We start from the raw sequence: 144179 nt of genomic DNA, 5'->3' as shown, positions 1-144179 counted from the left end.
CCGGAAATGCGCCAGGACGCGAAATACAAATCGTCGTCAAGGTTTGCTCTTTTGTGTTCGATGTTCTTTACTAAAATGTTTGATGTTTGATAAACATGTAAGGACTTTACCAATGAAATATTCAAGTTCATTTGTTAAAACGTCGAAGTAGACAAACAGTTTTGTTTGAGGTTCCAATTCACTTATATTTACCATTAAACTTTTCCTTAAAATATCCTTATATAATATATTTACAGTAACACTTGCTTGTTTATTTGTAGATAATGTAATTAATCAGGGAAACTTCGGTACAACAGACCGGCAAGATGCTGTTGAGTTGGTTGTTTCAACTAAATAGATGGAACAGCCGTGATCTTGATCAAAAAGAGATGATTCGGTTATGATCTACCACATCATAATTTAACAAACGTCGTACCGCCGCTTCGAATGAAACCATCACTAGTATAACGGAGTGTACAAAATACACAGCAAAACGACAATTAAACACAGTTGTGTGTTAATATAAGTTTTGCATGTAAAGAACAGTTATATGTGTGAATAAGTGAGTTCATGTGTAACGCTTGTTTCAGATTGAGCAGTTACTTCTTAGTTATGAGTGTGAAGAACATTTGTGTGTAAAGAAAGAGTGTTCATAAGGGTGTTGATGCAAGTTACATTGCCTGGTTATATCATGTTTGTGTGTATATGATTATTGTTTCGTCATTCAACTGTTCCTTTTTGTAATAAATTTCATTCATATGAAATATCTTGCCAGCTTACGAAACAATATGTACTGTCAAACTTGGGTATTTCGAACTTCAAGGGACCAAGTCAAAAAGTTATTTGATTAGAATTCATGAATAGCACCATAATCTCGTTAATGTTTCGTTTATATTGGCCACTCTCTATCTGTACGAAAGGATATACTCCATTGAAGAAAGACTCGCTACTTTGTCTTTCTTTACCCTCGCCAAAAGACAGCTTAACAACTGATCAATATGTACAGTGGACGTTGTATATACAGGTTTTCCTTGTGATTAACACATTATTTGTGTTTATGATTACAACTGAGTTACATGGTTCAATTAAGCTTTCCATGCTATACTCTTTAGACAAAATCTTGGAAAGCCATCAAGGCATGTTTTGTTGCAAGTAAAAAATTTATCTTTTAAATGTTAACGGAGTCACTTTAAAACATCACAGCTGCAACAATGAAAAGCTGCCCATGATCGGAGTTTCTAAAGAACAACAGATACCTCAATAGGAACAGAGTTCCTCTGAAACAGCACAGCTGCCAAAATGTTACTGGCGTTTATGTAAAATAGCACAGCTGCCAAAATGTTACTGGCGTTTATCTAAAATGCGTTTATGTAAAAAAAGCACAGCTGCCAAAATGTTACTGGCGTTTATCTAAAAAAAAACAGATGCAGCATAGGAACAGAGTTCCTCTGAAACAGCACAGCTGCCAAAATGTTACTGACGTTTATGTAAAACAGGACTGCTGCGTCAATGTTACTTGCGTGTATCTAAAATAGAACAGCTGCAAAAATAGGAACAGAGTTTCTTTGCCACAGCACAGCTGCCACAATGTGACTGGCGTTTATCTAAAATAGAACAGATTTCTCTGAAACAGCACAGCTGCCAAAATGTTACTGGCGTTTATGTAAAACAGGACTGTTGCCTCAATGTTACTGGCGTGTACTTAAAACGGCACAACTACGACACAGAACGGCATCACAATATGACCACATGTAGAAACTCACTTCTTGTGAACCATTTTTGTGTGCAGACACTGTCCAAATAAAAATCTTCAACACAATGTAAAAATATTATTCTAAAAAATATAGCCTCACATTGTCCACTTTAACATGGCATGACCAATTTTAGTAAGGAATTTTTTTTTTTAAAAAATTGAGATAAAAGCCATTATTTTGGGATAATCTAGGGAACAAGCATATCAATCATTGCCACACAGCAAAACTGTGTACTGCTTTCTAATAAGGCAAACATATTTGTGTCAATTTCATTAAGACCATCTGAGTGTCTAGAAAATGATATGAGGAATAAAACAATATATTGCTGTTCCATGCATCTCTAATAAACTATTGAATAACACGTACCAATTCTGCTTTCAAACTAGGAATAAAGGGAGGTAATTTGTTCACGATGTAATAGTAACTGATGATGTCACCAGTTTAGCATCTGACATCTTTCTCGGAAGTTGTCAATGATGGTATGACATCAGATATCCTTTAAGGTCTATTTGTACTATGCTTACCGCCTCAACACTTTTGACTAGTTATCAGAATCTGTACCATCATCCAATATTGTTCGGAAAATACTGTTTTTCCAGCTGTTACTATAGAAATGTCATTTGACAATATAGACATGATTGCATGCTCAATATATGGGAAATACATACACAGAGTAAAAACTGAAGAGAGAATGTATCCAAAATTCAAAAACTAACATTTTCCTTTTGTTTCCATGGATACTGGAATTTGAACTATTTGAATTGCCCTGAAATCCAGTCGTAATACATTCTGAGAACTATTTTATATCGGTTACATAATGTAGAACTGTTTTCTAATTGACACCAAACCTTAGTTTAAATTCTCACCCAGAACACCTCTCTTTATGCAAAAATGAAATCATTTTGACCTTTCAACATGTTTTATGTGTTTATAAGAATGATAAAACTTGAATAAGCATTAAAAAATACTTATTTTTCGATGTGCTGTAAGGTAAAAGGAAACAGTTATTTTTTTAGTCGTCATAGTGATCTCATCGCTTTGTGTGATATGAAGCTAGGCATGTTTGGTGCTCGTTAGTTTGTCTGTTGGCTCCATTGTTGTATACCTTTTTCTCAGGTGATATGGGTTAAAGTACTTGGATCGACCAATGTTTACATGGCAGGTGTCGTAGATGAAGCGGAAGACGCTTACTCTTCCGAAACACCCGGTCTTATTCCTTTTCTATTGTATCATTAGTCTTCATATGAATAATTTATTTCTTCTTATTTTCGCCATATCTTACCCAAGTTTGATTGAATTTTAGTTTGATTATGATTATATTGACATACTGACATTTCTTGTTGTTTTCCATTGTCAAAATCCGAGTTGGCCTAACGACAGCCATTTGTTTTATCCACCCTCACATCAGAGAGGTACAACAAGAGACCAAGTGAAACCTACCTATGAAGTTTGAAAAAAAGATCAATCTAATGTCATTAAAAAAATCGATAGCAAAGTGCTTATGAATGGACGACATACCTTGGACGTAAGACGATTTTAAAAGCCAAAATCATCAAATTATTATATATTTACTGTTAAAATCATTGTTAATAAAACAAGTCACCCAATTTGTCCCCTTTTCACTTTTTAAACATTTATACTATCATACGATCTAAAAATCACAGGTGAAAATTTTCAATGCGTCTAAATAAATGTGGTCTAGGTAAACCCAGTTTAATACCATTACACAGCTTGATAGACACATATACAAATAGTATAGATAAAACTAATGGTATATACAAAACACATATGCTAATTTTGTCCTTCACGTGTCTGAGGCCGTATACTGTGATCAAACAAAAGTGCTTCTGTGACGGCTATGTACATCTCAGGAAAAAAAATCTTGATTCATTTTCATTCTATGATATGATTCATAGTAACTTAACTTTGAAAATTTCCAACTGTGTTTATATATATACCGTAGGCAATCATTTTTTAATATACAACACAGCGCTGTGTTTTTAATATATATACACAACACAGCGTTCGGCTAACAAGATTTTTAATACACAACACAGCGCTCGGCTAAGGTAAGTATACGTTAAATCGGTTATTGATACATATCAAATACTGTATATATGTCATTTTGTTTAAGAGTTTATAGAAATTATTAGAAAAAATGATCGTTCAAAGTAATTGATATCCAATGAAGAGGCAGTATTTATAATTCATATGTGAGATAGATTTGCATTATTGACAGTATTTCATAATCCACCCATCCACTTTTCCCACACAGCAAGATTTTCTTACTATAAATGTATTATATGTTAAGGTAATGGCGTTGCTGGGAACAATTCTTACTCTACTGCTAGTCCTAGAGTTTATACAAGTCGGTGCAAGCTGGGAGACACCAGATAGCATACCAATTCAATGTGGGGAAACAAAATGCAATATATGGACCGAATATTGTCATTTCAAGATGTGCATGAAATGTAACCGAGACGTCTGTAACCAGTTTCTCGGTCTGGGAGGAAGGCCTCTACAGTGTTATTTCTATTGTATGGAAGGTACGAATACCTAAAAACTAAAATACGAGTTTTTTTCAGTTTCTTTATTCACTATTATTTTTATAATTAGATTTCAATATTCTTTTTAATTATAGATAATATTATATGAAACATACATATCACAACTTTATCCTATCTCTAAATCCCCGCTTTGGTTAGCTGTGTCAGTATATACGCTTGAATTCCAGACGTGTGTAGAAGTGCTCTGTGCAAAATGTAGTTTACCTGAGCTGGTGCATCGTTGTATAATCGCACGTAAAGGACAGTTCATGAATTGGTTCTAAATGGTATTTGCTACAAGAGTGTCAGGTAAAAAATAAGCAAAAAAGTAATTACTTTTTATGATCGTTTGTAGATTTATTGAAGAAACGCTTTACTTTCTTTTGATTGGAAATATTACTGTATATCAAAATATAAACACGAAAGCACAGCAGATAATCAGTTTTGATAAAATGCAAACATAACCGACTTCAATTTAACTTTGACGTTTAAAAGACTAAAAACTAGCATTTCTCAAATTTTATTCTTTCAGTAAAAAAGAAAATGCAGATGACATGTGAGTAAATAACAAATACAAACAAACGAAGAGAAAAACAAAAACAAAAACAAAAACAAAACAAAAAACCCAAAAAAAAATTATCATTTCTTCAAAAATGAACAAAAAAATAATACAAAAAACTTATTAACTCGGTAAATTTGCTAAAAACGCCCTTGAGCTAAGGGATTGAAGGGAACCTGGAGAGAGATGAAAGCAGAACAGGTGTTGAAAAAGTATTGTTAACATTTTTATGGAGATCTGAGATCGGTCAATGATTTTCATATTAATACTTGTTTACGTAAGCATTAAGTGATATGACCATTTATATACTTCTGTTACATATCACCTGTACCTGAAGATGGAACGACGTCCACATATGAGACTTCGATGGGGCCGTTTACTACAACACTAGGTACGATATGACAATTAGTATTATAAGTCATGACTTTATTGATAAACCAACGAATGATTTGTGACATAGAAGTGAGGTTATTCAAAGAAAACTGCCAAAGACATCAGGACCGTTTATAATTATATGTCTATATGAATTATTAGACAGTATGCTCTGTGGTCAGGAAAAACATTATATCCTGGTTTGGTTATGTATTTACATAGTATTGGCAATTTTTTTTTTAAAGTGTTCTCTTTGAAAGGGGCTATTCTGTTGGCTTATAAATCTAACAATGCTTATTATATTTCAATCTTTATGTGTTACGAAGCACAACAGATGATTTCTGAAGATTCCTGGAAGTCTGAGAGTAAGTAGACAAAAGACGAAATGATAAACATAAAAGTCTCTCGTTAGACAATAATATAATTAATAATTTTGCGATGTCAAAATAAACAAGGAATCATCATATAATACTAAAAAATAATTTCTCTGTCGAGATAAAAATAGCATCATTATCACATTATGAACAGCGTTTCTATGTAGAGATAAAGATGGAATCACAATATTATAATCAGCATTTCATAGTCGAAATAAACTTAACATTACCATTATGTTATAAGCAGCATTTCTATGAAGGAATGAACATGAAATTAGAATATTATAAACAACATTTATATGTTATGATAAAGAAGTGGTTACCTTGTATATTTATAGCTAGGTATTTCTTTCTTATGTAGATGTCAATTCGCAGACGGTGGTATTGGTGATATTACCTATCATAACGTACGTGTGTGGTATTTTCACGGAAATCATATACCGGAAATACGCCAGGAAGCGAAATACAAATCGTCGTCAAGGTTTGCTCTTTTGTGTTCGATGTTCTTTACTAAAATGTTTGATGTTTGATAAACATGTAAGGACTTTACCAATGAAATATTCAAGTTCATTTGTTAAAACGTCGAAGTAGACAAACAGTTTTGTTTGAGGTTCCAATTCACTTATATTTACCATTAAACTTAAACTTAAAATATCCTTATATAATATATTTACAGTAACACTTGCTTGTTTATTTGTAGATAATGTGATTAATCAGGGAAACTTCGGTACAACAGACCCGCAAGACGCTGTTGAGTTGGTTGTTTCAACTAAATAGATGGAACAGCCGCGATCTTGATCAAAAAGAGATGATTCGGTTATGATCTACCACATCATAATTTAACAAACGTCGTACCGCCGCTTCGAATGAAACCAACACTAGTATAACGGAGTTTAAAAAATACGCAGCAAAACGACAATGAAACACAGTTGTGTGTTAATATCAGTTTTGCATGTGAAGAACAGTTATATGTGTGAATAAGTGAGTTCATGTGTAACGCTTGTTTCAGATTGAACAGTTACTTCTTTGTTGATGAAGAACAGTTATGAGTGTGAAGAACATTTGTGTGTAAAGAAAGTGTTCATAAGGTTGTTGATGCAAGTTACATTGCCTGGTTATATCATGTTTGTGTGTAATTGGACAGTCTCTTTTTTCAGTTTAAACATAATGTGTGTGAATGATCTTATTGATTGATGCTGCGTTGCTCAGTTGTGTCATAACCCTGTGTATGTTTGAACACTTAGATGTGAATATAAAAAGAATTGCATCATGATGGATACAATTGATATTTTAATGATAAATAGAAGCTTGTAAAAAAATATTTTGAATGATAAAGTGTATTATAACTCTTTGTTTGATTATAGGTATGTATGTTAGTGTTGTTGTTGTTGTTATAAGTACTTTATCAAATAAACAAACCTTTATTTTAAATTGATGCCATTGTTTATTTGTTGTTAGAGTTGAAGTCATGGAAATAACTATATAATCCTTATAGCACTTTGGTATGGTGCCAAACAAGGCCTGGAGGAACGAATTGATGAGGTTAGGTCGTGTGACTATTAAAAAAACTTCCACTAGATTAATTGTGTTTGGCTACCTTTACCCAGCCAATATGATGATTCATTCTACTGCAGTTATACCTTGTATTTTTAGCATAAGCACATCACGACTTCTTTTGTCTGCATTGTATGGTCGCATAACTGGTTTTCTGACGACATTTACAGAAGCATTTCGGGTGTATTCAACACAAACCGTCTATAAGTAATACCCCATTGTGCCAGCTTTTTAATTCATGATATCACTTCTCCCTAATGAATGTAATGACAACAAATAACAGCAATGCACTCTGTCATTCTGTTACTATTAACAGCTATATGAGACTCATTCAATAGATTTATTTATGAACTTTATATTCCAAATCATTGCATACACAATGATGAAATTCAAAAACTTGCATCAGCCATTGTAGATTTAATGTTACGTTCGTTGTTACCTTTACTTACATCTAGGTCAGTTATCAAATACGCCACAGTCAAATATATAAACACATCCTAATACAGCCAAATGGTCATTCGATGTCTGATGGTGGCCTTTATCTGGTACTTTCGAAAGAAAATCTATACTGATTTTAGTACATATATGTACATACAAAGGCAATTGAATGCACAATCCGGTTATAAAGACTGAAGATTTCCTTGGAAAAGCATATTTTTTCGCAAACATTCGCCTCAAGAGGACACGGCAAAATCTGCTAACGTTATCAACATTAATCCGGTAAGTATTTTCTCCCTTTTTGACTTTTGAAACCTCATTTCCTAAAATGGACACAATCCTGACAAATAACGCGGTGTATAAAATATAATTTTTAAGCTTTATTGAATTTAAGTCTAATTGTATTTTTATACAGTAATCTTGGTCAAGCCAAAACAGATTATTGACCCTTTACAGAAAATGATATATTTCGATATTCAAAACATCCGTTTTACATGGATGACGAAAACCTTATGAACATGATACCGATCTCCTCTTACTTGTATAATCTAACTACATTTGGAATAATATTTCACTATCATCCTGCAGATATCTTATACATATACATACTTAAAAGCACGTTTATATCATCAGTTAAAACAAATATCGATTAATCTCCTGAAATTCCTTCTTTGTACATTCAAAACAAATTTAATTCTTACGTATTTGAAACCAACGAGATTTTGAGGTAACACAAACTTTCACAGCATTTTCTCTTAAACTTCTTTGTGTCCTTAGTTACCTGTTAGTCTGACATCATGCTGACGCAACAAATTTGCGAACCAAAGATTATTGCTAAATTACTAAAATAAACTGTTCAAATATAGATGTTGGAAAATCCGTAGCAAATCCAAGAAAGACGTATTTGAGATCTGCGGAGAACTGATAAGGTAATGAAAATCATGTAACTAATGTAAAAACAGTTCACGTCACATCTATGGGATAAGCTTTTTTCTACAAAGCAAATAACGTATATAATAATCAAATATTGAGTAAACGTTTATTGACCAATGTGTCTTCAGGTTACATGTATGATATTGTAAGTAATGGGTATTTCCATCTAAATGCTAAAAATAGTAAGTGGAAAACCCTATGCGATTCTATTTTGTAAATAATCATTTACGTATGAACGGATTACCACGTCTGTCTAAAGGTATGTTCTTGATTTCATTGGAACAATGATATTTTCTTTAGGTATAATTCTTTAAGATATAATTACGCACTATATATATTTGTTGAGCTATGCATGTAAACGTGTCTTGTGTACGACACCGGCGGGCAGGGTAACGCAATTTAGTTGTTATTCCATTCGGGTCAGAAATACAGAATCGACTTATTGCTAATAGTTAAGGATTATTTAACTTAGATATGCAGAAAAAGGTGGAATGTCAATTTAATTTTTGAATATTTTTTTGTAAAGTCACCCACAAAATATCATAATGATTTTAATTAAAGATAATTCGGTTTATGGAATTGCTGATCGTAGTTAAGGTTGTTTCATTGGGTTCTATTCTATATGTAATAAGAAGAACTTTTGGATCAAAAGACACTATCAAGTACTGAATTAAGAATAAGCAACGAACAATACGACAAGTGGAAGAAAAGATATTTTCAGAACCTATTACTTCAAATAACCGCAATCGCTTTTTATTTGGTTTAATTGTCTTTAGACTGTAAAATCAAAATATGACAACCAGCATATATACAAAACAAACCAAAATTTGCAACATAGTCTTATGTGAAAGAAATAATGATGAATACGAATTTTGATATTTTAAGCTTCAAAAATGGAACTCGTCAAAAACCTAATGGTGATTGTTATGGGCACCCTTTTGATGTCGACACCAACAACTGGACCACCAGTGAGAAAACCGGTACTTGTTCAGTGTGGAAGCTTCGAGTGCGATATCAGGACGGAATATTGTTACTTCCGGCAACGATGCGTGCCTTGTAACAAGGCTACATGTAACACGTATAACTATGACGAAGGGAACCTACTTCAGTGTTCCTTTTACTGCGAGACACGTAAGTTTTATGTTCATTGTAAGTTTTACATTGTCTATCAAAAGATCTATTCACACTCTGTCATCGTCTGACCGTAATGACGTAATAAAATACAAAAAATAACGTAATTTTTCTCACAATAGATGTACGAATAATATGAAAGAAAATACCTCCTCAACAATCGGCCTACATCATACAAAAGTTACACAGCTAGAGAAGCTTGCTTCATTGAGTTAAAGTCTTTGTCATCATCTATTATCTCAAAAATGTTTTCTGTTTTTTTTAGTCGATGAACCAACAACCCCAACGAATTCCACCTGTGCTAATAACGTCAGCGGTGTTGGTAATTTTGTCTTTGTACCTGATATACGTGTTTTATAAATTGAAAATATGATTACAGTGTCAATAACATCTTTTGTTTATACGAATTTATTTTACGTTTATCTTAAGTTATCAGATACATGAAAAATTATTTAATTATGTGTCTAGTGTGCCTTCCCATCTAAATTTTGATAACCCAATCAATTTTGATTTTCCTTGGTCACTTCTTAGGTTTCAAAATTCAGGTCCTTATTTGATGCTATCGTAAACATTAAAAAAATTCGCAAAAGTCGCATTCAGTTACGTACTTGAAAATAGTATTACAGGATCTTTTACCGTTATCATGGTTCACTGTAATACGTTTTAACGCTATTTAAGTGATCCAGAACTTATTCCAGTTTTCCACGATTGTTAGGTATGTGACTAAATATGATTTTCAAGGGAAACATAGAAATTATGATGTGTTCAAAAAAAACGTTCTCAGTCGATGAAATTTAACCATAACAATGAAGCACACAGATACGTATGATTCGTATGTCTGATTTCTTACAACGATACAATTCTACGGTGCATTTGTTAACTAACGTCTAACTAATGCATTTACGAAGGGAGGAAACTACGTGGTAAATTTTATCACTTCTTTCGCGATTTATTGTTCAAGTTAATGTCGCTCTGATAGCAAAAATAAGATAGACTCGACAAAAATTATTTGTGGTATGTGAACTAGCCAGTAAGGTTGAAACATCCTGAGGTCGAACACACGAACATAAAATATAGTTTAACGTTTTATATTAGTATCTAATACAAATCTAGAAAGTTTAATGTCTACCCTAATTAACATAATAACGAATTACTATTTCATCAATCACCAGGTGTATGGATAGGGGTGCCCAATTTGTTGCTGATTGTGTTTGGAAGTTTCACTTTCGGTGCATTTACCCTATGGTTGCTGTACAAGTGTCGTGATATTAAATGGAGGGATCTTATCAACAAGAATACCAAAAAGAAAAGAGGTAAGGTTTTCACAATCATGTGTGTAACTCTCTTGCTGTTATATGATACCGCCTATTTCAACCATTATAAGAAAGGAAACATTTTAAAAACTAATTTTAGCTAAATATTTAGCTAGATTATGATTCGCATCTTTCAAATGATTGTATGGGTAATCAATTTGATGTATGTGACTGAACAGTACAGTAGTATAATGATAAGACAATATAATACATATATGAAAACAATTCTCATACTTTCAGCTTTCCCTATATCGAATCCACAAGGCAAGCACTCTGGTAACTCTGACCCATCGGCAAATTGCAAGATGCTTATTTCAAACACAGAGAATTCTGCTATGCTTTAAATACAACTTTATATGATGAAAAACTGTGTACAGTATATGACGATATTGTTATTTTATTGTTTGATATAATTTTGTAGTCATCCATGTATGTACATTTCACCATATATTGCTCATACTTTCTAATGGAAATGCATACTGAAACATCAATGGCAAATTATTCTTTATAAAAAATGCTTAAAACTGACAGGTACAATACACTCTATCCACATGTTAGGTATGATCTGATTATAATGTACAACATTTACAATACACTCTACCTAAACGTTAGTTATAATTTGATTATAAATATATGACAGGTACAATACACTACCTACACGTTAGTTATAATCTAATAATGAATATATGACAGGTACAATACACTCTACCTACAAATTAGTTATAATCTGATTATAACGTACAACAGTTACAATACGCGCTACCTACACGTTAGTTATAATCTGATTATAATGTACAATACACTCTACCTACACATTAGTTATAATCTGATTATAATGTACAACAGTTATAATACACTCTACCTACAAATTAGTTATAATCTGATTATAATGTACAACAGTTATAATACACTCTACCTACAAATTAGTTATAATCTGATTATAATATACAACAGTTACAATACACTCTACCTACACGTTAGTTATAATCTTATTATAAATATATGACAGGTACAATACACTCTACCTACACATTAGTTATAATCTGATTATAATGTACAACAGTTATAATACACTCTACCTACACATTAGTTATAATCTGATTATAAATATATGACAGGTATAATACACTCTACCTACAAATTAGTTATAATCTGATTATAACGTACAACAGTTACAATACGCGATACCTACACATTAGTTATAATCTGATTATAATGTACAACAGTTATAATACACTACCTACAAATTAGTTATAATCTGATTATAATGTACAACAGTTATAATACACTCTACCTACACATTAGTTTTAATCTGATTATAAATATATGACAGTTACAATACACTCTACCTACAAATTAGTTATACTGATTATAAATATATGACAGGTACAATACATACATGATTATAAATATATGACAGGTACAATACACTCTACCTACAAATTAGTTATAATCTGATTATAATGTACAACAGTTATAATACACTCTACCTACACATTAGTTATAATCTTATTATAATGTACAACAGTTATAATACACTCTACCTACACATTAGTTATAATCTGATTATAATGTACAACAGTTATAATACACTCTACCTACACATTAGTTATAATCTGATTATAATATACAACAGTTACAATACACTCTACCTACACGTTAGTTATAATCTTATTATAAATATATGACAGGTACAATACACTCTACCTACACATTAGTTATAATCTGATTATAATGCACAACAGTTATAATACACTCTACCTACACGTTAGTTATAATCTGATTATAAATATATGACAGGTACAATACACTCTACCTACAAATTAGTTATAATCTGATTATAAATATATGACAGGTACAATACACTCTACCAACACATTAGTTATAATCTGATTATAATGTACAACAGTTATAATACACTCTACCTACAAATTAGTTATAATCTGATTATAATATATGACAGTTATAATACACTCTACCTACACATTAGTTTTAATCTGATTATAAATATATGACAGGTACAATACACTCTACCTACAAATTAGTTATAATCTGATTATAAATATATGACAGGTACAATACACTCTACCAACACATTAGTTATAATCTGATTATAATGTACAACAGTTATAATACACTACCTACAAATTAGTTATAATCTGATTATAATGTACAACAGTTATAATACACTCTACCTACACATTAGTTATAATCTGATTATAAATATATGACAGGTACAATACACTCTACCTACACGTTAGTTATAATCTGATTATAATGTACAATACACTCTACCTACACATTAGTTATAATCTGATTATAAATATATGACAGGTACAATACACTCTACTTATAGATGTGTAATTGACCATATAACAGGTGCAAAATCAAAAATGATGTATTAAATATCTTAATCATGTACATGTATGATTTTTGGTATGCATTTCATAACTTATATTTATATATATATATATCATATTATTATTGTATATAAGGTGTATATAGTGTCACATTTGTCGTTTCTCTTTGTTAACATTCATTATCCTTAATATCAAAACACAACTTTAATTCGGACCAAAGTAAAAACAGTACAGTAAAATTGCATTTCATGAAGAGAATATTCTATTATTGTTCAATGAAATGTATGAAAATTTAGATAAGTTGTAAAATAAGTTTTACTTTGAAACTTTTATAACATAGCTTGTTTCTTTATTCACAATACCGTAAATAAATTCATATAAGGTCATGCAACCGATAAATAATCAAAAATTTTGTTTTAATCGAATCAATGTTTCTGATTAATTGTCTATAAATGTACTCATTCATATTTTCATATTGTATACAAAAGGTGAGGTTATGAGAAGTCAATAGACTGAGCAGTAAGTTATTTAGGTCAAGTAAAAATATGTGAAATTTGCGAAAAATTAAAAAAAAATGTCTTTAAAAACAAAACTATCGACATCGATTTTTTTCACGAAATTTCATTTCACGAGTTATATCTGTAAATGGTTGCAATCATGAGGTTTTTGTTATCATCTCATTGAAGACTGGATTTTGGATATTAGATTTTCATTCGACACTGAAGAATCATTTTTACTTTTTAGATTAATTATCATTGACAATATATAATTTGAAAACATGATTTGCTCAGTCTACACTCCTAGCTCATGGTCGACAACTGTTTAAATCATAATTACCCTGTTGGTAACATTTGAATAGAGCTGATCATACTTTAAACAACTTGACCATGAGCTTACATCCCCTCGCTTAAAGCACTACTTGTAAAGGTCAGTGCTGTTGAATGTAGGCATGTTATCAACCTAGTTAACTAGATATTCTATAAATGGTTACCTATGCTGCAAACAGGTGATAAAGAAATAAGGATGTTTTAATATTTCAGAATTGCTATCAATCAATTTCCAACAAATTTGTTTATTTGATAATTTTGCTGTGATTAGAATTATAATAAAAAAATACAGTCAGGCTTAAATAACAATTCAAATGTGGAATGAAATTTTACAGGAAGAGATATTTGATTGACATAAGAATAGACAAAAGCATTATAAATAACTATCTTTGATATTATTCATTAAATATCTTGCATCTCAGTTAACCATTAAAAGAGTATATAGTTAGTTAGGATTGGAATGTCAACTTAAAATAAATAATGCATTAAACCAAAAACGTTCCAGTAAATCAGATTTCTGTTAAAGGTTACTTTTTCGATGGTTGAAATTTGTGCGTATCAAAAACTTGAATAAAAAAGTGACATTTTATAAGAGTCATTGGAACGAGGTATGTTTTTTTCTGTTAATTTTGTTTATAATTGTTACATCCTTGCAATTTACGAAAAGTAAAACCCATCGAAATAGTAACCTTAACAGTATATGAATTATTTTATAATCTGATTTGGATGGGTTTCGCTGGTGACAATGTTTGGATGACTACGATGCGATGTTTATATAAATTGTACAAAGTATATAGTTACACTCGTATATTTTTATCCTTTTCCACACATAATGTGTGTTTAAGTATATTTCGTTGTAACCAGATTAAATATTTTATTTGATATGTGTATATGCTAGCATTGGTATTGGTAGACAGAGTTCAGCGTGATACTTTTTGAAAAAAAAAATCTGAACTACTTACTATTTCGTTAGAATTAATTTTGATGACGTGCATGCATAAGAAGTCTACCTAAAACTATTGTAGAAGTAAGTGTTCGATCGTATGTGGGTGTCGTGTGTAAACAGGTTTTACCTGTAGGCGGCTAAAGCCACGAGCTAGCTAGGAAGTAGCTGTTGCTATCGGTGGTAACCCTATATATATTCATGGTCAGACGACTTGTAAAAGAACCGGTTTGAGAGCAATCAGGTAATCAAAAAATGCATATAATGTACTAGACATTTTGTAAACGGGATTAACTCATTCTTCACTATGATATGTAACATGTCAAAGACTGAATTTGAAAATAAACATTCATTAACTTTCTTACACAGTGTTAGTACTTTTTTCCCAGTGGTGTCATTTTATACATTATTTATATCTGAATCTTTGTCTATAACAATGAGGAGACGCCAGGTTTTTGTGGATTGCCTTCTTAAATGTATGTTTGTATCAGACACCAGTTTCTATATATGACTGGTATAGCTTAATATAATAAATATCAAAGAGGAAGAGAATTCAAAATATGAAAATGTTATCGATTCAAACAAAATTTAAACATACCTACAACTTCGACAGATGATAATCCAGCCGGAAGAGAATATACACTAGCCGACTACATTCTGAGAATTACAGGTAATATATAGCTCGGTTTCTGCGAAATGATATCCCATATATAGCGCAGCAGTGCACCCTATGTGTTATGCATACAAACTCTCAAAAAGATAACACACGTACTTGTGAACAGGGGCAGCATGTCTTTTTTATTGTGATTTTATGTCTCAAAGGCCAAAGTTCAAATCATGCAAATAGTTTATTTCTGAGTAATATGGCATCAACATTTCATGTATATATATTAATAACTTTTCTAGGTTTTATCAAAGTTCTGTAAGCAGGTTAATGGTCAAAATTCACGTCATCATAAACTGACTTAATCGAAGCTTTAGGTAAGATATTTGATTTAATTCACGCCTAAAGAACAGGTAAGTAGATATACAAGGACTGGTTGATAAGCGTTGTATGAAATAAGTTCAGCAAGGATATCCATTTTCAGCTCTACTATTCCTTGACTATTTAACGAAGTGTGCTCGAAGACTGGTGTCATTTGGTCAGTTTATGTCGAAGAGGTAGTAAACAAAAGGGACAAAATCGCTGAAAGAGCAGTGATTCATTATTTGCATATGAAAGGTTAAGCACCTAAAGATAGCCATACTGATATGGTAGCAACACTAGGAAATGATGCCCCTTCATATGCTACAATGAAAATGCTGGATGGCGGAATTTTAGCTTGGCAGACAGAGCCTTTGGTATGACGCCCATCCTGGAAAGCCTATCACTGTTGCAACCCCAGAAATGGTCAAATAAAGTCCATGCTATTGTTGTGGCTGCTGGCGAGTTACAGAGAGATATATTGCCAGTACTGTTGTGATTTCACAGGAGAAAGTACATCCCATTTTTGCAATGAGAAAGCTCTCAGCACTATGGCGACCAAGACTCTGATAGTTGTTCTGAACCTTTTAAAGGCACATCCTGCTAATTTTCTGCAGATGTGTGTGACAATGGATGAAAGTGGCTCAATCATTTCACCTCAGTGGCCAAACATCAGGCTAAACAATGAAAGCATCCCCGTGAACTCTTGCCGAAGAAGACAAAAACTGTCCCATTAGCTGGAAAGGTTATGTTCTCGGTTTTGCGGGATGCTCATGGTATTCTGATGGAAGATTATCTGCTAAAGGGACTAAAAATCAACGGCACATATCATGCACAGCTTCTCCGGCAGTTCAGAAAATATATAACTCGAGTACCACGAAAACTTCGTAAAGGTGTGTTGTTCCACCAGGAACCATGCCTCTGTTCACAAGTCTGTCATTGCCATGGCTGCCAATAACGATTGTGGTTTTAAACTGATTGAACATCCGCCGTGTTCACCTGATCTCCATAAATCAGACTTTATTTCCAAAATAAAAAAGTCATTTCCGATACCCACTTTCAGTCAGATGATGACGTCATACATACAATGGAGGACTTTCTGAACGGTCAAGAAAAGGACTTCTTCAGAAGTGACATTGAGGCTCTTAAACATCACTGGAAAACGTATATAGAAACAGGATGGGATTATGTGGAAAAACCAATACAATAGTCGGCCAAAAGTCAAACCCTTAAATATGAGGTTTATAACAGATCAATCAGCCCTCATATGTCCGCATAATGTGGAAAAGGATTTATACTTAAATTGAATGGCATCAAATTTACTGTAATGCTGCTACTAGTTCTTTCATAATGAATAAATATTGCAATTACCTCGGATTATGGCAGTAATTCCTCATTATTGACCAAATAGAACAGGTGTTAAAGGTGTGAACTTATACTGTTCAACATACCTTTTGTAAATATATAAAATCTGGTTAACCAAATATCACATGCCAAAATGACCATCTACATTGATAAATTTTGTAGTTTTCCATTGTATGTTCAATGCATGTGTTAAGTTTTACAAAGCGGCAAATGATCAGGTTATTAAATATCACAGATAAATTCTCTATCTGTATCAGCAGAACAATTTGATCAAAAAACGAATTTGATTGACCATGTAGCCTTAAAATATATCATTTTGAAAAAAAACGTGACTGGAACACCAAAATAACAGGGAATTGCAAACAATAAAAAAACCACTCGCTCCCATTTATAATAAAGTTTGTTAAAGAACACATCCCCTGTGCTGCATCCAATAGTGTCTGTAAATAGTAATGATGACCTTGATATTGACCCAGGCAAACTGAGATACTTAACCTATATATGAAGTTTGATAAAAATCGATTTAGAAAGTTGCTAGAGCAATGACAATGATTTTCTATAGATAGTAATGGTGTCCTTAACGTTGACCCTGGCTTGTTGAAACATGAACTCATTCAAGGTATTATGATACTTGATCTATATGTGAAATTGGATAAAAATCTGATGAGTCATTAAGGTTCCTACAACGATGACTAAGATTTTCTTTAAAATAGCAATGGTGACTTTAATGTTGACCTTGTCACACTGAAATTTTTTCAAGGTATTGTAATACTTGACCAATATGCGAAGTTTCATCAAAATCAGTTGCGAAATGAAGTTGCTAGAGTGATAATAAGTGAGCACACATATCTATGTACAAACGGAAATATTTTCAACTGAGAATTCATTTATCCTTTGTAACCTTGACTTTGTAATTTTTTCACAAAACAAAAAATGTGAACGCGAGGTATCTCGTAAAAGGGCAATGAAGGTGTTACTTCCTGAGTCTGGTACATACCATTTGTTATTATAAACCAAAGTTTACTAATAACGCAATGATCACAAACATGAATCTTTGTGTTTTATGTCACAGGAAAAAACAAACTATCCTAAATGATTACTAGTAAGATGTACCTCCCAATCGATAGCTTAAGAATTCCTTAATCATTACCTATACTTCACTAGCTGACATCCACATTTTTATGGCTCTTTTTCCAGGGTTTATCTCCAGGGGAACAGTCATGGTCTCATGTGAATACATCCATCAGCTAAAAGTAACTCTTCAGATTTAAAGACATTTCTGATTTTTATGAATGCATTTTCTGTACTCCAGCTTTCAATCATCCTTCTTCTAGGCCTTTTTATAATCAAGGTCAATTCTGAAGGCTTTTTGTCTGCAATTATGCTTTGACATTTCACTTTGTGTCTTCTACCCAGGTCATAAGAACAAAACATTCGATCCCCCAAAGTCCATCAATCCACTCAAAATATGTTATTCCTTCACGATTGTCCTTCTAGGATTCATAAGTGATGTTAGGAGGTTCCCAGCTGCATGTTACTGGGGAACAGATGTCAAATATAGATGGTGAAGTGCATCATGGCCAAGGTAAGCAGAAGGGACTTTACACAAACTCCCAAGTCGCAGTTCCAATATATATGCACTATAGTATAGATACTCTACTAGTAATACATTAATTACATTACGTGTGTGCTATAACTGGCTCCTATGAGCATGGTCAAAATTCTGTGTAATATGGATTCTTGACACAACTGTCTTCAATTTCTGTCACCTAATTACTCATAAGATGCATAGTCGTAGTATAAGGTGAGCTTGCAACACATGCAAAACAAGACAGCTTAAAACCTCAAGTAGTTCTGGAGAAATGGCAATCACAAAAATTGTTTTAGGACTGACTGAATAAATGAAAATGATTTTGAAAAAACCCTCCAGTTGATGATGAAACACAAAAAAATCAAGTCCTACTTTGTTGTATATTTATTAAAAAGATTTACATTGCTGAAGTCTTAAATACACTAGGCATCCATTACAGACCTAGTAAACAGTAATTACCCACCACTTCTTAGTATCTCTTTCTCTCTCTCTTCCCAACGCTTTATGTCTTTGTCAGTTCCAACAGGTAGGTCATTTGCAGAATAGTATTTTTACCCTAACGTTTATCAAATAAATCAAAATGCTCATCTTGACATTAAAACTCAGTCAGTGATGCAACAAACTATGCAACACTAAAAAAATTACAGCTTTTCTGAAAAATTTCCCTGTGAATGCTGCATACTCCCAATTTACATAATACTATAGTATCAATTTTATAAATCAAACAATTTTTTTTAAAAATATTCCACCAATTCTGACAGCAAATTTGGCATTACATAACTTTTTTCATTGGCGATAAATAATAGGAAAGCAAAAAAAAAAAAAAAAAAATCAATGATTATGAGAAAAATGCCAAATCCACCAGTTATAATATTAGTAGTAATCATATTCTCTATAACCTGTATGCCAGCTATAAACAATGAACCACATGTGGTATGTATTTCCACTCAGCAGTCTAATAATAACCAACATCGACAGATAAACTAACTCATATCCATTACACAATCAGCAAACTGCTTGACAACAGAGACATAACATTTAAAGTATCCATTGCTAATAATTGAATTCTACCTTTCTAAATGGTAGCATTAAAGATTTATTTTTCAAAAGTGAGAAGTTTTTACACAATGGTGCTTTTCTTATAATTGTAATACCCATATCAGTCCAAGGGAGTTAATCTATGATGATGAACTTATTTACATTTAATAAGTTTCAATCTCATTTCAAATTCCTTTCAATACTAGAACACCAAGTCAATTTCCAAAATAAGCTGTAAGTATATTAGGTATGAATACTTTAAATAAACTGTCCCTGTTAAGAAAAGTGTTATCAAAGACAGACTTCAACTTTCTATTTGGGCAGTGTTGCTTCTCACAATACACACTAGAAAAGAGAAAATATATTTCTCAGCCTGGCAACATATCAACTTTAGCTATACAATGTCCTAAATACCTGTGTTAATTGATCTGGAATGATATTTAACTGCATGCTTTGGGAATTTCTAATAGACATGGGTGTAGAGAAGCATGTTCTTTAATTGGAAATCATTTAAACAATCTTTATATCCAGGATACCAAGCAGGAAGTAATTGAGAGTCAATATTTGGGACTCAATCCATTAAAACAATACATACAAAAATAGCGCTTTGTACAATAATAAATTGTTTTTATAATTAGATTAGGGTTAACATATTGTGTAATCTTATAAGAATAATCAATATCGTTTATAGATATTTATCAGACTTTTGTGGATTCTCTTTAGTACCGGCAAGCATTTTACCATGGACATTCCTTATCAGTGTATGTTCTGATAACTTCTGCTGTCAACTTATTGTTGTCCTGAATAAAAAGGCCCCACTCCACAAAGCGTTGAGACAAATTGATAGTAATACTAGTACTTTAAATTCAACATCAATAGTATGACAGCAGAGGAGCAGTAAATCTGATATTTGGATTTTATTTTTAAATTTATTCCTATATACATGATATTAAATTGATTATAGCCATGATTTACTATAATTACATTTTGTATCATCTTTTAACAGCAGAAAACTGAAAACAAATCCATGATCTTCACAGATTTTCTATGCATGCAATTAAAGTAAGAGGATTTCACTTGTTCTGATCAATACTTAGATTTATGATATAAGAAGCATCACAAACCTGCTTTGAATTCACTACTTTGTTTGACAAAATTTTTAAAGTTTCTCTGCCGACTGTTCTCCTACAGGTAAAAACTGTTCTGCCAATATATACCTGATTGTCCATTTTAGTCTAGGACAATTTACCTCTGTACAATTTCTTGTTGCACCATACAGATTTAAACAAAGAAACATGAACTTCTCAAGAAAAAATGACATTAATCTCTAAGAATGAGTTAGGATTTTGTAAATGCTAATACCAGTATTAACTAAAAGAACACTGCCTGAATAATTTAAACAATGCTCGCTAGGAGGTCAAAGGTTAGCTACAGGTTCAGAGGTCAAATCTGATGCAGAGGTCTCAAAAAAGCAGACAAAAAAGCACCTGTGTCAATTTGTATGCAACTAAACAAAATCAAAAAGACATATTCTCATTTTGTCTAAGATCGCAGTTCAATTTCAAAGGATATTCAATTGAAATTGTTTAAGATATAATGCTTTAATTCTACGTAAATTAAGGATATAAAATCCAATAAATTGCACTTAAGTTACATCATATGTTTAGCATCATATTGTAAAATCAGAAACAGTGCCAATTAAATTATAATTTTTGCGTGATTTGTCCTGAAATTAAAGGATAAAAAAAATACCCAAAAAGCAATTGAAATTTTTTTTCCATCGTCTGTTCCAGTTGTAGTAAGAGAGAATTTGGTATTCCAGGGCGATATTGTTAATGCAATACATACATGTATACATAACGAATCAGTACCAGTTAATTATCACAGTAGTGAATATTTCTGAAGCCGGTCTTGCCAATTATTGAAACAATACGTAAAGATTTTTGCACGCCCCGTTCCAACTGCCAGGATTCTGACATGCCAGTGTCATTTCCATTTCCCACTCTGGCAAGTCTTGATATACAGCTGATGTCGTTGCAGTGCCGTTCCTTTAGTTCAGCCATTTTTGTTTCCACTATGCACATATCAGACCGTAGAAGCTCACATGCCTCATGCTTTGTTCTTGCTTATTTGGCTTCCTATTTGATATCCCACTATTTTGTTCCAGTCTATTTTTGCCCTTGTTACAGGTAGCTGTCTTCGAAGAGCTTTGAATGTTGTATCCGACATGGTCTGATAGTTTTCACCTATGGCATTCTGTCAGAGGGAAAAAAGTTCCAAAGTGCAGTAATAACACATCGAAATTAAATTGATATTGAGCATTGAAAAACCAAAATATATTATCTCAAAAGATGTTCCTATTGAGAAGCACTGTTCACCAATCATAACTAATCGTTAATAAGTTTCCTGCAAAAATCTGTGTCTGTACAACTTATTAAAGAACATGTCCATAGTGACAGAAGACTGACATATTTTTTTGGAACTTAAAAAACAATAATCAAGTATATTAAGAAAAGCAACATACCTGATAATCCTGCTCTGAATCTCGGACCATATTTACAAAATCCTTGGCTGTTTGTTGTTCACTCTGCAAGAAAATATACAGAAAAATGAAGTATTTTTTAAGCCTGCAAAGATCTGATATTCAAGACAAAAATAGAAGGTCACTGTTCAAGTTTATGAATACCGATGCCAGTAAGTACAGAAAAACTCAACACAAAATGTAGCATAACATATTTCAGACATTGTAATACAAATAGCTGGCACCTTAAAATAGAATCACTATTTGATGAGGTACATAGAGCATATTTAATGATTTGCAGGTTAATATTATATCTATTTAACTAGTATGATAGAATGACCACTTTCACATGTTTCAGAATCAAATGTAACCAAAAGTTATCTGTTTATAAGAAACAAGGGCTAAGGATGTGTTGAGAACAGATAGATAGAGAAGTAATCGCTTCCTACCGTCACATTTAATGTCTTCTTCACTTCCTTTGAGCTCACGAGCTGTACATTACCATCTTCATAATAGTGTACCTATTGAAATCATCAACAAAACTCTGAAATTACTAACATAAAACTCAAGATGAAAAAAATATGGTCTGTTAACATCATCAATCATATTCGGCATTTCATAAATCAAAACATGATTTGTAGTTCATCATTTACTGGTGTGTTTTTTGTTTACCTTACTCCATTCACCTAAGGCTAAGGGGGCCAACACATTACTTCTCACTGGAAGTCAATATCAGAAAATTGGCTAATAACATAACAATTAAGGAGGCTCAACATATTTGCAATTAACTGCTGTATTTTCTTGAAACTTTTACATAATGATAATGCTACCATGTGAATATAATTTTCTGATAATAAAAGCATTACCATGAGTTGTTAATTTTTTGAAAAATGCCAAAACAAAAACCCTGATATTTCTCCAAATTTTCTTTTTTCTTTTTTTGAAATGTTATTTAAAATCATAAAGAAACAACAAACTGAAAAAAAATCTATATCTACATTAAAAAAATACACACAAAAATTTACAAAGTAAGTAAAATTGGTATTTAGATGACAGATTTCAATATCAATATTTCAATATATTGAAATCCTTACACAGCACATAGTAGTAAATAAAAAATTTGAACAAAATATCACAGAATTTGTTTGGCCACATACTTGTAAATTTACGTATAGATTTGGTCAAGGAGTTGGTTGTCTCCCTTGCAATTATCAGGCACTTTTTTGAGTGGTGATTAATTCTATATATCACATAAATTATGCACATATACAGTCCTAGTAAATACAGTTTTTGACACTTTCATAACAGTGTGGTGAACAATGATATATGTACATATAATAATAGCTATAAATAATTGTGTCATACTGATATAATAGAGTAAATTCAATAGTTTTTACTGAAACATAAATCCTCAGTCTTTTAAAATTCACTGAATTCTATTACTTTCTTAAATCAGTATATAGCAATTTTCATACACAAATGCATTTCTCTATTTTCAATTGTTATTTCAGATCTCCATATTCAATCCAGTTATTTTCTCTACATTCAAAACCAGAACTGAAACAAGAGAAATAGGTGGACAGGTGGTGTAGTGGTACCACACTCGCCTTTAACCCAAATGACCAGAGACTGATTCCGGGAGCAGTTGTGAAAAGGTATGGTGGACACCCGCCCCACAATGTGGGTTTTCCCTGAGCACTCTGGTTACCTCCCACACTATGACCCCTCACATGCTTCAACTAGGGCTGACAAGAATGTTAAAGTGTTTAGCAGCTATTGCAAAATAAATCAAATTTATCACCTTATCAGATTTCTTTGTCAATTCCAATTTACTTTCAAAATCACATCTGTGACACATTTACATGATGTTGATAGGTCGATTGTGAAGTATTTCATATCAACATCTGGATTATTATGACTGGACATGCTTTTGTCTATCATCTATTTCATTTAACACACTAAATGTCCACTACAAGACATTTTGGCCTTTCAGCAGACGAGAAAATATACAAAATGGGAGTACATTGAAAAAAAGGCATTCAGTGATAGTAAATAGAAAGAAAAGAAGGATGTAACAGCTCTATAAGGTTACATACCTGAACTTTAAATACTCCTGTGAGGTCAACCTTGCCCCCAGAGCTGGGAAAGGTCATGGACCACTGAGAACGCCATCTACCATTCCTAAAGGAAAGCAAAACAATCAGCAGATTACAGTTTTAGCAATATAAAACAACAAACTGATTCTTACAATAAGTCAATTCTAAAGTTTTAATTCCAACAATGAAAATTAAATTTTTCTAATTTAGATATGAAAGTGATCAACATTATTTTCCTCAAACAAAAGAAATGCAAAGCCTTCCAAAGGGGGGAAATAAGAAAATATATGACAAATTTTCTTATCACTCTGCACCATTATTATCCCAAGCAGTGGCAATAACGTCCAGCAAAATTATTCTGTCTATAAATTGTTTGTCAGAGAGCTGATGAAATTTACCAGAAATTTTTCGGCTGAAATTGATGGCTCTCTATACAGGCTATAATGGTTATGCTTCCCCCTTGTACACTTCCATAGACGCTGACCACTCCAAATTTGTAATGTTGGTCTCTGTAGGCAGTCAGTGCAGACTCTATTGCTGATCTCCAAGGCTCGACTGATCTGTCGACGTCAACATCTTGATAGTCAGTTGCCTCTTTTTTCAAATGGTCGTACCTGTTAAAATAGGAATGTAGATTTGAAGCATCGCTGATTATGTTAAGAGTTTATTTGCTTACAGACTAGAACTGAAGTGCAGAATTTGAAGCAGAAGAGATATAGTCCTGGCAATTGTGAACAAATAAATGAATTTTATTGATGATTGCTTGTATTTTAATTTTTTTCAATATAATGGTTTATCACAAATGGATGAACTAAATTCCATCAAAAATTCAGAAGGCTAAACTCTCAGAAGTATCACAAGACTGAGACTATATATCTACATTTTCAAGCAATATTTATCTACAGAACACTCTTAAACTTTATATCCCTCTCCCCCTCAAAGCGTATGCTATATTATTGATCATCAAGTGATTTAAAAGACAAGTGATTGATATGAATGATCCTGATTTTTGGACCAGTTCCCACCACTAGTCCATTGATACAGCCCTATGTCACACATACTAAGAATTTCAAATTGATAACCATTTTATCTACTTTATTCACACTAAGATTTTCATAATTAATATGTCTGCATCAAATTCAGCACCATATGAGATAGTTCTCTATATACTTTTCATAATCAGAAAGCAAAAATTGAAATAGATGTCAAGCAAGAATTCCATACAAGTAATTTACGCTGTTGGTGAATGAACAATTTCGATATAAATAGTGTACACACCTGAATGATTTCTTGTTCCTTGGGTCAAGGAATCTACCGTTACCTAGATCACCATGTTCAGATATTAAAACCTGAAAAAAAAGATCATCATCCATTAAGAGTATATTAAAGGTTGAATCTCAGATACACAGGGGCACAGCTACTCAATGCCTTTCAGAATTATAAGATAACAATATAATACTTATTAACGTCCACCTTTTAATGTGGTATATTTGACTTTTTAGTTTGGTCAGCGATTAAAATTCAAAACTTAATGTATAGAGGTCAAAAATGGATGTCATGACACAAGAAATGCTATTATGAAATATGATATACTTTTTCTTCAAAAAATAGGTACATGCATATCATGATCCATGAAAATATTGCCAAGAATTTTTGCGATAAGCGGTGGCAGTAAAAAGGGGTTATACAAATTATTGCTTTCTCTGGTACCTGTTCTTCGGAATCTGCTACTTTGCAAGGTGTAAACTGGTCCTTGTTGTACTGAGCAAAGGCTCTGTGGAGTAAAAGAAACAAAAATATCATATCAACTTCACCGAATCCAAAGTCTTATACCTGTGTTTCTGAATCCAAAAATTCTTTTTTCATTAATTCAAACATCAAAGTTTTCTTTCAAACAGTCAATAATAATATTTGAAAACTGCAATCATTAATGTCATAAAATTGAAAAATTTTCTTTCTTATAAATATTGGATGACCTTGATCTTAGAACAATGAAACACAAATTGTCCAGAATAACCACATAATCAAACACAGCAGCATAAAGTGGAGTCTACACCCTTACAAAACATGAAATTGTAAAGATGAATACATCACAAAAAGCCTACCAGGAATGTTTAATTTCGCCTGAATCTTAAATTTTGCCTTTTATCTATTTAACAGGTTTAACTAAAAACCACTACTGCTGCCTTACAATTTTTCACCGATAACCTTGACTTACATTGTATGACCTTGGATTTTGTCAGGATTTATTCAAATGTCACAGTCAATCAATGCACCATGTTTTAAAAAGCTCAAAATCCATAACTGACAAATATTTTTATCTAAATACATTTCTATATATAATCTCTTTTTTTTCATTTTTTTCTTCAAAACTGTTTAACCTACATAAAGTCTTCATTTAGAATGAGTTTTGAATTGTTTTCAGTGACAGAGTCAGAATATATATCTGGTTGCTTCCTCATCAAATGAAAGCAATGAGTGAGACTGAAACCCACTCACTTAGTCGTATAAAGCTCTGTATTCCTTTGAAGCAGGGGTCAGGAGTCAAACAGACTTTGATAATGTCCATGAAAACAGACTCGTAATTGGATAAATTATTTCATGATCATCTACTTCAATACAGGTCAACTGTTTGTTTGTTGGGTTACTGCACCATAAACAACCATTCTGTGGCTAATCTTCTTGTAATAGCTGATAGCTACATCACTACACAACATACGAGAGACTCACCATATACCATCCACAGTGATTAGGGCAAAGTGTCCTGCTCATGGACTACAACCACAACAGTACATACCAGTCCATTGCTCAGCTTCCTTAGAAGCATAAAATACTGTGGATAGTGAGTGTCAAACCATGCACCTTGCATCTTCACCTGAGGTTATGCAGGCCAAAACTCTAACAACATAAGCAATCACAGTCTCGCCTAAATACACATTAAACAACATCTGGTCTTTATGAAATGCTAGCCAAACCAACGTCCAGCTGTTAATGGAAAGGAAACCCTGACTAAATCATACCCTGATCCTCCTTCCTTCAGCAAGTTATCATCATTCAACAGGATCCTCACATCTGAAAAATTAAATTGAGTTTATTAAATCAAATAGCTCACTATCATAAACAAGAAGACAAGCTGACATTTTTCTCTTAGAATTAACACTCCAGGGTTGTACTTCTATACAAATACCAATCAAAGTCTTAAATTTAAAATCCTTTGAATCCTCAATCTACAAATATGAATACCTACACCATAATGTCCAGTCCGATATAACTTTGGCCTCCAAATCAATATATATATGTAATAATCAATTTATTTATCAAAACTTTACAAATATCAGCTAAAGTTACTGTTAAATTAACCAAAAGAATTCCATTTAAAAAAAAATTATCACCAAGTTTACAGTATATATGCATGATCTATTCGATTAATTACAATTTAGAAAGTTTTTACAAACCATTAAAAACTTCATTGAATTCTCCTGGAGGTGCATGAAGAATGAAGTTTGTTGTTATGTTTATCTGCAAAGTAAAAAAAAATAATAATAAAAAATGCAACCAAAACAAAACAAAATTACATATAAATCCTTAAAACATAAAATGTAAATGAACAACTAACTCATGTTTAGTGAAGAATCAGATACCTGTTAAAAAGCTTTTAAAAAACTACATATACTGCATACACAGTATTTTAAGTCAATGCTTTATATGGATAGCTAATTTTATAATTACAAGGCTTTCTGAGGCCAGATGGGGAAATTAAGATAAAACAATTTCTTTATCAGAGCAATTTCCAAACTTTCAAACAAGTTTTCCCCAAATGAGGCAAAAAAAGCTCCATCTCAAACTAATGAAAAAAACACCCAACTGAGTAATCTACTTATTGACAAACAAGCTGTCTGTAAAGCCTGATCACTCTATGGAAATATTTTTTGTACACGATACATGTAATAATTTCCCTTGATGGTAGTATACAAACAACTAGTGTCACAACATACCCTACCCTGACTGGTAACACCAAACACAGGATGCTATGCAGGATTTTCATTACAATATCTAATCATCCTTGAGCTGGCCCGGTAATGATTACTAGCTTCCTCATATAATCAGCAAACAGGGAAATTTAATCAAAAAAATATATGTATATATTGACTTACTGTCCCGTTAAAACTGATTTCTCTCAAATCAATACAACAATGACTGTTTGAATTTTCATTTCAAAAGTATATTCTGTCTGCATTATTTTCATTGATAATGTAGAAATGAAAATACAAATGTTTCCACTGACATATCACAATAGGTCACATTTTTTCAGTCTATGTCAAAGTTTTCATTGTAACCATTTAGTTTAATTAAAATCATATCCTTTTTATATTCATAATTTTACTTTGCATTTTAATATCAGTAATTTTCACTGGCCACTACTAGTATGCAATGTCACATCTGGTAAAATCACCTTTTTTGAATGTTGTATTTGTGAGTTGGTAGATAATCTGATCAGTGTCTGAATGTTCTTCACATGTAAAACTAAATACAATTTACCAAAAAATCTACCAGGTGACTCAAAATTTTACTCCAAAACTACAGTAAAACAAATCCACTCAGAAATTTATCTCTAGAAACCAATAATTGGTTAACAAAAAGGCATTTTCTAGAGAGATAAACTTAGTATACTATCACATCAACTGCAAAACCATTACTTGTGATATTTCACGTGTATGCTTAAATCATGATCATGTAATTGGTGTATGCTTAAATCATTTTCGTATTTCCAAGACGTGCATGCACCGATTGAAATTAAATAATACTGACCAGAGGAAACAAGCATTACTGTATGTTCTTCATATTTTTCACAGTCAAAAGACGCCATATTACTTTGTACAACACCAATAACTCAGTCGTCAGTGTTGTCCAAAATTCGTCTTTATTTCCTAATTGAGATATATATAAGCGTGACCTTTTCAAAACAATGATGTATTAATATACAAATATCCATTTGTTAATCTAATACCTAACCAGTGAAAATGACAATTAAAGGATCGATGTATATAGGTTTTCTGACATAGAAATAATCTACTTCCTGTCTTCTTCTAAGTACAATGTACAAGATACTCGTAAATGTCAAATGACTTGAAACTTAAAAGAGATACAATGCGAAACCTGATTACCGTATAAGGTGTACACTCGATTTGTGACTTAATGATGACTCACTACCTAGAGTTACACGGCGATCGACCTTTCACAAAATGATGTGATTACAACAAAACTACTGAAAGCGGAAGTGATCAGGAAAAACGGTCTCATCTCAAACCGCTATCAAAGTTCAATAGCATGTACGTAACAAAAGCATCGGATTTCTTCTTTAACTAAATGACAAGCATTATACAGTCATATTCGTACGATCAATTATGAAATAGCACCCTTGAATACATTAAATCTGCGTGATATTACCTTCTCTTGATCGGAGATGGGTTCACCGAAATCGGCCATCTTGCTCGACTGTCAGTCACGCCTTCTAGCGGATCATGGGAATCTCATTTTCATCAACATTAATCACTCGTTATAAAATTATGACTCATATCATGGAATCATAATTAAATATAAAAATTACGTCTAAATGTGTACTACTTAATTTAACCGTACAATTACAGAATGAAAATCTATTTTTCACTTGAATCCCAGTCTTAGTTATGTTTAATGGAACGATTTTGTCTCAAGCGTTTGAGAAGCATTGATGGCTTCTTTAGTTACTTCTGGATGTGTTTCATATTTTGACATCTCAAAATATAATTTATGCTTGTGATCTGTTATATATGGCGTCAGATAGACCAATTCACTGTAATATAAAGAATCCAGTACTTCTTACTATAGCGGACGCGAAAAATGAATTTCATTCAGGCTGCAGAGTCATCGATATTACTTTTCCAAATGTGACAAACCCAGAGGTAAAGTGTTAACACTTTCTTTTTTTGGCCAGGAAGGGCTGATGAAAATAACTTCTCCATGCACAATGTATCGATCCAGCGTGTCCATCTCACAATTGAACACAATTTGGCGATTATAAAGAAATTTTAAATTTAAAGTAGTAAGCATAGCTTTAGAACTCATCAATAATCTATATGCCTAGTAGAATGAATAGTTGCAAGTAATCAAAAGAGCAAACAGCTTACCTCGTTTTAGCCTCTTTTTTTCTTAAATCTGAAATCAAATTTGAATAATAGTCACAGATGACAATTAACTTATTGTTGCTTTATCTATCATGCAAACTGTACACTTTCATAACCACAAGCAGAAAATCAGAAAAAAATTCACAGTTGAGTGTGGCATACAAGTATTCTCCCCATGAAAAATCTGCATCATCGGTTTAAAAAAATCTTGATACTTAAATCAACTCTTCCAAAGTGCCAGAGTTTTAAAACATTTAAGTAGAATTTTGTAGAAAATATGATATATATTTGATTTTTTTGTCCTTGAGATATTAGTTATTTCTTAAATTTCCTGGTATGAATATCACGGCCGGGAACAGCGGACAAAAATTCGCCCCCACTCTGTGCAAATGCTTATAACTTATAGGGTAAACTTTTATTCACCAAGTAATTACTCTCTTAATTTACTTAAATATAATGTTTAGAAATATGATTAATTGTTGAAATAAGCAATTTTACATTTTGTAATGAAAATGTGTATCTATGAAAATTCTTGAAATTGCTGTTATATCTGATTAAGTTTGGAACTATATAGCCATGTAGAACTATTACTTTGGCATCCATCATCAGGCAAACTTCAGCATAACATCAACATTAGGTAAACACAGATTGAACAACAACTGTTAAAGTTTCAATAGTTTGTTTTTCAATCAATGTTGCAGGATAAATGAAATACATGGTTTGCCACTTTTGTCTTTCTTCACCCTCTCCAATGTACAGCTTATATTTTAAGACACTGACCAGTCACCATATATTCTCTATATATGTGGATGCTTTTTGTCCTCTTGTTTTTATATTTATAAAGGTAGTTTTCTATCAAATTTTCATGGTTTTACCAAAACCTTGAGCAAAAGGATAAAAGTCCTGAATCTGACTTTGATTTTCTCTGTCAGTATGAATTTTTGGTGATTTTTCTTTTTTTTTACAATTTTACATCCTCTTCCGAAAAGGCAAAAATTGACCAAGAACCTATTGAAAAAAATCCCCAACTTTCTGAATGTTTATAAATATATAAATAGCCTTTTGTTTCCATCTTTCTTTTACAGAGCACAACCATTCTTTCCATCTGTGACAGGGTAATTTTTACATACCTATACATTGTACATTGTGTAAAACATATATATCATGTCGTGGTGTTATCTATTTCAGACTTAGGCTTATAACATTTGGTGGGAATTCTGGGACCCCTAAATCATAATTAGTATGTAACAATAGAATCTTGACAATTTAACGGAAATGGTCATATGCATAACAACAGAGACCCGTTATTACTTCGAAATAAAAATTAACAACTTTTGAATTGTGTCTGTTTTTATCATGGAATTTAAGTGCAATGTTCATTGTTTAAGTAGTTAGTTTTTGCTTAATTATGTCGTATATTGTTTGTTTGTCATGGCATGGGTGTTAAACGGTCAGTTAACTGTCCACACTTGTCTTTATACAGATGTACAGCCATTTGTTGTGTATGTTTTTCTTGACATGCTTATTATTTGTGATGTTAATGCCTTCCACTTTATCATAACAGTCTAAATCTGCTTCCAGAAATACTTTGTTTAGATATTACCAATTATATTACCCTATTCCTTTTGAAGATAATATTACAGTTATATATAATGTATTTGCTTTACCTATAAATATACAATGTATAAACATTCTGGTATATCTAGGCAGCATTGATGTTACTGAATGGTTACCTCCCCTTTATCCTTGAGTTTCAAGCTTTGTATTATATGTCCTTATATCAACAAGTATGTTATTTGAATTCTTGTAGATGTTTTTGAATTGAATGTCACTTGGATTATGTAATCATCTGTTAGCCTTTTTAGATGCAGACACATTTATCAATCATGATTTTAATAAATACCAGTGCACAAGGTACAAAAATTATACATAAAACATTTTTACAGCAGTACATGTGATGTGTTCCCCCACAGTACATATAACCTAATATAACACCTAGACATTCAGGGTTCAATTCTGTGGGTAGATGTGAAAAGGTATAGGGGCCACCTGTCTGACCATGTTGGTTTTCTCAGGCCAGTCAGGGTACTCCAGATTCCTCACACAATAAGACCCTTTATGCTGGTATCTTGTTTTGCATTTGTAGTAAAATACAATGTGTTCAACATTGACAAATATGGACCAATTTCACACAATTGTAATATGCACTACTCCTGTTTTAAGGCAAGTTCACCCAAATATAGTACATATACATAACTTTAAAAGTGAAAAAGGAACTATTTTTATTTTACCATATTCATTCTAATAAACATCATGTGTATATGTAAAAACTCAGGAGGGATTATATTAGTTACAGGGTAAAGTTTCCACAAATTGCTTTCAGGCATAAAACTTTGGTTCCATAAATTACAATTTGAACTTGTGAAAAAAAAGATAATAACCTTGGTATCTTAACTATAAACTAATAATGGTTGGCTGGATGTATTGGAGGCAGTTTCAGAAAAAAAGTTGAAAGACATCATATCTTGTTGTGATGATCAGTGAAGTAAACTACCTCTGTATGATTATAACCTTTTGAGTTGAATATGACATGAATTTCAATATGAAATTAAATTACCTTATAAGTAGATTATCTATTGACGCCCTTCTTGTTTTTACCTCACCTTGCCAAAAGTTGACGATAAAAAGCATGATTTTTCCTCCAAGGATTCATTTATATTTTATTATCATACAATATCAAATGTGGTTTTTAGAAGCTTTTTTAGACACACTGTACTGAAACATCGTCAGTGGATGATTAAATTGGAGCTGAGAGTATATGCTACATTAAACATTTTAAAAATAATTCATGTTTATATATATACTTCATTGCATATTTTGCCTGTAATGTGAGTTAGAGTTAAGGGTATATGCTACCTTATACATCTTACCTATGACATATGTTCAAGTCAAATGCTATTCATGTAATAATGATTTGTTTATATACTATTGTAGGCGAAATGAATTAGCGAGTATTATTGATGAATGTTATCTTACTTTTAAATTCAATCTATTAGGTAGGAGAGATTCATTTCAAGAACAGTTATGTCGCTTATCTGACAGTTCGTGTCAAACAGAAACCTGTACCCCAAGAAGCTGGAAGTGACTCTGTTACTCGTGAGTATATCAGACTGAGGTAGATACATTTGTATGAATGTCCAGTACCAATTTTTAGTACATTTAATTTGAAACCATTCATCATGGCTCATAGCACTGACAAAGAGCAAAAACAAATTTACCAGGATGTTAAACAGGAATGACTTCTTTCCACATTTTCTGAAAGATGAGAGAGAGTGCATTGTACATTACAGAAATTCATATCAGTGGTTTTTTAATGTAAGGAATGAAATATATGATGCTGTGCTTTCAGCGGAAATAAAATGGCGGACATGTGTACGGAGGATGCGTTTAATGCCGAACCCTCACTGTGAAGCTGGATCTCAAGACTACTTCTGTATCTCCCGGAAACATGTAAGATTTGTGTCATTATAAGGTGAAATATTATGTCATTATAGGGAATATTCTCTGTCATAGAAATATGTAGGATTTTGTTGGTATAGGGGAATATGTTGTATTAGTAAAGGGGAGTATTTTCTGTCTCACAGAAACATTAAAGTTTGTGTCATTATAGGGATATATATTTTCAGTCAAGGAGAGTATTCTATACAGAAACATCTATGATTGTGTCAGGTTAGTCCTTACTCACAGGAACTTGTAAGATTGTGTCTATATAGGGGAATATATAAAATGTCAGTAAATAGGGTTACTCTCTGTCTCAGGAACATGTAAGATTGTGTCAATATATAGGAATATTCTCTGTCTTACAGTAGATTATGTCATTATAAGGGAATATATCGTGTCAGTATAGAGAATAATTCTCTGTATTGCAGAAGTATGTTTCATTTTATGAATTTTAATGAAGAATTCTCTTTAAGAAACAGCTCATTGAAAGAGAGCACAGGCATACGTCATTATGTGATAGATTGTGGGGTTTTAATTCAGTGTCTCACAGAAATATCTAAGTCTGTAATTTAAGTCAGACTCAGTGAATTATTTCACAACATTCAGAAATGTATGGCATTTATCATTACATGTAGTTTGTTTAAGTTTATTCATATTTCTTACAGTCAAAATCTTTTCTGAAAGTGTGTTTAATGGAAGAGAAAATGTTGATGGGGAGGGGTTGAGAGGCTCTTCAAGTGGAATTTATTCAAGTTTACAGTATGCAGTTTGGTACTTATCTGGACTAGCTGTATTCTCTGGAAGAATATTACAGATCTGGACGTGCCTGGCTCAATTTGTGTTCTCAGGAACCATATCTCAGATCTAGACTGTACTTGTCCGATTAAGTTTGTGTTCTCAGGAACCATATCTCAGATCTAGACTGTACTTATCTGGCTAATTTTGTGCCTTCTCAGGAAGTGTATCTCAGATCTAGACTGTATTTATTTGGTTAAGTTTGTGTTCTCAGGACGTGTATCTCAGTCATGAGCTCAAATGACTCTGTTCACAGGACGCTTATTTCAGACAATAAACAAACAATGATGTTTTGATGATGTCGAAACTTTCATCATTAACAATTCCATTTATTTAATGTACTGCCAATCGCAATGTTCTGGATGAAAGTGACTTTATGAAAATATTATATTAATTTTTTTAAACTCTTTTCATATTTTTTTTCCTTTTCTTTTCAGACAAGAAAACTTAAAAATGTTTGTGTTTGTTTTTTCTTTTGTTTTCCAGTTCAGCTTTGACTTGAACCAGCTTACAGGCGTGCGTCTGATTTTGATGCAACCATCTCCGGTATGGAAAGATTTCAGACTGGAGGAGATCAAATTGTATCGTTCATCGGAGGTACTGTATATTACAACAAAGGCTGCAGGAAACATACATTGTTTTAATTTTTTTCTGCACTCATTAATATTAATTATCTTAGTAATTATCTAGTATAAGAATCGTATACATGTGAATTTGTGTATAATATGGAGTTCCGTGAACAGTTTGAATAAAGTCTACTTTTAATTGATTCTGGTGAAAATTTTACTTCCGCACAACTCAAATTCTTGTCAAATTAAGTCATATGTATATTAAAGCTGTTATGATTTTTTATTTAACTCAGTCAAATCGACCACAACCTCTACCGGCCTGGCTCATAGAGGAAGCCTCAAACAGCTCCAGCAAGAAAAGAATTGAGGTAAGGGTTAATTATTCTAAAGGTGATCAGTTAAGGATGAGGGGTTGGGGTAACATATATTTACACATTTATCACATAAATTTATATATTTCATACAGTATATAATCATGTACCCATGTCATTTTTATGATTTTTCTCAAATCACCCACACCATCATCAGCCTAGACATGACATCATTACATTTTGATGTCATACTCTGACTTCTGATTGAGACATCAACAAAGCCAACACTGCAGTCTACTGTAGTCAGAAGTGATGTCTTGAAGATTGTTAAAATAAATCATTGATACAATTGTACTGAGATTGAAAATTATGAATTATGACGAGATCTTTGAAAGGCAGAAATTTTATTTCAAGTATCTAGGCTATAGGCAAAAAATTATGATTTTGATGGGTTGTTTTTGGCAAAAGTGTTTTGTCATTATCTGTGGTAGCAAATGGATGAATGACTATTTCAATGTTGTGTCCAAGGGTTTACAGACTTTATTACCTATATAATAGAAATGTAATTGGTTGTTCAATATGGTGTTAAATTGATGCTGATAATACAATGCATTTCAGTGTCCTACCAATGTTACCGTATGCTGAACAGTAGCCTGTTTTACTTAGTAGACGGTTAATATGCTGTTTATTGAAAGTCGTCAACTAGTTCAGAAGCATCACTCTTAGTGACTTCAGTTTTAGAAGGGGTGACATTATTATGAGAACATCCTGAATGAGAATGTGTTCCTAGGTTGTCACGTCTTCTGATGTGCTTGGCATTCATGTTTTTTGAAAGATGTTTTTCTACTTTTCTTTATTTTCTACAAAGTGATTAGGTGAGCATTCAACTCTGACTTATTAAGAGAAAAAAATTCTTATATGCCATAATTTTTAAAGGTCACTTTGAAATATCAGTGGGAAATTAGGTTAGATATGTTTTTGGAGATAGTTACTTACTTAGCATATTTTGAAAACAAATTAAAAGTAGATAATTTTTTCCAGGTGTAAAGTTTATATATATGTAGGAATATATTTGAAATCAGTGTTCATCAAACTTAACATTGTGTAAGTAGATATACATATGTATATAGATTTATCAAGCTTTTCTACAATAAACATTTATACTTTTATATGTAGTTGTGATAACGTTTTTCTCCTCAGATATTTTATGATACAAGTACAAACTTTCAGCCAATGGATACGATTTTGATTATACATGTATTCAAAATTAATCAATGCCTTGCTGATATTTATTCAAATAATTTGTCATCTTTCATTATGATGTTTACCAAAACCAAGTTTTTTGAAGCCTAGGTTGGAAATTTTGTCCGAGGATTAGTTTATAACTAATTTATTGAAAAGAATTTAACTAAAGCATGTTGATTGATGTGTACATAATTGTGTTTGTCCAGCACTTTGATAGTTCAGTAAGCTATGAGGATGAGCAGGATGTAGCTCCCCTACAAAATGGGGGTAATGTGGCGGTAAGATGGATGCTTCTACCTATATCATTGTAGCTCTCAGTCGCCGGTCATATTCTAAAACTTTTACAGGACAAAGGTTGAAAAATATGCTTCTGTATTGCTGTTGATTATGTAGCACAACTAGAAAATGTATTTGCATTTTATGGTAAAATATTTCCTCCAGCTCTATATTTTTTTTTTTTTTTTTTGAGGTTTTGTATCTGAAACATGTCTCTGATCAGAACCTTTTTACCATTAGTCCCAATGTATTTCCATAGTATTATATAACTCCATTACAGTTATACAGAAAATATTGTTATATATTGACATATACAATGCACATTAAATATACACTCTCTTATTCCAAGTACATGTCACTGGCACCAGGAAAAAGTTTAGAAAGAAATGGAAAAATTTTGATACAGTTAATACAACCATATTGCAATTTTCTTATCGGCAATTACTGCTGAAGATTAGAAAATTCATTGAACAGTACTTTTTCATCGCATACTCAGTTGTTTAATGCTTTTAAATGCTGTAGTATTTATGCCATAAAATGCAATACTTACCATAACCAGCACACATTTACTTCCACAGCCTTGTACCATTTCCACTAATTTGTTATAGTGGTAACTGGGATGTTGTGACAGCTTTTCATGTATTACTAAAGTCCTCATCTTTGGTGTAGGTCCCAAGCTGTTAATGATGCTCATATTTTTAAATGAATGGTCATTCAATGGGGTCTTGGTCATGCTTTTATGATTAATCTTACATAGGAACAGCATTTAAGTTTTAGAACACAACTGTTGTGTACACAATAAGTGCAGTCCTTGCAGGAACTGATAACCAAAACTCAAGGGTGAGATGCATCAATTAGCCTCGACTAACAGAAGGCATACAAATTTAATCGCAATGACTTCGGCGAGTAAACCTTGTACAATGTTCTCATGTGGTCAGATCATCTAATATATTCAATATGTATTCAGGTCAGTTGTTGTTTAGTAAGCACTATGGTCAATAACATAAAAATTAGTATTACATATATATTATGTAAATACATATTTAATTATATAATTATTGTTTTGTTATATTAGTCAGGCATGCCATTTTGTTTGTGGTACCTGGTACAAGTATTGTGATATTTCAACAAGATTGTTGCTTTTTTTCCCTGTAACATTCTGTCATAGAGGAGAACTAGAGCAGCTATGGGCATCAAGGTCTTTATGTATACCTCATTGATAAATGAATTCATGAAAACATGTTATAAGTTAAGATAGAAAGTCAGATTTTAGTAAACAAAATTTGATAAAATATTGAATTGATATCCTTTCATACAATTTGTTTGAATTTCTCTGTCATCAATCTTTAACAATAAACATCATTATTCATTTTATTTAAAGAAAAAACTAAGACAGAGTTATAGTGGCAGAGGAATTTAATATTAAACGAAAACAATCTAACCTTGGGGTCAAAAGGTAGCAAAGTGGTGATAATTAATAGCAATTATGTCAATGGTTGTCGTACTAAATCTTATAATTGAGAACTTTCATGCAGTTTTGTTGTAGATGTAGACCCATTTTCATCCTAATACTTTTTAATTACGTTAACATCACACATTTCAGTCATGTCACTCTATGAAATTTGCCAATTTGCACTTCTGTTATGTAATTATAGAAATATATTTGATATCTTACACAATTGCATATATCATTCTATCACATAGTCTAACTTTGTCAAGTGCTGATTTCAATCTGTCATATTAGATTTGTGTTTCACTTGTTATGAAATAAAATTTCAAGCATTTTCATGGTGAGACATTTTGGTATATGTTTTATCATACATAGCAACACATGTATATATATATTTTTTTAAATGTTGTTTTGCTTGTTTTAAAAATAAAAATGCAAGCATTTTCATGGCGAGACATTTTGGTATATATTTTATCATTCATAGTAACACATGTATATATGTTTTAAAATGATATCAGCTCATGCTTTAAGGTTTCTGTCAGTGTCAAGTACTGAAGTTTCAATAGTTCTGCTGCAACATCTCATTGCACAATTCAGCTTGTGACTGAATTATTCATGCATATACTGCAGTTATGATGAGAATACAATATACTTGTTTTATGTTTTGCAAAGAAATTTATTTCTTATGTGTGTAATACCAAAAGATACCTTGTGTAAAGGATTTTGACTATCTATCATTGATTACGGTATATTTTTTGTCTTGGTCCATTGACCGTAACCAAGACAAAAAGAAAATTGAAGATAGACAGTTTGGATCTTTTGAAATAAAAGACACCATGTAAAAAAGTTACTTGGATAGTATCGGATGAAAAGTTGATTTAACAAATCATTTTATTTTAAGATATGCATTTATTAATTTACACTTACTATATTTTACCATTTCAGCTGCAAACAATTTCCAAGCAGTGTTTATTGGGACATATTATAAATTCAAATAAATATGTAGTAAATTTAACCTTGCAGCACTGCACAAAAAGTCAGCAAAAAACAAAACTCATTTATCTTCTTGCAAGGAAAGGAGATAATGAGTTAGCGGTAATACATTATATTGAAGGTCAAGGTTTTTTAAGTTCCTCTGTGTACTAGCCTTAAATGATAGCAAGGTTACCTTCCTCAGTGTATTTTTGTTTTGGTGATTGTTTATATGGTGAATGGTTTTAGTGTCACATGGACTATTTGGCTATTCAGGTTGTTCTTGTTATGGTATATTCTAACAATTTTTTTCCTGCTGCTGTTTATAAGTATACTGTACTTTGTATATAAAACATTGAGGCAATGGTATAACATACCATTTACTGATACCACTCTATATAGTTTGGTTATACACACCATTGTATTGTGTTGCCCTCTCTTGCTATTTCCTTTTTTCACAGTATGTTTTTCGTCTTTCATTTTTAGCTCTTAGTTTGGGAGCACAAGTTTATTGGGAAAAACTCTAGTTTCTAACCTCACTGATAATTTTACTTGGACACATCATAATTTCTAAATTATTGAGGTCAGAATTGGAGAGGTTTCACAATAGATGAAATTATAATGATGTCAGGTTGTCAAGGAGACTAGGAAGTCTCATTATAACCTAATCAATAAATATACCACTCAAATTCAAAGCCAATGAAAAAGTTTATACATAAATATTTATATATATATATATATATATATATAGTATATACTGCTGTTTTATTGTTTTCAGTTTATTGTTTTGAATTTTGATAGAAATTTGCAAAATTGTGTGGTTCTATGATGCCCAAAACAAGCTCACTTTTCTTATTCTGGAATCCAATGTTGAAAGTTTTATTGCTATGTAGGTAATGAAAAATGCATTCAAGCTTGGAATATTAAGCTTCATGCTTCACAGGTTTTTCTCATATGTTTTTTTTAAACAATTGACTACTTCCTATCATTCAGTTGTACCTCTAATATGGATTAAATTTTGTTTGTGGATTAGGAACTGATTTTACATAACATTGCACTTTCTGTTGAAGTCAGAATATTTAAAAGGTATATTATTTCTTGTGAGAGTTCATTTGATAGTTCAGTGTTAGTAGTATGTTTCTGTCAAGCATTTTACTATTATGTATAGTTTCCATTACTCCTACATTGATTTTAAATTGAAATGATATCAGTTTTTGCTAATTCCATGATCATTAACCAATATAATCCTGAAATTTTCTTTACAGGGATTAGGGAGTGTGGATGCCATATCTGCTAGTTTACAACAGCTGTGGGCACTGTCTGAAGGTGTATCAACCAGCCAAACTGATAAAGCTCTTGGCAGATTTGATGTATGAAAATTATTTAGACATCTGTTTTCACTTATGATATTGGTTATTTTGTTTTCTTATATCAAAAAATCAAGAAACTGTTGAAGTGATTTGATTGTGACATCATATTTTTGCAGCTATACTTTCATAATTTAGATGGTATGCAAAAACCCTATATTATGGTATCTTTTATGTATATAAATAGGACCCTGCAATTTTGCAGAAATTGAACAAATTTTCAGTATTGTTTTCCTGTGTCAGAAATATTCCTGTTTTGCTACATTCAAATTTGTTTCAATAACATCTTGGTTACTAGAATGTGTTTCAAGAGAGTTATCTCCCTTACACCAGATGGCACCAAGGTTCTGATTTCAAAACACTTCATTGTTCAATTTGAATTCAAAATTTCTATAAATTTGTTACATACCCACTTATATGAATTAAGCTGTTCAAATTTACTCTTCATTTCAAATTGTTACTGCAGAATGAACACAATGAAAGTAAATAGAAAAACAAATGTTTCATACAAATATTGAAATGAGTTGTAGTTTGATAACTATAAATTTGTATGTTTCAAGTTACCTTTTTTTATGATTCTATTTCATGATATTTTTCTGTTCTTTTTCAGGTTGATGGATGCTATGAAATCAATCTGCTTTCATATACATGAAAAAATACAGGATTTAGTGTATGGATTGCATCACAAAATTGCATCTGGAAATGTCTCACACTCGGAAGTATATGTATCCATTGCAATGAATTGGAACTTCTCACCATATCTGTGACAAGGAGGAATAGTGTTGTTCGATTTGAATCCCTACAGTCAATCCTCTACATTTCTAGGAAACTGAAGGTGTCAATCAAGAGGAAAATCCAGTAGATCTTATGGAATATCATTTCAAGAAGAGTTTATGAACACTTCAAGAAAAAACTTTTTTTTTTCCGAAATCATCTGACATTTGTTGCACAGGGTTTTGGGAAGATTTAGTGTACTTAACATTTGTTCGTTGAATGTCTGGGATTAGGAAGTGACACTTTATACACATAGACCAATATCTGCAAATTTGTTAAGTAAACCTTTTTTCTTTAATTTGAATCTCGATTTTCTTCTGTCAAAGTTACAGGTTGCAACATTTTATACATGGAAATGTTTCCCTATGAATAATTTTATTAAGCATGAACAAAGGTCCTTTTGTAAGTTTAGTAAGTATGAAAATGCATAAAAGAATGAATTGAACATAACCTGATTGTATTTATATTTTACACTGTGTGTTTATTGAAATAAATGTATATTTATAAAGAAATGTCAAGTGTCTGCAGTCATATCTAAAAGAATGTTGTTAAATGATATAAATGAAATTCTTCCATTCTGATTTGCATCATCAGATGGTAGGCTATATCGCTCTGCCTCCGTGGTCCATTGTCAGTTTCCTTCCAGGCAGCCATTTTGAATTTGGCAGGTAAAGATCACTATTTCTGCAAAGGTATGTTCAAATGTCTTATCATTAAGAGCAAAAACAGAAAACAGAAGAGAAAAGAAGGGAAAAGATCCAACTTTCAAAGAGCATATAAAGCTCCAACAATGGTAGGTGTTACAATCTCTCTGGGATCTCTTGTTGATTCTTCACCTCCCTGCTTGATTTTAATACTGAATTTATTATGCATACCTACTACTTTGTATGTAGGAAGCACAATGGGCCATTATTTCTTTATACACCTGTTATCTCACTTGGTTCATGTGTCAATGTCACTTTTTCTTCTGAACTTTCTTAAATCGATGGCAAGAAAATTCTAGGCTTCCTGTTCACCATATCTGAACCAAGCAACAAAATAGTTTGGTCAAGGTCATTTATTGGAACAAACATGATATCCTTTTCTATCAGAATCTCCAGGCCAAATTAATCATGTCTGTTATTTTGTTTCTGACAGAGTTATGCCTCTGTGCTTTTTCTAAATATACACTGAGTTACATGATACATATGTGGTTCTTGATTATAAACAAGAGGCCCAGGGGCCTAAGTCACCTAAGTGAACTGGAATGAATATGAAGCATAGAGAAAAGAAAATGAGAAATGCTATTTGTATAGGGACAGAAGAGATCCCTCCATCCAAAAAGAGTACTAGATTCTATATTTGGGTATTAAGAGGGGAAGACCTTTGAAATTTCAGTAAATTTTACGCTTTTTGGCCCTGCCCATCAGACCTTTGGAGTCAGCCAGGGTCAATATGTGCTTAACATCAAACTGTCATCCTATCCTAACAATTGACCTATTTCCAATAGAAAATAAACAAATTGTGCTGAAAATGTAATTTTCTTATATAACCCTCAGTAAATTTTACCCCCTCCTCAAGGGGAAATGACCCTGAGGTCATGAAATTTACAATTTTGGTAAAGCCCCTTAAGACCCTTCCATCCATGAAGAGTAGTTGATTCTACAAAATTTGGTTATTGAAAAGAAGATTTTGGAAATTTAAGTCAAGTTGATCCTTTTGGGTCCTATCCTTCTGGCCCCTAGGAGGTGGGGACCATATAATTTACAATTTTGGTTACCCTTTGGACATGGAAGATTTCTGCCAAGTTTCCTTGAAATCAGTTTTGGGGTTTTCCAGATGTCAAAAATATAAAAAGTTTACAGATGAATGACGAATGCTGAATGACACCTGACAAAAGGGTATTGCAGTAGGTCACCATGAAACTTGAAATTGTCTCAACTGACCTAAATATCACAATTAGCCCTATGAGATTAATTTAATTGATAATTTTATTCAAGAGTAAAATCCTGAAGTTTTAAAACATTACTTTGTAATTAATTGTTAAGTTTATATTTATTTCAGATTATATTTATTCCTGGCGTGATAATTGAATTTCTTCATGGAGTTTGAATTTGTAGCCATCAAGTTTCATCCATCATTGTGTGCTGTCCACCTTGTGTAATTTCCGTTCAAATGACTTCTCTGTAACCAAAAGGCCCAGGGTCCTGATATCAGATCTGTAGCATGCTGGGATGAAGGGCTACCAACTTTGTTTATATGATTGATTCTGACTGACTGTGAAGGTCATAGGAGTCAAATGTGTTTTAATCTTTTTAAGGAACTTTAGGAGAGGACATTAATGTTCTTATTGATTGTGCTTGTTTTGAACACTTCCAATTAGGTTTCTTTACCATTCCAATATTCACAGTCCATCTTGACCACTTCTTTGGTTCCGGAAACCTGTCTCAGATTCACATGACATTTTTGAAAATGAGGCAGTTTTTTTTACAAACATGAACACAGAAATGACAGCAACACTACTGACACAGTCAGTAATATCCCAATTTTTCAGTACAGTACTTTGTTAGGGGCGAGACAAATGTTATTTGGTAACTCTAAGCCAACTATTGTTATATAGGTAAGATTTACTTCTTCACAATAACCAAAATGTCCAGGCTTTTGATAATGGTACTTTAACTTAATTGAATGATGGGCTACTAAATTTATTCAGAGTCTCAGAGGTCAAAAGAGTGGATATTTTAATGTTTCTTCTTCAACATGCCATAGGTCTAGAGACATGACATTTGTGTACTAGCATGTATAAGGAAAATGCAGAAAATGTATTTATGAACCTAAAATGTCTTGTTTGTAAGCTATAGAATAGTTTAACAATTTAGGCCTATTTGGCCTTTTTCATATATATGTCTTTATGATCAGATGACTGTTAAGCCCCATGGGCTTCTTGTTAACAGTGGTACAACCTTCCTAACATTTGCTTTTCTGTTTTTACTTAAGGATAAGATCTTCAAACTCCATATTTTCCCATTTGAGATGACTCCTTGGGATTCTAACATGTACAAATTGTGACAGAAATGAATTTCTTCCGATGTAAAAACAGTAAGTTAACAAGATGACAATATTTCTAAATTCTCGAGAAGTGGCCAGTTTGGATGACACTTGGTTGGAAACAAATTTAAAGAGCTGCTTACACTTTGTTATTCCACCTGATATTGTATTTTCCCATACCAACTGATGAAGGAAATTGTATTCGCTGTCCTGTTTTCTAGGTCAATCTCATTTTCCCAACTTACATATGTAGAAGTTAAGAAAACAGGTTGTCTTACTAGACCCACCTAATGGGAATTTCCCTTTAGCGAAGCGTTAGAGTATCTGGCTAGAGACCACAGGGTCGCTTGTTCGAATCCAACCTGGGGCAGGGTGTTTTTCATTACTCCTTCCTATTAAACACGTATACTAAATCTCTCCTATACCTAAACTTAAACAGCATACGTGAAACCTCTGTACACTAACAATTTTTAACATTATTGTATTTCATTTTTATTTTCTTCCAATTCTCTCTAAAACTACAATGGAAATTATGTAATTAACACTTCAATTTGGAATATTAAATGATAGAATATATGTATTCTTATTGTGCTCATTTTATTATTTTTCATTCTTGTTAATTTACAAAATCGTAAGCAAACATTTGCAATTGGTTCTCTTTTCCATTTTCACTTAATAAATGTCTACAAAAAAAGAACAACAATAATTAGTCACATGCGAACATAAAGATATCAAAGTGGTGTTTTTGCGACGACCCACAAGTGCGTATATAGCCGAGATCTGTTAGAACCTTACCTTCATTCTTCGTTTTAGAATAGAAAAATCAAATGACAACTGCTACAAACTAATCAATGACTCAATATATATAAAAGAAATACTCATAAGAACTTATCGGAAAGTTAATAATTACCTGCAAATCAATTTCTTCCTGTACACGAGAGGGATTTGTTTTTGTTTAGCCTGTTAACCATGTGTAATTCACATTGTTGTATCACGTGACCGCAGTTTCCATGACGTAACAAGAAGTTGTGACGTTGACCAACCGCTTGGCAACCAATCCTCCATTCTTGTCTTGAAAATAGCAACAGAGTGAGCAGTAAACGTTGCTGAAACACATTTAAATCGGACGAAATAGTGTTTCTTCAAGTGGCATACATGCTGAGGAAGATGTGGGAAGTATTGATCTCGACAAATGTGGAAAATTAAACGGATAAAATTGCAGTGGAAGGAACATAACCGGAGGGAAGTATCATTAGTATGACGACCCGGGTAAATCATATGAATCCAGCGGCAGCTCATCCCTATAGTCTACCGCCGTTAACATCACAAACGGTAGGTGGGGGAAGTCAAACCCAGAGTGCTGGATTGAAAGTACAACAACTTTATAATGATGATCATGGAAAACACCAAAAACATGGTCACACCGGAACGGCCGACGAAACTAGGTCCCTACCAAATCCCCGTCCCAGCTCGAGCGCAGGCAGTAATACGAGCAATAAGGGGGGTTCGGCTACAGGGAAAAGACATAAGCAATCTCCAGAATCAGCTATGAAGCAGTATATGACCAAATTGAGTTCATTTGAACACCACGAAATTTTCAATTATCCAAGTATCTTCTTTGTCGGCCAAAACGCGAAGAAGAGGCAAGGGGTCACAGGGGGTGCGAATAATAGTGGTTATGACGATGAACAGGGATCCTACATGCAGGTACCCCATGACCACATTTCCTACCGTTACGAGGTATTAAAAGTGATCGGCAAAGGAAGCTTTGGCCAGGTTGTAAAGGTGTATGATCATAAGGCACATGAACATGTAGCACTGAAAATGGTCAGGAACGAAAAGCGATTCCACAGGCAGGCACAAGAGGAAATTCGTATTCTGGAGCATCTGAAAAAGCAGGATAAGGATAATGCTTTTAACATTGTACATATGTTTGAACATTTCATGTTCAGAAACCATATATGTATAACCTTTGAACTTCTCAGTATGAACTTGTATGAACTTATCAAGAAAAATAAATTCCAGGGATTTAGCTTGCAACTTGTCCGGAAGTTTGCACACTCAATATTGCAATGCTTAGATGCATTAAACAAGAACCGTATCATTCACTGTGATCTCAAGCCAGAGAACATTCTTCTCAAGCAACAGGGCCGTAGTGGTATAAAGGTAATAGACTTTGGTTCAAGCTGCTATGAACACCAACGGATATACACATATATCCAGTCAAGGTTCTACCGTGCACCAGAGGTGATTCTAGGAGCCAAGTATGGTATGCCTATTGATATGTGGAGTTTGGGCTGCATTCTGGCAGAATTGTTGACTGGCTACCCACTTTTTCCTGGGGAAGACGAGGGTGATCAACTGGCCTGTATCATTGAATTACAGAACATGCCTCCACAACGACTTCTAGATGGCGCGAAACGCACTAGAAACTTTATCAGCTCGAAAGGATACCCTCGTTACTGCACTGTCACATATTCAGATGGTGAAACAAAATTGCAAGGTGGAAGATCAAGGCGTGGAAAGACAAGGGGGGCACCTGGAACCAAACATTATGTTGATGCGCTTAAGGGATGTGATGATCCACCTTTCAAAGATTTCCTGAAGCGTTGTCTAGAGTGGGAGCCATCCAACCGATTAACACCTAGTCAAGCTCTAAGACATGCATGGCTACGACGTAGATTACCTAAACCACCCCAAAATGATACAAGGTCAGATTCTGCATCACGTCGGAAATCCACCGCCAACACAAATACAGTGTACCCAAATAGTAAACTGGCTAGTGGAAGCTCCAGTAGAGGAAAAGCCGGTGCTCCTGTATCCATTGTAGACAATGAAGTAGCACGAACAAAACTGCCACAAATACCAACCTTATAGGGATTTTTATTGTGTGATTACTCAAATGCAAGATAATACATAGACTCTCCATGCCGTCCAATGGATAATGATGAGAATTCTTCAAAAAGTGATCATATGATATTGTACACAAGTGTATTTGAATGATGTGTTGTATTTTATCCTGTCCAATATTATTTCTTATTTACACCAATTATGGAATGATGTTCTGTGTTATTATACAACATAAAAGCCAAATCTTTGTTATGATGTGGAACTAGAGATGCAACGACACCTTAACTTTTAGGAATGTACTGGATCAATGTAAGAAAAGGGAGATAATACATACACACCATGGAACATTTTATAAACTGAAAAGTTGAAGGTACCTTTTACAGTGGGCGAGAAAGCTCAAGAGTTAAGGGTGTGTAAACTTGAAGGAAATATTAGGGATTATGCCTTTACATTTACGGATATTTCTATAACCAGCTTGGCAGAGAAAATTATACCTATGTACATTTTGTGCTACATGTACTGATCTTGGTGATCTAGAACAACCCAATTCTGTGGACAAAAGGAACTGCACAAGAGCTTTGTGCATACAAATTGAGCATCACTGTGATGGATTTTTTTATGTGTTTTCTAAGTCGTTATGTTTTAATTCTCCTATTTTGAGAGAGTGTGGGGGCAAGTATTCTGAATTTCTGGTTATTTTTCAACATTTAAAGTACTAGCTTTGCTACAGTGCTGGTATGATCAGTATTCATTCTGCAATAACTGAGATATGTTGATACATACAAAGTTTTAGTTTTAGCATTGCCACAATACGTTAACCACACAAACCTTTCACATACAACCAGATTATTTCTCCATCTGTCTCTTGGTTCTCTATTCTTAACATTTTCTCAGCGTTTCAATTTAAACCCTGTGTTGCAGTATTCTTTGACTTTAGTAAAATATGTGTAGTGGATACCTATCATTAGAGTGTACTAATATATCATGAATAGTGAAGCTGATTTTTTCCATTTAAGTTCAAGATCAAGTATCTGTTATTTTATGTTGTGCCTTTATATGATGTTTTATAAAAAAAATCAGCTTATTACCTCATTCTAGTGTCACAGATTTTCTGTAATTCAGTATACTCATAACATTTCAGATAAATAAAAACATGATATATATAGGAAAATTAGAATGTTGGCTTTGAAAGCATTGATTTATTTTAAGTTCCCCCTCCCCACTTTATATCACCTAGGCATTTCATGTTTGAATATACAATCAACCACTCAAAATGTTCCAAACTTTGAATTTGCCTACGTTTGAGATAAGCTTATTTGTGCAAACTTAAATGTATGTTGTTTCTTTTTTTCTCATTTGTTTCTATTTGTTGATTTTTTCGCTGGTTTACACTTCATAGAATTAATACAGTTCTCAAGGGACAAAACTGAAAGTTTTATTGACTTTCCTTAGAATTAGAAAGATTGCATTTGCCTATTTTCAGACGAGTGAGAAAAAGTTTGGTGTATGAACCTGCTGTAACTTGTTCATGATAACTTTGTTGCCCACAAGTTATGTGTGTTTCATGTTAGGAATTCTATCTGAATCTGCCTTGTATGTAATTCAAAAAGCCTACTTTGCGTAATGTACATATTTCTTTGATTTGTGCCATCCATTACTTTATTAGATGTAATGTACTTTTGCTAATGTCAAAGTTTGTTCTTTAAAAAGTGTATCTGTTTAAGCAAAATGGCATGTCATTTTTATTCTCCAAAAAAACAAAAGCAGGATGGAATAGTGAAATGATTTTAGTATACTAAGTTATATATTAGATTATCATGATTTTCATGGTTGTACACAATTAGAAAAAAAAAGATTATTTTTTGAAGTAACATTGATTTCTTCTCATTTATATTTCTCTAAAAGAAAGTGTCTATTCTCAAATCATTAACTCTACCAGTCTGCTTTTATGATCATTACTGACTATTATCTACAGATCTTAAACAATATTTTTCAGTAATTTTGTCCGTTCAAAATCTGCATAATTGAAAGACTTTTTTTAGAGAAAACAAAATTGATATACATGTATATGTAACAGCAATATATTGGTAGGTTCTCTTTGCCTTGGTGAAAGTACATGAAGATGTCACTGCTGGAAGTTGATATATAACAGAAATTGTAAATGTTACTAAGAGAAATATCTTGAGATTAAAAAAAACCAACTTTAATCATAAGCTGTTTTCAGTTATTATGTATGCGTAGATGTACATATTTGGTGTATTGAATTTAGGGTACTGCTATGTTTTAATTTCTGAAATCACTATTTATTCATTGTTCAGATATTGAAATTGATAGGACATACACATCATGCACAGAGCAAAAGGAAGTTTATATATGTAATTATATAACAACCATTTTTACAGGCAGCTTTTTTTTATCATTTTGTTAATTAAAGTAGGACTTTAATTTTGTTTTTCCATTTTTGGAATTGATTTGTATAGCAGTTTGCTGTGATCTAAAAAGAAAGAAAAATATCATGGTATTATTAAAGCATTTGTAGCAAATGATACAAATCAAAGACAAAGTCTGCAGTTTAGTCCAATTTGTATATATTTGATATATATGGAAATTTTCTCATTGCAGTGGCATTGCTTCAGTAATGCTGGAACAATTATGCCAATGCTAAAGTCCCATATCCTTTGACTCACAGGAGAAACTGCCCTTTGACGAGGAGAATGACAAAATCTCAAGTTATGCCACTGCAATGAAGATAGCAAACAGAAAATAATCAATGAATGTCAGTGTACAACACAAAGTGACCCAGTACCACTAGAATAACAGAGACCAAACATAGTACATACCAATATTACCAATCAGTCGCTAAACCTCGTACAGATTCTCGCCAACTCAAACACAACCAAGGAGCGTGTCAAATTTTTTTATGGTGTAAAGCAACATACTTTTTAACAATGATTTCTAGTTGTTTTCTTAAAGATTTTCATTCAGGTTTTAAATATATTGTCTTTTTATAAACTAGCGCCTTTCTCTACAATTTTTCTCTATTCTCAAAGTGTTTTGGTTGATTTTGTGTCAAATGGATTTTATTGTAAGGAAAACAAATGTGTCTATGATGAAAGAAACATGAATAGATTCAAAGATGACATTATAATGTAGCATCAGAGCTGCTCAAGGATAAAGCACATTTTTTCTCATTTGAACTTTCATTACAAACTGTATACATTCTTGTTAAGTATTGATAAATGAGCGATAAGTTATCAATACATTAACTTGCATAGAGAATGGAGTTTACATCATGAATATCATTCTTTCATATCTACGACACTACTATAAAGTAATGTAACTTTATGGGAAACTGAGGATACACTTTTTAATTCCAGCATAATATGTTGTGATAAACTTTCTCTTGTGTTTCATTGAAAATACATCATTGTAGTTGATTTCAATTTACTTTCTGCATGAATTAATTATGCCTTGTGAAGCTATCTAATCAATGCGAAAAAAATGTATCATTTTGTCATCAAATCTTGCTGATTACATTTTTAGATCATTGTCAATTTTCTTCTATAATACATCATTTTTAATCCTATGTTATTCCATTCATTTTAATCCCAGATTTCTGTTAAAATCTTAACAAATTGGCACATATATGTGGCATCTTTGTTAAAAGCACTATATCTTTAAATAATTTGATCAAATTAAACCTGAACCTTGTGAATTAAAGTGTGAGACAAATCTTGTGTAATAAAAATTGGATTTTTGAATTAATTTATTATCAATTGTGAAAAAATCTGCATTATTTGTAATTACTATTTATATCATGAGTTTTTTTTTTTTTTTTTGTATAAATTTATCCATGTACCTGTTTCTGAAGATTTTAGGTTTTTGTGTGTATATATATATGTATATTATGTATATATATATATATATATATATAGTTGTTCCTCTGTCTATCATCATCGTCCTCAGTCTTGCACATTGTGCAAATGTTATTATATATTATACTCTATACCACTCATCTGTCAAGTTCATTGTACAATTTCAAAACCAGAGAGAATGTGATAGCTTGCATTTTAAAAGTGCAAACTTTTATGTAGAAAATCTCTTCTAAGATTTATATGAACTTCTTAACCCACTGACAAATTTTATTACATAGATTGTATCAATTATTTTTAACTGAAGTGTAATTGAACAATGTATATTAAAGATGACACAGGTTCTCTGTGATTTCTTTTGTTGTGTTTTAATAATTTATGTGTATTCAGAATATTGTTGACCTTTCCTGTAAGATCGTAAATGCAATATAAAAAAATTGAGATAATTAGAAAGATTTTAGAGTGATCAAGTTAGGGGGACATGGTATGACAACTTGTTTGGAGATTCAACATGACAAACTTTGTGTCTTGAAAAATATCGAAGATCATTCTTTAACTCAATTAATGGCATCAGGGCCACACTTAACTATTCATATATTTCAAAGTTGTGAACCTTTTTCTTTCTGTTTTTCTAAAAGAAGATCGATATATGCATTTATTGTTGATGGTCTGGAGGGTCTCAAGGTCTTATGTTAATGTCAAATCCCGATATGTACAGTTCTTGTCAAGATTCTCATCAACAGCAGCATGGATTCCAACCAGGCTTGTTTTGAAATATCTTGCACAAGATTATCATAATTTTGGTCATGCACAGGCCTATGGAATTTACAGTCACTATAAATGTTATTGGGAACAGATTTTGTGCATGATAGCTTATTATGTTAAAAATGTAGATGTGAACTACTGGGCTTTTAAAGAAGAATTTTCAAGGTATTTCTGTATAAAGATCCACACTCTAATATACAGGTACTCGAGAACAACATGCATTATATTCACACTTTGTATATAAGTAGCAAGCATGAAATGGATAAATGTATTTTTGCTACAAAAATTGGAATTTGGATACATGTTGTCACTGGGGACTCGGCCCAAGAGCCATGAACTTTAAAATTGCTGCTACTCCCATCACTCCATAATGGTAATTTTGAAGAAGGAAACATGATCATGCTACCAAGTTATAAAGGGAACTTTGCATTCGGGATGGAGAAAATCTTAGAAACATGCACCCTTGGGTAATGTCACTATTTGCTATTAAGACTGGTCTCTTTCCAGGCACTTACTTCTTGTATGCATATTATAGTATATAAATCTAAAATGATATCCAATTGTTGCAATGTGTAAGATGTTAGAAGAAAGTGTTAACTGCTTTCCTTCTGAAACACTACCACGGTCAGATTTTAAAAGTTTGATCCTAGGGTGCATGAAGTGTAGTACTGTAATACACCCATTCTGTGAACGATATTGACACATCATCACGTGTGATATCAAAGATAACTTATGGTCTTCTATACTGTCATGGCAGAGTCTATTGGTAGATGATCTCATAAAACAAGTTTTATTTGTTTAGTTCAAGTTGCCATGTATCAAAATATAGAGCTGATAGAAAACAGAAACTTGATGGATTGCATGTTGTGATCAGCTCTTCATATATTTATAAACTTGCATAATGGATCCATTGAGAAATATCGGACACAAAATCTGGCATTCACTTCACAAAACAATGAAGTTCTTTAAAAGGACTTAAATGTATAGTGATTATATAGCTCAGCTTTGTTATAGCTATGTTGCCATGGTAACTGCATCAAATTTTGCATGAATTAGGATTCTTAAATTCCCCAAATATCAACTGAGTATATGTAGCCCTGGATGCATCATCTTTTTCAAAGAATGTGCTCTACAGTTGCTGATGAAGAAACTTTGCAAAAACTAGTCAAAATTGGCAAAATATTTACGTTTCATTAATACATCAAATGGATTTTTTCCTGGCATTTTACGAAATATATTCATGATAAGTGTAAAACATCAACAGAATGATTTCCGTACTTGTACCTCTGGTTTGTATTTAAGTGATGTCCCTTGAATTTTTTGTCATCTTGTTTAATCCATCATCAGCCATCATGTGCAAACTGTTCACATTTTAAACTTATTATCATGCTCCACCAGTGTGTTCAGTTTATAGCTGACCAAATTTTGTTTTTCGTCACATTGGTCCAAAATCCAAAATGGCTGCCACTTTAAAAAGCTTATTTCTAACTTCCTGAAAGCTTTTCCAGGTGCCATTGGGCTGAAAACTTGAAGGGGTATTAAGGAAGTCAACAAAGTATTGTTATTTTCCAACTTCAATAAAATTTTTAACATAACAGCCACCGTGGCCATTTAGCCACCTGCAATACCTATTCTAAACTTCTTCCTAAGCCCTAAGTCCTTTGTCTGTAATAATTCTAAGGGGGTTAAAGTGTTGCTAGTTTAACAGGTTGCTCTTAGTACATTATGGTTGCCATTTTGAAAAATACATTTAAGCTGGCTACTTAAGTTTTGTTGAAATGTTGAAAATGAAATGAACATAATTGTTTTTATCGTATTTACTGTTAAATATTCAAAATTGTATTAATCACTTAACTTTTGTTCCCACTACTGCTGTTATACTATTTACAGGTGTTTATGCGTGTAGTCTGATGGCAGATTTAAGGCAGATGGGTGTCTTATTCTAGATTCTGAGCCACTTTTGTTTACTGTTACCAAAGTGTTTCAATTGAACATGTCAATGTATTTTTTTTTACAAGTCCATTTCATGCTACAGTTGTCTGTAAGTTAATGAGAGGGAAATCATTCCAGCAATAAAATGACAACTTTTCATGAAGGAAATTAGAAAATGATTGACACTTCAGCTAAGTGCTGACATCATGCCACATGTAATGAAATGAAGGACATTTAACTTTAAAATGACTATTTCCATGATCCTGAAGATCTTTCAGAAGGTCTTTTATCTGAATTATCAGATATGACCCTGTATAATATATCAAAGTAAGTCATAGCAATTTGATTTCCAGATCCAAAATTTATGTGTGTATAAGAAATAAGATATATTAAGGTCAATACATTTTGGGATTTGTCACTGTTTTAATAATGATTCACACATTTTAAAGTTTGGTTCTGTAGTTTAACTGGTGATATTGTATTTTATATAAGAAGGTCACCAAATTATTTTATTATTTAATCAAGTATAAAATTGCTTCAATATTTGTCTAATTTTACATATCCTGAACAATCATGGTAAACGCAAACTCTGGTCTTTGAAAAAAAAATAAGCATAATTGATGTCATTCAAAATTCGAATTACTTACATGCAAGTAAATACCGGTATTTTAATTCTTATATATACACCCATATAGCAAATGTAGGGCTAGTTGCTCAGAGTCTCATCAAAGTTTTTATTTACCATCATTTTGAGTATTGTAATAACAAATTTAAACATATCTATCATGATTCAATTCATCGAGAGATGTACCTTTGATCATCAATTATACTGAATAGTTTTTAAGGTATAAACAGTTCTTTACACATGAAATGACCTTCAGGTGTATTTGAACCATCAGCAATCAATCTCAATATGCTAATGGTTGATATTTTGATTCCATGTCAATTGATTCGTAGCTCAGTGTTAGATGATACATTTATCAAACATTACAAGTCTCTAGTTTGTTGAATATCTTGTCCATAATTTTAGCTTTGATAAGCAGTCATTTCTCTTTGGCATTAAATGGTTTGTCAATCATTTTTTCAATCATTTCACTTTAAAATACAAATACATGTATAGATGAATTAAAAGCTAACAAAGGAACTGATTTTTTTACAGAAATAATGATTTTAATAATCATTTTACTGCATTTTTTTCATAGTTCAAATGTACTTCTGAGTTTAATGAGCATTATTTTCAGTTGGTACCAAACAATCAAGCTGCATACCTGTTTATATCTGAAGTCACCTAAACCTTAATATCAATTATAAATACACCTACATATTCAATATAGTTCTTCACTATTACTAGCTAAGGTCCTCTGTGGTAAGAAATACTTATTTAATCAGAATGGAAAAAAAGACTTTTTCTGATGGAAATTCTTGTAAGGTATTCCATATCAAGCTTTAAGCAGAATCACTTTTAGCAGTGATGAAAAAAACCCACAGTTGAACTGAGATGCACAACCCACAAGATCTAAACATTTTTATTTTTATTATTACTAAAGGTTTTTGAGAAATTTCACTTGTACATTTAACATGGAGAAAATTGTAATTGTATATCCTTATGTAATAGTCCATTACTTTTAATATAGTTATAAAAAATCTACATCTACCTCATCTAAGGACATTATTGACAAAGGTGCCATTTAAATCTCCTATCGTGTATGATCTATTTTCGGATTGTATCCTGGTGCATGATATTTTATACTGTTTTTAAGTGGATTCAGGATTTCTAGAAAACAAATGATATTAAGCTTTCATAAACAAATTTATAGAAAATCTGATATGTTTTGCACTGCCCTGATAATACTATACCAAGTAAATAGCTCTCTGACTCTCTTTGCTATGGGAACAATAAATAACAGTTATATTGATTTTCTATTTCGAGTAAAAGAGATATTATACTTATCGTAACAAAATTGGATAAGGGTAATGTAAAGAGCATTTACTATGAGATATATTTATTTGACAGATCAATAATTTAGACTCTGAACACATAGTAAACTGTGAGGAACATTGATGATGATTCTATCCTTTTGAGGAGGTTATAAAGACCAATATTTTTGGCCTTGCTAGAATGCTTTGTTTGATATAAAATTGCTTCATTAGAATATTTAAGTTTTGATGCCTGTCATGTGAAGAGTGTTTTGAAAATTGTTGCTCTGAAACTGTGATCAAATAGAACACTCTGTACAAACATGATCTCCTGACAGTTGTCAACAAAGGCCTGATCTTACTTTCTACACAAATAGAACACTATAAAAACATGATCTCCTGACAGTTGTCAACAAAGGCCTGATCTTACTTTCTACACAAATAGAACACTCTGTAAAAACATGATCTCCAGACAGTTGTCAACATAGCCCTGATCTTACTTTCTACACAAATAGAACACTATAAAAACATGATCTCCAGACAGTTGTCAACAAAGGCCTGATCTTACTTTCTACACAAATAGAACACTCTGTAAAAACATGATCTCCAGACAGTTGTCAACAAAGGCCTGATCTTACTTTCTACACAAATAGAACACTATAAAAACATGATCTCCAGACAGTTGTCAACAAAGGCCTGATCTTACTTTCTACACAAATAGAACACTCTGTAAAAACATGATCTCCAGACAGTTGTCAACAAAGGCCTGATCTTACTTTCTACACAAATAGAACACTATAAAAACATGATCTCCTGACAGTTGTCAACAAAGCCCTGATCTTACTTTCTACACAAATAGAACACTATAAAAACATGATCTCCTGACAGTTGTCAACAAAGGCCTGATCTTACTTTCTACACAAATAGAACACTATAAAAACATGATCTCCAGACAGTTGTCAACAAAGGCCTGATCTTACTTTCTACACAAATAGAACACTCTGTAAAAACATGATCTCCAGACAGTTGTCAACAAAGGCCTGATCTTACTTTCTACACAAATAGAACACTATAAAAACATGATCTCCTGACAGTTGTCAACAAAGGCCTGATCTTACTTTCTACACAAATAGAACACTCTGTACAAACATGATCTCCTGACAGTTGTCAACAAAGGCCTGATCTTACTTTCTACACAAATAGAACACTATAAAAACATGATCTCCTGACAGTTGTCAACAAAGCCCTGATCTTACTTTCTACACAAATAGAACACTATAAAAACATGATCTCCAGACAGTTGTCAACAAAGGCCTGATCTTACTTTCTACACAAATAGAACACTCTGTAAAAACATGATCTCCAGACAGTTGTCAACAAAGGCCTGATCTTACTTTCTACACAAATAGAACACTATAAAAACATGATCTCCTGACAGTTGTCAACAAAGGCCTGATCTTACTTTCTACACAAATAGAACACTCTGTACAAACATGATCTCCAGACAGTTGTCAACATAGCCCTGATCTTACTTTCTACACAAATAGAACACTCTGTACAAACATGATCTCCTGACAGTTGTCAACAAAGGCCTGATCTTACTTTCTACACAAATAGAACACTATAAAAACATGATCTCCTGACAGTTGTCAACAAAGCCCTGATCTTACTTTCTACACAAATAGAACACTATAAAAACATGATCTCCTGACAGTTGTCAACAAAGGCCTGATCTTACTTTCTACACAAATAGAACACTATAAAAACATGATCTCCTGACAGTTGTCAACAAAGCCCTGATCTTACTTTCTACACAAATAGAACACTATAAAAACATGATCTCCTGACAGTTGTCAACAAAGCCCTGATCTTACTTTCTACACAAATAGAACACTATAAAAACATGATCTCCTGACAGTTGTCAACAAAGCCCTGATCTTACTTTCTACACAAATAGAACACTGTAAAAACATGATCTCCTGACAGTTGTCAACAAAGCCCTGATCTTACTTTCTACACAAATAGAACACTCTGTACAAACATGATCTCCTGACAGTTGTCAACAAAGGCCTGATCTTACTTTCTACACAAATAGAACACTATAAAAACATGATCTCCTGACAGTTGTCAACAAAGGCCTGATCTTACTTTCTACACAAATAGAACACTCTGTAAAAACATGATCTCCAGACAGTTGTCAACAAAGGCCTGATCTTACTTTCTACACAAATAGAACACTATAAAAACATGATCTCCAGACAGTTGTCAACAAAGGCCTGATCTTACTTTCTACACAAATAGAACACTCTGTAAAAACATGATCTCCTGACAGTTGTCAACAAAGGCCTGATCTTACTTTCTACACAAATAGAACACTATAAAAACATGATCTCCAGACAGTTGTCAACAAAGGCCTGATCTTACTTTCTACACAAATAGAACACTCTGTAAAAACATGATCTCCAGACAGTTGTCAACAAAGGCCTGATCTTACTTTCTACCTGTATATATATGATTAATCTATATGTCTTTCCTGTTATAGACCATCTTTCTATATATGTCTTTCCTGTTATAGACCATCTTTCTATATATATCTTTCCTGTTATAGACTATCTATCCATATATATCTTTCGTGTTATAAACCATATATCTATACATGTCTTTCCAGTTATAGACCATCTTTCTATGTATGTCTTTCCTGTTATAAACAATATATCTATATATATCTTTCCTGTTATAGACCATCTATCTATATACACTTCCTGTCAAAGACTATCTATTTATATCAACTTCCTATCAGTATAGACAAACTATCTGTATCTACTTCCTGTCATAGACTGTCTATTTATATCTTCTTCCTGTCATAGACCGTCTATTTATATCTACATCTTTACATAGGCCACCTATCTATATCTACTTCTTGTCATAGACTGTCTTTATATCTATTTCCTGTCATAGACTGTCTATTTATATCTACTTCCTGTCAGCATAAGACCATCTATCTATATCTACTTCCTGTCATAGACCACCATATATCTACTTCCTGTCATAGACCATCAATCTATATCAACTTCCTGTCATAGACCATCTATCTATATCTACTTCTTGTCATAGACCATCTATCTATATCTACTTCCTGTCATAGACCATCATATATCTACTTCCTGTCACAGACCATCTATTTATATCTACTTCCTGTAATAGACCATCTATCTATATCTTCTTCCTGTCATGGACCATCTATCTATATCTTCTTCCTGTCATGGACCATCTATCTATATCTTCTTCCTGTCATGGACCATCTATCTATATCTTCTTCCTGTCATAGACATTCTATCTACATCTATGTCATTGTTTTGTGGCAAATGTGTGTTACTCTTTTCCTTGAACACACATGCTCTTCCACACACAGAACTGCAATATATAAATTGGAAAAAGTTTTTATTTCATGTGGTAAAGATGGCCTTATTTCCAGACTACACGTTAGTAATCAATACACCAATAGTATAAACTCTGTTTAAAGATCCCAGAAAAATATCATTTTACTTTGACAGTAAGTTGACTCAGCATGTATTGGTCATGCCTGAGGCTCTGGGTGAGCAGTGAACGTTCACAACCACTGCTATTGATATGATATTCATTGAGTTATAACTTCAGACAAAGCCTTTACTTAGTCTAGAGTTACCATAGTGAATCATTACAACCATCACATCATAGGGCATCCAGTGACCTTATTTGATCATAGTTTGTGTGAAGTTGTCTTGGACATGGATCATGGGAGCCAACAGAAATATAAGTTCATGGTACACCATTCTAAAATAATCTATACTTATATACTTATATATATAAACTGATACAAGCTGTGACACTTAGCAGTATAACAAAGTAATTAATTCCCTATTCTAATCATTTTATTTTTTCTTTAATTTCTTTTAAGGTTTTGGGTTGTTTTAATCAATTTATTTTTTCCATGTCACTGTTGATCCTGAACTTCTCATAATATTTATCTCGTCAGATCATGTTTCAGCTAGCATAACAGAAGAAATTCCTGCTTCTCCAATAATTAGATCATATTTGATAAATATGTCTGAAAAATAATGGGGATGGGCAAACATCTGAACATCATTCTAGTATTTGTTTACGTAAAACCCCAGTGATAAAGGCCAGTAGAAGGGAAAACTGCATTCTTTTTGTGTGTGATAATTTTTACTACCTCTTAGAGAGTGATGATTCAACATTATACTGTACAATAGTTACACAAGCTTGAAACTTGATAGACAATGGAGAGATGCCAGGCACATGTAATCCAACAAAGATACAATGTTCGTAGTACTTCAGACTTGGTGGGAATATTTCACTATTGGCACATTCAGCTTGTAGTATGATTATGGAGGCAAGATGTGTTTAAATGAACATGAATACTTGATATTAAAAAGAAGAAACAACAATCAAATGATGGAAATGGAATGATTCAACATAGGTTTGTCATGTTGATGTGGACTGTTTGGCAGGTTTTCTTAAGTACATGTTAGAATTATAGAACTGGTTGTTATAGGCAGGTTTTTACCATGGAAAGTATCAATTATAGAACAGGTTGTTATACACAAGTTTTACTATGAGAAAAAATAATTATAGAATAGGTTATTATACATATATTTTACCATGGTAAAAGGCTGATAGAATTGGTTGTTATTGACAGGTTTTACTGTGAGAAGGAACAATTATAGAAGAGGTTGTTATAGACAGGTTTTTATTATGTGAACATGTAGATAATTGGTTGTTATAAGTAGGTTTTACTAAAAGAAGAAAAAAATATAGAATTGCTTGTTATAGACAGTGTATGGACAGGTCTTTAGTGTAAAGTATCAAATGTAATACTACATCTATTGATTTTCCTCTTCAAGCTGACTGAACATTTGCCAGTTTCTGAGTTTCAACTTGTACACGGCTACAAGGTTAGCTAGTTTGCTGGAAAGTTATCTCCTGCTTCTGCTTGGAATGGACCAAAAGACTCTAATTTTTGGACAAGACAAAAATTCCCATCCAAAAAGATCACTAGGTTGTTTGAAGCTGGAAGTCCCAACAGAATGGCTCGTGATTTCCTTATCAATTGAACTACAAACAGAAAGGACAGGTCTGTAAGAAATTTGTCTCAGATTGTTGGATCACTTTATGTAGCTTTCAAAGGAATAAAGTCACATCGAGATTTTATGATAAAAGTGTTTTACAAAGATCTACTGAACTTACTAGGATACCGTAATATCATACTCCTACTTTAGGCATTGTCTTCATCCTGTTCATGTTTATTGGTAAGGATTGTTTCAGTTGCGCAACATACCCAATTATCACCCTCCACCATACAACTGGTGCCAGTAATGTTATATATTCTCCCTAATTTGTATAGTGTTATCAAAAAGGAAATTAAGAGTGTGGAATAAAAGTCGTAAAAATCAAACCACATGCTGGCTTTGAATTTATTATCAACCATGCTGAAAGTGACATGTTTTAGCTGCAGATAAAACAAACTGATTGCAAACCTGCTTTACACACACACATATGATGTAATGCTCGGAGGACTGGCGTTTCACTATTTCATGACAGAGATGAGAGTGTTGGAATCTCTGTCGTATATATTGATGCTCCCGTTGAAAGTCTGACATGTCAGTGTGATGTGCTGTCTCAACTATCAATAATTCACAGTATCCAGTACATCTGCACTTCTGTTAGAGAAAATAATCCAACAGATGTTTAAAGAAATTAGATGACTTAACATAGTGTATCTAAGAATATTTGTTGTAGCTGATACTTATGTATTGTTTCCAATAAAAATGGAGACTATGAGAGTTAAAAAGATTTCATATATGGTATTCAAGTCATGGATTTGCTGTGATACTAGTGACAGAATATATGTAAAGACTGCTGATGAATTGGTTAGAGCTCCTGGATCATAAGGCTCAGTGGTTAGTGCCATGGGTGATGTATTTGGGCCAATGTTCAAGTCATGGGTGGAGTAACAGTACATATAAAAAAGACTGATGGCTTAGTGGTTAGTACCCTTGAGTGGTGTATGAAAGTCATGAGTAATGCATCTATTATAACAAAACATGTATAAAGACTCCTAATGGCTCAGTGGTTAGTGTCCTTAAGGAACATGTGAAGGTCATATGTTACACATATTGTTACAAAACATATATAAAGACTCCTAATGGGTCAGTGGTTGGTGTCCTCGAGTGGTGTATGACGGTCATGAGTAACCTGCTAGTATCATTTAACAGGCTTCTAACGGCTCAGTGGTCAGCATATTTTGTATATATGAGGGTCATATGTTTTGATGCCATTAAAACACTTAAATATTTCTGAATGCTCAGTGGTTAGTGTCCCTGTGTGATACATCTAGTTATGGAATTTCTTTGCATCAGAACACATACCATCGCTGCAGTGAAAGCATGGCATACAATCTGATTGGAATTAGACCTCCACTTTCCTTATTCAAGATTTTGTATTGCAATGTTGACAAGTGGAATGACTAAAGATTGCATCACAAATCTACACAGTGAGAAGTAAATTCTTATTGTTATATTCATGTTTTCTTGGGAGTTTCTTTCTTCAATGTGACATCTCCACCTGGTTGTATTTTCCTCACAAACACATTTATGTTTTTAGCTGAGTTACAGCACTAGTATCCCTAGATATATGTAACAGCCCTGTACATCACACAAATAAAGAGATGATGGCTTTATGGGAGCTAAGAGGATGACCAGGATCATCTGATCCTGTAACATTTAGTAATCACTACTTAAGCATTTAAATCATCACGGCCATTTAGTGATCCTGTTCCCTAAAGGTCAAGATCAGGTTTGGTGTTACACAGGGCCAAAATATCATCAAACCTACAACCCAGTTTTGTGGTGCTATACATTGAAGAACTCTGGGCACAATGGTACCTTTCTTCACAATGTCTGAGTGACATAGGCCAAACCCATTGATTTTCTGGACCATGATCTTTGTCTGGTAGGAGGGTCATCTATCTTCACAATTGCTACCCTTGTCATGTCATTCTGTTAGTAATCTGTTTTTACTATGTGAAATATACCGTGTGTCTGTGGCGATGCATTAAGTCTAGATTGGTTGTTGGGTTTAACTGATCTACCTTAGGTAAGACAAAAATAACTATTTCTTGTAATTTTTCCTACAATAAACATGTTTTTTTATGATAAGCTACCTAAGATGTGTAATTATACAAAAAATTGTATTTCTCATCTTCTGTCCGCACAACCATTCACTTAACTTCACTGTGATATTACTATGTATCAAAATTTTCACCTGTTTTGTAATAGGATATTTTGATATGTAAACACGACTTTTAATTAAAATTTTAATCATTTGAGGAAAGGAATGATAAAAAAACTGAGTCAAATGTAACATTCATGTTATTCTAATGTGAAGAAATTAGGTTGTATTGAAACTCTTTCCTTTCCAAAACAATCGACACTTCATTAGCTGAATTTTTGAATTCTAACAGTGGATGGAATATTGTTATTGTAATATGAAATAAAACAATTTCTAATCACTCTTTTGATTACCCTATATTTACAATTCTAATTATCTATGATAGATAGTGCTTTTGATATCACTAACAAATATTCCTCTATTATGGACTCAATCAATCAAAACATTACAAATTTAATTTAAAACTTAATTTGCTGTTGACTGTAAATGAAATGTATACCAGTCCTTTGTTTATGTAAAACTGTAAATTTCATACACAATAACGTGAACTTCTAATACAACGTATCTACCTTTAAGATTAATTGTGAATTCAACTTGAATGTTAAAGAGATTGACATTAAAAAATCAGTCTATGTTGGTATACTGTGAATACATTGTACGATTTAATTAACAAAACCAGTACACAAGTCAGTCAGATATTATCTCCTGGGCACATAAATAGCCATTCAGTCATATAGAAATTTTACACCAAATTTAGGTTATGAATCTTGCTATCACAGTTGATCAAAGATTTAAAGAAACTCAATAAAGGCAACAAAACTAGAAAAGTCCTACCAACAAACATTCTGTCAACATTGATGAGACCGTTACCATATTAGTTAAATATAAAGGTCATCAGGTCTCCTGTTAACCTTATGATGGACACATTTAAGGCTTTATGCCACCTTACTGGTAATATTTATAAGTTCTGCTTTTGAAAATTTATAATAAATTTGATTGGCTGTTGTGTATTAGTGTCAGCCAAAAGAATGAAGTTCTAGCATACTTTTTTCCTGCTATAATCCCATGGGGCCAACACGCAATATCTGACTCAAAATCAGGCAGGGTGGGCTTATTACAGGACAAACTATGATAGAGCATAGATTGTCGTCATATGGGGAATTGAAAATGCAGAAGAGGTTGATGGGCTTATTACCAGACATGGGCTAGTTTACAATGTCAAATCAATATTCTGGTCTCACACAGCCTAGTAAACAATAATTTCTAAATGGAATAAATTGACAACCTTAATGATTTGTTGTATTTGGTTGAAAAGAGAATTACAAACAGCCTGACTGAAGTATCTGGGTGTTTAAATCAGAGTTTCCATTAGCACCATCCTGTAGTTTTAATACGACATAAAAATTCCAGGTCCTTGATGTGATTTCTATCTACCTAGACAAACAGACCATCTGTGAACACCTGACAGTCTGACTTTGAGTCACCGTTTCAAAGAAAAACGCTGGTAGACTTATTCAATATTGACTGAAACAATTCAAGAGATACTAGGGGACTTAAAAGTCTAAAAATACACAGCAGTGTATAGCCTTCATAGCTAGGTTGTGCCGACAGCACTATGTAGGTATGATTCTCATGTGTTGTCATGTTATATATATACATACATAACACTGTAACTACATGGTGTTCAAACATTTACCAGTGTAAACAATGACATATTTTTCACAATATACTAATAAAAGATTGCCTTTACCATTCAGTATATTTCTAAAGATATATAGGTCTGGATTAAAATTTTAACATTGTTTTTAAAAGAAAAACATAGAACAAAGTTTCAGCAGGGATCTTCTGTAGGAAGTCACTTCATTGAGGGTAACAGTCCGCCAACAAGAACGCGTTTCTATTTTTGTCTTTTTTCCTAACAATTTATTAAAGCATCTGAAAAAAAAATATTATATATCATGTATTCTTGGAAATTGGGAGGAGTAAAACACATTCATGCCAGGACCTTATATACTTGGATTTCTTGATAAAAGAAACTAAACACGGTATGTGGATTGTTACTCACTTTCTGCCATTATTTTTCCTGTGAATAATATTAACAATATTTATTTAGTATCCACAACCTTTAATTCTGCAGAATTTGCTTAAATCTGACCACGGACAAAATATTTATATCTTGTGTATAATAGAAAAGTCATGCATCATAGGAGTTTCAACCTAACACTAGAGACTGACAATAAAACAAATACATGTTTGTGTCAGTTTTCTACACTAGATAAAAAATGATTCAGGTCAATTTTGATAGACTTGTCAAACAGTGATACAGTTGAATCAATATAATATCCTGATATACCCAGCAGGGTAAGTTATATAAATATTTTATTTCAATTCAACATTGAATCAATTTCAAACATGTCCATGACCTTCCTCCATAAACACTGAAAATGATTTGTCTCCAATTGTAGTTATGTCTGACACACTGACCAGCTAGATGTATACTGACCAATGTAATTTGTATATGCATATGTCCATCACAGCATCTGGACACTTAGTTGTATATATCTTTAAGGGTTTATCTGCCAATATATTGATCTCCTATTATTGAAATCAAGTGTTAAATCTTTCCTTTCTGATTTGGGGTTGGGGTTACTGGAAGACAATGAAATACATGAAGTAATCGTTAAAATTTCTACTGAACTGTAATTGGCATGGATGGGCTTATTACCAGTAATGGGTTTATTGTCAGATAAATACAAGTCTGTACAACAGGCCACAATGTCAGTTAGTACTTCAGGTGAAGTTAGTACTTCAGGTGAAGATCCAAGGTGTGCAGTTTACGTTTCCTCAGGAAGCAGAGAAACAGACTGGTCTGTGTTGAGGTGGATGTGTCCTTATACAAGACATTTAACCCTGATAGCTGTGGAAGGCATGTAACAGGCCCCCTGTATGTTGTTCAGTGAGCAGAGAAACAGACTGGTCTGTGTTGAGTGGATGTGTCCTTATACAAGACATTTAACCCTAATAGCTGTGGAAGGCATGTAACTTGCATCCTGTATGTTGTTCAGTGAGCAGAGAAACAGACTGGTCTGTGTTGAGGTGGATGTGTCCTTATACAAGACATTTAACCCTAATAGCTGTGGAAGGCATTTAACAGGCCTCCTGTATGTTGTTCAGTGAGGCAGTCAATGGCTACTACAAGGAGACCCAGCTTCAAAATCACCCTAGCTGTTCATGGCATGATAAACCAAACAAATTTGTCTTCACAATAAGGAGGTCGTGCAGCCTGTATCTATGGAAAGTCAGTTGAAATACAAATTCTTATCAATTTCAAAATATTTTAGATCTGAGAATATTTCAGAGATTAACATTAGATAACAACAGTTTATTTTATTGTGAAAGACATCTCCTTCTTAAAAAAAAAAACTGCAAAAGAGATTTGCCCTTTGAATAATTATTGTAATATTGAGTTGTTCAAAGAATGACTTCTGGATCCTGACTTTATCATGACAACAAGAGGTTGGGGAGTGTATGACTTTTAAGATACAACATTTACCATCAAGTGACAGCTGTCACCATACATAAATGGTTTGCTTTTGATGGATGTAATCAATAAGTGGCAAAAATGAATGATATATGAGGGTCATGTGACTGTATTAAGGTAAATCACATGTTAATAAGCAACCACACATTGATTTGACAACATGGTAAGGGTAAAAAAAAAACCCAAAAAACCCAAAAAACGAGAGGATAACTGACACAATTTCTGGTACCAAGAATATTGTTTGAGGTACAATAAACCTTTGAATTAGCATTTATCAGATTCTTTGTCAGCTAGTTGGTATATTGAGTAAGAGGTAACATAGTCAAAGTCATAAAAGTATTAAGATTGTGAATAAATGAATTATTTTAATTTCATCTAGAATAATTCAATATTTAATTGATCTGAACATTATCATCTTTAACCTTGACCTTTATTTATTGTTGGTGAATCTTTTATTAGTTTTGGTTGATCGGTCAGACATAAAATTCTTAATCAATAAACTAGTCAAGTAGATGACATTTAGCCTTGAGTCTGATGTGTGTTACAGGCATATAAAATACAGGCAATTTGTAAAGGACCTACCCATAACCTCTTTCCAATACTTACTAGGCCCAGGAAACCTTAAAAACAAGTCGCAATAAAAGTTAAAGCTTATTTGTAATATAAACACTATCAAACAGTACTTTGGGCAGTTACTAACATTTCCAGAAAATTATTTCCTTACTGAAGATCAATGATATGACAGAACTATGTGTGATACAGCTACACCGAGTCTTCCATTATGGAAGTGCTGACACTGGAGATATATTGACCAATTAAAAGCCAGGGACAATGTTATATCAGCATTTTAGATTTCTCAGAGGGAAACACTTCTAGAAATTGTTGCAAGGACATAAAACTGTAAAATAAATTATATTAAAGCTTTTAGCTCTATTATTTTTATCCTTTTTTTTGTATTCTGGTATCTATATAGATATTAAGGTGGGTGGGTGGAGGCACAATGTCCCCCTGTCGGTGGAGATGGATGAAATACGTCTGGGAATGACCGTGATACTTTAAGTAAACGGAGTCCTCACTAAAAATCGTAAAATGAAAATCCCAGAGTGACGACAACACAGTCCAATCCTCTCCAATTCAGGTTTTATTAGCAGAATACTTCGCAAATAAAATCTGAATTGGAGAGGATTTAACTGTGTTGTCATCACTCTAGGATTTCATTTTATATAAAGATAAAGGAAATGAAATAATGTCTAGATTTAAGACAGCAAGTAAACTTAATACATTTGTACATGAACACAAGTTAATTATCCAATAATAAATAAAAGATTAACAATAAGATAACATAGTAACTGATAAAAAAACCAATAACTAATAAATAGTTAATATCTATAGATCTATCTAACCATTTTATAACAAGTTTATTGAACTGCATGTTTATTTTACGGCAAGGCTTGGTAATAATTTTTAATTAGCACTTTATATCTATAAAAAAAAGCTTCAATAATTCAACTATACTTAAAAAAAGATAACGAGTATACTTAAACTTAATCATTTGTTTGTTCAAAACAAACAGCTCATTCATAACTATATATTTAAAGGTAGACCTGTTGGAAACTTCATTGTGAGACGAAAACCAATTGTGCCAAGCCTGTCTAACAATAGGTTACCCCTGACTGTGAACTTGATCAGAAGGACATAACTGATAAGGAAAAAATCAAGATCACCTCATTATGTTCTGACTATAGCTGTTTTAATTTTTAAAAAAGTGCTCAATTCATATTTAGTCAGTCATTATAATACCTTTGTCAGTTTAAACTGAAATGTTCCAATTTTTTCGAAAGAAACTGTTTATTCAATCATTTAAATATGATATTTATACAGTTAAATTTCCTGATGACAATCACAATTTCCTTGTTAATTTGATTTTTTCAAATTATATCAAATTAAATTCATCTATACAATTAAAAACGAAAAACAATGCATATAATTTTCATGTTCAGTTTTGCTTATCAATAGAAAGTTACACAAACTTTCAATAACACTGTCAAGACAATCCTTTATAATTGAAGACCACTGTAAGTTATAATAGGAGACAACCCAGTACTATATTTGGCAAAGCTTAAACCTTTTATCAAGATTGATCGATGATCCATTTAATATCTTTATCTATGTTTGTATATCAGGTAACGTAGAACCCTGCATGACAATTCAATATTTGTACAATTAGACCAATACACAGCGGTTGTATTACCACTTCTAACACCTAGTCTACTGGAAAATCATTAAGATATTGTAATCTGTCGTTAGTATTCAGTCTGTGTATAAATTTTAATAATGTAACTGCCCTATATTCAGTTTATACTGTACAGTATATAGTCTTTCTGAGCCTTATGACATGAACAATTTTAATGATTTACCCAGCCACCTGTACATGTAGAAAGACTAGCCATGTAATTGTTTTTTTTTTCTTTTTGTTGTGTTTGTATTTTCTTTGTGTGAGTTAAATGTTACACTCTGACCCCAAACTTGAGGTAATGAGTACCTTAAAATCATCATACTATAGTTGTGTATATCTTCCAATGGTTTCTGTCTCCTGTGGTTGTTTATACTGCAATGCAGGTTTCTGTCCTCTGTAAGTTGTGTATACTTCAGTGGTTTGTCCCCTGTAGTTGTGTATACTTCAGTGATTTCTGTCCTCTGTAGTTGTGTATACTTCAGTGGTTTCTGTCCCCTGTAGTTGTGTATACTTCAGTGGTTTCTGTCCCCTGTAGTTGTGTATACTTCAGTGATTTCTGTCCTATGTTAGTTGTGTATACTTCAGTGGTTTCTGTCCCCTGTAGTTGTGTATACTTCAGTGGTTTCTGTCCCCTGTAGTTGTGTATACTTCAGTGATTTCTGTCCTATGTTAGTTGTGTATACTTCAGTGGTTTCTGTCCCCTGTAGTTGTGTATACTTCAGTGGTTTCTGTCCCCTGTAGTTGTGTATACTTCAGTGGTTTCTGTCCCCTGTAGTTGTGTATACTTCAGTGGTTTCTGTCCTCTGTAAGTTGTGTATACTTCAGTGGTTTTTCTGTCCTATGTTAGTTGTGTATACTTCAGTGGTTTCTGTCCCCTGTAGTTGTGTATACTTCAGTGGTTTCTGTCCCCTGTAGTTGTGTATACTTCAGTGGTTTCTGTCCCCTGTAGTTGTGTATACTTCAGTGGTTTCTGTCCCCTGTAGTTGTGTATACTTCAGTGATTTCTGTCCTATGTTAGTTGTGTATACTTCAGTAGTTTCTGTCCTATGTTAGTTGTGTATACTTCAGTGGTTTCTGTCCTCTGTAAGTTGTGTATACTTCAGTGGTTTCTGTCCCCTGTATACTTCAGTGGTTTCTGTCCCCTGTAAGTTGTGTATACTTCAGTGGTTTCTGTCCTCTGTAAGTTGTGTATACTTCAGTGGTTTCTGTCCTATGTTAGTTGTGTATACTTCAGTGGTTTCTGTCCCCTGTAGTTGTGTATACTTCAGTGGTTTCTGTCCTATGTATACTTGTGTAAGTTGTGTATACTTCAGTTTTCTTCAGTGGTTTCTGTCCCCCTGTAGTTGTGTATACTTTGTGTATACTTCAGTGGTTTCTGTCCTCTGTATACTTCAGTTGTGTAGTGTATACTTCAGTGATTTCTGTCCTATGTTAGTTGTGTATACTTCAGTAGTTTCTGTCCTATGTTAGTTGTGTATACTTCAGTAGTTTCTGACCCCTGTAGTTGTGTATACTTCAATGGTTTCTGTCCCCTGTAGTTGTGTATACTTCAGTGATTTCTGTCCCCTGTAGTTGTGTATACTTCAGTGATTTCTGTCCCCTGTAGTTGTGTATACTTCAGTAGTTTCTGTCCTATGTTAGTTGTGTATACTTCAGTGGTTTCTGTCCCCTGTAGTTTCTTCAGTGGTTTCTGTCCCTGTAGTTGTGTATACTTCAGTGATTTCTGTCCCCTGTGGTTGTGTATACTTCAGTGATTTCTGTCCCCTGTAGTTGTGTATACTTCAGTGGTTTCAGTGTGTATACTTCAGTGGTTTCTGTCCTCTGTTAGTTGTGTATACTTCAGTAGTTTCTGTCCCCTGTAGTTGTGTATACTTCAGTGGTTTCTGTCCCCTGTAAGTTGTGTATACTTCAGTGGTTTCTGTCCTCTGTAAGTTGTGTATACTTCAGTGGTTTCTGTCCTCTGTAAGTTGTGTATACTTCAGTGGTTTCTGTCCCCTGTAGTTGTGTATACTTCAGTGGTTTCTGTCCCCTGTAGTTGTGTATACTTCAGTGGTTTCTGTCCCCTGTAGTTGTGTATACTTCAGTGATTTCTGTCCCCTGTAGTTGTGTATACTTCAGTGATTTCTGTCCCCTGTAGTTGTGTATACTTCAGTAGTTTCTGTCCTATGTTAGTTGTGTATACTTCAGTAGTTTCTGACCCCTGTAGTTGTGTATACTTCAGTGGTTTCTGTCCTCTGTAAGTTGTGTATACTTCAGTGGTTTCTGTCCTCTGTAAGTTCTGTATACTTCATTGGTCTCTGTCCCCTGTGGTTGTGTATACTTCAGTGGTTTCTGTCCCCTGTAAGTTGTGTATACTTCAGTGGTTTCTGTCCTCTGTAAGTTGTGTATACTTCAGTGGTTTCTGTCCTATGTTAGTTGTGTATACTTCAGTGGTTTCTGTCCCCTGTATACTTCAGTTGTGTATACTTCAGTGGTTTCTGTCCTGTAGTTGTGTATACTTCAGTGGTTTCTGTCCTCTGTTAGTTGTGTATACTTCAGTAGTTTCTGACCCCTGTAGTTGTGTATACTTCAGTGGTTTCTGTCCTCTGTAAGTTGTGTATACTTCAGTGGTTTCTGTCCTATGTTAGTTGTGTATACTTCAGTGGTTTCTGTCCCCTGTAGTTGTGTATACTTCAGTGGTTTCTGTCCCCTGTAGTTGTGTATACTTCAGTGGTTTCTGTCCCCTGTAGTTGTGTATACTTCAGTGGTTTCTGTCCTCTGTAAGTTGTGTATACTTCAGTGGTTTCTGTCCCCTGTAGTTGTGTATACTTCAGTGGTTTCTGTCCCCTGTAGTTGTGTATACTTCAGTGGTTTCTGTCCCCTGTAGTTGTGTATACTTCAGTGGTTTCTGTCCCCTGTAGTTGTGTATACTTCAGTAGTTTCTGTCCTATGTTAGTTGTGTATACTTCAGTAGTTTCTGACCCCTGTAGTTGTGTATACTTCAGTGGTTTCTGTGTGTATACTTCAGTGATTTCTGTTTCTACTTCAGTCTGTAGTTTCCCCTGTAGTTGTGTATACTTCAGTGGTTTCTGACCCCTGTAGTTGTGTATACTTCAGTGGTTTCTGTCCTCTGTTAGTTGTGTATACTTCAGTGGTTTCTGTCCCCTGTAGTTGTGTATACTTCAGTGGTTTCTGTCCCCTGTAGTTGTGTATACTTCAGTGGTTTCTGTCCCCTGTAGTTGTGTATACTTCAGTGGTTTCTGTCCCCTGTAGTTGTGTATACTTCAGTGGTTTCTGTCCCCTGTAAGTGGTGTATACTTCAGTGGTTTCTGTCCTCTGTAAGTTGTGTATACTTCAGTGGTTTCTGTCCTATGTTAGTTGTGTATACTTCAGTGGTTTCTGTCCCCTGTAGTTGTGTATACTTCAGTGGTTTCTGTCCTATGTTAGTTGTGTATACTTCAGTGGTTTCTGTCCCCTGTAGTTGTGTATACTTCAGTGAGTTGTGTATACTTCATGATTTCTGTCCTATGTTAGTTGTGTATACTTCAGTAGTTTCTGTCCTATGTTAGTTGTGTATACTTCAGTGGTTTCTGTCCTCTGTAATACTTCAGTTGTGTATATACTTCAGTGGTTTCTGTCCCCTGTAAGTTTTGTGTATACTTCAGTGGTTTCTGTCCTCTGTAAGTTGTGTATACTTCAGTGGTTTCTGTCCTATGTTAGGTGTGTATACTTCAGTGGTTTCTGTCCCCTGTAGTTGTGTATACTTCAGTGATTTCTGTCCCCTGTAGTTGTGTATACTTCAGTGATTTCTGTCCTAGTGATTTCTGTCCTATGTTAGTTGTGTATACTTCAGTGGTTTCTGTCCTATGTTAGTTGTGTATACTTCAGTGGTTTCTGTCCTCTGTAAGTTGTGTATACTTCAGTGGTTTCTGTCCTCTGTAAGTTGTGTATACTTCAGTGGTTTCTGTCCTCTGTAAGTTGTGTATACTTCAGTGGTTTCTGTCCTCTGTAAGTTGTGTATACTTCAGTGGTTTCTGTCCTATGTTAGTTGTGTATACTTCAGTGGTTTCTGTCCTCTGTAAGTTGTGTATACTTCAGTGGTCTCTGGCCTCTGTAAGTTGTGTATACTTCAGTGGTCTCTGTCCTCTGTAAATTGTGTATACTTCAGTGGTTTCTGTCCTCTGTAAGTTGTGTATACTTCAGTGGTCTCTGTCCTCTGTAAGTTGTGTATACTTCAGTGGTTTCTGTCCTCTGTAATTTGTGTATACTTCAGTGGTTTCTGTCCTCTGTAGTTGTGTATACTTCAGTGATTTCTGTCCCCTGTAGTTGTGTATACTTCAGTGGTTTCTGTCCTCTGTAAGTTGTGTATACTTCAGTGGTTTCTGTCCTCTGTAAGTTGTGTATACTTCAGTGGTTTCTGTCCTCTGTAAGTTGTGTATACTTCAGTGGTTTCTGTCCTCTGTAGTAGTCTACATTTCAGTGGTTTCTATCTCTAGTAGTTGAAGTTTTTGTCCTTTTGCATTTTCTCCCTATACTCTTTAATTGTACGTCTATGTACCATGGACAGAGGACAATGATTCATATATTTTATCTGGACACAGGACCTGTAGAACTTTTAACTACATTTTCTTCCTTCAATATCAAGTATTCATTGAGTTAATTTAATAAATTATGTAGCTGACTGTTGGAGCATTGTATGTAGCTTTTCCAAGTCAAATCCTAAATATATACTTCCAACGATGAAACAGTATGTGAAGTTTCACTGATATACCTAGAACAGAAATTTACATGTAAAATTGATGTACATTTCTGCCATTAGAGGAGAATTCTTGGCACAGCTACATGGAAGGTCATCAACCTCACTTGCAATATTATGGCGGTGCAGAGATCCAACTCACAATCATTGAAAATGTGGTTAGAGTGCTGAATGTGTTTTTGAATCCTGAAGTGTTAGCGTAATATCCTCTGATCTCTTAGTTAAGAGTGTTAGCATCTCTTTAACAAAATCCATTCTTTTAGACATCAAAATACACTGTCCTTAAATAACTGCAAAATACATTACCCCAGTAAATAAAATAAAAATTCAAAATAAATGTGAACAATGATTCTTTCAGCTAATTAGCTTAATTCCAGGCTTTTTGGTAAATCAGAAAGAGTTGTTTTGGGTGTTTCAAATTTGACCCCTGTGGCCTTCAAGATGGATTAAGATCCATTCTTCTCACAAACTTAGTCAGGTTTCATCCTTGGAGCTAACCAATTAATCTACTGTTTCTTCAGATGAGGTCATTTAATAAAAAACTTGACGATCAACAGATGTCACACCATGGCATAAACTTGCATGCCTTTTGGCAGGTGAATTAATAACACCATTAGACAATAAGGTGAAATGATCTTTTATTGATTTGCAAATATTTCAAAAGATGATTATAATCTACTCAAAACTGTAATCAATTTAAAGTAAAAAACGTCAATCAAAATATATTTTCTTAATCGCCAGTATATTAAGATTAAACATTCTCAAAGCATTGAGTTATATGTATACCACTTTACTTTTATAGAAAGGTCCTTAATCTTTGATCTGACAGTGATTGTAAGGACCATAAGAGTCTTGTTAATCCAGCCAACATGAGACAGTAATTCTGATCCTGTCCAGACACCATCAGTCAAGTTACATTAACAACATGTACTAGCTGTCCTTGTCTTAATGGCCACCACAATCCAGTTGTCCTTTGAGACAAACATTTCTCATCTTAAAATTCAATACAGGGAATAACCACCCTGGTGGAAGTCCAAATAACATTCAGTAACTGCATGTAATAATACTGACCAACCCAGTCACTACGACCATATCCAGCCATCATTGGTCACTGGAAGTTAGTACTGACCATATCTAGTTAATTTGATCATATCTAGACACTATCAGTGGTTGTTCCAATAATATCCAGCCACCATTGATAATTTTACAGACCAACCTAATCACTTGCACAATATCCAGCCACCATCAGTGGTTGACTTGCCATATCTAGTCACTAGCATCATATCCAGCCATGGTCAGTGGTTGACTTGCCATATCTAGTTACTAGGACCAAATCCATCCACCATCAGTGGTTGACTTGCCATATTTAGTCACTAGGACCAAATCCCGCCACCATTAGTGGCTGTCTCAATAGCATTTAACCACCTTACTGACCAACCCCGTCACAATGACTATACCTCACCATAAGTGACTGTCTATACCATATCTAGTTACTTTGACAATATCCAGCCACAATTAGTGGTTGTCCCTAACAAGATCTCACAACAAATTTCACCAATTATAATTGTCAAATAGAGTGGTGGAACCACATCAATACCTGCTTGCTTATTACCTTGGCAACTGTATATCAAAAATGTTATAAAAAATCTCTATGTATACATAGACATATCTACAGCAGTTTGTTATAGATTCAATAAATACTGTACTCATTGCTAATCTCACTTTATTAATGCTCCTTGTAAAAAGGATTTCCACAAGATCATATACTAATCAGATATTAGCATTCTCTGATTAATTAGGCGTTATTCTAAGTTGCAATTTCTTGCTTATATGTACCTGGAGATATGTATATTATAATTTTCCATATGTACCACAGGGATTTCTTCCCGATTCTTTCATTCTAATGCAGAAAACACTTTAAATGTTCCAGTCAGAATCTAATTTACATCAATATAAATTATTTCAAAACTTCCATAAAAGGCATGCTATCTATAATTATATTTTAATGTATATAATGTATATATGAATAGAGACTACTAGTATATTAAGATGATTTAAAATGGAAAATACTTTTTTAAAACCTGCCTTCTGTTACAGATTAATTCAACTCTACCTTAACAGTCATTTCCCCTCCCCCCCTGCTTCAAAAAATCTGATACAGAATAAAACCTTGTAAGCATGTAACTTATCCTTTGATTGCAGTTTTTGTTCTCAGCATGCACACATATTTACTGGTAATCTAATTTTAGCACTTTTTGAGCTAGAGACATTGTGCTTAAATATTGTTGTACTAGTTTCAGTTTCTTCATGTCACCAATAAAGCAGTTAATGTGAAAGCACAAATACATCATTGTCCTGTTTTGGGACTGAAATTTGATAGTGCCAAAATAAGTACATCTACAGTATATCTCTGAAAACAATCTTAATTTGTATATATATAAACATATCCCATATAAATATTGTGATTACTGAAGACCAGTCCTCAGCTGCAACAAAGCAAAAAAAACACATAAAAAATGCCTCCTATTTCAGGTTTAAGACTGCTCGTGTTATTCCCATGTTAGAATTAACCTGTATCAGACTTTAATTAACAATATGAAATTGAAGTAAGGATGTAGTTTGTAAGTAATATTAATATTATTCACAGACTTTACTGGATGGCAATAGACAGACAATCCCAATAATTCATAGATCAGGACGAGATTGGATTGCATAACATTTAGCACATGTAGTTTGAAGGTTTGAGCAGTACCAGTCCAAAACTAACTTGCTGAATATCATTAGTTTTCAGAATTACTACTTAAAACAGGATTGTGTATACATATATTTCTGGAAATTATATGATATTCAGTACAGGTTAAGATGGAACATATCTTATTGGTTCAATCTTAACATTTGAAAGGAAATTCAGTAACTCTGCATGATAAGCTTTACATGGAACATTTCCAGTACAAGTATGTTCATTTATCTCAGGGAAACTCTGAGCCACATCAACCGCTTTTCCCTTCTCTTTAAATATGATAAACTCATCACAACAACTGATTAAATAGATTAACATACTATGACTGAGAATTAGTTATGAAAAGTTTTGTAAAAAGTATCAAAACATGTCGTGCAATGCCACTCAAACTATCATTTTGACCTGCACAATGGCAGGTTACCAATACTGAGACAAAACTAGTGTATACCCATAAATGATGACGATTGTGAAAAACAACAAAACAATTCATAACTATTTAAACAAATTATTACTTTGGTATCCAAAACAAAATCAAAACATCCAGTATTATGACAAAACTTATTCAAGCTCTGGAGAAGCAAACGGAACACTTTACTGTAAACATTACATCACACTACCAAAAACAATCAAAACATATCTATAAGAATCACCAAAATAGCATTAGGCACAATGTGGAACACTGCTGTTTTCTTCACATAAATAATATGCATAGGAAGTCAAATGGGCCCGCATTACTTTTCTATTTTTCATCTGACCACCTGAATTGGTCAAATTCTTAATCTTCTTCACCCTAGCCTGCTTGCGTTAAAGCCATTTGCCCCATGAAATCTTGAAAGCAGGTCTAGTTCCAACATGACAAAATGTGGTGTAACTGTTCTAGTACACCCACAGTCCATCTATTAGAAATTGTTTGGAGAAAATTTAAGATATTTTAGTCCTTTGACTTTGAATGTAGGTTGATGTGTATGTATCGAACAAAACTGGAAAACCTTTAATCAAAGCTGGCCAAAAAGCATAAATCATAATTGAAGCCAATTATATCATTTGAAAGACATATAGTTGTAAATTGGTACGAGTATATATGTTTGATATACTTTCAAACAAATGCAAATAAATAACATACTAAAAATACAAGCAACTGGAAAGCACAAATGTGATTAAATCCTGCATTTTACAAGTAATTCTACGACTATATTCTAGTGCTAGTTCACAGCAATGTTGTTTTTCATTGTGATATGAAGGTGTCCTTCAATCATGATCTGTAAAGTGCTTGAATAGGTCCAGTTCCTCAATAGCTTTTATGGATTCACAGCAAGTCACTTGTCACTCTTCCAGGCACCTGTAACACATAAATAAATGCATCATATTATTTGGTAATAGTGCCTTGTAATAAACCCATCCTCTGACTTTGAGTAGGTGGTTTAATGTGTTAATCTCCCTGCTGGCTGATAGAAAAGACAGGAGCAATATAATAGATAAGTAGGTAGAAAAAGAGAGAAATATGAAACTATTGATTTGTATATTTTCTTCCACAAAATTTATAATAATGACTACAGCAGTTAATTATATAGCACTATACAAAGTAATAAAGCTTAAGATTCAATATGTAAAAGGAGAAAGTAGGTGTGGCTTGTACGCAGTAGGAAATAACGTCTCCATATTCTAGCTGACGTTGCATGGTTCTTTGACTCAGTTGTAAGAGCCATGGATTATTACGCTGAAGACCTGGTTTCAATTCCTGTTGGAGTACTTGTCAGAAATGTGTATTTTCCTTGTTCTTTCATTCTGATGCCCAAAAAAATCCCACTGGTTGTGGTATTTAATCTCTGTCACATCGAGCTGATGGAGCATGCTTCTTTGGCTCAGTTGGTAGAGCCATCGATTGTCACACTGGAAACCTGAGTTTGCTCTCCGTCCTGGGCACTAAGCAGCAATGCGTAATTTTTCTTGTTCTTTCAGAAGTGTATACAGCATTGAATTGTTATGAAAATTAACACATCTCACAAGAGAGTTTAACCCAATATATATACCTGTCACTTAAATGCCCACAGTTACACATACACCTTATACTTTATTACAATAAATGTCCCTCGTCAATACAATATTGGTATTCATAACTTTCAGCCTAATAATAAACACCTGGTAGATTTTACATACAGAATTCAATGGCATTCATAAACTCATAAACAACCACAATAGAAAACTTCCCTTCCCTATTTATTCTTATCAAATTGATCACTGACAAGATGATAACGACGCTTTCCTTTCCCAGGTCTACAGCTCCAATGATAGGTAATAGATATCCTATTGATTAACTGTAACATGGGCCTTAATTATATCTCAATTCATAGTAATCATCAATTTGCTGAGGATATTGATCAAATTCCTTTTTGTTCCAGTTAAATGAAATGTCATGCTTATTAAAGGTAAAGGAAATGGCAATTAATGGCTTCATTATTTTCCTACAAATGACTTATTGGTTATTTGATAATGTCTCCAGGTCTTGATGAGTAGTAACAAGTTTATAGCAACCATCAAACTGTTTAATTGTTTATAGGGAAATATATTTACATATCACCCTGCAGTTGTGGATATGATGATAAAAGAGGACTAACAATCTCATAACACAGTAAAGCCTGTTCTTATAGTGCAAACTGAGAAAGACTTTTCTGACATCAAAGCCATTTGGATTGTGACAAACTTTTTAAAGCTTTCTTGTTTAAAATTAACTGTTTAAACATAAGCCTTATAAAAACTATTTCATCCTACATCCAGTCCATATTCTTCATGTCTCTCACTTGTCACCTGTGATTCAGTCAAAGTAACGTTTAAAAAACCTGAATATGTGTAATACTGATTGATGAAGACAGTCTGCATAATATTTATAATGAATATATCAGTAGAAAGCTTATCTACATTTTTCATTTTATTGATACAAATATTAAAATTTTTCCTAATAATACCACTTACATTATTATATCCTTATAAATTTTTTTTGCATACAATGAAATTCAAAGTGTTAATACGTATCAGTGATATTGAAGGTATACTACTAAACATGTACATTTGTGAAGTCGTTTTTATGTTTTCTCAATTAAAAACTCTCTGTACATATTAAGTTTACACATTTTCCTGTAAAAAAAAAAACTGTACACAATGTAAAGAATGTTATTTCCTTTTAAGATAAAGTTTTAGGACAGCATAGCAGCTGAGCAAACACATTCCCTAATAGATATGTATTAATGATTGTGCCTGACCATAATACATACTTATGATTTCCAACATACGAAAATTGATCCACTACAAACATTTCAAATTTTAAAGCACTGTATATCTTGCAAATAAACATAGAATTATGAAAAGACTGACAATACTTTAAATATTTCTCGGTAAGTACCGAGTTCTTAATCGCATGAACTGTAATATCAAATTCTGGTAACAATTTAAAACCTTCAAATTGGCACTGATTGAAATGCCTACCTAACTGGTTACCTGATTTTAAAACTGTTAAAAGCACTGTGTTGGAAAATGTGAACACACATTGGCCTATATAGGCATATGAAGCTTGTCCAATTCAATGTTTGTCTACAAGTTGTTATTAGAGATTGAATATACACAATGGAAGATTAAGGGACTTAGTTGAGTGTTGATATACCTATGTATATCAGTTGCTGTTGAGCGATTGATACAGGTTCCATTAGGTCGACCAGAATAGTCCATTGTGTTCCAACCTCATATTAAAGCTTAATAGAAGTTTAAAAATGCTCTACCAAACAAATTGGCATATCTGTAACTAACAAATAACAAAGGATTGGGTTGTGAACACAGTGCAAGATTAAAATTTTGCATTCTCTCTCTATTGATTTTGTTTGATGTTCCTATAGAGATTCAACTCAAATATGCCACACCTTAAATTCATTTGTAACAAACAAAACAATCATCTTTGAAAGCAGAAGAACAAACCCAACAAATGTACTATATGTATTGTTTAGTGGTATTTTATATTCTCGTATATATCTCGTGATTTTTCTTGTCTACCTAGCTATAAAAGTGAGCGTCAGAATGCCGGGAAGTAGATTGGTAAGAGACTGGTGTCTTTTCAATAAAATACAATGAGGAAGCTGTTTCCCTTGCTTGATATGAACAACTGTCACGGTCTCCTTTTTGTTTAATATATACCAAATTTTTCATCCTTTTTCTGATCCATCAAAAAATAACACAGTTCCCTTCTGTCTGTGTCAAAAAACTTGGTACAAAAATGCAGTATTGAACTGAGCAACAGATGAAGTAGTCTGAGGCCTTCTGCTTCGAAGACCATTAATATATTATGGAAAAAAGAACAAAAAATGTCTTTACTCTATAGAACAATTGCTAGACATTGGGAAGAGAGCTACATTTTCCCTGAGGACAATCAAATGACCAGAATCAGAGACCATACTGTCAGTTCTTAGTAGACATGAGAGTGTGATGCTCCAAAGACAAATATCCAATTCTTATACATTAAGCCAGTAAACTGTAAGTTGTTGGTACAGTGTTACTTTTAATGATAACATTCTTTTCCCCAAAAAAGTCTTGTATCTGCTTCCGGTGTGTGCAAATCAGTCAGACAATTTGGTAAACAAGCACAGCCACAGCACCACTAGACCTCGTTCTGATCAAAGAACCCAATCCTATACTGTCAGAGAGTTTGATTCAATCATGACATGAAGAGGACACCAAAAGATATTTCAATAGCTAATAAGGTTTATAGTAAAGGAAAGTGCATGTAGGAAGATTTGGAATGACAACAATTTCCATAATGTTTATAAATGTCTTCAAGAAATCACCTCATGTACATGCATCCAAGTATCAATGCAAATTTCTGCAAAGAAAAAGTAGCTGATACTTGAAGATGGTAATCCAAATTCCATCAATATTTCATTGGAAATGGGTCTCAAGGAGGCCCATGGCTTATCTGATGGTCAAATCATGTTGAATAGTGGATCAATACTGACTATAGAGGTTTGTCCAATACAGTTTCATTAATCTTTAAATTCGGACTGAAAATAGAATGTTACAGTTTGTTTGGGGTTATAAATCCTTGTCTTTACCTGCCCACACTGTTTGGAGATACCGGATATAGATGGTGGGGGTTATGCCACAATAGCCTACAGTAAAATTCCTAACCTGGACAAAAATGACATACCTGTGATCTTCAAATTACATCAATATTTGACCAAGTCGTCCTTACAATCATGTTTCATTTAAAGCAGAACCTCAATGCATAGAGCAGTATTATATGTCTTTCATTTGTTTAGATCAGGGGCAATAATCCAATACCTTTTTTCCTAAACTTCAACATGCTATAGACACCTCAGACCACAACATGTTCCCTTTTTAAGCTGTGATGACGGTCAGAATTGAATGAAAACACCCCAAATATCTATTCAGTTATGTTGAATAACAGAACATATCTAGACAGAATGTAAAATTTTGTTTGACCAGAAACTGTTCAGACACACTTCAGATTTCAATGAAACTTAAGATTTGAATTATATTCTGTATATTAATTAACGGCAATGCTTTGAAGGCTTTAAAGAACCACGGAGATTTTTAAGCTAATCAAAAGTTATTAAATAACCTTTACTAATGTACTTGACCAGAGAAGGATACCTAGTACCATTGTGCTTTTAATTCTGTTTAAACACTCTACAGCCGGGATAAAAGATCATTTCACTCCCATTAAAAATCTATGTAGATATCCTAGGGCAACTTGGTCCCATTATTGCTTGATGTTTACTGGTTCTCTGTGTTTGATCTTTTCTTTCCTTGTCATTATCTACTGAATTAGCCATGATGAATTCTTTTTTAAAGCATATACTGAAATTCATCTTTTTATGTGCACCAAATTGTCCATTAAACAAGAGAATATCTTTCAGCTTATGAACTGAGAAAGAAATCATCCTAATTTTTTTTTAACTATCTGTTTTGTATTTCTCTAAACATTTGTCTGGAAGCCTTCTTTCTCTGAAACTTCTGTGGCATCCTTAAGTTCTTGCTGATCAATGTCAATATCAAACAAGAGAACCCATTACCAAGCAAAGCTTACAAATGAAATTTAAGAAATATCAATCCAGTAGTTATTGACAAACTGTAAAGAAAAGGCAAAAAGTCCAAATCCCAGATGGCCATCTGTCAGCCATCTTGTTCTGCCAATCACACCAAAAACTAACCTGCTCATGCACCATTAAAGATCGACCTGGCATAATAGGGATGTTATCATTATGAATTGAAGAGCGCTCAATGCAGCACCCCTTTTTGAGAAATTTAGATAATTTTTTTTTGTTTTTAAATCCATGATGTCTTGTTAGTTGCTGTATTTTCAAATGGGATCACTATTCTGCATGCTCGAACTAAATACTGATCATCAAACAATGTACAATACATGTGTTATAGATTTTGACAGAGAGAATATTGATACGAGGCCCATGGGCCCTTAAAATTATCTGGCTATATATGACCTATATATGAAGTTATAGTAGTAGAAGCAGTAGAAACAGCGAATGATTAAAACAGTTGGGAATATTTTGGCAGTAAAGGCCTAAATAACCAAATGAAAACCACTCCTCATTTCAGTTTCTTCACATTCCCACAAAATATTAGCTCAATGGCACCAGTGGAGCTTAAAAAGAAGTTTAAAATATGTTTTTTTCAAGATGGCCACCATACTGGATTCTGCACCAACCCAAAAAATAACAACAATTGGCCAGGAACATGTAAGGATCATTTCAAGCAAGATTCAGCTCAATCCCAGTGGTAGAACTTAAGAAGCAGTTTGAAAAATAAATACTTTATGGATGACGGATGGCCCATGACGATGGACAAAACACAAGATTTATATTTCCAGTGTGTATTCTTTATAGCCTTACCAACAAAATTGATGTTTAGACTGCGATAAATGTCAAGTCTGGCTTGTATGAAGCCAGACACAGTACATTTGTAAAAATAAGTGTGAATACACTATTACGTTTGATGTAAATTTTTCAAATTTTGTGTATTTATCGAAATCAGCTGTTATGCTATGTTATCAGTTGTCAACTTGTTCCATTCTTGCATGTAATCCAATGAACAATGATTATTGTTTTTTAAGGAATGTAAATGTAGAGACATCCAGAAATAACATCCCACACCTAATCTTTCTTTTACACTTCTGTATCGGGTATTACAAGACATTATATATAATGTCCCACACCCAATCTTTCTTTCAAACTTCTGTATTGGGTATTACAAGACATTTTATATAATGTCCCACACCCAATCTTTCTTTCAAACTTCTGTATTGGGTATTACAAGAAATTTTATATAATATCCCACACCCAATCTTTCTTTCAAACTTCTGTATTGGGTAATACAAGACATTTTATATAATGTCCCACACCCAATCTTTCTTTCAAACTTCTGTATTGGGTAGTACAAGAAATTTTATATTATGTCCCACACCCAATCTTTCTTTCAAACTTCTGTATTGGGTAGTACAAGAAATTTTATATAATGTCCCACATCCAATCTTTCTTTCAAACTTCTGTATTGGGTATTACAAGAAATTTTATATAATATCCCACACCCAATCTTTCTTCCAAACTTCTGTATTGGGTAGTACAAGAAATCTTATATAATGTCCCACACCCAATCTTTCTTTCAAACTTCTGTATTGGGTATTACAAGACATTTTATATAATGTCCCACACCCAATCTTTCTTTCAAACTTCTGTATTGGGTAGTACAAGACATTTTATATAATATCCCACACCCAATCTTTCTTTCAAACTTCTGTATTGGGTAGTACAAGGTATTTTATATAATATCCCACACCCAACCTTTCTTTCAAACTTCTGTATTGGGTAGTACAAGGTATTTTATATAATATCCCACACCCAATCTTTCTTTCAAACTTCTGTATTGGGTAGTACAAGGTATTTTATATAATATCCCACACCCAATCTTTCTTTCAAACTTCTGTATTGGGTAGTACAAGACATTTTATATAATATCCCACACCCAACCTTTCTTTCAAACTTCTGTATTGGGTAGTACAAGGTATTTTATATAATATCCCACACCCAATCTTTCTTTCAAACTTCTGTATTGGGTAGTACAAGACATTTTATATAATATCCCACACCCAACCTTTCTTTCAAACTTCTGTATTGGGTAGTACAAGGTATTTTATATAATATCCCACACCCAATCTTTCTTTCAAACTTCTGTATTGGGTAGTACAAGAAATTTTATATAATATCCCACACCCAATCTTTCTTTCAAACTTCTGTATTGGGTAGTACAAGAAATTTTGTTCTATCTCATCCATACATTTCTTCAAATTATACTCCAACTTTTATCTATGATAATGGTTTGATACTGAAGCGTCGCCACACAAAAACCCACACTAAGCCTTGGAGCTTCAGATCTAAGTCACCTTAGGAAATCAATAAAATTAATTCAAATTTCAACCCTACAGATGCAGAATGAAGCTATCGTATGAATGAAAAGAGGAGTCCATTATAGAAGATAGGGTAAGTTAAAACACTGGCATTCTATTTAATTACTTTGCTGTGCTACTGCATTCCAGTCAGATGTTAATTTGTCAAATCCATTCCTCAAGTCTTAATTCCCAGATCTCTACAGCATCGACAACTTCACCTCACAAATATAAAAAACCTCCCCCTTCCTTTATGGCATCGTCAGATTACAAAATACTATACACGAAACTTTAATTTAAATTTCAAGGTTTGAATTCTTTTTCAAATAAAATGAAAATAAAAGGTGGGCTTGATGTTATACGTATTTTAGGAGAATTTAACACTAGGGGATAATGATCAGTATTATGTCTTTGCAGAAAAAAACTGGGAACATTTCTCTGCATACAGCATCTATGGGGAATCATTCTTGACTAATCTTCCTCTCTCCATAAGATTAACAATGGCCTTTAATAGAAAAAACCATGTCTGGATATAAAAAAATTGAAAATTGCAACAAAAAATATCATTTCATCATCAGCACTATTTACTGAATATCTCTGCAAGTAATTAGTTCTAACAGTGAAATGTTTTAAAGGATTTTGATAAGGTCTGTATGTAATATTCACAATATTTGTATATATAAGGCTTTCCTCCCCTCTGGAATATATGTATAAACAAAATCACATCTCAACACTGAAGTCATTTACCTGATTGGTGATGTATTGTGAACCTGACCTTATTCTCATACACAAAGTCACCTCTACATTTCTCAAGGTTATACAAGTTTGCTTCAAAAGGTAACATGACACTACGCTTCTCAGAGATATGAATGTGAACATATTTATATCCTGTCTGAAAATCTAGAAAATAATTTGACTTCAGTGAAACTGCGTGCTAACTATTGTTATATTCAGTATTTATCTGTCAATAACTCCTTGCCTTATGATAAGCCCACACATATCATTTATGTCTACAGTACAGTTTAGTAACAATACCAACAGATATCATTTATTGTCTAGTAATAAACTCAAACTCTGACTTTGAATTTAATATGTCTAGGCCTTGTGTCCTTAGTGCAAATTAATTATGAAATCAGTCCACTTTCTGGCTGATATATGTGGGTCATCATCATCTAGAAATACATTGAAGATTGACTGTTTGGTTGTATCTTCCATAAAAGTAGCCTTGTAGTTAACTCAGGACAAGAAAGTCCAAACTGAGCTACTTATGAGATAAGTGCTAGGAGGTTGCTAATGAAGTGAATTTCTATCTCAATCAAGAGGTAGTTTTTATGTGCACTTAAGCAGAGAATAGACAGCTTTTAGTCATTACTCTGATAGATTACTCTGGAAATGAGCCCAGAAGAGGTTCTAGATAGGCATGAAAAAGTAACATTGTAAGTAAGTATAGGTATATCAAACACCAATTAGCAGTGTCACATGTGCACTAACCTGCCCCTATGTGAGATAAAACAATGTGATATCAGAAAACTTGTTTTAACAAAAAAAATCATTTTCACTTATTCCGATCTGAAAAATCAAAGACACATGATCATTGAGTTTACAAATGCATTAACAACAAAACAAATTTTGATGAGCAAGTCTTAGTCAAACTTAAGGACAGGGTACAAAGGGCCATAACTGTGTCTATAGTGGGTGCAAAGTCTTGATTTCAGCACATGATGGACACTCAACCATATACAGGGCTCTTGATCTGCCAGATTTGGGGCCAATATTCGGCCCCATTCCCAATGTAAAATAGTATCTTTTTTTCCCAATTTAGACCCAAAGTTTTCCCAATTCTAAGGAAAACGCCACTATTTTTCCCAATTCTAAGGGCCCCGGGCCCCAGTCCCAAAATGGGGTGTGAGAGCCCTGATATGTGATTTACATATCCAAATTAAAATTGATATATCACAAGAAAAATATGTGGTCTATTAATAGCAGTGTTCGATATGTCTAAAAATTCCAATAATTTCAAATTATTTGTAATGAAGTCAAATAATCAAGTAATGATTATCTTGACTGAAAAAGGATAAAAATGTCTGCTCCGTCTATAACAAGACAATTTGACAAATTACAGCCCCTACCCCCGACAGAAGATTCATTAACTGCCAGTAATTGTAGATCAAAGTGACCCACTTTTGCTACATGACAAAAAAATTATCTAGCTACTATAGATCAGATAGAAAGCCTAGACAAGTTAAAGAAGGATGGATGGACACAAAGCAAATCTATAGTTCCTTCCTGTTCCTGGTAAGAGACCAATATCATTTTGTGAAATGAAAAAGCTTTGAGGTAGAGCAATTCTAAGATATGTCAAATGCATTTTGGAATATCTGTCAATGGCATATCCCAACCAGAGCTATTAATTCATAGTTTATGTATCATAAATTACTCTTGACTGTCACACCGATAATTAAAGACTGATGTCAATGTCAGTGATAGAAATGGTTCTAAATATCTGACACATAAATATAACGGTTTCCATGAGCTTTAAAAATTTTGTGAATTATTGTGCAATCAAAGAAGACCAGAAGTATCAATGTAGCTGCTCAGTGATCAGCTGTCACAGCAAATCAATTCTGAAAATTTTCATAAGTGTACTTCTGAAAGCAACAGTAGGATAAACGAAAACTTTTCTAAGCATATGAGTTGTTGTGATGTAAGTAGGCATAGACTAATGCATGTGATCAGTCCACACCTCCATTGCTTTCAAACCTGGTATAAAAAATAATCAAAGGGCCATAACTCTACACACAAGGGCACATGGCACAATCTACCAGACAAACCTACATCCTGAAGGTGTCGTATACAAACTTCAGCGATTTTAGTTAGATGACAAAGTTAACAACATAAAACTGACTGACAGACTAACAGATGGACTGTATAAGCAGGAGCCCCTCCGGTAGTATTTGCGGGAAACCAATAAAAGAAATGATTTGATTTGATCACTCGGCAATAATACAGGAGGCCATGTAAGACCTTATTTCCAATTTCCATGGTCTGCTTCACTTGTTTTAATAGTCCTTCTAGTCACTAGACAGGCGTGTTCCTGTTAGCTGTTCCTACAGCCTACATAAGCTACCCCATATCTCTCATCATTACAGCCTTGCCATCTATGTGTCTAACATTGATTTTCTTCCTTTTCATTAGTAAAAATCTAATTACAGTGATAAAAATATATGTCTATTGTTTCCCTCATTAAGCCTGGTGTTAAAATCCCTGTAGAATCATGGATTTACTTTTTCCTTGCTACTTAAGGACAGAGATGAGATAAAAAATGAAGTCTTCTACATTAGTAAAAAACCTTGTATCCTTTCTCTCTTTTGTAATTTTCTATTTATTTGATACTTAACACAACTAACTGCTATTTGTCTAGCTGTATGTTCAGACTACACCATTTCAGCACTACAAACTACCCTATCATATGTAGATATTGTCCTTATATGACCTAAGCTGTGTCAAGGCTGAGAAAAAACAACAGAACTAGATGCCTAAGATTTAATTTATCCAGCTATATACCTTTGATATGGGCTGTGTATATCTTACTTAAGTCTATATAAAAAAACTCTCTGAGCAGGACTGGATTAAGAGAAAGCCATGTACAGTCTTTGTGAAATGTATTGTTCATATCCTGGAGTTGACCACGCAATGGCTGGTGATATCAATAATGAATAGTCCGCATGGGTCCAGACTGTCTTTGATTGTTGATTGGTCAGTGTGGGTCGAGACTATCTATGACTTGATTGGTCAGTGTGGGTCCAGACTGTCTATGACTTGACTGGTCAGTGTAGGTCCAGACTGTCTATGATGGTTAATAGGTGAGCATTGGTCCAGACTGTCTGTGACTATTGATTGGTCAGTGTGGGTCCAGACTGTCTATGATGGTTGATTGGTTAGTGTGGGTCCAGACTGTCTGTGACTATTGATTGGTCAGTGTGGATCCAGACTGTCTGTGACTAGTGATTGGTCAGTGTGGGTCCAGACTGTCTGTGACTATTGATTGGTCAGTGTGGATCCAGACTGTCTGTGACTAGTGATTGGTCAGTGTGGGTCCAGACTGTCTGTGACTATTGATTGGTCAGTGTGGATCCAGACTGTCTGTGACTAGTGATTGGTCAGTGTGGGTCCAGACTGTCTGTGACTATTGATTGGTCAGTGTGGGTCCAGACTGTCTGTGACTATTGATTGGTCAGTGTGGATCCAGACTGTCTGTGGCTAGTGATTGGTCAGTGTGGGTCCAGACTGTCTGTGACTATTGATTGGTCAGTGTGGGTCCAGACTGTCTGTGACTATTGATTGGTCAGTGTGGGTCCAGACGGTCTGTGACTATTGATTGGTCAGTGTGGATCCAGACTGTCTGTGACTAGTGATTGGTCAGTGTGGGTCCAGACTGTCTGTGACTATTGATTGGTCAGTGTGGGTCCAGACTGTCTATGATGGTTGATTGGTTAGTGTGGGTCCAGACTGTCTGTGACTATTGATTGGTCAGTGTGGGTCCAGACTGTCTGTGACTTGTGATTTGTCAGTGTGGGTCCAGACTGTCTGTGACTAGTGATTGGTCAGTGTGGGTCCTGACTGTCTGTGACTATTGATTGGTCAGTGTGTGTCCAGAGTATCTGTGACTACTGATTGGTCAGTGTGGGTCCAGACTGTCTGTGACTATTGATTGGTCAGTGTGGGTCCAGACTGTCTGTGATTGTTGATTGGTCAGTGAGGGTCCAGACTGTCTATGACTTGATTGGTTAGCGTGGGTCCAGACTACCTGTGCCTATTGATTGGTTAGCGTGGGTCCAGACTGTCTATGACTTGATTGGTTAGCGTGGGCCCAGAGTATCTGTGACTATTGATTGGTTAGCGTGGGCCAAGAGTATCTGTGACTATTGATTGGTCAGTGTGGGTCCAGACTGTCTGTGACTAGTGATTGGTCAGTGTGGGTCCAGACTGTCTATGACTTGATTGGTCAGTGTGGGTCCAGACTGTCTGTGACTATTGATTGGTTAGCGTGGGTCCAGACTGTCTATGACTTGATTGGTTAGCGTGGGCCCAGAGTATCTGTGACTATTGATTGGTTAGCGTGGGCCCTGAGTATCTGTGACTATTGATTGGTCAGTGTGGGTCCAGACTGTCTGTGACTAGTGATTGGTCAGTGTGGGTCCAGACTGTCTATGACTTGATTGGTCAGTGTGGGTCCAGACTGTCTGTGACTATTGATTGGTCAGTGAGGGTCCAGACTATCTATGACTTGATTGGTTAGCGTGGGTCCAGAATATCTGTGACTATTGATTGGTTAGCGTGGGTCCAGACTGTCTTTGATTGGTAGATGTACTATATCTTTAGCATTCAAATTATTCAAGCATCTTTGTAGTGAAACAGTGGATAAAGACATCATAGATTAAACATTCTCATTTAGGACCTTTGACACCACAGCTGTGTTGTAAATACATCAAGGTAAATCAGCTTGTACTTAAGAGTCTAAAGCTATCCCTTAAACATACTGTAGTAAAGACATTAAGGACGAAATCTTTAACTTTCAATAGGAATGTCACCATGTTTATAATTATTTACATCTACTTCATCATTCAACATGTGAACATAACGTAATGTAAAATATGTGACTAAACAGAAATCAAAATAGCCAGCTGCACCAAGTTCCCTGCATTTTCTATAAATTTGAGGAAGAATTTACTTTTCTACATATTGACATTTCAGTATTGATTTGAAGTCCTCTTGCTAGTCATTATGAATGTGTACCCAAACATCACAATCCTAAAATGTAATTAGCAGCAGCCTGTTGAGCTATTAGCATGTGTACATGCTCACTAAAGCTCTGGACAGTGACATTCAGCCAACCAGTCATCTCACACTTCCTTCAGCACAAACATTTAAAAAAAAAAAAGAAAAGCAACAAAATTGAAATTGGAACAATGACAACACACAGCTGTCAAACCTGACTTCAATCATCAGAGACGATTGAATAATTTCTCAACAGTGATAGCATTTACACCAAGTTACAGAACCAGCGACAACTCTCAAGAGGAATTCTTTATCCTGATTTTACACAGAATTTCTTCTTCTGTATGCTGAGCTAAATTCTGATGATGCCTAATATTATTCCGAGTTGATTGGCGAGGTAAAATGTTCAGCTAGCTTTTAATATAGCCATTCTACATATTGTATAACTAAATTAAATGTAAGGAATTGAATTTATTTTACATCTACCTCATCATTCATACAAGAATTTCAGATTCAGATCAAAATTTTATTTATTTGTCTGGAAACTTAAAATAAAAATACACTTTCAACAAGAATGAAAACTATTTCCTGAAATATGACACGTAGCATACCAGACCCCCCTGTAGTATCTCTGATTTACTTGACGACCAACTCTCTTCCTCAACCCCAAAGAAAAATCAATAATCATCTCTTTCGCTTTAAAGTTTTGAATTTAATAGAACATTGTAAAATAAGGAATTTAAATTCTGTCATCAACTTTGAAAATTGGTTCACAGAAACCATGTAATAGGAACACAATACTACAATGACAAAGTTTATTGGATTTAGATCTCAAATTATCAGACACAATGTTTTCAATGTTTTCATCGAATCAATCAATCTTTCCTATGCACAAGCTAGAACAGTAAACATCGTTCCATACTACCACTTGATTGGATGATCTTTAAAAACATGAAGTTGATATTTTTCCTTTTCATGTAATGTACACATGCACTTGTTGATATCAATCAACCACAATTTTGGTAAAATCACATCATTTCATTTGAATTTACCTAATACCCAAACATCTGATTTCTTCTCTGTGCTAAAACACTAATAGGGTGTTAATTAAGTATAATCACTTAAATTTAATACTGTGTCTCTGATGCTGACATCATAACCGAACATTGACCCTGTCTCTGACATCTGTATCACAACCAAACCTTGACAACCTTGTCTCTGACATCTGTACCACAACCAAACCTTGACAACCTTGTCTCTGACATCTGTTTCACAACTAAGCAATGACTTGTCTCTGACCTCTGCATCATAACCAAACATCGTCATTTTATCTGAACTTTGCATCACATCCAAATAAGTCATTGTCTCTGAATTCTGTATCACAACTAAATGAAGACTGTGTCACTTGCTGTTGGATACTTTTATTGCAAAATATCTTCGAATTTAAACATTTGAAGCACATCCAATCTCAGTCCTACAGGACATAACATAGACAGTTTTATTGCTAGTCCATACACAAATCAAATTTTACGAAAGGCAGTTTCTGTCTTTATAACTGATGGTTGACTGTTCTTGGGACAATTACAATCCTTCTTATTACCAATTCTCAGAGACAGAAAAAGGGTCTGACAAGATGCTACACAGTGTGGTCAAATTCCTTCCAAGTTTGGATACAATGGCTGCACAATAATTAGAAATCTCCTGTAGGCCTGGTAGTTTATTCAATACCAAATCTCTTTCATCTGTCAGTCGTACTTTGCTTGTTGTACGTTGCAATATGTCCTAGCTTATATGAAGTGACATAACTGTGGAACACTTTTCAGATTTTTAGAAGCCCTAATCAGTCAGTGTTACTGTATAGTTGTTTCATTATGCAGGCTAATATCTCCCGGCGATCCCAGTTTCAATGCGGATAAATTTTGAAGGAGTCTATGCATTGGTATTCATTATACAGGCATATATCATAGATTTTCTTACATTTTGATTTATGTTCAATGTTTGCTGGGTACTTAATCTCATGCTTTCTTTGACAATATATTGAAATTCATTCCCCCAGGAACATTACCAGCTATAATGTAGTTATATTCATTTATATATATGTAAGATTTAAACGAAGCAAAGACCAATTTTAATAAATAATAAACCAGCAACTCCCACCAACACACATGATAATGGACATGTGCTCGTGGCTTCTTTGCCACGTTATCTAATGTGAAAGAGAAAAAAATGAAACCTGTTAATTTCTTAACAGAAAAATTGTTTCAAAAGAAAGTCATATTACAATCAACATATTTTTCAATGTCCTCAACAGCCACAGTCTTTATGGATCAGTAGTTTATTGTCTTGCTAGTTGCTGACATTTTTTAGGCACTTATTCCTGTTTTAGATGATCTTGACTCAGATAATTTGCATTAATGTTTACAGTAATTATGCACCACACCTCCTCCCCCTACCCACTTTAGACCTTTAATTCTGAAAAAAAAAAAAAAAAAAAAAAAAAAAAAACAAAAACAAAAAATAAAAAACAAAAATTCAAACATTACAGAGTTTTTCATGGCAACCATGCCAATCATACTGTTTTGTTATATACCATCAATACTTTAAAAGAACCAGTATAATTCCTTTATCAAATTCTCATTAGTAGAACAATTTAAAAGGTAATGAAAACATAGTGGAAACTCTCTCAAGTTGGCACAATCATATTTGTAATGCATTATCACTCTTTCCCAAATCATGTCCACAATAATTACATAATAAGCAGTATAAATTACAATAAGCACAATTTTTTCAGCATGAAAAGTGCTAAAATGAAATAACCACTAAAATATATCTGTTTACATATTCAATTTTGTCACTTTATCATAAAATTCCATTTGAACACCTGAATAAATCTTACAATCTCCAGCTGAGGTTATCAAATCGAACTGACTTGACTATCAGATAACCCCGTCATTTCCATACATTGGCCACTAATGGAATTTGGTGTTGTGTAGACACCACAAATCTTTTACTAGCAAAATGAAAGCAATTTCCTGTTAACTTGGACAAGGTTTTATGTGATTCACAAGTACAGGACTATATTTGTGTAGATATGGCCTACTGGTTTGGTTTGTGTTATATAATGGTCAATCCAGGCTTGTTTATATCTAGTCAGTTGGTAGGGTTTTATAAAGTCAGTTTAGACCTGCATGTGGTCATTTTCTTCAATCATCCAGCAAACTCAATCAGTATGACATGACCTTGACCTGAAAGGCAGTGATACTAGTAGCATGTCCACTGTTAGGCCCTTCCCTGAATATATACATAATACATGTCTACTATTGACTACTCACAACCATCATCATTAACTATACATTACAATCATTCCCACTTTAACTTTCTGGGTCAAAGTAAAATGGAGCACAGACATGCCACATTCCTCTTTCTTGTCAATTAAATCTTACAACGTCAGCATGCTTTACAAGTGACAGCCACTGCAAGATCCTCTGATTGAAGATATCCAGGGGCCCAACTCTATAAAGGGTTACATTGCGAACAGGTGATCAAAACCCCTATATTTTCATGTACATTTGTGAATACATGTCACTATTTTGGAAAACCCTCCACATCTGCTGACCCGATGATTGCAGGTCCTTCCCTACCCCAACCCATGCCTACCTTTAGCCAGTATACCTCATCATATTATGGTTTAAATATGACATACTTTCCACACCATCAGACACTCAATAATTGATTAGTGATACATCAGTATAGCCTTTGGTTCGATGTAATCGTAGAAGCTTTTGTCTACAATGTCAACACCCTTACTGTGGCTTTTATGAATGTCTGAGAGTGTCCGACAGTATCATCGGGCAAAGTTATAACCTCATCCTTCAATGGAAAACAATTCTGTGTGACGCAATTACAAAAAGTCCTTCAGTCAAGCCCATAGTTTATCAATACAAAGCCTTTCTGACAGAGTACAAAACACTAAAACAGCCTTCACTGGAGAGACCGAAAGATTGCACAATATGTTTCATAGTCAAGATAACATAAATGTATATCTAACATCCTTGACGTCAAGTGAATGATACTGTAAGTAAACTGTTCTATAATACCTCAATTCAGCTGAAACAAACCTCATACTCTTCAAACAGTGTTCAAATATTTCACAGACCATAGATATGGTACCTGAAATTCAGACTTGACTTCTTTAGATTTTTTGAAGTTCAATCATCTGAGCTCTGAAATTTCTGGTAAACTACATTACTAAATGAAACAGCATGTAGTGATTGTCAAATGCAAGTTTTAATACACTGCATGTTCTTTGAATAAATTTCTAAATTTGGCATGTGGTTTGTCTTCCATGAATCAACAGGCAAAAAGGTGTCTGAAAAACATGAGGCTATGAGATCAGAATCTACACATGACTAACTTACTGCGGTATTTCCTAACATCTATATGTCTAACTGTCGAAAGTCTGGTATCAGCCAAAAAAAAATTGGAATTGTATGGTCACAGAATCAGATTAGACCAGGGACATCTCTCAGCATTAGTCTGTGGTTTGGCACACAGGGACATTACTATGACTAAAAAAAAGCTCATATTTTACAGGAATATCAATTATTCCCGTTAAGCTAAAGGTAAAACATATTTGTTCCTTTACCATAGTGTTAGGAGACAATGAATGTCATTTCTGTAACTGGTGTTTGCAATTCTTGTCCAGTTTTCACCAATATACACCATTCATTACAGCTTAGGACACACTGCACAGAGAATCAATAATCACAGTTTAAGTATACCACAAGTCAGATCATCTTTTTCATGTTCTGTTTGTGAGAAACTGTGTGTTCTTCTTAAAATCTTCTTCCAAAATACTCCAAAATAGGAGAAAATAACTCAAATGAATTGTCTACATTCATGGAACTGAAAGAGAAATATTACTTCTGAAAACTAAAAAAACCAGTCTAATTCAAATGGCTATATCAATATGATTATGCAGCCAAACCATTAATTGGTTAAATTGGCCTGGGTAAGAGACTGATCATTAACATAGTGAATTCAAAAATCCCATGGCCTAGTATTGTTGTTTATTCTTGAGTGTATGTGTATATGAAAATAAAGGTTACACAGGCCATGCAAAAAGGTTGATCAGTGATATTATTCTAATGTTATACAGTATACTGTTAAAGCCATATTGGTCCACCATTGTGGATGTTTGACAAGATTAACTACAAGCTACCATGAGATTTTTGGCAGCCATGTCATGCTTTGATATTTGAATTGGTATAAAATCTGAAAATAAAAATACTGTCCAGACTCCTAAGTGGTAGAAGCATCAATTATTACAGCATGCAACCAGAACGAGTCACACCATACGCTGAAGGCTGACAAAGTCCATGCTATGATTAATGCAATAGTTGTTTGTGAATTTTTCCAAGAGTGTACACCAACTGATCATGTTAGTGAAGGGGCATTGATAATTGATATTTTGACTTGGAATGGTTCTTACCAAGGACACAAGTGACCAGCCAGTCATTTTTTAAAAAAAGTTTTTTTAGGGGTTTAAATGGTTATCTAGCTTTAAAATCTATGTCAGGTGATTTAAAGTTGAGAATTTGAATGTATAATTGTACATCTCAACATGTTTCTAATTTAATTACTGTAATTGTTTTCATCTTATGTGAGGTAATCTTGACTCTGAGTTTTTAATTAATAACAAGGTTTCATAGTAATGTTTCTTCTGCTAATTAAATAAGAGTGTCAGTGAAAATAAAACCAACTTTATTGAACAGAAATTAATGAAGGGTAAAATTCTGTAATCAAGGATTTGCAGGCTATGACTTTAATTGATGCAATGTACATTGTCTTAGTGTCACCAGTATGTACACCAGGGTTTCATTACCCTAGTTTAAATGAAGCAAATCTATGCTCTGAACAGATATGTTAACAAAGGGCAATGATTCTGTAATCAAGAGGAAATGTACATCAGAGTTTGTATACTACACATTGTTTTAATACCATAAATTTGTACACCAAGTTTCAGTATCTAGATTAAATGCAAGTAATCTGAAACTATGCTCTGGATACAAAATTAAAAAAAAAAAGAGCAATTCCTTTGTGACTGGTATAATGCACATCGTCTAAATATGACTAATGTATACAACAAGTTTCATTATCACAATTAAAATGCAAGTGAATTTATAAAAGTGCTCCATCTAAGAAATATTTTTTAAAAAAAAGGGCAATAACTCTGTCATTAAGGGGCTGTGGGCCCTGGATTTACTACATTGCACATCATTTAAGTATCACCAATGTATAAACACCAAGTTTCATGATCCTTGCTTAACTGTAGGCAAAGATATGCTCCAGACACAAAAGGACAGACAGACAGACAGACAGACAAAGAGGCAACTGCATGCTACATAGAAAATATTAGGGGCATAAAATTGAAATGTGATCTTTGAAACATCAGATTCCTATACATACATTTAAAAGACCATGATGAGAAAGACGTATGAGAAGATTATATAAGCCAGCAGACAAAAAATATATTGGCCATAAAAATCATGCTTTCCTCCTCAGATATGACAATAAACTAGCACAGTGTTACAGCTATATGTGCTTAAATGTCACACTAATCTCCTTTAAATCCTGATAGTACAATTTAGCCTTTTCCTCTCCATGACAGCTAAGTGTACTGTAGGTGTTTAGCAACACAAACACTGATACGATAAGACGTTTTATTTCTAAGTCAATAATGCCAAGAATTTTTTATTGAAAATCGAAACACAAGCTGAACAGACCAAATGCTTCAACAAGTTGTATCATAAATGTTTGATAACATCTGGGTCAGTTGTGTCAATGTCGTTCTGTTACAAGAATTTATATAATTTGGTCATTGTCACTCAGCTCCTACTATCAAGTCTATATCAACCTGGAACATTTTACTACTCTTCTGAATTTGATGTCAAAAAAACACTGTCACTTCCATAACTACCAAAACACAAAACAGGCATATCGTCAAACTCTTCACTGTTCTTTCCTGATAATCTCTGTCACTCTCAAGGATCTGTGATTGATGGCTTGCTCGAGACAGACATTAAGTACATGACTTATCATACGACAACCATAAGTTATCTTTCTGGCTGAGATTTAATGTCAAATTAAAACTGTGTTATGATAATAGCTGTGAACTTACTTCAGAGATTATGGTTATTGTAAAGTTTGAAATTTCTTTTACCTCATTGTTGTTATAACTAACCTCACAACATTATAGATAACAGTCTGATGTCACCAGTTATCTTAAATGCCAAACAATGAACGATTAGTTGTTATAGTGTCAGATACAAAAAATACCTTATATCACAAAATCATGTCAAAAATTAATGTTTTAAGTGTTTTCTTTAATCTAATCTTATTTAAAAATCAACTGGATTATAAAAGTTATAAATTCCTTTAACTGCATACCTTGCCCTATTCAGTTAAATTTTGATATGATACAAAAACTCAGACAGTTTACTATAATGACAGACTGGTGTTAGATTTATCTCCTTAAATCTGGGCCACATAACTGTATTCCTTGAAATGTGTTTTCATACTGGCTATTCAGATTTCATCTTTGTCAAATAATCATTTGAAATGTTAATTTCAATAAACCATAGTTGGATTTCTATCATGCAATTGATTACTTGCAATAGAAAACAGACTTAATCCTTGGCAGAATGAAATGTGCCCAAAGTTCTAAGTCATATAAATGATTTTTGAATCATTTTTTACATTTAAACACCACATATTCAATTTTTGTAATATCTAATTCAAATTTCAATTCTATCATAAGTTACACCAGATAATTAGTTTAAAAGTGTCAGTTCCTGTGTTAGGAATATTTCAGTATAACTAAATGGAAATTTATATCTGTACATTGTGAAGTTAGATATCCATGGAATTTTTGTAAATACCCGGTCTAAAACCTACATGTATATAAAAACAACACCAGATACCTAGTAACTTTTGTAACTACATGAAAGTTGAATCAATAGATTATAACACACTGATAGTTCTAGCTGACACTAGCTGTTGTTGCTATTTTGTCCTTCTGTATCCTTAAATGTAAACACAGTATACCAGGGCCTCCATACGAAAAAACCCACAAATGTTTTTCATTGTAATTTCATATATAAATGAAACTTTTAAATAATTAATTATTAGTCATAAATAAACAGCCCTGAAATGCTTTTTATAATATGAAAATGATGAAATCTTATAATACAAGATAAATATTGTAAATGCCTTCTTATTAGAACATAAATCAAAACAGCAATAAATATCTAGATTCTTAATTCAAAATAAATCATTTTTAAGTTAAAAGGTAAAAGCAATAACACTTGATATCAATTAAGTATAATTTTAAATGAACAAAGCTACAAGTTGAACATGTGCTGAAATGATATTGCCCTAGTTAATGTAAAGTACAGGCAGTTAACAAGATCTATGGGTATGACACTTTGCTGAGCACCATAAGGATGGTCTAGGCGTAATGCCGCTGATTATCCGAGTCATATATGACAACAACAGCGACCATACTTAGGAGGCACTATGCATTTAGCAAAGATTTTAACTTCCATGAAACAAATGTTAGGGTGGTAGGGAAGAAAGCTTTCAATGGTCAACTGTAATGATCAAAGGTATTAATTAGATCTGGATAGAATTTCTGATTACAAAATTTGCTTTGAGTAAAGAAAGACTTTGCTGTAACCTATGTTTGGTCAGGATGGACAGGATTTCTTATAGAAAGGCCCTAGTTGAGAGAGAGGTCTTATTGTGAGAATTGATTAAATGAAATCCACTCAGTTGTACAAATATAGCAACCAACATGTGGCACATCAAAATCAGCCAGCAGGATCTTTAAAGCATATAACCATCAAAAACAATAAAAATAACTGAATGTTGAATACTACCAGTCTACCACTGTACTAATCACATTATCAGATATTTTTATTGTTCAACTGTGAACGTTGAATACTACCAGTCTACCACTGTACTAATGACCTTTTTAGATATTTTTATTGTTAAACTGTGAACGTTGAATACTACCAGTCTACCACTGTACTAATGACCTTTTTAGATATTTTTATTGTTAAACTGTGAACGTTTAACTGTGAACATTGAATACTACCAGTCTACCACTGTACTAATTGCCTTTTCAGATATTTTTATTGTTTAACTGTGAACGTTGAATACTACCAGTCTACCACTGTACTAATGACCTTTTTAGATATTTTTATTGTTAAACTGTGAACGTTTAACTGTGAACATTGAATACTACCAGTCTACCACTGTACTAATTGCCTTTTCAGATATTTTTATTGTTTAACTGTGAACGTTGAATACTACCAGTCTACCACTGTACTAATGACCTTTTTAGATATTTTTATTGTTAAACTGTGAACGTTTAACTGTGAACATTGAATACTACCAGTCTACCACTGTACTAATTGCCTTTTCAGATATTTTTATTGTTTAACTGTGAACGTTGAATACTACCAGTCTACCACTGTACAAATCACCTTTACAGATATTTTTATTGTTTAACTGTGAACGTTGAATACTACCAGTCTACCACTGTACTAATGACCTTTTTAGATATTTTTATTGTTAAACTGTGAACGTTTAACTGTGAACACTGAGTACTACCAGTCTACCACTGTACTAATCACCTTTACAGATATTTTTATTGTTAAACTGTGAATGTTGAATACTACCAGTCTACCACTGTACTAATCACATTATCAGATATTTTTATTGTTTAACTGTGAATGTTTAACTGTAAACATTGAATACTACCAGTCTACCACTGTACTAATCACCTTTACAGATATTTTTATTGTTTAAATGTGTGTTGCTATCGTAGTCACGAAATCAAGAATCACACTATAGTTCTATACAGATTGCATGCCTACACACAATGGAGTTTCCATGACACAACTTATACTGAGAAATAACAAGTATTGCTTTAAAATGCACTATCCTCAAGTCTATTGTTCTGTGCTTCAAATAAACACATCCTATGAATATTTGAAAAAGTAGATTATTTATGGGTAGAACACATAAAGAGTAGTCCTGAGAAACTGCATAATTGAACATGTGCACGAGATACCAAATGAACTTGAAATATTTACGCAGCGATCAGTGATGGTGGTAAAGTAAATTGATCATTATACCCAAGAAAACACCAGACGTGGTTTGTTACATTTAAGTTATCAGCTACAAATTTACAGTACTGTGCAAGAATCTGCTCACATTCAGTTCTTTATAATATTCTACCACATATTAGTAGAAACTCTTATGATAAGAACAAAGTATTAGAGAAAATGTTTGTTTAAAATATATTTCTTCAACTGAACGCAAAACAAGATTATGCATCAAATAGTATCATACTTCATCACGGCATCTACCATCCTTTCTCATTGCCATACTTGTTAAAAGCTTCAATGAATCTGAACCCAAAGCAAGCTTGGAGAGGGAGCTGTCCTGTTTGGTTAAAGGGGAGGTAATCCTAAGTACAAAATCACTATCATCTGCAGTTAGTCACTTGTTTGTTTTAAAATGATACAAAGGAAAGTAAAGCAGTCATGACTTAGAAAAAACAACAATGGATTTATCAAAATACATACACAAATTTGATTACAGGAAAAGTACTGTGACAAAATTGTATACATTGTATCAAAATGAAAACAGCCATTTCACTAGCAGGTTAAGGAGAAGTGACCTTATTAGGACACATCAGGTGACTTATGTGTACTATGAAACTCTGTCAAACATACTACCAATAGTGTATCAATTAGATTATCCAGTCAACATCTCATGTTGTATCATGTGATGCATGTAATTTATTCAAACTAAATAAGTAAAAAATTTGTTTAGTTTTATAGGAAAGATTGAAACAGTGATAACCTGAATAAATTTCATTTGGCATGAATGATGTACAGGTTTTCATATTCTGTCATCTGACAAGTTAGTATAGCGTCATTATAAATTATTTAAATTTTTGTTTTGAATTATTTTATTTTAATATTTTCCAGACAAGAAATTATTGAACAATACCCTTTTGTATAGATTTACATGTACCAACGCCCAACAACATTCATTTTTACCGGAATTACTGTGAAGGTATGACAATAAGTACCATATAGTACTGTGTCTAAATTTACCTAGTTTCTAAAGAGAAGTTGAGCCTTTAATACTCTTGAAATATCAACCCTCTAAAGATTATCACAAGGACGTTTACTGTGGTAATGGAAACACATAGTTTGGAACATAATACGTCTTAGGTCTGCCTAGGTAGGGAGTTAGGTACACAGAAACCGCAGACAGCATTCAAGTGTCAATCAATTACATAAAAGGGAAGTAATAAATACATGGAAGGACAGAAAAGCAATCTCTTTATCTATGATTTAATTTAGAAAATGGCTCACTTTATTTGTTTGTTATTTAAATCTGAAATGAATTTGTTCCTTTATAATTCATTTCAGATTTCTGCATTTTATAACTTCTTTTCTTCATGTAAACAAACTCCTGTGAATAAAATTTTGGCTACATGTTTTGAGTATATTAAACAATTTTCCCACTCATTATTTGTTGTACTATAGAAATAATTCTTGACAATGAATTACAACCTATAAACACAGGATCAATTATCTGACCCAGGCATGTACTACACATCATATACATATTAGTCCACTTAAGGCTGTATGTCACCTTTTACATACATTTGTCCAACAGAATACAACACAGCTTAAACCAGGAAATATTAAACAGACGAGGATCATGAAACAATCATTAACTTTTTTTAGCCAATCACATATGACGTCACTGTTAATGACGTTATCCATGACTATTTAAGTAAAAACTGAAGAAAGTTTCATACATTAGATCATTTCAAGAACCTGGGGACAGAAAATATCTGTAATGTATGACTGGCCTAACTCCCATGAAAACAAGAATTACATCCGGTGTAAATTTTGATGTAATGATGCTAAGATAAATATGAACTAATTTTGTAGAAAGGTTCTCATGAAGATATGAAACTGATTCAGAATGGGACATAATAGGACAGGTTGGAAATGGATACACATAAATGTCCTCCCATAATATGGCCGGGACATAAGTCTTGAATGATGCGTTTAGACTAATAAGAGATCTGAAATGTGATTGGAGTGTTTTCTAGTGAGGACATAAAACAATGGTGTAACAATTTGATCACCTATAATGTACACATACAACAATTATGCTCTCTCTAAATGAACACAAAATGATTTAAAACCTTGATCTTATAACATGAGGCAAATAGAGGTCATGGCATTCCTCATTTGAGCGCAACACAGTTCAACTTCTATGTCTTTTAAAGAAGCTCGTTTCTTGACTGATCTGAAGGTCCTCCACTGCATATATGTTATCATCTGACCAAAAGTACCTGAAACAGCCTTTCCCAACTCTGGAATTAGATGAAAGTCTGATGGTGCGAGATCAGGCAAATAAGGTGGATGCTCAATCAATTCAAAGCCACACTCGTTAATAGCAGCCACCTGCTTTGTTTACTTTAGATTATTACCTTTTCAACATAAACTGACCAAAGACACCAGTCTTCAGGTACACAGCCTTAAATAGTCAAGGAATAGTGGAGCTGAAAAAGGACATCCCTGCTGAACTTCTTCAATACAAGAATCACAACTTATCTACCAGCCCCAATATCTAAATGTACCTTATTTTGTTTAAGGGGAAGAAATGTGCTCCTGAAAATTAAACAAGAGGTCAAAGGGCATTAACTGTCATTTAAGTCAAAATGGCTCTTTTAACATGTCATAGAAATGATATTGTTAAAAAAAAGAAATATATAAATTTAACTATATTGTACACATAATGCAAATGTAAATAGCTTATACATTACTGCTGTCCCAAGCTAAGGATTCTATCCACATTTGAATTAAAGGAAATTCCACTCAAGATTTGAATTTTCCTATATAAAATCTTCCATCCAAGGACAGTACAACATCTTTGAAATTTCAGTCAATTTGGTCCATTTTTGATCTCGCCCAACAGCCCTGAAGGTCAGCCGAGGTCAATATATGCATCTCATGCAAATGTCATCCTAAACCAATAATTGGACTATTTCCAATACAAAATAAACAAATAACGTTCAAAAATGGAATTTTCCTTTATAAATCATAGTAAAATTTACCCCCTCCCCAGGGGGAATGTGAGACTTTGGGGTTATGAAATTTACAATTTTGGTAAAGCATCTGAAGGCCTTTCCATCCATGAAGAGTAATTGATTCCATCAATCAGACCCTTTTAGCTCGCCCCTCAGGCCCCTTAGAGTTGAGGACCATATCATTTAGAATTTTAGTGTGCCTTAAGCCATGAAATATTTTTGTAAAATTTCACTGAAATTGGTTCGAGAGTTTTCCAGAAGAAGTCTCGTGTGACATAAAAAGTCTGTATCTCAGTATTTCAAAAGATACAAAGGTCAAATACAGAATGTGATATTTCCATTTCTATCCCTGAGTTTCTTGATGTAGTATCATCTAAATTACAACCCCATCTACTACATAAATGGTAAGCAGAAATACCAGATGAAACCAGTTTATACCAAGTATGTGTCCTAGTTTGATCAGAATTGATGGGCTTTTCTTTGACAGAAAACCAGACCATTCCAGACAACAGTCATTAACTTATTTAATTTTTTTCCTTTTTTTTTTATCTTGACCTATTTCCAACATCAAAGACAACAACAATGGCCTTTATAATGATAATTACTGAACAGACTCTCTATTTATGTCTCAATAAAGCTAAATGGAAGATCTATTGAATAGTTCAAATTGAACAACAACAACAAAAAAAAAGCAGTTTATGCAATTTCATACAAAGAAAAAAAGAAATTAAAAAAAAAAAAACAAACGTTTGATGTCTTTATATTTTGCTTCCTAGAAAAAAAACTTTGGTTTGATTCTCTCAGATCTATGTTCAATCTTATTTCTGGACCACTATTGACATTCTATATCGTACAAATTATTAACTTTGCACTAAAAATGTCACAATATTTAACATTCTCAATACCTTTTTCAATGTGAGTTTTTATTTTACTAAAGCGTAATTTTGGGACAGAATTATATAATACATACTGGGATCGATCCTATTTAGGCTTAAACAGTCTGTACAAAAAACTAACCTTGATCAATGACACTAATACCTATGATAACCACAGTTTTTAAGTTCCTTATAAAGGGCTTGTGGTAATAACTGACTTATTCATCGTTATCCATATATAACAATATTTTATGAGGAGTTACTTCTATCTGGTGTTTAATCATATCATTCATTTTCCCTACTGAAAATCATTTACTAAATACACCATTGATTTTGTAAAATTGGTTTAAAGTACAAAAGTACTTATTGAATAGCTGCACAGACAGCATACATGAATGGTTTTCTCAATCTTGAGTACAAAAGAACTTACTTTGAACATTGCAATTAGTTTACAGAAAGAAAAAAATAGAACCAAAAAACATGTTTAAAAAATGTGTCAAAAACCAAATCTTTACAAAGCAAAAACCTCAGAGTACTTGTATCCTGAATTTGGATCTTTGAAATAATTTGGGTTTCAGTGAAAAGTAGTTACTGAGATAGAGTGCTTTCCCTCAACAAACTTTTTCTTTGATGTACTTGAAAGAACCAAATGAGGGTCAAAGTGACCTCTTTTGTTACATGATACACTCACCAAGATGACTCCATGACCCAAATATGAAGTTCCAGTGACAAGTAGCTGGTTTCCAGTGGGCGATTAATAATGGCAGACCATTCTCATTAGAATAAATATGTCAATTAAATCACCGAGTGTAAGGTAATACTAAGGGGTAACTAAAGGTAGCAAAAGCACAGTCATTTTTGTTGTAATTGTGGATATATATTAAGGTTATGGGGCGAGGATCTGAACCAATTTGATAGTATTATTAAGACTAAAGGACTAACCCCTGAGTTCAAGACATGATCCTGAAATCCATCAGGCAACATTGTGTCATGCCAAACAATTCATGAACATGAGATTTTGAGTGTTTCCATTAGCAGGTCTTTACCCTAGGTAAGTCTATAACATCAGTACACATAGGTTCTAGGGTAGGAAGATACTATCATCAGATGTGAACTTAACAATTATATATTTATATACTCAAGGGATAAAGAAACGTAGGGTATACTTTGAAAATGATTCTAGGTAAGACGTTGAGTATAATGTTCAATATTTTCATGCCAGAATGAAAATTAATCCAGACACAACAGAATGCAAAATGAGTGATTTGTATCTGGTAAGTGATTTAGGAGTAATTGAAGGGAATTGAAAGAGAACTCTGTAACCTGAAATCAGAATGGACTGATTGTGGGAGCTGGCTAATTAATACTGTGTACGTCCCCCATTCACTCTTTCCACAGCCCTGATTCTCCTTGGCATAGTGTTCATGAATGAGGTTGGGGCTGCATGGTGGACAGACCAGTTTGTGGATATTGTTGTTAGTGAGAAAGTCACGACAGATCCCTGCTACATGGGGCCGAGCATTATCCTGCTGGAATGTGAGGTTGTTTTGCTGCAATAATGGGACAACATAGGGTCGGAGGATCTTATCTCTATACCTAACAGCAGTTGAATTACCTGCTACCACAACCAATGGTGATTTAACTCCATGCAAGATTCCTCCCCACACCATAACCAATACACCCCAAAACCTATCCATCTCTTACACGCAGCAGTCGCAGCAGTCAGCAAAACATTCTCCACAAAGTTAGTATACACGATGTCGACCATCTGCTCGAAAAAGGTTGAACAAGGACTCATCAGTAAACAGGGCCCACCTCCACTGCCTCGATAGGAATATTCTTGGGGCATGTGCTGCCAACAAAGCCATACAAAGCTGGCAATGAGCTGTGGTAAGGGGCAGACCTACAAATGGGTGACGTAGCCACAGACCAACTTGCACAAATGTATGAGACAAAAAAAACCTGTCTTGACATTGTGAAGTCACATACTGATGCCCAGACCAAGGGTTATCAGCAACCTGCCTAGTCTCCATTAGATGTCTAACAAGATGTGCTATAGTGCAAATATGGACACCTTGCATATTCATTGCAATGGCCTGTCCTCTCTGAACTTCCGTCAGCCATGCCATTGTTTAATGCTATCAGAAATTAATCAAAATATCAGAAAAAGATGTCTTCTGAAGTCTACCTAATGGTATTATGAGCAGTGCAACTCAATGCCACAATACTGCTGTGCATGAGATTTTCCTGTTTCCTGCTTTCCCTAGAAGACATCGTCACACAATACAATAATGCAACATTCGATACAGAACCATGTGCACTGTAACCTAGAGAGTTGCTTGACCAATTTTCTCTGTTTTTGAACAACACATTCGCAAGATATTGCAAATAATGTCACCCTGCGTTCCCTTATCCCTTGAGTATATAACCTAGTTCATAACTAAAGTCTGATGTTATTACTATATCTATCTTCCTTAAGTGAGAAGAAAATGTATTCAATACGTTTAACAAGTAATATCCTTTACAGTGTCTTTTCAACCGAATTCATCAACATGCACATAATTATAATCCTGATCTAAGGTCGTTCCTTAATGGCATTTTTTTATGGATAATCCTGTTTCACCTGAGAAAGACTTTATAAAGTATGAAGAGTACTAACGTAACCACTCCATTGCACCCTGTTAATGGTTTATTGGTGTAAGTATACAAAACCTACATTAACAGCCTTGAGTCTAACTAAAAGACCAGTTAGTTTGAATTGATCTTTCTCAATCTGTCTTAACCAAATAAAACTTAACCATGTATTTAGAAAAACTCTGTATTTACAAAGTAAATTTGTTTTCTGTAAAATGTTAAATTTAATGTCGAAAAGGTTAGAGTAGGCTTATATAAGGCAACTTTTTAGTCTGTTATATATACTGTTATAGCCAATACTGTTACGTTTTTCCCCAAGGATTACGGCTGAGCTAACTCTATAATGGATAACTAATATTATAAAATCACATTTATATCACAGAGAAACCTAGTGGGATATTGTCCACAATCAATACAAGAGTCCGAGGACTTCCCGTCAATCAAGATGTCTGCTGCATCAACACTGAAGTCTTTCCGCTATCCATCGGAAACACCACCAGCTTTGTGTCAAGGGTACATTGTACAGACGGAGGACATATTTGATATGGATCCTGCTATACAAACTAGGAACCAGGCCCAATATAGTATTTATATGTAAAGAGGTTTAAGTGTGCTTTCTATAACACTGACTGCCATGTTCTGTGATCGACCATCTGCTGCTGCCTTTGATGTAAAAACTTCACATCTGATAAATAACTTCTAAATTACCATAGTTTATAAAAATTCAAACTTAACTGTAAACATTTTTCATAATTTGCAAACAAGTTTATGCATATTAAGATTGTCATTCTTTGACAGTTGAAGGTCTTCTTTTCTTCTCATATTTGCATTCTTCCTTTTTTCAAATTTTATGATTCAGCTATGCATTTACAAATATCCTAGCTGTATTCAAAACCAAATTATCTTTTTTTTCATATTTGACAAAGACTGATGAACACTATTATGATTAACTATTATTTCTATTGAATGTATGTATATTTCATTTATGCGATTATCTACGATGTATCTGTAATGATATATAGAGAGCTTCAGAGAGTAGTACCAGGTAGTATATGTTTTAGCACACTTCAAGTTTCAATGACAGAATCAATACATTACAGTTGGCAGTGTAGCTATGGAGGTGACCTCACAACTGTAAACATAACCTTGGAACCGTTACACAAGAAAAGCTCAAGTTTAAACAGCCAGAAATGATGCCTTTGATCAATTTGTATATCTAATTTAATGTATCCCAACTGCAAGAATGACAGTTTTGACAGCATTTTATGATGTACCAAAATGAAAATATAAACCCAATGAAAACCATGAGTAAAAATTTATCATCAATGCCTGTCAAGGTGAAATACATTTACATATTTGTGTTATCTCATTGGATAATCAAATGGAAAACAATTTTTTATCATCCACTAAATAACTTTTAATTTTTTTGTTTTAACAGCTATGGTTTTTAAAAAACCAAAGAAATGACGCAACATTTATATCACACTTATACTGGAGGTGACCATGATTTTAAAGATGAACGATGAGACATTATACATCCTGTTTGAATAACAATTGAAATTCTTCAATGCGCTACTTTGTGCAGTATTCAAAATCACACTTATTATATATTTATATATGTGTCATGAAGCAACAACAACCAATCTGGTCGAAAAGTCCACACCAATGTAGACATATTTCCATACTGTTTTTCCTACAATGCATTTCTTCAGCTAATCAAAATCTTTCCAAGCAATTCTCCTTATTCTAAAACCATCTAAGTTAACCACAGCACAGACTTAGTTTTATCATTACTGGATATGATGAATTTTTCCAGTAACTACAGTATGCTATGGATTGAGAGGAGTTTTTCTTGTCACTTGTGTATGTGTTTTTTCTCTTCACTAAATACAACATTTCACATGTTATGCATTCTGTGCTAGCCTGGCTCAGTGCTTCAATCTAAACTAAGACACAGTCAGGGGTCAGAAAGCGTTTGCAAATGAGGTCGAAGTCACCAATGTGAGATCAATATGGAGCAAATGAACAAATCTGAGATTGACATGGGGGAGGCAGAGGGAGGGTGTTAGATCTCAAGCTCAAATATGTGAGGTTATACATGAGAGAGGGGAGGCAAGATGGATTAGAACGTAATACAACAGACATTGAAATGTAGGGTTGTAAATGGGGGAGGGAAGGGATAATGGATACAGAAGTAATACAATGGACAGTGATATGTGGGGCTGAAGAAGGGGAGGGGACGGCAGATGGATTGGGAAGAAATACAAACAACACTGAAATGTACTGCTGTAGATGGGGGAGTGAAGAAAAGATAGATTGGAAGTAATTCAAGAGATAGTGATATGTGAGGTGGATGAAGGAAGAAAGCAAAAATGGATAAGAAAGTAACAAAGCAGTCATTGATATGTGGGGCTGTAAATGGGAGTGGAGTGAGGCTGTAAATGGGGGAGGGCAGGAAAGATGGACTAGGAAGTAATAAAACAGACATTGATAAGAAGGGCTGTAGAATGGGGATGGAAAGAAAAATAGACAACAAACTGTGGTATATGAGGCTGAAGATGTCAGAGGGGAGAGAAAAATTGGAAAGTAATGCAGCAAATATTGATATGTAAGGCTGTAGATGAGGGAGGTGAGGAAAGAAGAATTAGAAAGTAATACAGCAAGTATTGATATTTGAGGCTGTAGATGGGGTTGATGAGGAAAGATGAATTAGAAAATAATGAATCAGTCATTGCTATGCAGGGCTGCAGTTGGAGGGGGATGAGGCTATAAATGGGGGAGGGGAGAGGAGGGAAAGTAGACTAGAAATTAATACAACAAACATTGATAGGTAGTGCTGTAGACAGGGAATGGAAAAGTAAAATGGACAACAAACTTTGGTATGCGAGACTGAAAATGGAAGAGGGGAGAAAACAATAGACTAGAAAGTAATGCAGCAAATATTGATATGTAATGCTGTAGATGTGGAGGTGAGGAAAGGTGAATTTAGTAAATACCACAATTCAGAATAACTGTATTCTGATGAAAGATTAACACTTCAATCCTAGTAAATGTTCTTCACTGTAGAATATGATGATCTGTTAAACATTACAGAGCAGCAGGGATGTGAGCTTCTTCCTACAGATAAATTATGCAGGGACCACTCATCATCATCATCACATGCAGGAAATTCTGTGATTCATTTTAATGACAACAATTATCCCAACACTGTTTAGAGGGGATGTGAAGATGTGTGTAAACGATGCTGGTGATCAGCTACAAGGAGAGTCTGAAATATTGGTTGAATAATGTCAATCAGTCACTCTGAGAAATCTCCTGGGTTTGAAGACAAATATTCCTGTCTATAAAAACCCAGAGTGCGATGTGTAAAAGGCAAATGAAGGATTGGTGTGTATAAGCACAATGGCAGATATGAATTTAAATAAAGAAAAAATTTTACTGTTGAAGTCTCAGACATATGTAAAAATAAGTGGACAAATGATTATCACATTCATTTTAAATTTCAAAACTTTGGAAATCACTGAAAGAATATAATGAGTTCTCAATATTCATCAAAATTTCAGGTTTTCTCCTAAAAGTTGGTTCACAATATTCAAAACCTCTGTGAGTGTTCTGATTTTGAGTTAAATGTACACAATCTGAAAAATAAATAAATTCATAAAATTCTTTCCAAAACCAAGAAATACAAGAGGAATCTTAGCATCCAACACTGTTTGATTTTTATTTGTTCTTTGAAAGTTTGATCTTTTCCCTTCTTTTCGATCTTTTCCCGATGGAGCTTTTAATTACATATAATCTGAAAATTCCTCTAAAGAGATAGAAATATTAATATTAAATTGTCAAATAAAAGATGTCACTTGCCAGGCATGATGTTTTTTGGATCATTCCCAAAATCAAAATGGCACAATTAGGGATCCAGGTACCCTTGATAACCTACATACAAATTTGAGGAAGGTCTATACAGTTCCAGAAACTTGCTTGCTGGCCATCTTGTTTTTCTGAGTAGTACCAAATGGAATATACATGACTAGGGGCTAAGACAAGCCTGAGACTGATCCATCCAACACTTGTCCAGGAATAATGATAGTAAACAATAAGTGTTAAAAACAAAGATGGCCACCTTGTTTTTCGATCAAATCTAAAATGGACTATGCACAACTAGGGACTAAAGTGAAGCTACATGTTAAGTTTGAGAATGATTCATCCAGTGCTTCTGCAGAAACAGCGATAAAAAACTATGACTGGCTGTCCATTGGCCATCTTGTTCTTCAAATCAGTCCCATTGGAGACTATTAACAACTAAAGACCAAGGAAAACCTATCAAGTGATAGTGGGCTAATAATCTACTTGAATTTAGTGATAACACCATTTTATTGCATTTTTCATAAAATAAAAGCATTATGTCCTATCCTACCAAAGTCAGAAGACAGACAGTATACTGAATACAATATTATATGTGCAAGGAAAAGTTTTATGTATAAAAAAAGATTTCTTGTTATATTTCTCTGGGAAAAAGTCTTTGATTTATTAATAGCCTGTTGCCTGAGGGAAGTCTTGCCTGTTAACTTTTTGTCATTCTGTTTTTTAAATGAAACAGACACAACTATAGGACCAAATGACATGAAGAAATCAATTAATTCTTGAAATGAAACTTTTTTGAATCAAAGAAATCTTATTTCCCTGGATCCCATAGATTGAGCTGCTGATTACTTGGTAAAATACAGAATTCTCTGGTCACAGACACAGTTCTCTAGTCACAGACAGAATTCTCTGATCACAGACACAGTTCTCTAGTCACAGACAGAATTCTCTGGTCACAGACAGTTCTCTAGTCACAGACAGAATTCTCTGGTCACAGACACAGTTCTCTAGTCACAGACAGAATTCTCTGGTCACAGACACAGTTCTCTAGTCACAGACAGAATTCTCTGGTCACAGACACAGTTCTCTAGTCACAGACAGAATTCTCTGGTCACAGACACAGCTCTCTAGTCACAGACAGAATTCTCTGGTCACAGACACAGTTCTCTAGTCACAGACAGAATTCTCTGGTCACAGACACAGTTCTCTAGTCACAGACAGAATTCTCTGGTCACAGACACAGTTCTCTAGTCACAGACAGAATTCTCTGGTCACAGACACAGTTCTCTAGTCACAGACAGAATTCTCTGGTCACAGACACAATTCTCTAGTCACAGACAGAATTCTCTGGTCACAGACACAGTTCTCTAGTCACAGACAGAATTCTCTGGTCACAGACAAAGTTCTCTAGTCACAGACAGAATTCTCTGATCACAGATACAATACTTTAGTCACAGATAAAATTCTCTGGTCACCAATATAATTATCTGGTCAGGTAAGAGAGATAATTCTTCAGTCACAGTTAAGATCTCTTTTCACAGATACAGATTCTCTAGTCTAGCCCTTAATATAATTATATGGTCAAAGATATAATTTTCTGGTCACCAATATGATGCTCTGGTCACAGATATGACTCTCTGGTCACTTTTGTCACAAATACAATGCTTTGGTCACAGATGTAGTTCTCTGGTCACACATAAAATGCTTTGGTCACAGAGAGGTAATTCTCTGGTGACAGATACAACTTCAGGTCACTGACACAATTTTTGGTCAAATTTTTCCATCAATTCTTAAGATCTTCATGTAACAATCTAAAATAGACATCAAACATATGTTCCTATCTAGGTTTATTTTATCTTGTGTAAGTGACACAAAAACAAATTTTTATAGTAAAGAGACTGCTACAATAATGTCCCCAAAAATACCCCTACCATCATAAACAAAGCTAATATTGAAATATCCTCTTAACCAAATTTGAAATTTTGACCAATCAGAGGTCAGAAAAGAGCAGCCATTTTGTTGTATCAACCAACCATAAATCACATTAATGTTCATTGTGCATTTTTGTGAAGAAGTCATTCAATCATAAAAAGTTGTTGCATACACATCGGCAATGTCTGATGGATATCATTGCACACTATTGCATAATCTCATTTGCCCATTGAACAGGTGGGCTACATTACCTAGTACAGAAAATCATATACACACTGAAGTGTTTCTATTTAAACTTCATGAATCTATTTTAGGAGCACCATGCATCACATATACCATAGATAAATCGAAATTTTGGTTAAAATACTTCACAAAACAATGCAGAATTGACAATAAACACAAATTGGTACTTGACAAATTTGGCAGCTATTCAACAATGTGGAAATGAAAGCTGTGAAAATTTACAGCTATGACTTTCCTGAATGTAATACACAAAACAACTACACCCAAATGTTAGCATGAACATAAATTGTGAAGACTGGTTACATGGCAGACAGAAAGCCTTGGTGGAAAAGTTCATTGATTATTACTGTAGAGAGTTAGTGGCTAACATCTTTGTCAGAGTTACACTTAAAGAAGCTCAAGTGTGGGAGAACACCCCTTGTAAAACAAATCTTAAAAGTCAATGGAGCCAAACCTATTTTTGATTCCTTCTCCTCTTACTACTTCTTGTAGCATTGGTCAGCTTTTAATTATACCAGAGGACTGCATTTCTGTAAATGGTTGATCTATTCCTGACAGGGAAAATAAAAGCATTCTCTTGGTATTTGATATGACAGAACTTATACAGAATGGACCAATCCCTCAGGGTGAAAAAAATTTTAATTTGTCTACAGAATATTAAAAAGTTTATGAAATGAATTGGCAACTAATCTAATAAGTAACTATCAACTGTAGCTGTGATAGATGAAGACTCCATCTTTACAATGTATGGGTGATGTGACTGTGGATTCCCTTCAGAAATAAAAAAAACTCAGTAGTTTTAATACAGAGGAGCTCTGATACTCTCATAGCCAGATTGTCTATCATTAACAAAGGATGCAAACGTAGAAATCTACCAAGTCTGTACACATACAGCTTAATATATGTCTAGTCTCACTGACTCCACTGTGATGTATACTCAAAAATGTAAAAAAAAAAATAAAAAAAGTGTTTTCCTAATGCAACAGATTTTTTTTATCAATGTGTATCAAGCCACATATACCCTAAAAATTTATTCAGCAATACAAGTCTGTTTTATTAAACACTAAATTACTAAGACTATCAAAAGCTAATACACAACATATCATAACCCTACCAGGACAATACAGAACATATTTATGCTTCATGATTTCTAATTATTTTTCTTCAGACTATGCTCAGATATCTGTTTACACCAATGAATCCTTTGATGTCCATACAACACAAATCCATATTCAATAAATCCACCAATATCTGCATTGAATCCACGATCCAATTAATCCTCCATTATCTATATTCTATAAATTAAAAATAAAATAAAAATAAATATCCTGATAGTCCTCAGGAATCCACATCCCATTAACTTTCTGATGTCCACATCCCATTAACTTTCTAATGTCCATATCCTATTAACCTTCTGATGTCCACATCCCATTAACCTTCTGATGTCCACATCCCATCAACTTTCTAATGTCCATATCCTATTAATATTTCTTATTCCATAAATCCACAACAAAAATATCCTGATAGTTCTCAGGAATCCACATCCCATTAACCTTCTGATGTCCACATCCCATTAACCTTCTGATGTCCACATCCCATTAACCTTCTGACGTCCACATCCAATTAATATTTCTTATTCCATAAGTCCACAATTTTCCTTTATTGTCCATAAATTCTTGGATATCTGTATTCCATTAATCCTAGAGATCTATTTCCTTGTTAACTTTAGATACCTGTATGCCAGTAACTCCTGTAGACCCAGAGCTGTTCTAGATTTATATCTATATTTGGTGTGTCCTAGAACATCCTTTTTTAGGACTAAGTCATTGTGTCATGTTTGGTCTTAGATCTTCTGTATCCTCATATATCTTTTTTATATATAATAATAACATATCTTTATCGCATTTATCTCTAGATAACTACACCTAGTTTATCTTGGATATCAGCATCTTATCATCCCTCAAGTATAAAACAATCTGAGCCAATACAGACTCATAACAATACAATCAGCACCTATACAACCCCTTAATATATAGGTTACACACATGGAAACAGTAAGTCATCAGCTGTATATATATACATAAGTATGGAAGTACTTAGTATAGTAAGTAGGACATACACTCTCCCCATGGTGATGTATAAGAAATATGTAATCTCTTCAATATAAGCCCCTTAGTGATATTAGTGGTCCTTAAGATTAGACATGATACTAAATATAGATATTGTACAATAATTATAAATGAATGAAGATGTTTGGCACTGACCAATGGTCAGGTATTGACCAAAAGGTTCACTAATCTGGTCAGTTAACTAGAAAGTCACTGAGAGTAGAATGGATAGTCCTAATTAGAATGTAAGCAGATTACAGTGGTCATTTAGCTGGACAGGATTTCTCGTCTGTTAATGATATATGTTGATGAAGTTATGTACATGCTGTCACTGGCCATCAACTTCCTGTCATGCTTTTAAAGGTATATCAATTAATTAAACATGTAATTAAATCATCTAATTAATACAGACATGTAATTCAAATTCAGAGGTTATTTAAAAATTGAGTCATCCCAATTAATTTTCATGCTATCAAGTCATCCTTCCATTATACTTATATACATGTAGCTCTAGTCTGTCACGGTGATGAAACTACTCAATCACCTTTACAATCAGATACATAACACTGTCTCACATGACTGTAACCTTCAGGTAAATCAGTCACCAATGGCACCAACAGTTTTGTTGTATCACTTATTATAGAATTTAATACATGGAAGTCCTAGCTTCATGAATAACACTTGCTATAAGAAACCAGTGCTACTTAACAGTGCATATCCCATAGGAGTTTTCCTGCACTTTGAGAGTGCCTGCACAATCAGGATGCCTGCCTTCGCATGTGAAGGCATGTGAAGGCATCTGCAGTATGGAGGTGACTGCTGTAATCAGGGCACCTTTGTTTTTATGGAGAATGTTCAAATAAGTTTTACCTGCATAATGAGTTAGTCTTTTCTAATAGGAATTATTGACACTATGAGGGTGCCTGTACAATGAGGATGCCTGCCATTGTATATGACAGCACAAGCAGTCTACTCTAATGAGGGCACCTGTGCCACATGTTGTACATCAAGGGTCAGTTCAATAATTTCTGCCACCAAGTGGTGTTGTAAATCAAAGTAGTGTTACAGTGACCAACACTTATGTGTTTCAGAATATTGCTTTACCAATTAAGAAATCAATCATGGGGTGTTAATCATGAACCGTTATAAAATAATCTCCATATGTGCTTAAGAAGTATTTGAGAATGTTAACATATTGGCAACTTGTATTTGGCCAAAATCTTTGCTTTTGGTTTTATGTTGGCAAAATACACTACAGGCAGTCAACCAGTATAACTTTACCTTCATCTAGTCAAGTGTCAAAGTCTACTGAAAGTTCCTGATAAGATAAAGAAAAAAATCTCTTTATGCCTGAAAATAGGAAAGACAAAATATCACTTGTTTTAGTTTAACTGAATTTACTAAAAATTTAAAAAAGACAATTTAAGACAAAGAAAAGAAACTTACATCTTAATATCCTGATCGGCAGCAGACCCTGGAGTTACATTCAAGGTTCTGACAGCCACTAGCCTCGGCAGCATAAGGGCCATCAATGACATTATCACAATAGTAGAGCTCTTCCCCATCCAGGGCTGGACAAACAGACACCAACTCTGTCAAACCATCAGCAGTTATGTTGAGACAACCGGACAGATCCAGATATCTCAAATGTGGAAGTCCCCCACCTTCAGCCAGACACCTAAGAGCAGGAGCAATTCATTGTTAAACTCTTAGCTTATTATGCATACAATAACTGCTTAATACAGAAATAAGTTTTTGATATTTTCTAAACATACCAGGTATCTACACCATAATGGACATTTGAGGTTGTAGCCAAATGAAATCACAAACTCACCTTTATGAATCCTTAGTTAGGTTTTTTTTTTTAACAAAACAGTATAGATTCTTTTACTTAAATAGGACCCCATAGTAAAGACTTAATTCAAGAGAAACATTCCTTGAAATAATTAATTTCCATACACAAATAAAAGAGTTTTCTAAAAGCTTTCTATTAGCTTATCTCAATAATGCCTTCATATACTTTTGTAAAGTGAGAGTATCGGTGAAACTGAATGCTTCTCGAAAACGACTTTATTGGACACAATATGTCACCAAAGGGCAATAATTCTGTAATTAAAGAAGCGGTTCTACACTACACACAGTTTTTGTGTAATCAATGTACAGACCAAGTCTCATTATCCTAATTTAAATGTAAGTTATGCTCTGGACAAGAAATTTAAACAAAGGGCAATAACTATGTAATTGAAGGGTCAAGGGGCCTGAATTTGGTACACAGCACATTATCTTAATATGATTAATATATACACTAAGCATCATCATTATCCATGCTTACTGTAGGCAAAGTTAAGCTGCGGACAAGATATTTTTTTAATAAAAGGCAATAATCCTGTAATAGAGGGGTTGAGGGTCCTGAATTTGGTATACAGCACATTGTCTTAGTATTTCCAATACAAACACAAAGTTTCATGATCCTTGCGCATCTGTGGGCAAAGTTATGATATGGACAAGAAAATTTAACAAAGGGCAATAACTCTGTTAACAGTATTAGTTTGATAACTTATCTCAGAGAAAAGGTCTTAACCTCCTGCCTGGAATCAGACAAGTTAACAGCATTAGTTACATAACTTAACTGAGAGAAAGGTCTTAACCTCCTGTCTGGAATCAGACAAGTTAACAGCATTAACTAGGTAACCTCTGTAAGGCAGACATAGTTCAGTACGTTTACTCATTCATTGATTTCCCATTTCAGTAATTAGTAATTCTGACAGATCTCCCTCTATTTCTAGGCAGTTGATGGTATTAGTATTATTCATTAAAACTATAGAATTACAAGCAACTATAACTAGGTGTATACACTCACAGTCTATGTAAGTGGCAGTTAATTTGTTTTTTTAGTAATTCATTCTAAAAGTACTTGAGGTATTGATACACACAGAAAAAAAAGCACGCTGAATGAGATCTTTTTCTAATGATGTCTACAATTTAATCCTCTATTTACTTCATCCTTGATTAGCCATGGGCTACCTTGTCATAATAAAACATGTAAATAAAAAATCACTAGGGACAGAGTTGTCATATATATTTCAACAAATTTCCACAGGAGACCACCGCCAATGTTTTACTGGGGGATACAAGGCTTAATTACAAGTCTAGTCTTTTGATCAGTAATCAGACATTGCCAATTCTTTAGTGTTAATGAAAAAGAATTGCTTTTCTGCTACAAGTCTACAGTCTAGAAAAGTTCATACAGAGGTACAGCTCTTTATAAATACCTGTAATATAGTACCTGTACATTATTTATAAACAAAATAATTGTTTAGCATCAATGAATCACTGAAAGGGCATCATGACTTGTATGGGCGCTTGTTAGGTTTTTCCAATAATATCGTAGTTTGACCCTGGCAGATCTAGAAGTGTTTATGTACCCCACCAAAACAATCATTTAACTGCTAGTAATATTACAAGATGACCTATCCTAACACTGTATTTTTTTCTGCAGTCTAAGGCAAGTACATTTATATAAAGAATGAATAAGAGATAATTTTAGCAATTAGCTAGCCAGTGAATGACAAGTACGCAAGTGTTGTTACCATCTAAATTTTTATATTCAACGAATCGTTTCACCATTGCCATTAGCCATTAAACCCATGTACCTTTTAGCTCATCAACCATTAAAAAAACAGAAATTTTAGTGATGATAAGATGGGCAACACTATATCTACTTTTATATACATAATTATATGTATCAATCACTACTTCAATATATAGTTGGTGATCTGAAGAAATTCACAAATCTTTATATATAAGGGAACTGGACAGGTAAGTAAATATCATGTACAGCTGACTGATCAATTTCAGCAGAATATTTCTGCTTAGTTAATAAACAGGCAAGACAACATTGATAAGAAATCAATGTTCAACCTATAGCTGAACATCAGATATCCATTACTTCATGTGGGTTTTCTAACATTAGCTAGCTAAATTTCCAATATTTATTTACAGAATGTAAATTGATACTTCAAACTAGGTTTAGGGATTAAAACGCAGTTGTACAAAAATTTATAAATTTATATGCAAGTCCTGAGTCTTGTACTTATAGAAATTTGATGGGAATAAAAGAATTTTACATTTAACATCTTACATTTTGGAATCCGTGTTTTCAGCGATAAGTCAAAGAGCAGTCATGAAAATTAATTGTAGATTGATCACTGGATTCAACTGGTCACAAAAAGCTCTGGATCAAACCACTGGTACAATCAGTAATAGGGGTGGAGATATGCTCAAAGTGAGAAGGGGTAATAATGATACTTGTCTTATCATTTATTGTAATTATTAGGATATTACAAAAGCTAGAAACATACCAGGGACTTGAACCAAAGAAATCATGATGCCCTTTACATTTCTTTATTTTAAATGTTGATCATGAGATGAAATCTGGCAAGAATGACTGAAAACCTGATAAAAAAGCTAACATTAAATGTGCAGTTTTGACACCCTTGTCAGTAAAATGTTATTTTATAAAACATTCCTAAATGACAGAGGCCATTTCAATCATTAAATTTGAATTTCCATACCTTTCCAAAATCTAATTTGTGAAGAAATGTATCAAATTATCATGTATTTGAATATGATGAATACCACTTCACTGCACTTTATCATATGTAACAATGGACCTAATTGTACATAAATCATGTCCACTATTGATGGCACTTTGCTCCTTTTCAAAAAAGTATTTAAATGAATAGCACAGATCGAAATGGGATCTTACTACCGGCTCTTCAGGCATTGTGCATTGTAATACATGCAATTTGCATCAGTTGTGTTAAAGGCAATTTTTCATAGCAGACTTGAAGCATTATTTCAAAAGCTATTCTGTAAAAAACATGCAAATAAGTAGAGTTCTATAACTAAATATAGGGTTAAAAAAAAGATCATCTACAAAATTCTCTTCAATAATATACAACCTTAAAAAGTTCACTGAGGTCAGAAAATGAAGATCAATGTAAATAGTTTATGCTACATGACAAATGCTCTGTTGCCTTATCAGTAAAACTACAAGTAAAGTTCAATTGAATATTTATGACAGTACAGGTAACACATAGCTCATCAATAGTGAGGTATCCTGGATATGTTCTAATATTAGGTAATTCTAAATAGTTACCAGTATATTGGCTTTGTAGAGTCAGACACACACATTTACCAATTAAGTTTAATCATGTCAATTTACAAAAACTAAAGTAGGTATAGGGACATAGAACAACATGATAACTTAATTAGCACGGCTGAGAGATTATGATAATGAGAAGGCATGAAGCTACTAGTAATACAAGAGGCCCATGGGCCTTAACGGTCATCTGACAAAAAGCAAGCCAAACCTAGAAAGTGGGTTGAGGTCATTCATTTGAACAAACTTGGTAGCCTCTCCTCCAAGCATCTTACAGGCCCAATATCAGCACTCATGGACTTTTGCTTGCTGAGAAGAAGTCGTTTGTATATTTTAACATATTTGACCCCTGTGACCTTGAAAGTGGGTTGAGGTCATTCATTTGAATAAACTTGGTAGCCTTTCCTCCCAGCATGCTACAGACCCAATATTGGCACTCATAGACTTTTGCTTATTGAGATGAAGTCCTTTGTATATTTTAACATATTTGACCCCTGTGACCTTGAAAGTGGGCCAAGGTCATTCATTTGAACAAACTTTGTAGGGCTCCATGCCAGCATGCTATGGGCCAACTATTAGCCCCCTAGGCCTTCTAGTATTTGAGAAGAAGTTATTTAAAGATTTTGACATATTTGACCCCTGCGACCTTGAAAGTTGTTCAAGGTCATTCATTTAAATAAACTTGGTAACCTTTCCTCCCAGCATGCTACAGACCCAATATCGGCACTCATAGACTTTTGCTTATTGAGATGAAGTCCTTTGTATATTTTAACATATTTGACCCCTGTGACCTTGAAAGTGGGCCAAGGTCATTCATTTGAACAAACTTTGTAGGGCTCCATGCCAGCATGCTATGGGCCAAGTATTAGCCCCCTAGGCCTTCTAGTATTTGAGAAGAAGTTATTTAAAGATTTTGACATATTTGACCCCTGTGACCTTGAAAGTTGTTCAAGGTCATTCATTTAAACAAACTTGATAGCCCTTCATCCCAGCATGCCACAGGCACAATATCAGCAATCTGAGCCTTTTGGTTATTGAGAAGAAGTTGTTTAAAGATTTTAACATATTTGACCCCTGTGACCTTTAAAGTGGGTCAAGGTCATTCATTTGAACAAACTTGGTAGTCCTTCATCCCAGCATGTCACAGGCCCAATATCTACACTCTGAGCCTTTTGGTTAATGAGAAGAAGTTGTTTAAAGATTTTAACATATTTGACCCCTGTGACCTTTAAAGTGGGTCAAGGTCATTCATTTGAACAAACTTGGTAGAGCTCCATGCCAGTATCCTCTGTGCCAAGTATTAGCCCCCTAGACCTTCTAGTATTTGAGAAGAAGTCGTTTGAATGAAAAGTTTACGGACGGCACACGGCGGACGGCGCACGGCGCACGGCGCACGGCGGACAACGACGGACGAAGCATGATGACTATAGGTCATCGGACCCTTCGGGTCCAGATGACCTAAAAATGTTCAGGATATCTTATTTGGTTGATGAGTGTATATAATGAATTATCAGGGTCATTATGATGTGGGGTTTCCTTCTATAAGCTGGTGGTTACCTCACTGAACAACATACAGGAGGCCTGCTGAATGCTATCCAGAACAATAAAGTAAAGCATCTTGCTCAAAACACAAGTATGATCTATGAAGTAAAAACTGTTCAGCGTAAAAATCAAACTATGTAACTTGGATCTTCACCTGAGCTTGCAAACTTTGATGCTCTACTGACTAAGATATTAAACTTTGATGCTCTACTAACTAAGATATTGCATTGTGACTCCCTTGTTTAAAGGTTACAGGATAAGCACAGAAGACACACAAGAAATACACAATCTACAGCACATATGACCTGAATTAACAAAAGCCATTCAAACAGATACATTTCTTTTCTATCAGAAACAATACAACATCAACAGTAATGTCATTATAATATTAAATCTAATATTGTCAAACTTTTTTTTTTTTTTTTTGTGAAATATATTCTTCCAAAGTCAATCTTCACTTTACTGAAGAAAAACTTTCAAAATACACTGGAAAGTGTGCTACTATTTCACAGATAAGCTTTCAAAATATACTGGTAAATAAATGTAAGCATATGCGTCTCAGAAAAATAATCAATCAAAAGTGAATTTTTGTGGTCACATGGTACTGCAAGATAAAAGTTATTTACAAATGTCATGAAACTTAACCATAAAGGTTGTACCTAGAGAATTTTAAGTCATCAATAGCATGCCGATTAATTCCAATTTTAATCATGTTCTAAACTATTTTACAGACTTTTGCTACAAATACCACTACATAAACTACACTTCATGGAATTTGCTGAATTTGAACAAAGCTACTGATACCAAAGGCAATGTGTAATGTCTTCTAGAAAGTATCAATTTGTAAAAAATATCTATTCATTTAAGGCCTTGCTTGTAGTTTTACCAATTTTAAAAATCAACATTTCTCATTGGTGAATTAAAAAGTTAAGTGAAATACATATCAGAAAACATGCTTAGTATTTCATGTGTAGCAAGCTAAAAATGGCAGAGAAAGGTTCAAAATACAACATGCAGTATGAAATGGAAAAAAAGAGAAACAAATCTATACCATTCAAACAGGATTTTAAATTAATACATTTTGAAACATTTAAATAAGAAAAAAATTCAGTACAAAATACAATGGTAAATAGTTTTTGCTTATCCTAAAATCCGAAATAATCACTAGATTTAAAAGAATTATACCAATACTTGATATTTAAATGCATCGACTTATTCACATTAAAAAACATCAAATTATCTAATTAGTGTGCATAATTCAAATACAACACCTACCATTGCTTTTTTATTGATGATTTACTTTATCTAATTACCAAGACATCTTTTTAACCAAATTTAATTTAATAATATGTATGTACTTGTAACAAAAGCATAATTCCTGACTCATTGATTATAAAATTAAACCTAAATATCATCATACTGACAACACATTGGCCATACTCATTCTCACCTTAGCCCTGAATCTGTGATATGGTAACAGCCAGATAGACTCAAATACTCCAGGTAGCGAGAGTTGGGGTCAGAGTTTAAAACTTCACCATTGAGATCAAGGTCATTATCACAGATTTTCAAACTGTCACCAGTTTCTCTGGTGACTTTTGAGTCTTGGGTACCCATTGAACCCGACTGTAGCTTGTTTGTGTTTTGATGATCAAATGAAACACATGTAGTCCTTTTTGGTTTCTTTGACTCATAAAACTTGATGGTAGTCTGACATGAATGTGAACAAATATCATCTGCTTCAGTCAAATGTTTAGCAGACATGTTACATTGATCACAATATTCTGTAGAATCATTGTGGTAAACTTCACCAACCAGATCTGTACCATGACCTGCAATGGCAACATAGTTCAAACATTGCGCGTCGCTCACATCTGACGTATTACAATTTTCTTTGTCACCAAGTCTTTGAAAGCTTTCTTTTAATGTCTTTGGTTTGTCAAAGACATCTTGACTTTTCTTCATCATATTTTCAAGGTAATCACAAGCTCTTTCAAGAGCCTGACCCACATTTTGATCAGTCAAGTTTTCAAGTAAATAAGATTCTTCAAAATATGGAAGAATGGATTTATTTGACACATTTTCGAAGTTTGATGCATGATGCTTCTTCAAGTTGCTGTAATCACAACTGTCATAGACACTTGCATCAACTGCAGCCTCAATCTGAGAAGATACATCTTTACCCATATCAACTTTACTTTCATATCCCATACATTCTTGCTCTGTAACTTTTTCTCTTGTTGTACTTTTTTTAATTCCATTCACATTAGTGTCCTTGCCTTGTTTTAAAATATGACATTTTTCACATTTATCGATTTTGCTTTGGTCTTTTTCATTGTCTTCAGTTTCATTTTTCTCCAGTTTACTTGCAAACATTACACTTCGTTCATTGTAGGAGAAATCACCAAAAGCAGAAGACAATCTTTCCAATGTTCTGTCAGTGATGTTAAAGCATCCGCCCAAATTGAGATGCCTCAGCTTAGATCCACATCCCTTTCGGCCAAGCCTAATGAAAGAAACAACCAGATTTCAAATTTCTTAACAGTGAGCATTACAAAACATTATGAAATACATATTTTAAAAGATCATCCACAACAAAAGCAACTAACTCTAATTTGCTAATACCAACAGCTCTTCACTTTAGAAGTAATTGTTTGTCGCTGCATTGGAGTGTGTAACAGTTACAAAGAGGGATACATACATGCCATATCACTAAATAAGAAAACAAAAATCAGTTTTACAAATAAAATACAATTTTTACTACTTCAGCTGAATGAAATAAAGTCTCCATGGCTACTATTACTTTTGAATACGAAGGGGGATAACTCCTTTAAGAATATAACAAATAACACAACCACATAATACTTACCCTTTGAAAGCTATGTCGGATATCCTTGTTTGAGACAAATCCAGGATCTCCATATTTGGACACTGAGAAAGAATCTTGTAAAGCTGAAGAAAAAAGGGAGTTAAGAAAACTTTATGAACTAAATAGTGTTATCATGGCAAAAATTATCATCTAATCAAAGGTACACATTACTTGTTCAGAGTGCCTTATATTTACAATAAACCACAGCAGTATTCGCCAAACAACCATAACATCTCTCATCAGACTGGTTTGGTAAAATTTTGGTCAGTCTAGTAAAATAGGTCTGATAGGGCTTTGATCTTTGATTGTTTTAGAGCAGCAATTTTTCTTCCTTTTTTTTTCAAATCAAAACATATATACAATATTCATTCTCAGTCACTTGAAAGCAACATTTAGCTAAAGATAAATTATATGTTTACCAACTAATAAAGCCTTTGGTTGCATTCTATGGACAGTCTTTATATGGTTCTGTGCTCATGGTGTTGTAAACACCTATATCTAGCTTCCATGTGAATCATATTTAGTGCTGTTTCTTGCTTGGCAATGTTGAGATGCTTTCTATGTTGAAATATCACAAATTTAGGGCTTTACAAAGTAATACTTGAATTACAATTCGCACAAAGAATGCAGATAATTGCCTGATAGTTCTAAATATCACAAAGAAAAGTGTGCAAGAAGATTTAAACCAAAGAGATGGGAGAGTTCTACTAGAGTCTATACTGGTCGATCGTTACATGGCAGTACTGAATGTAAGTAGTATTCTATTATCAATAATTCTATTTATAACGAATAGTAATATATAATTGATTCTGTAATGTCTTCAACTCTTGAACAGTTGGGTGCTTAATGCCCAAAATCATCGGACAAAGAGGTTCACCAGTCACAATACAGGACTTTTTCTGGGTAAATCGGGAAATGGCCCCTGGGCAAAATTGAGAAAAAATTGAGAGATCCTTTGAGTACTTCTCAAGAAATAGCAATAACAAACTAGCAAACAAAAGTATTCCAAGATGGCCACCTGTCAGCCATTTTGTATTTCTGATCATTTCTACAATCAAATGGGCACAACTACGGACCAAGGGGAACCTACACCTGATATTTGAAAAAGATCCATCCAGTATTTCTCAAGAAATAGGAATAATAAAAATTGTTTACAGATGGACATCAGACCACAGATGTAGGGTGATTTGAATAACATATTGACTTAATTTTTCATTCAAATTATTGAATTATAAAGGCAGGATACCGACGTTTATTGTTGTGTTTAAAAGTATTGACCAGAGTGAAATGGGTCTGAAGGACTCTAAACACAAGTCAGCATCAGGAATGAAAATAATACCCCTACACTTATCAGTCCTTTCATCAAACTGGAGCCTCTTTTCTGCAGTTAGAACAATGTTTATCACTTAGACCAGCGCCCATCGTGGGACCTGCTGTCTCACATGTGTCTGAAACATTTGACTTTGGTTCGCCCCAACTTTTTAAAGAAAGTGTCAAGTATTCCACTGTTGTTTGCACCTGTTTTCCTATAGATTTCACATAACCTTCATAATACTTGGCATTATGCTAGGACATGATGACAGACCGCATACCATCACAACAAGTGATGTTGATTAGATGCTTTGCAAAAAAGCTCTGGCAAAAACATACTTTCAAGCACTTCAGTGACTCTGTATATATAGGTCAAGAAGACATAACAAAAGAGTTTGTTTTTCAAGCAGATTTGTTAACAACGATAACAATCTACCCTTCACATTTTTTTTTTTTGGGAGATCCTATTTTGGTTAAAAAAAACATGCTTTTAAGGTTCAAATATGCATCATCATCAGACATCAGAGAAAAAATTCTGGATCAGGGAAATTTGAAGACTAAATCTCCTTTGGAATGAGACCGTATATTGGCCCCTGTGACATCTCTGACTGTTTCAAAATTTATACCAATTAATAAAGTCTAATGTGGTCAAAACATCGCTGATTGCTTCTTTCATGACTATTGAGAATCTAGATAAAACAATATACATATATAAGATATCTTATGGGTGTAAAAACAACCCTGAAGCTGAATTAAAAGAACCAGCATGGAACTATGTCTTTACACAAGCTGGCATGAAATTGAAATTCAAGTTACATTCTGTGATCTTAAAAGTTTTTACTTATGGCATATAATAGTATAACAACATTGTCTAGTACCAGTTTCCTTTGCCTTGTAAATTTTTCTAGTTTACCTTACAAAATGTCCTGTTCAGATTGACAAAGTTGAAAAGAAAATTGTAGTTTTCAAATGAAAATCTTGTTATATGAATCCGTAAAATTTATTTAGGACCTGTAAAAATTTTGATATCTTACCCAAATAGAATGTAAAGATTTTAAAAGTTTGGCACACACTTTCAGCATCTTATAACAATACCAGGCAGAGGAAGGATTATGGTCTACACCTGCCTCAGTTTTCTGATAGCAAGGTGTGGCTCATTAATACCTGATGTAGTTATGTACAAAAGAACAAAAGTCTGTTACTCACTTAGTATCACTATCAAAGAAATCCCAATCTAATATCTAAGGTCCAATTGTAAATTCTGTGACCATTCATTCACTTGTCTCACCATTTTTGTCCATAGAGAATTATTTATTCAGCCTTTTAAACAAGAGGACCCAAAGGCCTGTAGCATTAACTCTTGAATAGTGTTTGGAAAGGTAACACATCTGTGACCTTCAAATTTTTTATGTATTCCACAACAAGATTACACTACTGGCCAGCTATCCTCCAGGATAGTACTGAGAAGGTTTCGAGATATTTTACAGATATGTGACAGTATCATTTTTTATGTACTGATGGGTTTAACACCAGCAAACTACACACCTAGTAACAGTACATGGGGTTCTCCAAATCAGTAATAAAGAAAAGAACCATGTACAAAAGTAGTGTGCCTAAACTCTTTAACTTCCAATTTTTAACAGAAATTTATGACAGGAAGCTAGCTAGACTGACCAATCAGTCCATTAAGCAAGGCCCTTACCGTATCCTAGGTAACAAGCTAGACTGACCAATCAGTCCATTAACAAGAGCCTTACTGTATCCTAGGTAACAAGCTAGACTGACCAATCAGTCCATTAACAAGAGCCTTACTGTATGGAGGTAACAAGCTAGACTGACCAATCAGTCCATTAACAAGTCCCATACTGTATCCTAGGTAACAAGCTAGACTGACCAATCAGTCCATTAACAAGTCCCTTACTGTATCCTAGGTAACAAGCTAGACTGACCAATCAGTCCATTAAGCAAGGCCCTTACTGTATCCTAGGTAACAAGCTAGACTGACCAATCAGTCCATTAACAAGTCCCTTACTGTATCCCAGGTAACAAGCTAGACTGACCAATCAGTCCATTAACAAGTCCCTTACTGTATCCCAGGTAACAAGCTAGACTGACTTACCAGTCCATTAACAAGTTCCATACTGTATCCCAGGTAACAAGCTAGACTGACCAATCAGTCCATTAACAAGTTCCATACTGTATCCCAGGTAACAAGCTAGACTGACCAATCAGTCCATTAACAAGTCCCTTACTGTATCCTAGGTAACAAGCTAGACTGACCAATCAGTCCATTAACAAGAGCCTTACTGTATCCTAGGTAACAAGCTAGACTGACCAATCAGTCCATTAACAAGTTCCATACTGTATCCCAGGTAACAAGCTAGACTGACCAATCAGTCCATTAACAAGTCCCTTACTGTATCCTAGGTAACAAGCTAGACTGACCAATCAGTCCATTAACAAGTCCCTTACTGTATCCTAGGTAACAAGCTAGACTGACCAATCAGTCCATTAACAAGTCCCATACTGTATCCTAGGTAACAAGCTAGACTGACCAATCAGTCCATTAACAAGTCCCTTACTGTATCCTAGGTAACAAGCTAGACTGACCAATCAGTCCATTAACAAGTCCCTTACTGTATCCTAGGTAACAAGCTAGACTGACCAATCAGTCCATTAACAAGTCCCTTACTGTATCCCAGGTAACAAGCTAGACTGACTTACCAGTCCATTAACAAGTCCCTTACTGTATCCCAGGTAACAAGCTAGACTGACTTACCAGTCCATTAACAAGTCCCTTACTGTATCCCAGGTAACAAGCTAGACTGACTTACCAGTCCATTAACAAGTCCCATACTGTATCCCAGGTAACAAGCTAGACTCACCAATCAGTCCATTAACAAGTCCCTTACTGTATCCCAGGTAACAAGCTAGACTGACTTACCAGTCCATTAACAAGTCCCATACTGTATCCCAGGTAACAAGCTAGACTGACTTACCAGTCCATTAACAAGTCCCATACTGTATCCCAGGTAACAAGCTAGACTGACTTACCAGTCCATTAACAAGTCCCTTACTGTATCCTAGGTAACAAGCTAGACTGACCTACCAGTCCATTAACAAGTCCCTTACTGTATCCTAGGTAACAAGCTAGACTGACTTACCAGTCCATTAACAAGTCCCTTACTGTATCCCAGGTAACAAGCTAGACTGACTTACCAGTCCATTAACAAGTCCCTTACTGTATCCTAGGTAACAAGCTAGACTGACTTACCAGTCCATTAACAAGTCCCTTACTGTATCCTAGGTAACAAGCTAGACTGTATCCATTAACAAGTCCCTACTGTATCCCAGGTAACAAGCTAGACTGACCAATCAGTCCATAACAAGCTAACAAGAGCTTAGTCCATTAACAAGTACTGTATCCTAGGTAACAAGCTAGACTGACCAATCAGTCCATTAACAAGTCCCTTACTGTATCCTAGGTAACAAGCTAGACTGACTTACCAGTCCATTAACAAGTCCCATACTGTATCCCAGGTAACAAGCTAGACTGACCAATCAGTCCATTAACAAGTCCCTTACTGTATCCTAGGTAACAAGCTAGACTGACCAATCAGTCCATTAACAAGAGCCTTACCCAGTCCATTAACAAGTCCCATACTGTATCCCAGGTAACAAGCTAGACTGACCAATCAGTCCATTAACAAGTCCCTTACTGTATCCTAGGTAACAAGCTAGACTGACCAATCAGTCCATTAACAAGTTCCATACTGTATCCCAGGTAACAAGCTAGACTGACCAATCAGTCCATTAACAAGTTCCATACTGTATCCCAGGTAACAAGCTAGACTGACAGTCCATTAACAAGTATCCCTTACTCAGTCCATTAACAAGTCCCTTACTGTATCCTAGGTAACAAGCTAGACTGACCAATCAGTCCATTAACAAGTTCCATACTGTATCCCAGGTAACAAGCTAGACTGACCAATCAGTCCATTAACAAGTTTCATACTGTATCCCAGGTAACAAGCTAGACTGACCAATCAGTCCATTAACAAGTTCCATACTGTATCCCAGGTAACAAGCTAGACTGACCAATCAGTCCATTAACAAGTTCCATACTGTATGGAGTCCATTAACAAGTATACAAGCTAGACTGACCAATCAGTCCATTAACAAGTCCCTTACTGTATCCTAGGTAACAAGCTAGACTGACCAATCAGTCCATTAACAAGTCCCTTACTGTATCCTAGGTAACAAGCTAGACTGACTTACCAGTCCATTAACAAGTTCCATACTGTATCCCAGGTAACAAGCTAGACTGACCAATCAGTCCATTAACAAGTTCCATACTGTATCCCAGGTAACAAGCTAGACTGACTTACCAGTCCATTAACAAGTCCCTTACTGTATCCTAGGTAACAAGCTAGACTGACCAATCAGTCCATTAACAAGTCCCATACTGTATCCCAGGTAACAAGCTAGACTGACTTACCAGTCCATTAACAAGTCCCTTACTGTATCCAAGGTAACAAGATTTGACATAAGAACCAACTCTTGGCAACAGGTACTTCACCAGGGATGTCAACATGGCCGCCTCTTTACGGATCTGAAATAAAATGAGGCATTTTTAATCAACTCCAAAAACTTTGTTCAATTGCAGATGTTCTTCTTGTATAAAGCAGAAATACAATAATTTGAGAAATACTAAGAGAACTGACTTGTAATAAGTGGTACAGACACATAAATACCAGGTACAAAACTGTGTGTTATGTTTAGGCTAACAAAAAATCTATTACAGTCTAGGTTTTAAAGAATTAATCATGACAGGCAATGAGGCCAGGTTCACAAATTTATTCCATAGCCATTCTACTTGGTGTAAATTTCATCACTACTATTTTTCTTTATGAAGCTGATGTATGCACAACCCTGACCTGTTTGTCCTCCATACACTCATCATCTACATTGTTGTCGCTCTCATCTCCTCCAGATTCATCCCGGTCAGCATCCTCGTCTACCATCTCATCCGACAAAACATCGGTCATTAACTCCTTGTTGATGTTCACCTTTTCCTCCTCCAAATCACAGTCCAGCTTAGGAACAAATGACCACTGACCTGTTGAATGGACAAAAAAAACTTAATAGTGTTCATAAAGGAAAAAGTCCAGAGAAGCCAGCAGTACTGCCATGCCACTTTGAGCCAAAATTCTTAAAAGATTTGCTCCAAAAAATTCTATGAAATTAGACTGTACAGGCAATGATTTCCAAATTTTGCTCTCTTTCAGTTTTCCTATTTCAATAAAAAATATAATTATGTGAAGACTTTGGTCACTATATCATCTAAAATAGCATGAAAGTCAACATTAAATTATTATGATTTCGATCATTGATATCTCCAAATAATGTAGAATGCACATTCCAAAATGGTATGTAACAAAATGTTTTTCATCCTACATACAGATGTGAAGCCTAAGACAGAAAATTGGACTTAATGTGGCCAAGAAATGGTAAACAACACATAGCAATGTCATCCTGTGTCCATAACATTTCTTTAATCCACTTAAAATGACTCAGAAGTTAAGGAGCAGATAATTAACTTGAATTTGGACTCAACATGACCTTTGACTTCAGTGATCAGTTTGTGCACAATGGTACAGATTTCCAAACATCCCCAAATTTTCTGAGACTTTCAGCAAATCATGAGCTTTGATAAAGACAAAAAGGTTTTATTTGACCTCTGGTCCTCACTATGACCTTAAGTTGTACACAATGCAATGCCTTTCCTGTATTCAAACATACCAGGGATAAACAGGAACTGTAAATGATTCATTTACACAGCAACTTTGTTCAAACATTCAGAAGATCATACGGACCAGAATATGGTACATATAACACACATCCAGATCCAGAGTAATCTTTGCGATCACCATATTTCATATTGATTTTTCCTAAAAAAGTTGGAGCATTTCAGTTCTTTTCTATTCTTTCTCCTCTTTCATCTTTAATTATCAAATCTAAGGTAGCCATCTGTCAGCCATTTTGTTTTTCTGATCAGTACTATAATCAAAAAGGTACCACTAGGAACTAAGAGGAACCTACATATAAAAATTGAGCAAGACGCATCCAGTATTTCTCACAAAATAGCATTAACTGTCTTTCATTGCCAAAATCCAAGATCGCCACCGGTCAGCCATTTTAATACTCCGATCTGTCTCAAAATCGAAACATCACAAGTAGGGACCATAAAAAGGGCATAAGTAGGGGCCAACAGAAACCTATGTATATACCTAAGTTGTTTTCTCATCCCAACATCAAAAGGTCAACTTGACATCATGGACAATCTAATATGAAATTTGAGAAAGATTCAAGTCCCTATCAAGTGATAACAAGTATTGTTTACAGACAAACTGAGGGACCGAAGATATAGGACGATTTTTAAAAGCCTGTCATCTTCAGATTGTGGGTTAATACATCCACAAAACTTTGGACAAGTCCGAATGCTGGTCATAACAATTGAAATATGCTGTAATTTGATGTTTGATATTAATGCGTCTTTCACCTTGCAATAAGCAGATATTAAAATGATACACAACACACTGCTGTATCATCTCCTATATACTATTGAAGTTTCATTGAATTCCCTTCAGTTGTAGCACAGACATTCATCCCTGATGACAAATTTAATAGGCAACATTGGAACATTCACATCATACCAACCCTACCATATCTGAATGAAATCCTTATAAACTATGGATTGAGCCAAAAGTGAAAAATACAAATGAATTGTATAGTTCATTTTGATGTGAAAAATATCTTCACAAGGTGACAAGTAAATATCGAAACACTAAAATTAAAAATGAGTAAATGATTAAACTCTTTCACAAAATGCAGAATCACCTGTAATGATATTGATGAAAATATATTTAACAGATCACAATGAAAAATATACAATTATACTTTAAAATAAACTGGTATCATTAAAATATGATTATCTCCCTTTAACTGCTTTTGACACCTTATAAAGTCTAATGTTTGTAAGTCCTAACATTACTTAAGTAGCATATATGAAATTCTATTGATGGTGGTCTAGTCATCGACAATCATTTAAGTGCCATCTGAGTTAAAAGTCTCAGCTAGATACAATAAAATGACACCACACCTGGTCTATTCACAATGCATTTCTTTCACCTGCCACAGTCAGGCAGTTTTTTAGGTTTAGCTGTTGTTTCATCATCACCCTGTGAACAGCCAAGGTCATTTTGTGTCAGGGTATTCGTGTAGTAGTTTGTAGCTATCTCAACGAGCAAACTATGAGAGGCCCTTCACATGCTATCTACAGCTATTCCTTAAAAGTGTCTTGCCGAAGGACACAATCACTACAACACAATTAAGCCTGGTTCTCAGCTTCCTAAGCTTAAGAAACAACCTGTCAATGTCACCTATAGTAAGTCTCAAACTGTACACATTGGAACATCATTTCATGTTACATATTCCCAAGCTCTACCAACTGGGGCACCCCAGCCTCATTTGTCTTGCAGATATTTAAGTATAAACCAATATCTTGAAAATACATGCAATTGATTAGCCTTACCTTGGTATTGGTTTACTGCCATCTAACAATGAAGTCTTTTGCAACAACATTAAGACAGACATACTTCATACAGTTCAAGAACAGTGAACTTGACACCATAAAATTACTTTCAAAGCATGTAACTTACCCATAGACCACTGAACAGGTAGTATGGTTTTCCACAAGGAGCCATCAATAGACAATGCATTCCAGCGTTGAGACACCTGAGCACAGCGACAGAGCTGGCGAGGGTCGAGATGGGAGAAGACTTTCAACATCAGTTCTTCTGGTAGTGTGTCTATCCCCTTGTATTCCACCTCCTTCTCCGACTTCTCCCACTCCTCTTTCTCATGGAACTCATCACCTATCAATGCAAACATTGATAACAACTTCTTTACAAACTATAATAAATCCTGATTTACCCCTGCAGATTTACTCTGCAAGTTGTACTATTGTCATTTCTCAGCAAAATAATGTAAATTTGATTTGATCTTGACCTACAGATTAATATAATTCTTCTTAATTAATGAAAACAAAACCAATTAAAGATTCTCCATTCAGATAATGTAACATGCTTCACCTAGGTTTTTAAACATTTTCACTTCTGTATATAGTCATTGTGTAAACCGAAGTTTACTGAAGAAAAGAATACATGCCCAAGTCTCCAGAAACTATTTTTATTCATAACTGTAGCCTTGATTTTAGAATGATATTATCTAGTGCTGGAATGGGTATTTGGATATCCAGTTCCCAGTTCAGTAGGAGCCTTAGCTTGTTATCCGATTAGCATTTCAATTATCCAATAACCCTTCACCATAGTTATGCTGTACAGCAGGCTCCTCTATCATAATCTGTGACTAGTGCCATACTTCATGTATATGCGTATATTACAGTAAGATTATCCATAAACCATAGGTACCCAAAAGAGATGCGCATTAGAACAACACCAAAGATCATACATTGCTTACACACGGCTAGCTTGTTGACCTATTGTCTGTTAGTAATCTAGTCACAATTTCTACTTTGAGTTGACAGGAAACAATTTTGAATACAAATAGAATTGTTAAGTAGCTATTTAAGTATATAAGATAAGTATATAAGATAAGTAGTTATAGCAGAGGCCATCTTTTGTAGTCTTGTTGACTTATGTATTGCGTCGTATAGAGCAGGGATATGACAGATTCATAATCTCAATAGTCAAGCTCTATGATCTAAACAGGCCAATTTATATCAATTTCAAAGTTAAACATGAAATGTTGGTAATCCTGTTATGGTTCGGTTTGTCTGAGACAATTAACCGATTAATGTTTTTGCTTTCCAGTAATTATAATATTTATACACTTTGACTACTGATTCAATTCTAGGCCATCTTTTGTAGTAACAAAGGGTCACCTTGATGCATTTTCTAATATTTTACCTCAAATTATAGATTTTCATTCTGTGAACTTATGTATCTCTGCTAAAAGTTGAATAAGTTTAGTTTCGATCCAGAAAAAAAAAAAATAAATTGAAGAATCACTATAATCAGCACAACTAATGTTCATGGTCCTTCAAAACATTTTAAAATGTTACACTGGCTAGCTGTTATATCTCCTCTCTGGAAATGTCACTCATTCTAAGCACTAACTGATTCAAACAACTATCAAAGACACCAAAATTCAAGTAAATTTTTTTGTCATTTACAGCTTTATCATTTTGAATACCTACAAATCAATTCTTCTTCCTCCAGTTTTGCTTCCTTCTGCCCAGTGCTGATTGAATGATGTATGAGAACTTCATTCTTGATGTCACATAGTTCATCATAACTAAAGTACTTAATTAGCATTGGCTGAAAAATCTGAAAAATGAATCAAAATATCATCCTTTAACAAAGACATTCCACGATATCTAAAGAAGCCTTTTTTTAAACTGTCATTCTGAAATGAAATAAAACACATCTAGTAAAATGAAACTTTTTTCTCATTTATCTAATCAGTAAGACATAGTAAAGAGGTGTTCTGTATGCCAAGACGTACAATTAGTCCCTGTAAAATGTTTGTTTTACTTAGGTTTCATCATATGTATACACATATTTTCACATATCAAAATCTGGTCATTCGTAATATCTCAACGACTTTGTTATCTCGTACAGTCCCTAACATGTTGTGTTAATCAGACATGGGTTCAGCAGTGTTTAATATCAGTTTCAAATCAATACATAATAAAGATTTCAGCTAACCTCTTCTTCCTCTTCCATATGAGGGAGGAAGTTATTTGTAAAATCTTCCAAAGCAGTTCTTAGTTTGATTCCATAATTCACTCTATCAGCATCTGTTTTCTCTGTACACTTGTACCCATCCTGAAACAGGTTCAACATCTCGGTCAGTCTGTTGTCAGAGTGACAGTTACAGACCGCATGGTTCTTTATGGACAGACACTTGAGTTTTTCCTTAAGTTTATTCATGATGAACTGGTTTTCTACTTGCTCATGGTTGTGGAACTCTTTGAAGGTGTTGCACAGATTCTCCAATAATGATGTCAGGTGTCCAACATTTGTAAAGTTGATGTCAGAAACCTATAACAGAACAAAATATTTCAATTTCAGTAAAAGCACATAACCATATGAATTCTACAAACAAGATTCAACCTAATTAATGGTTAGAGATTTATACATCTCATGGAGAAAATTCTTTACATTTGAATAGAAGATGTATATATCTATAGAAGGGGAAAAGCTCTATGGATCTTATTTTAAGGGGCCTGTATAATGAATTTAAAATGAATTTAATATCTGATGGGGGAAAAGTTCTATGTATTTAACTTGAAGGGGCTTGTGTATCTTATGTGAAAAATTCTATGTATTTAATTTGAAGGGGTCAATATATTTAATAGGAAAAGGCCTATATCCAATGGGGAAAAGATTTTTGTAATTATCAGGAAGGGCTTTATATATCTAATGGGAAAATGTCTATATATCTACTAGGGAAAAGGTCTACATGTTTAATGGGTTTATATCTGAATATTTAACTGGTAAATGGTCTATACATTTAATTGGAAGAGGTCTATGTATTTCATGGGAGAAGATTTTAATATCTAAAGGGAGAAAGGTATACACATTCAATAGAAAAAGGTCTATGTAAAGTTAACTATATACATATATTACATATATAATTGGAAAATGGTTTGTATATGTACACAAAATCATACTAACAACACTAATATAATTACTCAATAGTCTATAAACATATGTGAAATGGGTTTTACATTTATCATGAACATGTAATGCCAAGTAGTTGTAAAAATCATAATCAGACAAAAATAAATCATAATAGTCATATCTTGCTTTATGAGTAAAAGAATAAACATATTTTACCCAAATTTAAAAAGTAAATTATCAGTTTACCACAAGATTATTAAATACATATACATAACAGATGCAATGTCTCATACCAAGAAACTGAATAAAGTTTACAAGCCTATACTAAAAAAAACTGTTGCCTTAATCTGAAATATATTATTATTTCATATTCATAATTATATTGTCTGAAAATTTAATTCATCATCCGTGTTTGCTGAGATCATTCATGAACCTATGATTTGATACTCTGCAAAATCTGGTCAGATAACAATTTCCTCAATAGAAATTATTGCCAACTTTATTGTAAATTTGCACCATATGATTGAAATTGAATTGTAATTGAGGTACAACTTGACAGAGTGTCTGAAATAATGTCATCCAATACATCATTTCACAGAACGACAAATTCATTTTGTCAAGAATTTTTTTTCTGATAATATTTTAGAAATAAACAAAACGCATGTAAAGAAAACTCCAGACATCAAGGATCTATTATCAGATCATTGGGACTCAAACTTCTTACATTGAGTGTGACGCAGTACGTCAGGGGGTCCGAATTTCGCAATTAAAAAACTGTTTTTCAATATGAAATTATGCATCACATATGTATTTAAGATAAAAAAGTAAAGTATTGTAAAATGATATGTATATAGATGACAACATCGCTATAAAAGACGGCGTTAAAACTATTTTTGTCATCAAACTTCACAGTATGAAACTAAAATCAGCAGTTTACGTAATCGTCAGAAAATGTTCATGCATGTTGTCGAAGCATCATATCTCAACGGACGTGCGTACCATGTTTAAATATTTCTGCACTAATTCCTTCATTCTAGAATGAGGAATAGTGAAAACGTCTACTTCATCAGGCCAGGATTTCGGCGCCATGTTGTGTTTTGGTAGGAAGTGTTGAAATATCGAAGAATCTCGTTTAATTCTCGTGTGATTGTGACGCGTCGTGTTGCTATGGTCGCTCGAGCGGTGTCGCGGCATATCAAAACTTCGGAAGATTAGGGAGTCTTATACAGCAGTTTCTTAACTGGGAGAATCCGGCCGGAATTCACAAGATGGCCCGAAATTATCCTGCGAGTACGCAGAAACAAAAGTTTTTGGAAGAATCATACAACAAGGAGCGTGATACAAGGCTTGTGTGGTTCTTTTCAAATTCAGCGAAAGGTAATCCACTGTCACAGTCCAAACAGTCAGAGGCTATGAAAAGAAATATCCAAAACGCACCGAAACCGGCGGCGGATTTATTTAACAAATTACCAGCGGACAAAACACCTAAACGGTTTAACAAGAAAAAGTCAGATTTTCAAAATGTTCCATTTAAAGAAAGAAATACTGGCGAACTACTGAGTGTTGCGATGCATCCAGTTACACCACATGTTAGAAGTAAGCTGTACGACGGATTCACTAAAGAGGGAAGAGGTCGATACCAATATCTTTGTGACAGATACAAGGAAAGTCCAGAGGACAAATTCCAGTTCCCTCTACTTAGTTCCTGGGAATACGGATGGCGGTTGGGAGATGTTGTGAAGAAAAGTGAGATTAAGAAACCTCCGTTTGGACGTACAAGAATAGTTGCAGACACCTTTTATACAAGGACTGGTATTCCTACTAGCCCCGCTGTTGATGTGTAAAGGTAACAGTTAATTCAAGAATGATTAATTTACTGAACTGAGTTAATTATTAAGTCTTCTGCAAAAGTATTATTTATGGAGAAAAAAAAAACTAAAGCATTTTGTGATATCACCCGTGGACACTGTGTCGCTGTTCGTCTCGTCCGTAACCGTGTTCGTGAATATGTACTGTTGGTAGTGTTGAGAAGAAAGTATCTGAACATTCTACATGGAGACATTGGAACGTGTATATATACCTGTACCATTGTTGGATCGTATTTGTGATAAAAGTTTGTTTAATTGTTTGTTGTAATTCTATTCGAGTGAAAATATGTGTGACTTACTACATTTTATAGCAATCAATTATTGGAATTTTCGACGTTTGTCCAATTTTATATTTAAGAAGGACACGTCAACCACAACGTGAAAACTAATTTCATTTGCTCAAAGTAGCATTCTCTAGTATATGTTGTTTGTATGTATTTTAATGTGATAATGCAATATGAAAACGTGTACATATCCATATTGTGTGAAAAGTTTAACTTGAATTATATATACAATTGTACATATCATAATCGATAAGAGAAAACTCATCCATTTCTCTTTTCAACCCTTAATCAGTGCCGTCCGTCCAAAACTGGCAGATTTTGTCTATTATCCAATGTTGCAAATACCTGTACATATATCATACTATTATGTTCTATTTGTACATAAGAATCACTGGCGTGTATACCTTAGCGGGCTTAAGTATAATTAAATGTAGGTTTTATACATGTATATTACTAGCTTTACACCACTTGAAGAAAAAAAACATGCATAAAAATACTTTCAAAAAACATTTCTAGTTAATTTCTTTTTCTGTTTGATGTGTTACATAACTGCATTATGCGTTACTCATTTACAGAAAAAAAGGAAAGAAGTACGTGAAATATATAAAGTCTGTTGGTTTACTGACCCAGCTACTCGATAGCAACACATTGAGATGCAACTTTTGACCCGTTTGTGTTACCCTTGAACAATTTTCGTCTGTGTACCCTTATGCTAAACCAAAGACTAGCTAAACTAAGTTTCTTGTTCATGTACTTGCATGTATTGAAGTAGATATTGCGATAAAATGGGTCTCCGTATGGATTTTAATTATTCATAGAGAGGTAATAAAGCTGTTTTGTGCTGTTCCGTTTGTGTAGGGTTTACTCTTGAGAGTTTACCTAACACTAGGCCAATGTATGTATACGTATGAATAGAAAGTCGATATTTGTATCTGCAGGGTAGAATATATTACAATATGCACTTACACTGCATAACAGCGTTTCTAATACTTTTTCTGACAATACGTGTTAGTAAGAAATTATTTTCCCTTACATGAAGATGTAGTATCCTAAGGTAAAAACGAATATCTAAACAGATTACATGACGCGTATCAAAACATTATGGCTTTTCGGGCCGCTTTGAAGAAGAATGTTTGTCATACATTCCGTTTTAATGGGCAAATGTACGGTTACGTACCGATCTGTGTAATGTACTGGGTCGATAGTTCGATGGATAGCTAGCACTATCAATAGCCAGTGTATCTATTATGTTTGCACACAGAAATGCTCAACGTCGATCCGATATTTCATCAGATCGTGTTGTATAAATGTTTGCTAGAGATCCAAATGATACTTGTGTCAACCCGTTCACGGTTATAGCACATATGTAAACACGAGAAATTTCATAACACGCGTTCGTTTGAACGCTTGACTTCAAAGCGTTATAAACGAGTCAATCAAAACGTTATCCCTTAAAGTTGCCCTGACCACCATAGACTTAAAATATACATCGAATTAGTAACATTCCTATTAAGAACACTACTCACTTATTCTTGACAGGTTTCGTTATACTAGGGGTACTGAGTCCGTTAAAAATTATGAGGTAATTATAGAGACGTAAAAAATTGATTGTCAGAAATGCAACAAAAATGTTTGTAGATGTCTCAGAATCTGAAACGGAGAGGTTTAAGAATAATGATAATTTTAACGTCAGAAAATACGTAAGAAAATAGATTTCAATGTACGATATTTCTTAGTTCTCAACTTCGAATATATAGGCTTTACCAGATGTGTTGATCATTATATAGTAAAATACACGGATATAGCCATTAGCCTTTTCCTTAGGACAAAACAGGATGATATAGCTTGGTCGATAGCTTTTAATATACCACTAGCGATCGTGTATATAGCTTAGTAACCAGTTTACTATGTATCGATCACGAGGTTCATTAAATTATTTACCTTTATACATCCGATGAATAAAACACACTGATATATACCCAGGCTTAGAACAAGAAAAAATGGCAGTACAGGTACAGGCTGTCCGTAAAATGTGTTGATGTCCACAGCATCGCCAAGGATAGGTGCTGTGGAAAAGGAGGGAAGGGCTGTTAGTTGGAGGAATCGTCACATAGCAATATTTTTATTTATCAGGATGGGGGAATTTTCATTCACAAAACGTGTGATCAATAAACGCTTTTTTGGCACAATCTATATCATTGATAATGTATTACCCTGTAACCCGAAATATTGGTAGGAACCACTTACTATATATACTACGACAAAAACACTAGACCTGTTGTTTGTCGGCGAAAACAGAATCCACTAAGTGCCGCTTTACGTTAACTCGCAGTATGTAAACAGACCGCTTGTACACGTACCTGGTCGGAGAACGGCACTCCTTTGTATATAATGTAGATACTGACTTAATCGATTGTTGTATGATTAAGCGTGACGTGCCTGGCTGCCATAATTTCCTTATGGTAATGACCCCCGAAACAAAGGTGTATTGGGTATGTACACGACTCCTCTTAAATCTGTATCGGAATTTTATATTACCGACACATTGTCATTTATTACGACAATCGAATCAGTGTATTAACAATGGGATATTTACATTGACACACCTTTATATAATGGTGTGGCGAAGACACTAATAACTATCTAGTGTTTAATGAACCTTCTTCCTAGAGAGCTTCACCTATACTCCGTGTCTCGTCACCGCGCCTCATATCCCGCCTTCTGTAAAGTCTAATATCAACTCAGATATGCACCTATATATTCCACCAATATGAAATAAGACACGTCACCATATATATAATCAACATGATTTCATCCCACCAATCAATAACCTAAGAACAGATAAACATATCATCATGCTCGGAAATCAACTATCATCCAAATAATGAGACCCTTGCCACATCATCATGTCCATACGTCTTATGAGGGCTGATTGGTAAGTTGTAAGCCATGTATTGAAGAACTTAAGCAGGGATGTCCTTTTTCAGCTCTACTATTCCCTCACTATCACTCTAAAGTAAACAAGGCGAGTGGCTTTTACACAATGGAGAAACAAATCGCTGAAAGAACAGTGATTCAATACTTGCAAAACATAGGTCTAGAACCCAAGGATATCCATACTGATATGGTAGCGACACTAGGGAATGGTGCCTCTTCATATGCTGCAGTTAAAAGGTGGGTGGCGGAATTTAAGCGTTACAGGTAGAGCCTTGGGGATGACGACCGCCTTGGAAGGCCTGTCATTGTTGCGACCCCAGAAATTGTCTATAAAGTCTATGATAATGTTATGACTGACAGGCGAGTACACAGAGATATATAGCCAGTACAGTTGGGATATCACAGGAAAGAATACTTTCCATTCATACAGAAGACCTTGCAATGAGAAAGCTCTCAGGCCGTTGGATACCAAGACTTCTGACAGTTCAAAAACAAACAGGCGGACTTTCCTTTGCTAACCCGAACCTTTTAGAGGCAGATCCTGCTAACTTTCTGCAGAGGTTTATGATGAAACCTAGGTCCATCATTTCGCCCGAGAGGTCAAACAAATCTACACCACGGAAGCACCGCGGTTCACCCTCGCCACAGAGGGCAAAGCCTCTTCCATCTGTTACAAAGGTTGTGGCCTTGGTTTTCTGGGAATCTGATGGTATTCTGATGGTAGATTATCAGCAAAAGTGACAAGCAATCAATGGCACATGCTATGCATCACTTCTTTAACAGTAAAGAGAAACTGTTAAACTCAAGCGCCGCTGAAAACTCTGTAAAGGTGTGTCGTTACACCAGGTCAATGCCTGATCCCTCCCCAGCAGACTTTCATCTACATCCAAAATTGAAAAAGGCCATTTCTGGAACCCACTTTCGGTCAGACGGTGACGTCATACATACAGTGGAAGACTTTCTGAACGGTCAAGAAAAGGACTTCTTTGAAAGTGGCAATGAGGCCCTTAAACATCGCTGGTAAAAGTGAATAGATACCGAAAAGGATAATGTTGAAAAATAATGCATATGTCCGCCAAAAGTCAAACCCTTACATATGAGGCCCACAACTTATCAATTAGCCTTCGTACGTTCAACTAACGAGAAACTACACCAGACAAAGTGGTAGTGCAGAGTAGCCAGCCTATTGTAGTATGGATGATGAACTAGTACTTATCCCTATTTTAGTATAGTTGATGAGCGAGTCGCTCTTAAAGCATCAGGGAGAGGCGAGTATCCAGTATATTCACTCTATTGAAAAATATTGATCATGAAGGACTATTCACTCCATTGTAGTACTGGGGATTAATGACTATTCACTCTAATGTAGTATTGAAGATTAAAGACTATCCACTCTTTTGTATAATTGGAGATTAACAAGTACACAATCTTTTGTAGAATTGGAGATCAACAAGTATACAATCTTTTGTAGAATTGGAGATTAACGA

General features: G+C 33.9%; 5 protein-coding genes across 7 annotated transcripts; 3 read left to right on the top strand and 2 right to left on the bottom strand.

The window, feature by feature from the left end:
- Positions 1 to 19372: 19372 nt before the first annotated feature.
- On the bottom strand, positions 19373 to 30145 carry LOC132561544 (F-actin-capping protein subunit alpha-like). Its single transcript, XM_060226243.1, has 10 exons — positions 30107 to 30145; positions 28114 to 28177; positions 27679 to 27730; positions 26369 to 26432; positions 25937 to 26007; positions 25057 to 25272; positions 24659 to 24743; positions 23012 to 23083; positions 22566 to 22628; positions 19373 to 22297 (listed from the first exon to the last, which is right to left on the bottom strand). The coding sequence occupies exons 1-10, from the start codon at positions 30143 to 30145 to the stop codon at positions 22151 to 22153; spliced, it is 873 nt and encodes a 290-aa protein (XP_060082226.1). The 3' UTR covers positions 19373 to 22150.
- A 288-nt stretch (positions 30146 to 30433) lies between these two features.
- LOC132561535 (nicolin-1-like) lies at positions 30434 to 42522 on the top strand. 2 transcript variants are annotated; one of them, XM_060226236.1, is made up of 8 exons: positions 30434 to 30600; positions 33879 to 33978; positions 34232 to 34332; positions 35605 to 35715; positions 35981 to 36055; positions 37450 to 37521; positions 41207 to 41311; positions 41919 to 42522. In XM_060226236.1, the coding sequence occupies exons 1-8, from the start codon at positions 30469 to 30471 to the stop codon at positions 41958 to 41960; spliced, it is 738 nt and encodes a 245-aa protein (XP_060082219.1). In that variant the 5' UTR covers positions 30434 to 30468; the 3' UTR covers positions 41961 to 42522. The 2 variants fall into 2 exon arrangements, with proteins under 2 accessions (XP_060082219.1, XP_060082218.1); XM_060226235.1 differs by lacking the exon at positions 37450 to 37521.
- Positions 42523 to 46197: 3675 nt separating this feature from the next.
- On the top strand, positions 46198 to 49926 carry LOC132561525 (dual specificity tyrosine-phosphorylation-regulated kinase 2-like). Its single transcript, XM_060226225.1, has one exon. It carries the CDS (start codon positions 46367 to 46369, stop codon positions 47984 to 47986), a length of 1620 nt encoding a protein of 539 aa, XP_060082208.1. The 5' UTR covers positions 46198 to 46366; the 3' UTR covers positions 47987 to 49926.
- Positions 49927 to 74813: 24887 nt separating this feature from the next.
- On the bottom strand, positions 74814 to 138692 carry LOC132561517 (F-box/LRR-repeat protein 5-like). 2 transcript variants are annotated; one of them, XR_009554710.1, is made up of 11 exons: positions 138603 to 138692; positions 136686 to 137021; positions 136175 to 136304; positions 134616 to 134831; positions 131832 to 132013; positions 131393 to 131506; positions 125584 to 125666; positions 124165 to 125220; positions 117455 to 117686; positions 74977 to 78266; positions 74814 to 74916 (listed from the first exon to the last, which is right to left on the bottom strand). XR_009554710.1 is itself a non-coding variant. In XM_060226218.1 (10 exons), the coding sequence occupies exons 1-9, from the start codon at positions 138690 to 138692 to the stop codon at positions 117458 to 117460; spliced, it is 2436 nt and encodes an 811-aa protein (XP_060082201.1). In that variant the 3' UTR covers positions 74814 to 78266; positions 117455 to 117457. The 2 variants fall into 2 exon arrangements, 1 of the variants encoding a protein (XP_060082201.1); XM_060226218.1 differs by having other exon boundaries at positions 74814 to 78266.
- Positions 138693 to 138871: 179 nt separating this feature from the next.
- Positions 138872 to 140232, top strand: LOC132561538 (protein ATP6V1FNB-like). Its single transcript, XM_060226240.1, has one exon. It carries the CDS (start codon positions 138872 to 138874, stop codon positions 139445 to 139447), a length of 576 nt encoding a protein of 191 aa, XP_060082223.1. The 3' UTR covers positions 139448 to 140232.
- Positions 140233 to 144179: the final 3947 nt, after the last annotated feature.

The sequence above is a fragment of the Ylistrum balloti genome, unplaced genomic scaffold (assembly GCF_031769215.1).
Source record: "Ylistrum balloti isolate Yb309-2 unplaced genomic scaffold, AGI_CSIRO_Ybal_v1 Utg371224, whole genome shotgun sequence".
NCBI lineage: Eukaryota > Metazoa > Mollusca > Bivalvia > Pectinida > Pectinidae > Ylistrum > Ylistrum balloti.
Note: the sequence above shows the minus strand (reverse complement) of the source record. Positions and strands in the feature narration are given on the sequence as shown.

Bases quoted from the DNA above. Each gene is read 5' to 3' on its own strand.
- LOC132561544 (XM_060226243.1), bottom strand. From the start codon at position 30,145: ATGGCCGATTTCGGTGAACCCATCTCCGATCAAGAGAAG. The intron at 27,731-28,113 runs GTTTGTAAAAAC...TTAATTTTTCAG, and splicing joins ATTCAATGAAGTTTTTAATG to ATGTGAGGATCCTGTTGAAT. The intron at 25,273-25,936 runs GTGTGTACACTA...CTATTTTAACAG, and splicing joins AGGAACAAGAAATCATTCAG to GTACGACCATTTGAAAAAAG.
- LOC132561535 (XM_060226236.1), top strand. From the start codon at position 30,469: ATGGCGTCAGATAGACCAATTCACTGTAATATAAAGAATCCAGTACTT. The intron at 34,333-35,604 runs GTAAGATTTGTG...TTTGTTTTCCAG, and splicing joins TCTGTATCTCCCGGAAACAT to TTCAGCTTTGACTTGAACCA. The intron at 37,522-41,206 runs GTAAGATGGATG...TTTTCTTTACAG, and splicing joins AAAATGGGGGTAATGTGGCG to GGATTAGGGAGTGTGGATGC.
- LOC132561525 (XM_060226225.1), top strand. From the start codon at position 46,367: ATGACGACCCGGGTAAATCATATGAATCCAGCGGCAGCTCATCCCTAT.
- LOC132561517 (XM_060226218.1), bottom strand. From the start codon at position 138,692: ATGGCGCCGAAATCCTGGCCTGATGAAGTAGACGTTTTCACTATTCCT. The intron at 137,022-138,602 runs GTACGCACGTCC...GTTCTGTTATAG, and splicing joins TGCAGAAATATTTAAACATG to GTTTCTGACATCAACTTTAC. The intron at 125,221-125,583 runs GTAAGTATTATG...TTCTTTCATTAG, and splicing joins TCCGACATAGCTTTCAAAGG to GCTTGGCCGAAAGGGATGTG.
- LOC132561538 (XM_060226240.1), top strand. From the start codon at position 138,872: ATGGCCCGAAATTATCCTGCGAGTACGCAGAAACAAAAGTTTTTGGAA.